Source organism: Lutra lutra, chromosome 13 (genome assembly GCF_902655055.1).
Source record: "Lutra lutra chromosome 13, mLutLut1.2, whole genome shotgun sequence".
Classification (NCBI taxonomy): Eukaryota; Metazoa; Chordata; class Mammalia; order Carnivora; family Mustelidae; genus Lutra; species Lutra lutra.
In genome coordinates, this window is record NC_062290.1 from 38,302,145 (window position 1) to 38,446,323 (window position 144,179).

General features: G+C 35.9%; 1 pseudogene; it reads right to left on the minus strand.

The window, feature by feature from the left end:
- Positions 1-6,037: 6,037 nt before the first annotated feature.
- LOC125082967 (proteasome subunit alpha type-7-like) lies at positions 6,038-45,864 on the minus strand (annotated as a pseudogene).
- Positions 45,865-144,179: the final 98,315 nt, after the last annotated feature.

Sequence of the window (144,179 nt, forward strand, 5' to 3'; positions counted from 1 at the left end):
AACAAGAGCAGTGGAAACATACTTGCTGAACTCAGGGGAGTTGAGCCAGGAAGCATTTTCTTAAATCACTGAAGTTTAGCAAGTAGTAGGCAAAGAAAATGACAGCTCCTTCAGTTAGAACACTAGTGCTGATCCAGGAGGAGGCCTGTCCAGCATGTTTTATTGCGGAAGGCAGAAATAAGAGATGAGAAACTGACAGAAGCAAGGCAAGGGCAAAAGAAGATAAAGGGGTGTAGGAAATACTCTATGCCCGTGTTCTTTCTGGGGATGGGACATTAAAACAATGAGTAACATAATCAACATAAAAGCTCAATAATTGTGCAAAATTAAATAGAAAAAAAATGTTACCTGTACAAATAACACAATGCAGTATTTGGGACTCTGATTTAGTGAATATAGCTTAGCACTTAGCAGATTCTGACTATTTGGGATATCTGGCTTCATCTGATTATTTTAACAAAGCTATTCAATAATACTTTTTCCACTATCTGTTTTCTCATTCATAGACAAGGAAATAATCTTAGGGAATTTATTTTATTTGCTCAAGATTAAATATCTACTTACTTACCACACTGGAATTAGAATCTTTATCCTCCAACTCAAGCCTTATGGAGACTCAAATTTCCACTGGGCTAAATTTTCTCAGACCTAAATCCAGTGAGGATTGCAAAAGATAAGAACTAGTTCACTATTCTCTATATTATTAGATACCGATTCTCTGGAACCTTATCTAATTTACACCTTGAGTTTGTGTGGCCAGCTGCACTTCTCAGATGATCAATTACTATGACCGAAGCCCACTTACATGAGTAACTTTCCATGGGAACTTTAGCTTTCAGTTTGGACAGTGACATCTCCCTGAAATATTCTGTACAAATTGTTTGCTGCTTGTTGCCTTGGGCCATCAGAATAATTTACAACCCATGTGACACTTGTACTCTTTATTCTATTGGTAATTTTTTATAATTTATCATAGTGTCATTCCTGGAATTTGTCTTGTTTCTATTGAAGAAATAAAAACATAAAATGAACAAATTAATGTTACTTTTATTTGAAGTGTAGATAATCAACTTGGTCTAGAACAAAAGGGATTGAATAAATCTACTTTAAGCCGCATGGAATATAATCTCAGTGATAAAATCAAAGTTGTTTTTGGGGATGACATCATGCCCAAATTTACATTATTGATGATGAGAAACATATATTCTTGGGAGTCTTAGGTTTTATCAATTGTCTCTCCTGTGCTGCAACAGAATTTTAGGGTCCTGTAGGTTGGCAGTTAATACAATCATATTGTTGCCTCTGGCTCTGCTATTTTCAGTGTCACTCCATCATGCGTTTTCCCAGCACTCTTGGTCAGCATCTCATATCTGACAGATTTCCAGGTGGTGTAGGACAGTGAGCACTCAGTCTGTATAGCAGAAATGAAGTGGTCTTTCTTAACTTGTTTAAAAGCACCATCCCCAGAATTATTCTAGGTCAAGTTACTTATGCAGTAGGTTATTCCTAAAACCAACTGATACATTGTATTTAGAGAGTGATCTACCATTTTCAAAACAGATTGATGCTTTTGATCATCGTGGCAACTTTATATAGCTAGGGGAATGAAAGCATTATTCTCAGAATTTTTGCAGAGAAGGAAGTAGATGTTCCATAAAGTTAATTGGCAAAAAACCATACAATCCCTAAATGGTAGTTATGATTTGAATCAGATGGTTTTCTTGTCTCTATACCATAATTTTTCATAGTAATTTTTGAATGATTTATGTATCTTCTACCTTGCTCCCAGCAGTCTTCAATGAAGATGTAAATACTTGGTGTTTGATTAACTGACCTTTTGTCTGTTAATAACTCCTGACACACTTGCTACATCAGGATTACCATGCATAGTTTCAATCCCGTGACTGAAGTTGTACCAATATTTGCTCATTTTTCCTTAGATTATTTTAAATGCTTAATCAAATATCCTGGATGGACTAGTATTTTATATATCTTTCGACTCACTTTCAAGTTTTAAAATTGAAATTTGTTAAATTCCTATATACTTTTGGAAATGTAAATATATATTCACTGGATAATTAAAGTTTTAACCAATGCAGAAATTCTTAATTAAAAATGCAATTAATTTTGAGAATAGAAACTATAAACTAGATCATGGTTTCTCCTTTATTTAATATATTAGAGGGCATAAAGTTTTTAGTCAGAAATAAAGAAAGCTCATTAATCTGGTTCCCAATCTGGATTACTTTCCCTTAGTGAAAGATCTAGATTGTAATTTTTTCTTTCTAATGAAATTCATTTTTTCAAAATGCATTTTCAATACCCTCTTACATACTATAATTGGAATTAGACTAACAAAGCACTAGAGTTCTGAGGCTGAATAGCCTCAGTGAATAGATAAGAATGAGTTGAAATTAGCTCATCAATTGCTTGTATGTAAATGATTTCTGGAGTGTTTGGACACCTGAAAACAGGTCCTTACATCCTTTTCAATGTTTTTGATATTCTCTGGGTGAGTATTAATTTTCATTCCAACCCCTTCATTATAGATAAGTAAAAGCTATGGCCATTTTATAACAATTTAGTAAATGCCCTAAATGAATTACTGTGAAGTGTGAATTTGTGAAATTCAAATTAATGAAAGTGCTCCATTGTAACTAAAGATATTTATCAGCCTAGTTTTACCTCCCCCATCCGGATTTATAGCATTAAGTTTTAGGACTTTGTGGCTTCATTACAAAAGCTTTGAAGATACTATACAAATTGTAAACACACACACACACACACACATGCACACAGACACATACACACACACACACACACTGTTTGTACAATTAATATCCATGTAACTATGCAAGTGTAATAAATGATTTCCACAGGGGTTTACAAAATTTCGAAAGATATCTCTAACAATATGATTGTATAGGTGTAATATGACAATTGGGCCAAGCACAGGCTTTGAATTCAAGTGTTCTTTTTTTTTAAGATTTTATTTATTTTACAGAGAGATAAAGAGAGGGCACAAGTAGGCACAGCAGCAGGCAGAGGGAGAGGGAGAAGCAGACTCTCTGTAGAGCAGGGTGCCTAATGCGGGACTCAATCCCAGGACCCTGGAATCATGAACTGAGCAGAAGGGAGCTGCTTAACTGCCGGAGCCACCCAGGTGAATGTTCTAAGTTTAAGTCCCAAATTATCTTCGAACCTCAGTGCCTTCATCTGGACAATATTAATATATATACACCCAAGGTAATATTAAAAACCATATTTAGACCTTGACAATTGGCTAAAAATATAACTTTCAAACACTTTGAAAGTGCAAATTGCCACACAACATCATTCTATTGGGGGATTTTTAGCTTGCTTATGAACCTTAGGGGTCAAGAAAGTCGTTTAAATAGACCAGTTCTGTTTGAAACCAATTCCAGTGATATACCAGCAGCAAACTGGATCTAAAGAAACCCTGGATTCCTAGTTGGTTTCTTTCCTGGTGGCAGCTAAGTGATATGGAGCCATTATATATGCTGTATGAATGCCAATTTCCTCAACTATAAAATGAGGATAATCATACTAAGCTCACATGGTTAATGATTTTAAATGAAATGAGTTGTGTTTGTTAAACTGCTTTTATTTTTTTTTAAGATTTTATTTATTTATTTGACAGACAGAGATCACAAGTAGGCAGAGAAGCAGGCAGAGAGGAGGAAGCAGGCTCCCCGATGAGCAGAGAGCCCTATGCAGGGCTTGATCCCAGGACCCTGGGCTGAAGGCACAGGGTTTAACCCACAGAGCCACCCAGGCACCCCTGTTAAACTGCTTTTAATCTCTACATTTTTATACAGGCCAAAGCTATTTTAATGATAGGGATTTTTTTGGGTTTTTTTGTTTGTTTGTTTGTTTTTGTTTTACTTTGTTTGGTTAAATCAGATTCTCCAGTGACTAAGTAACTTGAGCTCTCTGTCTGTGGAAACCATGGAATTACTCACTGTGGTAAACTTCTCTGTGTTTCTGATGAAAAGGAAGTTAAAGGAAATTACCTCAGGTTTAAGGAAGTATAAACTCAGTTCAGGTTGAATAAAACTGCAAAGAAAAGTGTGGCTACAAAGACATTGGAGAAAAGAAGTTCAGTATGTTAGGACTGACATGTTTGGTTGCATGATTGAAGTTTCTTGTCACAGGGCTCTGACACTGGTTACCGTCAGACTGTGGGCAAATAACAAAGTGTGGTATGAAAATTGGACATTCTGTAAAAGAAGTTTAAATATAACACACACATCCTTCTTTTTCCTTGTTACTTATTTTTGCTTCATTTTCTTTTTTTTTATTTTTTTTTAAAGATTTTATTTATTTATTTGACAGAGAGAGATCACAAGTAGACAGAGAGGCAGGCAGAGAGAGAGAGAGAGAGAGAGAGGGAAGCAGGCTCCCCGCTGAGCAGAGAGCCCGATGCGGGCCTCAATCCCAGGACCCTGAGATCATGACCTGAGCCGAAGGCAGCGGCTTAACCCACTGAGCCACCCAGGCGCCCTTTGCTTCATTTTCTATTCTGAAATACAATTACATAAGGAAAATAGCATAAACTTAAATATAATACTTAGAATTATTAGAACATGAACACCCACGGCAGTGCCTAGGTAGCTCAGTAGGTTACGCTTCCGATTCTTGATTTTGGCTCAGGTCATGATCTCAGGTTGTGGAATGGACCCTTCCAATGCGCTCTGGATTGCAACCTGCCTAATATTCTCTCTCTCTTTCCCTCTCTTTCCCTCTGATCTTCCTGCCAGTCACACTTGCACACTCTCTTTCACTTTAAAAAAAAATACCCATGTAAACCATCACCATCACACAAGTAAAAAATAAAATACGGCCAGCAACTCAGAAGCCCTATCAGTCAGCCTTCTCCAGAGAAACAAAACCAACAGAATATATATTGAGATAGGATATTCCGTCTCTCTCTCTCTCTCCTTCACTTTTTCTCTCCTATGTATGTGTGTGTGTGTGTGTGTGTGTACTCCTTTCTATGCATTTATACATATATGTATACATATATTCACAGAGAGAGAGAGAGAGAGAGAGAAGGAGGGAGGGAGGGAGGTTGAAATTAAAATTTATTTTAGGAATTGACTCATGCAATTGTGGGAGCTGTCAAATTTGAATATTGTGTGACTGAACAATAGGTTGAAAATTCTGGCAATGTTGATAGTGCAGTCTTCACTCCAAAATACATAGGACAGGCCAAAAGTCTGAAAACTCAGGTAGCATTTCTATGTGAAATGTGTCTGAAAACTCAGGTAGCATTCTATAGTGCTGAGGCAGAAATCTTCTGTAGGAAGCCTCAATTTTTGTTTTTAAGGCCTTCAACTGATTGGTTGAGATCCACTCACATGATAGAAAGTGAGCTGCTTTACTTAAAGTCACCCGATGGTATATGTTAATCACATATCCAAAATACCATCACAGCAACATTTAGAGTAGTCTTTGACCAAACAACTGGGCACCTTAGCTCTCAGTCAAGTTAACACATAAAATTAACCATCACAGGGGCACCTGGGTGGCTCAACTGGTTAAAGGGCTGCCTTCGACTCAGGTCATGATCTCAAGGTCCTGGGATCCAGTCTTCATCAGGCTCCCTGCTCAGTGGGGTGTCTGCTTCTCCCTGTGCCTCTCCTCCTGCTCCTGTGTTTTCTCTCTCTCTCTCTCAAATAAATAAGTAAAATCTTTAAAAAAAAAAAAAAAAAACTGACCATCACAGACAATGCTCCTTACAAAAAAGCACCTCTTTCCCTGCTCAAAGTAATCACAGTGCTGACATTTCTTCCTCAGTTCAAGAAGCGATTGTTTAGTTTCCTTTGTTTTATAGTTTTACTACCTAAGTATAAACCCCCACACACTATGATTTAGGTGCAACTGTTTTTTAATTGAATACGAATTCAATATATCTGTTCTTGTTGTTGTTTTGATGAACTCAGAAGTTTATTGCAGGACACTTGGACAGTAGATAAATGGAATGGAAATGCCTACATGTCATTATAAGAATCATCCACGCTGAATTTAAAAAGCACTTCCAGCAAGATTTCGCTAACATGATGTTTTCTTTTGCTTCTTTTCATTTTCTTTTTTCTCTTTTTCAATTTCAGCAATGTATTTCTCAATTTCTTCAGGATTTAAAATCTTGAGGGGTTGATCCCACCTCATGAGAACCAGTTCAATGTTTTTTGCTGCCAGACAGAATCACTTCTGGGAGGGCCTTGATAACCAGCTCAGGTCATCTGTCTCGGGTCTGTGTCTCTATGGTTTTGTCAGTGTAATTCTTCTCTGGAAATTCACAACCTGACTTGGCACCCTAGCCTATGACATTGGCCTTTCAGGCTTGATATGTCCCCCAAGGGTCAGTCTGGTGAGTCTGGGGGTGCCATCAAATTCAAAACTCGCAAAAAGCGCAGAGATGTCAAACAGCTTGCGTCCATTGCTCTGCATGTAGCGCTACTTACGACTGGTAATGAAGCCACACCATGATGCCTGGGTCCTTCATGGTCAGTCGGTGGTTCTGGCATTCCACCCAGGCCCTGTTGATGACCATCCTCATGCCAGAAGTGATCCCTGCAAATCCCATGCAGACATTGTCATCCAGTGCCTGCTGTATCTGGTTTTTGTTTGTTTGGTTGGTTTTGCCAAACGTATTTATGGGATCAATAATGTAACCAGTGATATATTTGATTTTAAATTTATCATCTCACAATGTGCTTTTTGTTTGCTCCGCTTTGTGATTCTTTACTTCCCCTTTCCAGCATTCTTTTGATTTATTTTATTATTCTTTTATTATTTCCACTTAGTTTAGAATTTACACACTATTTTACTATTAATTAGTCAAAGGTAAAGACTATTCCATGCAAGCTTGACTGATCAAAGTTGATGTTTTTGGATCTTTTACTCCTTTCCATATACTGATAAACACTATAGTAGAGCTTAACTATTAGATCCCAACTGAAAACTGTCTTTTGCAGAAGATTTTTAAGGTTATGTATCATATGTTGGTAACATGTTAAATAAGGGTTTCCAGGAAAAACAACAAAGATGTGTAACTAATAGCAAGCAAAAGGAAGGGGAAAAGTCTCACCTGGTAACTTTGGAATGTAAGCAATGCCTCAGTGCTGCTTTGTCCTTTGCAAAAGAAATAGGTTTTTATGCTCTAGCAACCAAGAGTTTTTGGCCAAGAATTGCAAGGAATTGAGATTGGAGGCTAACAGAAATGGGGGAAAAATTATCTAGGGAAACAGATTGGAGGATCAACATTATTGGTTTTATTCATCCCCTCAATTTAAATGCTATTTTCCCATTTTGTTTGAATTCTAATCCTTTTAAAGCCCTTGTAATGCATTACATCTATGTAGCCAATGTTCATTTAGACTTGCACATACACATTTAGTAGTTTCATGCCTTCCCTACTATCCACACTTCCACTAGAGTGGTACATTTTTTAAGATTGATGAATATGCACTGACATGCCATAAACTCCCAAAGTCCATACTTTACATTTTGACCTTATGCTTCATTCTTGGTGTTGCACGTTCTGTGGGTTTAGACAAAGCATAAAGATGTGTATCCTCCTTCATGGTAACATACATATTATTTCAACCAACCCAAAAAACCTCTGTGCTGCATAAGCTCATCACTTATGGGAGTCTATTTCTAATTTATCTAAGCTGTTTCATTGATCTATTTATGTATTATGTATTCTTTGCCAACAGCACACTGTCATGATTACTGTAGATTTAGGACAAGTCTTAGAATTGGGTAGGGTCCAACTTTGTTCTTCTTCAATATGTGTTGGATATTCTGGATCTTTTGCCTCAGAGTGGGTCAATATCCACAAATTAACTTGCTGGGATTTTGATGGGGACTGCATTGAATCTATCGATAAGTTGGGAAGAACTAACATCTTGACATTTTGAGACTTCTTATCTCTATATATATTTAGTTTTTTGATTGAATTTGTGAGAGTTTTGTAGTTTTCATCATGTAGATTTTGTATACATTTTGTTAAATTTTTTTACCTAAGTATTTGAAATGGGGGATGTGCTAATGTCTTTGCCTAAGCAAGGACATCTAGTATGATGTTGAAAAACTTTGTGATGGGAGGTGTCCTTGCTTTGCCCCTGATCTTAGTGAAAAAGCTTAATTATCATGTTAGCTGTATGCTCTTTAGATATTCTTTATCAATTTGAGGAAGTTTGCTACTATTCCTACTTTAGTGAGAGTTGTTATATTACGAATGGGTATTAGGTTTTGTCAAATGCCTTTTCTGTGTTTACTGACATGATTATGTGAATTTTCTTTTTTAGCCTGTTGGTGTGATGAATCCACTAATGGATTTTTTTTTTCTTTCTTTCTTTTTTTTTTTTAAGATTTCATTTATTTATTCATGAGAGACAAAGAGAGAGAGAAGCAGAGGCCAAGGGAGAAGAAGGCTTCCCACAGAGCAAGGAGCCTGATATAGGACTCAAATCCAGGACCTAGGATCATGACCTGAGCTGGAGGCAGATGCTTAAACATCTGAGCCACTTACGCACCCCACTAATGGATTTTCAAATGTTGAACAAGCTTTACATACCTGGTATAAATCCCACTTGGTCATGTTGTATAATTCAATTCACTGATATTTTCTTGAAGATTTTTGCATCTATGTTCAGGAATAATTGCTCTTTTCTTTTAATATCTTTGGTTTTGGTATTAGTATTAATTTAATACTGGCTTCATAGAATTAGTTAGGAAGTATTCTCTCTGCTTTATCCTCTGAAAGAAATAGTAGAAAATTCACATATTTCTGTTTTCTTAAATCCCTGATAAAATTTACTATTGAATTCATCTGGACCTAGTACTTGCTGTTTTGGAAGGCTATTAATTATTGAATTAATATCTTTAAGATATAGGCCTATTTCAGTTGTCTATTTCTTATAGGACTCTTGGCAGATTGTATCTTTCGAAGAATTTGTCCATTTCTTTTAGGTTATCTAATTTGTTGGCATAGAGTATTTATGAGTGTAGTATTCCTTTATTATCATTTTAATATCCATGAGATTTGTAGCAATGTCCCTTCTTTCATTTATTTCTTTAAGATTTATTTATTTATTTATTTATTTAAGAGAGAGAGAGAGAGAGAGCATGTGAGCAGGAGGAGGGGCAGAAGGAAAGGAAAAGAGAGAATCTCAAACAGACTCCCTGCTGAGCATGGAACCCAATGCTGAGATCCATCTCAGGACCCTGAAATCAGAACCCGATCCAAAACCACAGGTCAAATCCTTATACCAATTGGGCCATCCAGGCACCCTTCCAAGACCATTTGTTAAAGAGACTGTCTTCTTCCTATTGCATATTCTTTTCTGCTGTGTTGCTCCCAAGTGCTTTTGGTACTCTTTATTTAATTGGAATATTTTTATTGGTTGTTTTTTTTTTTTTTTTTTTTTTTTTTTGAGAGAGAGAGAGAGTATTTGCATGAGCGTGGGGAAGGGGCAGAGGGAGAGGGAGAGAGAATCTCAAGCAGACTTCTGGCTAACTGGGGAGCCCAACATAGGGCTTGATCTCACAATCCATGAGATCATGACTAGAGCCAAAATCAAGAATCAGAGGTTCAACAAACTTAACCACCCAGGTGACACCCCCTTTTAAACATTTATAATTTTGTAACTTGTGTTCTTTTTTTCTTTGTTAGTCTGGCTAGAGGCTTGTCAATTTTATTGATTTTCTCAAAAAAGTAGGTTTTAATTTCATGGATTTTTCTGTATTGATTTCCTGTTTAAATTTCATTGATTTCTGCTGTTACTATGTTTTTTTCTTCTTCTTCTTATTTTGGATTTAGTTTGCTTTCTTTTTCTAGTTTCCTAATGTGGGAATTTAGATTATTGATTTTAGATCTTTCTCTTTTTTCCTAAGATTTATTTTCAATGCTGTAAACATCCCTCTAACTACTGTTTTCACTGCAACCCTCAAATATTGATAAGTTGTGCTTTCAGTTTTTATTTTGTTGAAAATATTTTAAATTTTCTCTTTTGATTGTTTCTCTGGCCAATGTGTTACTTAGTAGCATGTTATTTAATCTCCCCATATTTTGGGACCTTCCATTTTTCTGTTATTGATTTCTAGTTAAATTCCACTGTGGTCTGAGAGCAGATACTGTATGACTTCTATTCTTTTAAATTTGTGGAAGTGTGCTTGATGGCCCAGAATTTAGATATCTTGGTGAAAGTATACTTTTTTTTTTAATCATCTCTGTTGTTCTTCATTCTTTTCTACATGTTCAAACTGACAACTGAGATCATTTTTCTTCTTCCTCAGGAAAAAACATTCACTTTATGATAGGTTTGCTGATGGTGCATCTTATTAGAATTTGTCTATCTAGGGGCGCCTGGGTGGCTCAGTGGGTTAAAGCCTCTGCCTTCGGCTCAGGTCATGATCCCAGGGTGCTGGGATCGAGCCCCACATCGGGCTCTCTGCTCCGCGGGGAGCCTGCTTCCTCCTCTCTCTCTGCCTGCCTCTCTGCCTACTTGTGATCTCTGTCTGTAAAATAAATAAATAAAATCTTTAAAAAAAAAAGAATTTGTCTATCTAGAAATATTATTTTTCACATCCATTCTTGATTTTTTTCTGTATTTAAAATATGTGATTTAAAATTATTTTCAATCTATGTATTAAAATATTATTCTCCTGCTATCTTGCTTCCATTATGCTATTAGAAGTCATCTATGAGCCTAATGGCTGCTAACTGTTGCAAACTTGAAGGTAATCTGTTTTAAAATTTCTTTTTGTGTTTGATTTTCTTTAGGTTCAAATAATGTGTTTGTATACACATTTTACTTACTTCTTTTGTATTCATTGGCTTCTTGCATCTACAGATGGTATCTTTTATCAATTAAAGGAAATTCTCATGAATTAAATATATATATATATATATATATATATATATATATATATATATATATTTATATATTGTTCCTTCCACATTTTCTTCCATTTCTGTTGACTCCAATTAAATGTGTGTTATAGGGATGCCTGGGTGGCTCAGGAAGCATCTGCCTTTTGCTCAGGTCATGATCCCAGTGACCTGGGACCAAGTCCCACATTGAACTCCTAGCTCAGAAGGTAGCTTGCTGCTCCTCCTGCTTACACATTCTCTCTCTCTCTGAAAAATAAATAGATAAAATCTTTTAAAAAAATGTGTTATATTTTCTTCCTACAATTTCTATGCCTCTTCCTCCACAATTTTTTTTTAAAGATTTTATTTATTTATTTGACAGACAGAGATCACAAGTAGGCAGAGAGGCAGGCAGAGAGAGAGAGAAGAGGAAGCAGGCTCCCCACTGCCCAGAGAGCCCAATGTGGGGCTCGATCCCAGGACCCTGGGATCATGACCTGAGTTGAAGGCAGAGGCTTTAACCCACTGAGCCACCCAGGCGCCCCCTCCACAATTTTTTTAATCTTTTTGTCCCTCTGTGTTTAATCTAGAATTTTTTTTTTAAATGCTAGTACTGCTATTAATCCTACTGAGTTCTAAATCTTGATTAGTATATATTCCACTTCTAGACTTTCTAGTTGGTTCTTGCAAATCTCCAATGTATGTTTATATTTTTAAGTTCCTCAGTGACATTTTTAAATTTAGCTTCTCTCCCCAATAGAAAGAATATCCTTTTCATACAAAGAATTTTGGTGAGCTTATATCAGTTGTCAATAATTTCTGTTAGTTCTCAGACACAATGATTTGCCTTAACTTATGCCTAGATTAGTTTAAATGTGTGTTGGGCAATGCATTTTAGAAATGTTTGTGATATAAATTGAATTGATAACTAGGAGGATATGATGTTTTCTCAGAGAGAATTTCCTTTTGCTTCTACAGCATATGAAGGAAGGAACAATCTAAAATCATTGTAAGCAATTTTACAAATTGAAATGTCCTTAACTATCAAAATGTCCTAAGTCAGGATTCTGTGTCTGCAAGACTTACTTTAATTTTTATTTAAGTTTACTTCTGGGGAGCAGTTGTGCAGTTTATGTAATTAAGTATAATTAGAGGACTGTTTACCAGATTCCCAACTTTTCAGAGATCTTGGACTTCAACTTTTGCTTTTTATCTGAAGTCTCTCAAAATTGCTTCTTAGCTTCTTAGCCCAGAGCAAAAGCAACTTTATTATTATTATTTTGTATTTCCTGTTTCTTTTTCTATGAGTGCATACTTTGCTATTTTATTTATAATTTTTAGGAAGTTTTATATTTTTTGTTATATGGTTATTTTTGTATTTATACCTTCTTTAAAACTTTGGTACCCTGCTCTTTCTTTTGGTTTGGTTTTGGTTTTTATTTGTTTGTTTGTTTGTTTTCTTTTAGTATAAATAACACACAATGATACATTAGATTCAGGTGTACAACATAGTGATTCAACAGATTTATACATTATGCTGTGCTCACAAGTGTAGCTAACATCTGTCCCCATACATTGCTATTACAATATCCTTGCCCATATTCCTTATGCTGTACTTTTATTCCCATAACTTATTTATTCCATAACTAGAAGCCTATATCTCACTCCCTTTCACCCATTTTGCCCAAATTCTTACACACCTCCTTTCTTGCAGCCATCATTTTGTTCTCTGTATTTATAGGTCTGATTCTGCTTTTCATTTGTTCATCTTTTTTTCTTTTTTTGATTCTGCATATAAGTGAAATCATATGGTGTTTTTCTTTCTTAGTCTGAATTATTTCACTTAGCATAATACACTCCAAACACAATCTTACTTCTTTTATGACTGCATAATGTTCCATTATGTATAAATATACCACAACTTCCTTATTCATTGATCTTTTGATGGACACTTAGGTTGTTTTCATATCTTGGTTATTGAAAATAATGTTGCAATAAACAAATGAGTGCACATCTTTTGAATTAGTGTTTTTGTTTTATTAACTGGTGGAATTATTCTAACACATGACATTTCTATTTTTAATTTTTTGAGAAATATTCATATTGTTTTTCATGGTGGCTATACAAGTTTAGCAAAAGCAACCTTAAAAGATGGCTTCAGCTTTTGATTTTTGTATTCTTCTGAATCTCCATATATATATATATATATATATACATATATATATATATATAAATGTATGTATGTATGTGTGTATGTAAATTTATATATGCATATAGATACATAATTTTAAGTGAATATATACTTTTACATGTTTATACTCACATATACACATTTTAGTTAGCATTTCTCATTTTTGCAGGAGGAAGATTATTCTGAATTACTGAACATCCATTACTGACAATATTGAATTTTATACTTATAGATTCTTTTTATTTTTTTTTACTTTTTTAGTGATTTTCTTTATTTATTTGACAGAGACACAGTGAGATAGGGAACACAAGCAGGGGCAGTGGGAGAGGGAAAAAATGGGCTTCCTGCTGAACAGGAAACCCAATGTGGGCCAATCCCAGGACCTCGGGATCATGACCTGAGCCAAAGGCAGTCAGTTAATGGCTGAGCCACCCAGGTGCCCCAACATTTTTTAATAATACTCAGAAGGTTTAGCAAATGCCTTTGGAATTGGCACAACAGACAGTGTTCTAGAACACTTTTCCCACTTAACCATTCATGAACTTTACCATAATTGATTTGTCTATATATATTCTTTATGGCTATAATCCCTGTTGCCATTAAATAGAACTTACATTTTTGGAAGTAACTTCTACATAGACCTAAAAATGTCAGCTTACTAATTTTTAGGGTGTTAGAATAATGAATAATTTATTCAATGCATAAACAAATTCCAACATTACCTTTGGTATCAGAACATGACTTGGCTTATTGAAGGAAACTTGAGCCTTTGAATGCTGATTTTTTCCAATGGGAAAAAAGAAATTAAAAATGAAGAAGTAAAATAGTTTGAAAATAAAGCAAAGTTTTAAAAAAGGGAATACAAATTGAAGAGTTGTTAAAAGCTCATCTCTGTACTTTGCACTTCTAGCAAGTATCTGGTATATGAAGAATGTCATGGATAAACAAATTGTAAGTTCATAGAGTATAAGATTTTATAATGTTCTCAAAATTATAAGGTCAAGTCTGAGCTAATTATAAAATGGATGAAAAAATGGAACTTGTTTAAAAAATCAAAATATTTGCTACTAGTTTACTGAGAAATATGAATTATATGCTTTTTAATATAACAAATTTATTGTTCATTATAAGAAACAAAGAAAAATGAACATCAGTGTTAGCATTGACAACACTAAATATGTACCAAATGGACCTTGTTCAAAGGTTATTTTTAAGGTAGTGTATAATATATTAAATGCAAAGTGATAAATTTTAGTTAATCAAGTTACAATTCTATAATCATATAATTCAATACTCTGGTTTTCACTTTACTGTGGATACTATTTAAAAGTACTTCCTATTTTTCTTGATGCTTAAGGCATTTTAATGAAATAATGATATAAAAAGTACAAGCTATTTTGTAGTCGATAAAATAACCATGTTTGAAAAATCAATGAATAAACGCACTCATTCTCCTTATCAGTGCCCTATATCATTCTCAAATACCTTCCTCTGAAGTACCTTGAGCTTGCTATTTATCTCATTTTGCCAATTATGCATTTAAAATATACTTTCACATAGATACGTGTATCTATAAATAATGTGAATTATAGCTTTCTATGTTTTTAAAAATATGCAAGTGGTATAATCGGCACAAGTTGCCTTTCAACCTTATTTCTTCACTCATATCAGTTTTTTTTAATATAATCATGCTAATGTAAGTTTCCAGGAAACTAGATAGCTATTAGTGAAAACAATCGCTACTTTCACTGTCAATGAAATCAACTAAGGATGATGGATCAAGCAAAATGAAAAAAAGGAAACAACAGTAAAGCTTCAAGTGTGCGTGTTCTGGCAAGATAGAAATTCTGACTCAAAAAAATAAAAATTTTTTAAAAAGGCAAGAATCTAGGTATTTAATCAGAGCACTGAAACCATTTTTTCATTTGTAACATTTTTGCCTAACTCTAGTGAATATGACTTTAAATTTTCACACATTAAAGACCAAAGTAGAGAGAAATATTGCCTTGATCCCACTTAAACTATTTAGCAAGTCCAGCTGGGAAACATGTGTTTGAAGTTGAGTCCCCAGTGGGCCATGCATTCAGTTGAGAGTAATTTTAAATAAAATAACCACTTACCCTTTATTATGAGGAAAGAACAATTATAGTTGCACTTCTAGAGCTATGGTTAAGAGGACAGATATGATCCATATATAGTCTTCTAGAAATACATACTCATCATATGAATGCACATATTAGTAGTCTCAATTCATAGAAACTTGGTATTATGAATGCCTTAAGCCAAAAGCCAAAATCCCATTTCAAATTAGAATTGGGAGTAGTACGCTTGTAAGTAGCAAGCACAAGCTAAATATAATATTGTCAGGAAATCTCACTTTTGCCAAAGCTTAATACATTTTACCAACCCCCACAAAAAATACAAAATTACCTTCTAAAAATCACAACAGGAAAACAAAGACTATTGTAGAATGACTGAAAGCAGTATCAGATCAACAAGATATTAGATATTTGAATTATAAGACATAAAATAGAAAGTATTAGTCAAATATTAAATAAATAAACTAATAAATTTATTTTTATTTTATTTATTAAATAAATTAATAAATTAAATAAAAGTAGGGCTTGAAATACAAGTGAAGAGAAAGGGACTATAAAATATTAATAAAGAAATTTACAAAATAATAAATAGGGCTATACATTTCTTAATTAATTAAAAATTAATGGAGTTATTTAGAGTTTTGACATGACTGAAAGGAGAATTAATAAATGGCAAAACAAGAAGATGGAAGAAAGCAAAGATTTAGAGTGTCTAAAATCAGAGTTATGGAGTAAAAGTGAGAATGGAAAATAAATATTCCACAAGATAATGGCTGAGAATTTTCCAAAACTAAAAAAAGCCAATAATTCTTAAATTTCAGAAACCCAATGAATTGATTTAAGTATGAGAAATAAAGTAATAATAATAATTCTACTTTACTCAAAATAGTGAAACTCAAAACAGCAAAGAGTAGACAAAATATATTCAAAATAGCTTAATAGAAAATAGGTTAATTTTTAAAAATAGCTTATTTTTTTAGAGTAAGAACTAATGTAAAAACGAAATTCCACCAAAGCTGAACACTTAAGGAAGACTTTATTCACAATTATTTCAATGGTAGAGAGAGAGAGATCAGAATGATGAATTTAGCTCTGATGAAACAAAAGAAACACTGTTAATTTTTTTTTAAGATTTTATTTATTCATTTGACAGAGAGAGATCACAAGTAGGCAGAGAGGCAGGCAGAGAGAAAGGAAGAAGCAGGCTCCCCACTGAGCAGAGAGCCTGATGCGGGGCTCGATCCCAGGACCCTGAGATCATGACCGGAGCCGAAGGCAGTGGCTCAACCCGCTGAGCCACCTAGGTGCCCCAACACTGTTAATTTTTAAGAGTAGGGGTGAGGGAGAGAACATGGACCACCTGTGTTTGCTAAGTAACTGCATTCAAAGGAAAACTAAACTTCCTCATACTTTCACGATAAGAGGTAGTGTTATAATGTGGGGTAACTTGCCAGCTGCAGTTAAGTTTCTACCCTGTCACAAAAACCTAGAGGTTATCCTTGATGATTATATTTGAAAGATATATTTCTGAGGCCCTTGAGAAAAGTGTTTCTGAGTGGTAAAATTGGCAGGTGGCTGTTAAACAGTTTTACATCTCTAAAGGGGCAGATAAAGAACTTACTGTGACACATTTTCTAAAGTAAATGCTTTTTAAAAAGGCACGTGAGGGGCTATCCATCAGGAGGAAGCCCATCTAAAATGTAGTCCTGCAGAGAGGAACATGAAAGCAAAGTTTGTCACACATTTATATCTTGAACTAATGCAAAAAACAGAACCTTAATGCTTTTGGAAGTTAAAAAAGAAAATTTTTATGAACCAGCAACATGGAAGGAATTTTAAAGAAAATACAAGAGCATAAACCACTGTTAGATCAAAAAATTAAGAAATCAATAAATCAAACTACCTTAAGTAATTTTGTTCATCAGCAATCACCTGAACGAAAGTCAAAATACGCACTACTGAGAAAAGAATTTCAGCATATATAACCTATAAATAATTTCCACCCAGTGATTTAGTATTTCAAAATAACTATGGAGACAAGATGGCAGGGAAGTAGGTGGAGGTGCCATTTCAACCTGTACCCTAAAGCGAGCTGATTACCTACCAAAGAACTCCCATCACCCATGAAATCAGCCTTAGATCAGAATTACACGTCTGGATCTCTACAGGGGCAGAAGACGCCAGTGGGCAGGCAAAGCGGAGTAGGAACGTCAAACTGATATTGGAAGATAAACAAAAGGGGGGGGGGCACCAGAAACAACCCATTGGAAAGTAATACCCCAATACGAGATTGCCCTGCACTGGGCATCAGCATTAACTTGGAGTCTGGTTGAAAGCACTCAAAAGTAGCAAAGGATCACAGGGGGAAATTGTGGGAATCAAGGCAGTTAGGGACAAGGGCTTAAGCCGCCAGCACGCCTGAAAGCACGTAGGGTCTGCCTCCCATGAGGGACTGGGAGCCTCGCCAACTGGCAGAAGCACAGACTTTTAAAAGTACCCACGCAAGCGCCCTGCTATGCTATCAGAGACTGAGCCACACCCCGCACCCTCCCTGAGAGAGGTGCACGCAGGCGCCAGCTGGGAGCTCTTAGATCCGGAAAGACCAGGCACTCCCCGCCTGGGCCAGCAGGAAAATCTCATTGTGCGATCACTGCTTGGAACCTCTCTGGCAGTCTGGAGCTGCCCAGACAGCCGCTGATGTCGTGGATTTGGGTACAAGCAGGAGTTCCTGTGTCCCCAGGGACCACAACTGGGAACGTGCTCTTCCAGCAGCCAAGGGGGATCTTTTGTGCTCTGGAGCACTCACAGGGGAACAGACTGAGGCTTCTCTCTGAGAGGGAGGTCTGGGTGCAGTCTGCTTTCCTCCAAACCTCCAAAAACCATCAAAAGCTGTCAAGGCGAGAGAAAAAAAAAAACAAAAACAACGAACAAACATAAAAACCTCCAGAGAGCAAAAGCCTGAAAAATGGGTTTCCTCAGAGCCCACGCCCTTGAGGGGGGCAGGAGGACTTAACTCAGGGAACATTGCCTGAAAACCCACTTGGCAGGCCCCTCCCCCAGAAAGCCAACCAGGACAAAAAAAAAAAAAGAAGACGACAAGAGAACAACAACCACTACTTCATAGATACAAGTTTTATTTTTAATTCCTTCCCACAATTCTGGATCATTTTTTTTTACATAGATAATTTTTTAACCTACATACACCATCAGAGTGAGATGTCCAGTACATCGAATTCCATAATAACCTTTTAACCTGAAATTTTTTTTTTTTTACACTCCAAACGTATACGATTTTTATTTGCCAATTATATCTCAACAAGCTAGGGAAAAAATATTTTTTATTGCTGATTTTAACATGATTTTATTAATAGTATTGATTACAGTAAATTATGAAGATTACAACAATTCATGTAAGTAAACCCCCTATTTTTTTAATTTTTTTTTTATTTTTTATTTTTTATAAACATATAATATATTTTTATCCCCAAAGGTAAGGTCTGTGAATCTCCATGTTTACACACTTCACAGCACTCACCTTGGCACATACCTTCCCCAATGTCCACACCCGAAACCCCCTCTCCAAAGCCCCCTCCCCCCAGCAACCCTCAGTTTGTTTTGTGAGATTAAGAGTCACTTATGGTTTGTTTCCCTCCCAATCACATCTTGTTTCATTTATTCTTCTCCTACCCCCTTAACCCCTCATGTTGCATCTCCACTTCCTCATATCAGGGAGATCATATGATAGTTGTCTTTCTCCGATTGACTTATTTCGCTAAGCATGATACCCTCTAGTTCCATCCACGTCGTTGCAAATGGCAAGATTTCATTTCTTTTGATGGCTGCATAGTATTCCATTTTGTATATATGCCACATCTTCTTTATCCATTCATCTGTGGATGGACATCTAGGTTCTTTCCATAGTTTGGCTATTGTAGACATTGCTGCTATAAACATTCGGGTGCACGTGCACCTTCGAGTCACTACGTTTGTATCTTTAGGGTAAATACCCAGTAGTGCAATTGCTGGGTCATAGGGTAGCTCTATTTTCAACATTTTGAGGAACGTCCATGCTGTTTTCCAGAGTGGTTGCACCAGCTTGCATTCCCACCAACAGTGTAGGAGGGTTCCCCTTTGTCCGCATCCTTGCCAGCATCTGTCATTTCCTGACTTGTTAATTTTAGCCATTCTGACTGCTGTGAGGTGATATCTCATTGTGGCTTTTATTTGTATTTCCCTAATGCCGAGTGATATGGAGCACTTTTTCATGTGTCTGTTGGCCATCTGGATGTCTTCTTTGCAGAAATGTCTGTTCATGTCTTCTGCCCATTTCTTGATTGGATTATTTGTTCTTTGGGTGTTGAGTTTGCTAAGTTTTTTATAGATTTTGGACACTAGCCCTTTATCTGATATGTCGTTTGCAAATATCTTCTCCCATTCTGTCAGTTGTCTTTTGGTTTTGTTAACTGTCTCCTTTGCTGTGCAAAAGCTTTTCATCTTGATGAAATCCCAATAGTTCATTTTTGCTCTTGCTTCCCTTGCCTTTGGCAATGTTCCTAGGAAGATGTTGCTGTGGCTGAGGTCGAAGAGGTTGCTGCCTGTGTTCTCCTCAAGGATTTGGATGGATTCCTTTCTCACATTGAGGTCCTTCATCCCTTTTGAGTCTATTTTCTTTCTTTTTTTTTTTTTTTTTCTAAAGATTTTTTTTTTATTTGACAGAGAGAGATCACAAGTGGGCAGAGAGGCAGGCAGAGAGAGAGAGAGAGGAGGAAGCAGGGTCCCTGCAGAGCAGAGAGCCCCATGTGGGACTCAATCACATGACCCTGAGATCATGACCTGAGCTGAAGGCAGAGGCTTAATCACTGAGCCACCCAGGTGCCCTTTGAGTCTATTTTCATGTGTGGTGTAAGGAAATCGTCCAATTTAAATTTTCTGCATGTGGCTGTCCAATTTTCCCAACACCATTCATTGAAGAGGCTGTCTTTTTTCCATTGGACATTCTTTCCTGCTTTGTCGAAGATTAGTTGACCATGGAGTTGAGGGTCTATTTCTGGGCTCTCTATTCTGTTCCATTGATCTATGTGTCTGGTTTTGTGCCAGTACCATGCTGTCTTGATGATGACAGCTTTGTAATAGAGCTGGAAGTCCAGAATTGTGATGCCTCCAAGTTTGGCTTTCTTTTCCAATATTCCTTTGGCTATTCGAGGTCTTTTCTGGTTCCATATAAATTTTAGAATTATTTGTTCCTTTTCTTTGAAAAAAAAAATGGATGGCATTTTGATAGGAATTGCATTAAATGTGTAGATTGCTTTAGGTAGCATAGACATTTTCACAATATTTATTCTTCCAATCCAGGAGCATGGAACGTTTTTCCATTTCTTTGTGTCTTCCTCAATGTCTTTCATGAGTACTTTATAGTTTTCTGAGTATAGATTCTTTGCCTCTTTGGTTAGGTTTATTCCTAGGTATCTTATAGTTTTGGGTGCAATTGTAAATGGGATGGACTCCTTAATTTCTCTTTCTTCTGTCTTGTTGTTGGTGTAGAGAAATGCAACTGATTTCTGTGCATTGATTTTATATCCTGACACTTTACTGAATTCCTGTCCAAGTTCTAGTAGTGTTGGAGTGGAGTCTTTTGGGTTTTCCACATATATTATCATATCATCTGCGAAGAGTGATAGTTTGACATCTTCTTTGCCGGTTTTGATGCCTTTAATTTCCTTTTGTTTTCTGATTGCTGAGGCTAGGACTTCTAGTACTATGTTGAATAGCAGTGGTGATAACGGACATCCCTGCCGTGTTCCTGACCTTAGTGGAAAAGCTTTCAGTTTTTCTCCATTGAGAATGATATTTGCGGTGGGTTTTTCATAGATGGCTTTGATAATATTGAGGTATGTGCCATCTATCCCTACACTTTGAAGAGTTTTGATCAGGAAGGGATGCTGTACTTTGTCAAATGCTTTTTTAGCATCTATTGAGAGTATCGTATGGTTCTTGTTCTTTCTTTTATTAATGTGTTGTATCACATTGATTGATTTGTGGATGTCGAACCAACCTTGCAGCCCCGGAATAAATCCCACTTGGTCGTGGTGAATAATCCTTTTAATGTACTGCTGAATCCTATTGGCTAGTATTTTGGTGAGAATTTTTGCATCTGTGTTCATCAAGGATATTGGTCTGTAGTTCTCTTTTTTGATGGGATCCTTTTCTGGTTTTGGGATCAAGGTGATGCTGACCTCATAAAATGAGTTTGGAAGTTTTCCTTCCATTTCTATTTTTTGGAACAGTTTCAGGAGAATAGGAATTAATTCTTCTTTAAATGTTTGATAGAATTCCCCCGGAAAGCTGTCTGGTCCTGGGCTTTTGTTTGTTTGTTTGGAGATTTTTGATGACTGTTTCAATCTCCTTACTGGTTATGGGTCTGTTCAGGCTTTCTATTTCTTCCTGGTTCAGTTGTGGTAGTTTATATGTCTCTAGGAATGCATCCATTTCTTCCAGGTTGTCAAATTTGTTGGCATAGAGTTACTCATAGTATGTTCTTATAATTGTCTGTATTTTTTGGTGTTAGTTGTTGAGCCTTCTCTTTTATCTTTCTTTTTTTTTTTTTTCCTGTATCTCTCTCTCTCTCTTTTTTTCTTTTTCTTTTCTTTTTTCTCTCTTTCTTTATTCTTTCATTTGGGTGGGGACTCCTGATTGCTCAGAAGCATTCCAGGGTTCACCTTGACTGCACCACGGTCGATACATCCAGCCACACCCGTTCAGCCGTCTCTCACCAAAATGACTAGAGGGGGAATGCCCAACAGAAGAAAAATTCAGAGGATGGGCCTTCTGCAACAGAGCTAATGGCTAGCAACACAGACAATATGTCAGAAAGGGAATTCAGGCTAACAATTATCCAGACAATAGCTAGGTTGGAGAAAGCATGGATGACTAAATGGAATTGATTAGGGCAGAACTGAAAGCCACCAGGGATGATGTATACAATGCTCTCAATGAGTTCCAATCTAATCTAAATTCTCTAAAAGCTAAGGTAACTGAGACAGAAGATAGAATTAGTGATCTGGAGGAGAGACAGATAGAGAGAAAGGATCAGGAGGAAGCCTGGAACAAACAGCTTAGAAACCATGAAAACAGAATCAGGAAAATAAATGATGCCATGAAACATTCCAATGTCAGAATTATTGGAATCCCTAGGGGAGGAGAAAGAAAGAAGTCTAGAAGATATAGTGGAACAAGTTCTCCATGAAAATTTTCCCAATCTCATGAATGGAACCAGCGTTCATGTACTAGAGGCAGAACAGTCACCCCCCCCCCAAGACTATAGATTCTAAAAAAAAAAAAAAAAAAAAAAAACATCAAGGCACCTGATAGTAAAATTGAGAAATCATAATTGTAGATACAATCTCTTGAAAGCCGCTAGGACAAGAGGCTCCTTCTGTACAGAGGAAAGCCCATCAGAATAACGTCAGACCTGTCCACAGAAACCTGGCAAGCCAGAAAGGGCTGGCAAGATATATTCAGGGCACTAAATGAGAAGAACATGCAGCCAAGAATACTTTATCCAGCAAGACTGACACTCAAAATGGATGGAGAGATAAAGAGTTTCCAAGACCGGCAAGGCTTAAAAGACTATGCAACCACCAAGCCTATACTGCAGGAAATATTAAGGGGGGTTCTAGAAAAGAAGGAAAATCCCAAGAATATCATTAAACAGAAATATAGAGACAATCTACAGAAAGAAAGACTTCAAAGGTAACACGATGTCAATAAAAACGTATCTATCAATAGTCACTCTCAATGTGAATGGCCTAAATGCACCCATAAAACAACACAGGGTTGCAGATTGGATAAAACGACAGGACCCATCCATATGTTGTCTACAAGAGGCCCATTCTGAACCTAAGGATACACCCAGACTGAAAGTGAAGGGATGGAGAAGCATCTTTCATGCCAATGGGCCTCAAAAGAAGGCCAGGGTAGCAATTCTCATATCAGATAAATTAGATTTTAAACTAAAGACTGTAGTCAGAGATACAGAAGGACACTACATAATTCTTAAAGGGACTATCCACCAAGATGATCTACAGTTGTAAATATCTATGCCCCCAATATGGGAGCAGCCAATTACATAAGAAAACTATTAATCAAGATAAAGAGTCATATTGATATGAATACATTAGTAATGTATTAGTAATGTAAAACATGCCTCTCTCAGTAATAGACAGATCATCAAGCAGAAAATCAATAAAGAAACAAGAGCATTGAATGACACACTGGACCAGATGGACCTCATAGATATATACAGAACATTCCACCCTAAAAAAACCAGAATATTCATTCTTCTCAAATGCACATGGAGCATTCTCCAGGTAGACCACATACTGGGTCACAAATCAGGACTCAACCGATACCAAAAGACTGGCATTATTCACTGCATATTCTCAGATCACAATGCTTTGAAACTTGAGCTCAATCACAAGGAAAAGTTTGGAAGGAATTCAAACACCTGGAAGCTAAAGGCCACCTTGCTTAAGAATGATTGGATCAGCCAGGAGATCAAAGAAGAACTTAAACAATTCATGGAAACCAATGAGAATGAAGACACTTCGGTCCAAAGCCTATGGGATACAGCAAAGCCAGTCCTAAGGGAGAAATACATAGCCATCCAAGCCTCCCTCAAAAAAACTGAAAAATCCAGAACACACCAGCTGACTCTACACCTTAAAGAACTGGAGAATCAACAACACATCAAACCAACTCCACACATAAGAAGGGAAATAATCAAGATTAGAGCAGAGATCAATGAAGTAGAAACTAGAGATACAGTAGGATGTATCAATGAAACTAGAAGCTGGTTTTTTGAAAGAATCAGTAAGATCAATAAACCATTGGCCACACTAATCCAAAAGAAAAAGAGAAAGCTCAAATTAATAAAATTATGAATGGGGGCACCTGGGTGGCTCAGTGGTTAAGCCTCTGCCTTCGGCTCAGGTCATGATCTCAGGGTCCTGGGATCGAGTCCCACATTGGGCTTTCCCCTCTGCAGGGAGCCTGCTTCCTCCTCTCTCTCTCTCTCTGCTTGCCCCTCTGCCTGCTTGTGATCGCTCTCTGTCAAATAAATAAAATCTTTAAAAAAATAAAATAAAATAAAATTATGAATGAAAAGGGAGAGATCACAACTAACACCAAGGAAGTAGAAACAATCATCAGAAGTTATTATCAACAGTTATATGCCAATAAGTTAAGCAACCTAGATGAAATGGAAGCATTCCTGGAAAACTATTAACTCCCAAAACTGAACCAGGAAGAAATTGACAACCTGAATAGACCAATATCTAGTAACGAGATTGAAGCAGTGATCAAAAACCTCCCAAAAAACAAGAGCCCAGGACCTGACAGATTCCCTGGGGAATTCTACCAAACTTTCAAAGAAGAAATAACACCTATTCTCCTGAAGCTGTTTCAAAAAATTGAAGCAGAAGGAAAACTTCCAGACTCTTTCTATGAAGCCAGCATTATCCTGATCCCCAAACCAGGCAAAGACCACACCAAAAAGGAGAATTTCAGACCAATATCACTGATGAATATGGATGCTAAGATTCTCAACAAGATCCTAGCAAACAAGATCCAACAGCACATTATAAAGATTATCCACCATAACCAGGTGGGATTCATCCTTGGGTTACAAGCCTGGTTCAACATTTGTAAATCAATCAGTGTGATAGAACAAATCAATAAGAGAAGAGAGGAGAACCACATGGTCCTCTCAATTGATGCAGAAAAAGCATTTGACAAAATCCAGCATCCGTTCCTGATTAAAATGCTTCAAAGTATAGGGATAGAGGGAACATTCCTGAACTTCATAAAATCTATCTATGAAAGACCCACGGCAAATATCATCCTCAATGGGAAAAAGCTCACAGCCTTTCCGTTGAGATCAGGAACATGACAAGGATGCCCACTCTCACCACTCTTGTTCAACATAATATTAGAAGTCCTAGCAACAGCAATCAGACAACAAAAAGAAATAAAAGGTACCCAAATTGACAATGAAGAAGTCAAACTCTCTATCTTCGCAGAGGACATGATTCTTTATTTGGAAAACCCCAAAACTCCCCCCCAAACTACTAGAACTCATACAGCTATTCAGTAACGTGGGAGGATACAAAGTCAGTGTACAGAAATCAGTGGCTTTCTTATACACTAACAATGAAAATACAGAAAGGGAAATTAGAGAATCGATTCCTTTTACTATTGCACCAAGAACTGTAAGATACCTGGGAATAAACCTAACCAAAGAGGTAAAGATCTGTACTTGAAGAACTACAGAACACTCATGAAAGAAATTGAAGAAGACACAAAAAGTTGGAAGACCATTCCATGCTCTTGGATCAGAAGAATAAACATTTTTAAAATGTCTACACTGCCTAGAGCAATCTATACTTTTAATGCCATTCCAATCAAAATTCTATCGGTATTATTCAAAAAGCAGGAGCAAATAATCCTAAAATTTGTATGAAATCAGAAGAGACCCCGAATCGCTAAGGAAATGTTGAAAAACAAAAATAAAACTGGAGGCATCACTATATCTGATTTCAAGCTTAACTACAAAGATGTGATCACCAAGACAACATGGCATAAAACAGACACATAGACCAGTGGAAACAACTGGTATAAACATAACAACATAACAACATATAACATATGACATATAACATATGTCATAACATAAACATATAACATAACAACATAAAACAACTGGCATAAAAACAGACACATAGACCAGTGGAACATTGTAGAGTGCCCAGATATGGACCCTCAACTCTATGGTCATTTAATCTTCAACAAAACAGGAAAAAATATACAGTGGAAAAACGACAGTCTCTTCAATAAATGGTGCTGGGAAAATTGGACAGCTATATGTAGAAGAATGAAGCTCACCCATTCTCTTACACCATACACAAAGATAAACTCAAAATGGATAAAAGACCTCAATGTGAGACAGGAATCCATCAGAATCCTAGAGGAGAACATAGGCAGTATTCTCTTCGATATCAGCCACAGCAACTTCTTTCAAGATATGTCTCCAAAGGCAAAGGAAACAAAAGCAAAAATGAAGTTTCAGGACTTCATCAAGATCAAAAGCTTCTGCACAGCAATGGAAACAATCAACAAAACAAAGGGGCAACCCACGGAATGGGAGAAGATATTTGTATATGACAGTACAGACAAAAATTGATATCCAGGATCTATAAAGAACTTCTCAAACGCAACACACACAAAACATATAATCATATCAAAAAATGGGCAGAAGATATGAACAGACACTTCTCCAATGAAGACATACAAATGGCTATCAGACACATGAAAAGATGTTCATCATCACTAGCCATCAGGGAGATTCAAATTAAAACCACATTGAGATACCACCTTACACCAGTTAGAATGGCCAAAATTAGCAAGACAGGAAACAACATGTGTTGGAGAGGATGTGGAGAAAGGGGAACCCTCTTATACTGTTGATGGGAATGCAAGTTGGTGCAGCCACTTTGGAGAACAGTGTAGAGATTCCTTAAGAAATTAAAAATAGAGCTTCTCTATGACCCTGCAATTGTACTACTGGGTATTTACCCCAAAGATACAGATGTAGTAAAATGAAGGGCCATCTGTACCCCAATGTTTATAGCAGCAATGGCCACAGTCACTAAACTGTGGAACGAACCAAGATGTCCTTCAACGGATGAATGGATAAGGAAGATGTGGTCCATATACACTATGGAGTATTATGCCTCCATTAGAAACGATGAATACCCAACTTTTGTAGCAACATGAACGGGACTGGAAGAGATTATGCTGAGCAAAATAAGTCAAGCAGAGAGAGTCAATTATCATATGGTTTCACTTATTTGTGGAGCATAACAAATAACATGGAGGACATAGGGAGATGGAGAGGAGATGGGGGTTGAGGGAAATTGGAAGAGGAGGCGAACCATGAGAGACTATGGACTCTGAAAAACAATCTGAGGGTTTTGAAGGGGTCGGGGGATGGGAGGTTGGGGGAGCCAGGTGGAGGGTATTTAGGAGGGCACGTATTGCATGGAGCACTGGGTATGGTGCAAAAACAATGAATTCTGTTATGCTGAAAAGAAATTAAAAATAAAATAAAAAAAAAAAACTTTGGAATAAAATGATCAAAGTAAAATGGCCAAAACCAACCTCCCAGAAGAAGAAATAGGAATTATCAATAAAAATAGGAAAAAGATGTTCAACCTTAACAGCTGTTTCAGAATTGTAATTAAAACTGAAATAAGGCACTTTGGAACTAATGAGAGAATTTTAAGAAGTGAAAACTTTGACAGTATCAGATATTAGCATGAATGTGTACTCCATTGTTGTTGGGTGTAAGCCCTGCACAAGACAGTTTGACATTAGCTTCTAAAGTTAAAGATATACATGCTCTAATGTCCAGCAGTTCTACTCTGAATGTATGCCCTAAGGACACCTTTGTATATGTGTACCAGCAGATTTTACATGAAGGTACTGTCAGAGCCACTTATGAACATAGTAATTTTTTAATGGTATAGTTTATGGAGTAAGAACAAAACAAAAACACCAAAAATAATTCCCTAGAGGACATAGGTATGTTTTACACACACACACACACACACACACACACACACACACACACGTACATATTAGTATGTATATTAGTATATGTATATATATATATATGTATTCAAATTATATATTCAAAAAATTGAAAATATATTAAGAACTTAAACTTAAAACCTAAATAATGAAAAAAAAACGTAAAAAAACAAAAAAAATAAAAAAAATAAACTTAAAAAAACTTTAAAAAACTTAAAAAATGTTCGAAATATATTAAGAACTTATAAAACTCAACCCCCATGAAAAAAATTTTTTTCAATTAGAAAAGGGGCAGAAAATATGAATGGACATTTTTCCAAAGAAGACCTACAGATAGTCAACAGACACATGGAAAGGTGTTCAACATCATTGATCATTAAGGGGATACAAATCAAAACTACAATGGGTATTACCTCACATTTGTCAGAATGGCTAAAATTAATTACACAAGAAACAAGAGGTGTTGGTGAGGATATGGATAAAGAAGAACCCTCTTATACCATTGGTGGGAATGCAAACTTGTATAGCCACTGTGGAAAAGAATATGTATATTCCTCAAAAAGTTAAAAATAGAACTACCTTATGATCCAGCAATTGCAGTACTAGGTATTTACCCAAAGGATAAAAAAATATGAATTCAAAGTAATATAAGAATCTGGATGTTTATAGTAGTATTATCATCAATAGGCAAATTACAAAAAGAGTTCAAATGTCCATCAGTTGATGAATGGATAAAGAAGTGGTATAGATGGAATATATATGCATATGTATATAAATATATATTTGGAATATATATGATTATATTTAGAATATATATATATGCATATATATTAGTATATATGGAATATTCATATACCACTTCTTTATATATATGAAAGCACCATATATAAATGGCAAAAGTTCGTTCATTTTATGGCTGAATATGACTTGGATGGAGCCAGAAAGTACTACGCTAAGCAAAATAAGTGAGTCAGAATAAAACAAATGTCATATGATTTTACTCAAATGTGAAATTTAAGAAATTTAAGAAACAAAACAAATGATCATAGGGAAAACAAACAAACAAATAAACAAACAGAGAAGAAATCCAAGAAACAGACTCTTAACTACAGAGAACAAAGTAATAGTTGTAGAAAGGAGGTGGGTGGAGGTTTGGGTTGGATGGGTGATGAAGATTAAAGAATGCACTTGCTGTAGTAAACACTGGGTAAACACTATATCATTCATATATATATGAATGATATAGGGGTGCCTGGGTGGCTCAGTGGGTTAAGCCTCTGCCTTCAGCTCAGGTCATGATCTTAGAGTCCTGGGATCAAGTCCCACATCATGCCCTCTGCTTGGTGGTGAGCCTACTTTCACCCCCCAACCTGCCTCTCTGCCTACTTGTGATTTCTCTCTCTGTCAAATAAATAAACAAAATCATATATATATATATATATATATATATATATATATATATATATATATAACTTACAGTGAGTTTCAGAAATTGTAAATATTTATCAGAAATTATGAGCCAAACATGTCAATTCATAATTCATATTGACAATAAAAGTCATATGGATTAGGAAAGTGTATGTTATCATGACTCACATCTTCATATCCACGAAATATCTTTACTAGGATAGAGTGATGATGAAAGATGACTTGGATGAGGAAGAAAAATTACATTAATTGATCACAGATGAACCATTTACATATGTTTTGGTGAGTCATAATCCTTTGATATTCAGTGAAAAAAAGAATAAAAATAACTGATTTTTGAAGAGCAGAGAAATAATTTATAGTTGCAGTCTAAACTGAATGAGAAAGTCATGGGTTATCCAAAATAAAAGAAATATATAGGTGATAGTTCTAAATATATAGGTGATAGTTCTAAAACCTTGTGAATATACCAGAATGGTTGCTAAATGGATCTAAACTCAATGTTTTAAATTGTGTTATATGTTATATTTATTTGGGTATTGGAAATCAGGACTTTGGATGATAGATGTAAATCTAGTTCAGGAAATATATCTCAGTCTGAATTGCAGGCAACTTGAGGAGTGAGGGAGGTTTTAGGGTTGGAAGAGCTAAGGGAGAGTGGGTGGATAGGAAATGCTTTACATTTCTTGGAGTAAGATAATGGGGAGATAACAGGGCCTCAAAACAAGATAGAACATGGATGACCCTACTGCTTTAGAAAGAGACAGCCACACACTTAGAGCAGCCACAGTAGTACTGAAATTGGCGGGTTAACCCTGCTCTCTGAGTCCTAATGACTTGGGTCACAAAACAAAACAAAAGACAAACCAAACAAAAGCAATCAACAAATAAAATATCCAGCAGTGATAATTAGGAAGGAAGGGACTTGTCAGTTTGCAGATCCGTTTAAGAGGTAGAAAAGAAAGGAGAGAGAGAGGGAAGGGAAAGAAGGACAGAAGGAGGGAAGGAAGGAAAGAAAATATTCACATGATCTCTATTGTGGCAGTGTAAGGAAATGTAAAATCTACCTCAAGGAAATAAGAGGGGCTGGGGGAGGCATCATGTGATCTTACTAACAAAGATACAGTGCCAGATAAGAGGAAGGTGATGTTAATGATAATAGTATTTAATGAGTGATTCTGATGTGTCAGTTGATAAGGCACATAATGATTTTTCTCTCTTAATTCTTTGAACAACTATAAGATAGATATGTGTTATTCCTAATTTAAAGATAAGAAAATTGAGGTAAAAGTTATATTACTTGTTTAAGACCACACAGTCATACCAGCTGGAGATGGAATTTGAAACTGTATTCCATGACTATTAAGCACAATACAATAAGAACTACTATTAAGGGGCGCCTGGGTGGCTCAGTGGGTTAAAGCCTCTGCCTTCAGCTCAGGTCATGATCTCAGGGTCCTGGGATCGAGCCCCGCATCGGGCTCTCTGCTCAGCAGGGAGCCTGCTTCCTCCTCTCTGTCTCTGCCTGCCTCTCTGCCTACTTGTCTGTCAAATAAATAAATAAAATCTTTAAAAAAAAAAAAAAAGAACTACTATTAAATAAAGATCTGGTCTCTTACCTTTTCTGGGGAAGCTGGGGTCAGGCAAACATGGGATATAATGTACACAATGGATATGGACTGTAGAGCAGCTAAAGATTGTTTATTTACTTAGACCTGAGTTTATTGTTTAAATACATGCTAATAGAAGTTTCTGTAGTACACTTTGAATAAATGTTATCAAAGTATATGGTTATCTTCATAATTTCATAAAGATAGATATTAACATTTTAATTAAGTTTTCATGTTATAAATTTTTATTTGATAAAAACCCTGTGTACTTTCTCAATGTCACACTCTGAATCCCAACAATTTCCTTATGTTCTAAGCCTAGTCTCTGAACTGCTAATGTAGGAACGCTTGCATGCAGGGTACATTGGAAGAGAGTTTTGTTTTTGTTTTGTTTTGTTTCTTTTTTTTTTTCTCTTTAGACTCTTAAATTGCTCTGACCTTTAAATGAAGATCTGTCGGGGTGCCTGGGTGGCTCAGTGGGTTAAAGCCTCTGCCTTCAGCTCCGGTCATGATCTGTCTTGTTTTAAAGAATCAGTGAAATCTGATCAGAAAGATTCTTAAAGTCTGTTAAGTGAAACAATTAATTTTGCATCATTATACTACATGATGTATTATTAGCAGTCATTTTCCACAAACACCCTGTATGAAAGAGTTTCACTATGAGCCTCCATTCTTCGCATCCAATAGTATTTCTACTTCACTCAGCAGAATAGAGATGAACTTACTAGTAAATGTTCTTGAATGAGAAGTAGTCACCCCACAAAAATGTCAGTGTTCCAAATTTCTGTAACACTGCTGATCACTATTTTTCAGTTGCTAGAATATTTATTACAATCTTTTTATCTTTAAGAAAATCCAATGATGCAGATAATTATCATACAACTTGTTATTTCACTAGAGAATCACTTAAGAGGTAGTCTTTCTATAGAAGATCAGTTATAAGTTGTTACATAAACTTTTTTTAAAAGTTCTAACATGGAGGTATAAAGAAAATATTTAACTTTTTTTTCTTTTAACTTCCTTACCTCTAAGGCAATGGAATCTTCACTTATCTTTGCCAGAAGATTGAACTCTTGTTCAAAACATTTTAAATCTGAGAAGGGATTCTAATCAATTTTCGATGCCTTCCTGAGAAGAGAAGAGTCAAAAAAAAAAAAAAAAATCCATACACAAATTATTCTTGCATTAGGAGCAGCCATTCCTATTGCTAGTATGTTCCACAGTAGCTAATACTACTCAATCAAAATGAATTGACCCTAGAAAGTTTTAAAAGCATGTACAATATGTCAGATGTTTCCCCAAAATACATGAGATTCCCAGTCTGGGATTCTTCCAGTTCTCTGTTTAAGGACAAGTACAAAAGAGAGGAATGGTGAAAGAATGATTTAGAGAAATAAGAAATTCAGGCAGAAAATAACAATATAGCTTTGGATCCTCTGGAAAATGTAGGGAAAAACAATTTTGATAAATGCATTAAGTGTCTCTAAGGATTTTTCATTCCTTTTTCAGAATTTTATGCTCCTGTGCTTAAAACAAAATCTATTGAAGGCATTATGAAAACTTCAATTACAATTTTGTGTCATCATTTCTATTGAGGGGCAAACTAGACAAATTATTTATTCATGATGATCTGCTTTTCACCTTCTATAATCTGAAGGGTATGCTCATCAGTTGTTGAAAAAAGGAATTTTTACAATCTTGGGAGGAGAGCTTATTCAATGTAGTATACACTTCAACACCTATCTGTAATCTTGAAACAAAATGGAAATTTCTTGCAACAGACAAATCTTACATCTAACAGAAAGATATGAGCAGGTAAAGGACTTCAATTATTGGAGTTTCAAGATGAATGAGAACTGTGACTGCTCTTGAGTGCCCTGGAGGTGGATGATAATATTTCAATCACAAGGATATCAATGAAAGAGAGAAGGAAATATGGAAGCCATTAAAAGACTGCTTGAGGTAGCATATATAGCTCACCATGGAAATGAAAGATGAAAAAAATGTGACAGAGAACTCTAGGACAGTGAAATTGTCACAAAAAAACAAGTACGGAAGACATACTAACTTTCTAACAGTTATAGTAGAAAAAAGGAGTGGGGAGAACAGATATTTTATGAAAGGGAATAAGAGCTGTTATATATTGCTAGATCTAACAGGAAAAAGAGATCAAGGAAATAGTATTAAAACTTTGGGGTTAAATTAATAATATTCATGAATCAAATACTTCCTTATAACTCAAAGCTGTAGGGTTTTATAACTTCAAATTAATTTTAAAATATAGACTTCATAACAATTTTTTTCAGGGATCAGATTTATAACTCAAAAAAATGAAGACTATATACTTACATTTCTTCCCTTCCAAAATATCTCAATGAAGTTATGTTAATTACATTGAAAGAGGAATAAATATATAACAGAAATGACAACTGAAGATGACTTGGGTTATTGTGGATCAACAGCAGATATATTTCTTAAGAACGGGGTAGAAGAAAAAAGGAGGTAGAAAAGGAAAGGGGAAAACCAGGATAGAAAACATTGCAACTAAAATATATACTTAATAAGGCAGCCTCAAAGGTTGGACTTTTCTTACTGACAGATCCCTGAAAATGATTACAGGCTAAATCAGATAGCATAGGCAGCAGGAGGAAGCTGTAGCTTAATAATGAATTTAAGTAATTTGGGCACTACATATGGAATAGTGTTCCATATTAGTTTCTCATCCCTGTGCTCACAGAGAAATTTTAAGTATTACATAAGAACTCAGGCTCAAAAATGATACCTGACCTCTAAGATACTCTATCATTTTTTTAAGGAAATACAAAAATAAAAATAATTCTGGCACATAATTTTAAAATAAATTTCCAGTGCAGAGAACAGGAAAAAAAAAAAGTTGAAGAGGTGGGAATAATCGAAAAATAACAGAGGGAATCAGTCCAAAATACTCTATATTCAAATAGGAAACATTCTTAGAAGAAGAAGAAGAAGAAGAAGAAGAAGAAGGAGGAGGAGGAGGAGGAGGAGGAGGAGGAGGAGGAGGAGGAGGAGGAGGAGGAGGAGGAGGAGGAGGAGGAAGAGGGGGAGGAGGAGGGGGAGGAGGAGGGGGAGGAGGAGGGGGAGGAGGAGAAGAAGAAGAAGGAGGAGGAGGAGGAGAAGAAGAAGGAGGAGGAGAAGAAGGAGAAGGAGAAGGAGAAGAAGGAGAAGGAGAAGGAGAAGAAGAAGAAGAAAAAGAAGAAGAAGAAGAAGGAGAAGGAGAAGAAGAAGAAGGAGAAGGAGAAGAAGAAGAAGAAGGAGAAAGGAAGGAAGTATACAGAAAATGGTGGCTCAAGAGGGAGCCAAGCAGAAAAATTATACATAAAGATAATAATAAAACTTTTGAGAATGAATAGATTTATCTATAGAGTTATGTGCCTGTTGAGGATGAAGCAGAACGGAAAATTGTCCACACCTAGAGTCTTGTGGAACTTCCTTATATCAAAAGTATAGATAGAATTTTTAAAGTTTCCAGAATCATAGATTCGTTTGCCTAGAAAAAAATAGTTGTGTTGGTATCAGATTTCATCAGAAGCACTGGATGCCAGAGAGGATGTAGAGCAGCCAGAGTGTCATCCACCTGTTGGGTTGTGGGCCCTTAAAGAAGTTATTTAGCCTGTCTGTGCTTTAAGAGACTAGAATACATTTGACTTTGTGTTTGAAAGGCAAAGTTTTAGTGACAAGGATTATGCCCACCCAAATCCAATTAATGTTATTTTATATTGAAATTAAGAACAAATAATGGACATTAAAAAAAAAAAAAGTAGGCCTCACATTGTTTTAAAAACACTGGAACAAAATTTAAATGTGATTTAAGAGAAAATGATTTCTAATGTAACATTTCTATTATAAAGAAAAGATAAAAACATTAAATAAACTGTGTTAACTACCTGCAAAATATAATGGAAAAGAAACAAAATATTCTCATTAAAGTGAAGTAATTTTTAAAAGATTTTACTTATTTATTTATTTGAGAGAGAGAGAGAGAGAGTGCTCAGAGGAAGAGGGAGAAGCAGACACTTCACTGAGCAGGGAACCCAATATGGGGTTCAATTCCAAGACCTGGGATCATGATCTTAGCTGAAAGTAGATGCTCAACCGACTGAGACACCCAGGCACCCCAAAATGAGATAATTTTTTAAAAGCAGAAGTAAGTTCTAATTATATTTATGTATCATAGTGGAGGCATAGTAAGGACTCCTTGGAAAATAGTGGGCAGGAGGCAATGTGGTTAAGAGAGGGAAAAGAGAAAGTATATTAGTCTTATGTAAATGTATAAATTTCAGCCAGTATGTTTGAAAATTTCCTGGCTACAGCAAATCTGTGTCACAAGTGTTACCCAGCTCATAGGTTTAATGAATTACCCTTATGCCTTATTTGCTTCATTTTTAAAAGATTATTTATTTATTTGGGAGAGAGAGGGTAAGAAAGTATGAGCAGGGAGGAGGAGCAGAGGAAGGGGGAAAAGCAGACTCCCCACTGAGCAGGTAGCCCAAGGCAGGGCTCAATCCCAGGATCTTGAGATTATGACCTTAGATGAAGGCAGACAATTTAGCTGATTGAGCCACCCAGGTACCCCCTACTTGGCTTCATTTTGGTTAAATTTCTTCCATGAAGAAAATACCATTGGGCATAAAGTAAAATGAAAAGCTACTTTCTTGGTAAATTGGTCACTCTGGAAGTGGTCTAAACTATTAAAATTATTTCCCTTCTTCTGTAATATGCCAGGAAGATTATGCATGACCAAAGTTAGAGTTTAACACTCAACAATTACATTAACATGGTGACCATCTTATAAGCAATTTTTTTGTTTTATGTTTGAGTCACTTAAAGTAGCAACAGCAGATGACTCAATTGCATTTATACACCTAAAGTAACTGTTGGTGGGAATGCAGACTGGTGCAGCTAATATGGAAAACAGTGTGGAGGTCACTAAAAAAAAATTAATAATAACCCAGCAATTGCACTACTAGGCATTTATCTAAAGGATACCAACATAGTGATTTGAAGGGTCACATTCACCACAATGTTTATAGCAGCCATGTCCACAATAGTCAAACTATGGAAAGAGCCAAGATGTCCATTGGCAGATGATTAGATAAAGGGAATATGATATATATATGCAATGGAATATTATTCAGCCATCAAAAAGAATGAAATATTGCCATTTGCAACAACATGGATGAACTAGAGGGTATTATGGTAAGTGAAGTAAATTGGTCAGAGAAAGACAAATGCCATATGCTTTCACTCATATGTGGAATATAAGAAACAAAACAGATGAACATAGGGGAAGCGAAGGAAAAATAAAATAAGATAAAAACAGGGAGAGAGACATGACATAAGAGACTCAATGATAGGGACCAAACTAAGGATTGTGGGAGGAGAGGTAGGTGAGGGATAGGGTAATTGGATGCTGGGCATTAAGGAGGGCACTTGATGTAATGAGCACTGGGTGTTATATGCAACTGATGAATCACTAAATTCTACTCCTGAAGCTGATAATGCATTAAATGTTAACTAAATTGAACTTAAATAATAAATAAATAAATAAACCTAAAGTAAATATCCCATACCTTGACACTATAAATATAACAATTTAACAAGTACAATTTAAGTAGAAGGAGAGGTAGGGTAGGGTTTGGTAAAGGAGCATAAGTTTCTTAGCCTTTCAAGAATAAGAAAAGGGGGGCACCTGGGTGGCTCAGTGGGTTAAGCCTCTGCCTTCGGCTCGGGTCATGATCTCAGGGTCCTGGGATCGAGCCCCGTGTCAGGCTCTCTGCTTAGCAGTGAGCATGCTTCCTCCTCTCTCTGCCTGCCTCTCTGCCTACTTCTGATCTCTCTCTCTCTGTCAAATAAATAAATAAAATTTAAAAAAAAAGAGTAAGAAAAGGTATGGCTTATATGTGATAGCTAGAGAAATAGAAATTTAAATATACTTATAGAAATGAAAACAGCAAATTAAAAAAATCTAATTAAAAAACTTCAAAAATAATAGAGGAGGAATATTTTGGATGTCATATGAGGGTTAAGGACCATATTTTTTTTTATTTTTTTTTTTAAGATTTTTTTTTAAATTTATTTGACAGAGAGAGATCACAAGCAGGCAGAGAGGCAGGTAGAGAGAGAGGAGGAAGCAGGCTCCCTGCCGAGCAGAGAGCCCGATGCGGGGCTCGATCCCAGGACCTGAGATCATGACCTGAGCCGAAGGCAGCGGCTTAACCCACTGAGCCACCCAGGCGCCCTAAGGACCATATTTTTAAATTTACAACTAGAATATATTCAACTTAAAACTGATTAACTAAAAAGTGGCAAATATGCATTTAAAAAAAAAAAAACAAAAAACAAATGGTGCATGCAAAAGTGCAAAATACCTTCCAGGGACGCCTGGGTGGCTCAGTTGGTTGGACGACTGCCTTCGGCTCAGGTCATGATCCCGGAATCCCGGGATTGAGTCCTGCATCGGGCTCCCAGCTCCCTGGGGAGTCTGCTTCTCCCTCTGACCTTCTCCTTGCTCATGCTCTCTCTCACTGTCTCTCTCTCAAATAAATAAATAAAATCTTAAAAAAAAAAAAAACCTTCCAGATGATCCCAAACCAAAAAGTTTTAATGTGATCATTTTGGGGCAAGCCTAGACCTAATCACGGAGGCAAGACACAAACCTGCATTTAAATGTTTTACATTTATTAAATTAAGATAAACTGTTAAGTAAAATATGCTACTACGCTAATAATAGCTTCATAACAAAAACAACAACAACAAAAGAATACGAAATTCATCAATTAACCAAGGCAATGAACTCATTTATTACTGTGTCTGTCTCATTATTATGTTGATAAGTTGGTGGTATTTTATGGAATAAAATGGAGACACACATAATTCACAAAGAATTACATATATTTTCTAAAATTTCATCCAATGATTTGAATAAAATCACTTCTTGCAGGATTTTAATATAATTACCGTTTTACTGTGGGTGAAGCCAAATTGAACAAATGTTTTGAGTATATGTAGTTTTCACAAGTATTTTTTAAATAGGTATTTCAGTTTGAAGAAATTTTCATTCTGCTGAGGTGGAAACAACTGACATTAATTACATTTTAAAACAATATTTAGAAGCTGAGATAAAATTTCCATTCATTTTAGAACACTGGAACAGAATCTGTCCTAGATGTTCTACGTGTTCACCTAATTCCCCTTTTCTGTTCTTTATATCTACCCAGTAACAACTCACACATGTCCCCTTTTCTGGTGAATTGCCCATGACCAAATGATAGCTGCCTTGCATGCGTCGACACACTGATTCCTCCACCTCCCACCTCAGCCAACTAGTGGTTGTACAAAAGGCCAGTCCCTTGTCACAAGATGATTCTAAATCTGTGTTGTTACCTGTACTGCTGAGATCACCTTCTTGCCACCTTTTGGTCTCCTGCCTCATCCAGTTTCTCTCGCTCCCTTCCTGTGGAAAATAGAATTCAACATGTCACTTGAACAAAAATCTGCACCTGAGCCTGCTTCTAGGAGTTGTAACTTAAATTTGGATCTAATATGATAAATTATCATCACAGATAAATTTAAAATATTTTAATTTTACATATAACTTACCATTTTGATATCCCATATCCTTTTTTTTTTTCTTTAAGATTTTATTTATTTATTTGGGAGAGAAAGAGAGAGAGAGAGCACAAACAGGAGAGAGGGGCAGAGGGAGAGGAGGAAGAAGTGTCCCTGCTGAGTTGGGCACCCCGCACAGGTTTCAATCCCAGGACCCTGAGATTGTGACCTGAGCCAAAGGCAGATGCTTAACCAACTGAGCCACCCAGGCACCCCTTCACTCTTTCTTCCTTTCTTTCTTTCTTCCTTCCTTCCTTTCTTTCTTTCTTTCTTTCTTTCTTTCTTTCTTTCTTTCTTTCTTTCTTTCTTTCTCTTTCTTTCTTTCTTTCTTTCTCTTTCTTTCTTCTTTCTCTTTCTTTTGAGTTTATTTATTTATTAGAGAGAGAGAATGAGAAAGAGAGATCATAAGTAGGCAGGCAGAGAGAAAGGGGGAAGCAGGTCAGAGCAGAGATCCTGACATGGGGCTCAATCCCAGAACTCTGAGATCATGATCTAAGCCCAAGGCAGAGGTGCAACCCACTGAGCAACCCAGATACTGCCCCCCTTCACTGTTTCTCAAAGCAACATATAGATCTATAAAGGAAGGTAAAAAATAATCATATTTACATATCACACCTATTACATCTTGTCCTAAGATGTACAACTGTTTAAGATTTCAGTTTCCTGTTAATAGCAACAGTTGATAATAGTGTCCTAAATGGTGAGAACCTCTGCAACAACTAAATGAAACATGAAAGACATTTAAAAAGGATTCCCAGTGTAAGAAATGGAACCATGCTTATAGTTAGATTCCCTGAAGAAAATGCCACTTGAGATGACATTTTTTAAATGAATAGGTGGAAATTTTACAATTCTGATATAATAACTGAGATAAGGAGGGAATTTGCCATGGAACTCAGGATGCACATGGGATGCTTTTCTATAATAATTTAGAATAAAAAATGACTAGATTTGACAGACACACCTAAGTTTTAAAAATAAATCAAGTTATTTTTCTGAAGTTTTTGACTTACACTGTATTTTTCAGGAGACTATGGTTAAAGGAAAAGTTAGAGACTGAGATTTTGGTGACCTAGCATCCTGTTCTAATTTTCTTATATACTTCTATGCTCTCAGGCAAATCAATGTCTCAAAGGCAACCAGGAAGAACGCTGCCTACCACATCCAGGGCCATCTCCTATGTATGAGTGAGATGTGGGTGATTGTATCATTTGAAATGTATCAGAATTGCCAAAACTGCACCAAATTGGCTATATAATAAAAACAATCAATTGCATATGTGTTATTCAGAAATACAAAAAATGCCAATAATTTTTTATGACTCTGGTTCACACATTTATCCCTGTCGTCATGGCTTCAATCATATGAATGTCTTAGACTTTAAGGCTACTGTCACACCTATATGTCTACAGAACCACAGGGTATTCAAAGATCTGCCATCTCTCAAGAGATACGCTATCATAAAACATCTCATGAATTTATTATATCAAATTACATTTCACTTATTTTCAGTTCTTTCCAAAACAGGTTAGAAACAATTTTTTTTTTCCTTCATATAGTTTCTTGAATTTATCTAAATTTACTCTCACTGGTTATGGTTTCCTTCAAAATTTTTAATAAAAGCACAGAAAACCCCTTTATAAAGAGGTTTGAGTATATAGTAAATCAAATAGTGAAATATTACAATTTTTAGAAGATGTTTAAAATAATCAGGTATGCCCCAGAAATGAGATTTGAATGAATGAATCTTAGTATAGAGTTGATTCAAAGAAAAAGCAGACATATAATTTGCAGGTCTTTCATTGGCCTAGAATTCAGTACATTTTAAATAAGAGATTCTCTGCTATAAGTGTGTTTCAATGAGGTTAGTTCATGAATGGGGAAAAAATTGGCTTGGATCATAAATATTAAAAAAAAAAATTTTTGCCCATTTGAAGCCATTCAAATCCACAGGGAATTAGCCACATTTTCATTATTTTAATGACCAAAAACACAGTGATGTTTATTACTCCTAAGCTCAATATGCCCAATGTTATTGAACTTGTCCTCTCACACTGAGATTATTGCCTTTAAGGTGTATTATTTCTGTCATACTACTTTCACATAAGTCAGTACAACACCTTATTTTCTGCAAAAGGAAGAATTCTTTCTAATGTTCAACTTCTATGAAAGAATATCTTAAATACTAAGAAGATACTTCCATTATTGCATCTAAAACAATATTGCTTATCATGAATTTAAATGTCCAGGGATATATGTTGAGTAAGTAATTCTTAACTTTTCTGACTTATAGAATTTTATCCATGTGCCCTTTGACTGTATTGGTGATTTTTTTAAATTAACATATAATGTATTATTTTTTTCAGGGGCACAGGTCTGTGAATCATCAGTCCTACACAATTCACAGCATTCATCATAGCATATACCCTTCCCAATGTCTATCACCCAGTCAAACTATCCCTCCCACACCAGCAGCCCTCCATTTGTTTCCTGAGATTAAGAGTTTCTTATGGTTTGTCTCCCCCCCAGTCCGATCTTGTTTCATTTTTTCCCTCCCTTCCCCCTATAAACCCCCACACTGCCTCTCAAATTCCTCATATCAGAGAGATCATGTGATAATTGTCTTTCTCTGATTGAATTATTTTGCTTAGCATAAAACCCTCTAGATCCATCCACGTCATTGCAAATGGCAAGATTTTGTGGGTTTTTTTTAATGACTTCATAGTAGTCCATACACACACACACATGCATACACACACACACACACACACACACACGCACACACATATATGCCACACACACATATATGGGACATCTTCTTTATCCATTTTATCCATTCATCTGTTGACAGACATCTGGGTTCTTTTTATAGTTTGTCTACTGTGGACATTGTTGCTATAAACATTTGGGTGCATGTGCCCCTTTGGATCACTACATTTGTATCTTTAAGGTAAATACCCAGCAGCACGATTGCTGGGTCATAGGATAGCTCTATTTCCAACTTTTTGAGGAACCTCCATATTGTTTTCCCAAGTGGCTGCGCCCGCTTGCAATCCCACCAACAGTGTAGGAGGGTTCCCCTTTCTCCACATCCTTGCCAACATCTGTCATTTACATTAATTTTAGCCATTCTGACTGGTGTAAGGTAGTATCTCACTGTGGGTTTGATTTGTATTTCCCTCATGCCAAGTGATGTTGGCTTTTTCATGTGTCAGTTGGCCATTTGGATGTCTTCTTTGCAGAAATGGCTGTTCATGTCTTCTGCCCATTTCTTGATTGGATTATTTGTTCTTTGGGTGTTGAGTTTGATAAGCTCTTCATAGATTTAGCATACTAGCCATTTATCTGATATGTTATTTGCCAATATCTTCTCCCATTCTGTCAGTTGTCTTTTGGTCTTATTGACTATTTCCTTTGGAGTGCAAAAGCTTTTGATCTTGATGAAGTACTAATAGTTCATTTTTGCTTTTGTTTCCCTTACTTCTGAAGATGTGTCTGGAAAGAAGTAGCTATGGTCAAGGTCAAAGAGGTTGCTGCCTATGTTCTCCTCACACTGAGGATTCTTGTCTCACACTGGGGTCTTTCATCCATTTTTTGTCTATTTTTGTGTGTGGTATATGGAAATGTTCCAGTTTTTCTGGTGTTCCTTACCTTAGGGGAAAAGTTCTCAGTTTTTCCCCATTCAGAATGATATTTGCTCTGGGTTTTAAATAGATGGCTTTTATGATATTGAGGTATGTAACCTTTATGCCTATACTGAAGAGTTTTGATCAGTAAAGGATGCTGTGCTTTGTCAATGTTTTTTCAGCATCTATTGAGAGTAGCATGTGGTTCTTGTTCTTTTTTTTATTAATGTATTGTAACACACTGATTGATTTTTGGATGTTGAACCAGCCTGGCAGGCCAGAAATAAATCCCACTTAGTTGTGGTGAATAATCCTTTTAATATACTGTTGGATCCTATTGGATAGTATTTTGGTGAGAATTTTTGCATCCATCTTCATCAGGGATACTGGTCTGTAATTCTCCTTTTTGATGGGGTCGCTGTCCAGTTTTGGGATCAAGGTAATGCTGGCCTCATAGAATGCATTTGGAAGTTTCCTTCCATTTCTATTTTCTGGGACAGTTTCAGGAGAATATGTATTAATTAATTCTTTAAATGTTTGGTATAATTCCCCTGGGAAGCCATCTGGCCCTGGGCTCTTGCTTATTGGTAGATTTTTGATGACTGCTTCAATCTCCTTACTGGTTATGGGTCTGTTCAGGTTTTCTATTTCTTCCTGGTTCAGTTTTAGTAGATTATGTGTCTCTAGGAATGCATCCATTTCTTCCAGATTGTCAAATTTGCTGGCGTAGAGTTGCTCAAAATATATTCTTATAATTGTTTGTATTTCTTTGGTGTTGTTTGTGATCTCTCCTCTTTCATTCATAATTTTATTAATGTGGGTCCTTTCTCATTTCTTTTTGATAAGTCTGGCCAGGGGTTTATCAATCTTATTAATTTTTTCAAAGAACAAGCTTCTAGTTTCATTGATCTGTTCTACTGCCCTTTGCTTTCTATTTCATTAATTTCTGCTCTGATTTTTATTATTTCTCTTCTCCTGCAGGGTTTAGACTTTCTTTGATGTGCTTTCTCCAGCTCTTTTAGGTGTAGGGTTAGGTTATGAACTTGAGACCTTTCTTGTTTCTTGAGAAAGGCGTGTATTGCTGTATACTTTCCCTCAGGACTGCCTTTGCTGTGCCCCAAAGATTTTGAATAGCTCTGTTTTCATTTTCATTCATTTCCATGATTTTTTTTTTAATTCTTCTTTAATTTCCTGGTTGATCCATTCACTATTTATTAGGATGCTCTTTAGCCTCCATGTATTTGAGTTCTTTCCAACTTTCATTTTGTGATTGAGTTCTACTTTCAAAGCATTGGTCTGAAAATATGCAGGGAATGATCCCAATCTTTTGGTATCAGTTGAGACCTGATTTGTGACCAGGATGTGCTCTATTCTGGAGAATGTTCCATGTGCACTAGAGAAGAATGTGTATTCTGTTGCTTTGGGATGAAATGTTCTGAATATATCTGTGATGTCCATCTGGTCCACTGTGTCATTTAAAGCCTTTATTTCCTTGTTGATCTTTTGCTTGGATGATCTGTCCATTTCAGTGAGGGAGGTATTAAAGTCCCTTACTATTGTTGTTATTGTTGATGTCTTTATTTGCTTTTGTTATTAATTGGTTTATATAATTGGCTGCTCCCATGTTAGGGGAATATTTAAAATTTTTATTTCTTCTTGTTGGCAGACCCTTTAAGTATGATATAGTGTCCTTCCTCATCTCTTATTATAGATGGCATAAAATCTAATCTTTGGCTTAAAATATAATTTATCTAATGTAAGAATTGCCACCCCAGCTTTCTTTTGATGTCCATTAGCATGGTAAATTGTTTTCGACACTCTCACTTTAAATCTAGAGGGTCTAAAATGAGTTTCTCGTAGACAGCATATTGATGGATTATTTTATTTTTAATTTTTATTTATTTATTGTTTTTTCCATTCTGATACCCTATGTCTTTTAATGGGGTTATTTAGCCCATTTACATTCAGGGTAACTATTGAAAGATATGAATTTAGTGACATTGTATTTCCTATAAGGTGACTGTTACTGTATATTGTCTCTGTTCCTTTCTGGTCTGTTACTTTTAGGCTCTCTATTTGCTTGGAGGGCCCCTTTCAATATTTCCTGCAGTGCTGGTTTGGTGTTTGCAAATTCTTTTTTTTTTTTTTTATTTCTTTTCAGTGTAACAGTATTCATTGTTTTTGCATCACACCCAGTGCTCCATGCAATGCATGCCCTCCATAATACCCACCACCTGGTTCCCCCAACTTCCCACCCCCCGCCCCTTCAAAACCCTAAGGTTGTTTTTCAGGGTCCATAGTCTCTCATGGTTCCCCTCCCTTTCCAATTTCTCTCAGCTCCCTTCTCCTCTACAACTGATGACTTTATGGTCCACATTGTTTTAGAAAGTATTTCATGTTTTTCTAAAAGACCATCATGCCAACTGTGTATACCATGTTGATTTCAGCCATTCAGATAAAAGACCTCCTTTCATTTTGTTACAAGGTGAAAGACCACCAAAATTAATATTGATTATGCCATACAAAATATACTTAAAAAAAATTAAGTAGGCTCTATGCCCAGTGTGTAACCCAACCCAGAGCTTGCACTCATGACTCAGAGATCAAGAACTAAACTGAGATCAAGAGTTGGACACTTAACCATCTAAGCCACATAAGTGTCCCCAACATAAACTTTAAATCAGACCATCCTCAAGCATACACTATAACACTATACGCTATAACATAATGGAAATCCATTCAGCTGCTTTAGCATGATATAGTAAACATTGGATTTTGTGGAGAAACTATTCTGGCGTTTTGGGTTGGTTAAGCCTTTTATGTTTATTATCCACTTGAACCTTAACCAGAAACACTAAGGTATTACTTTTCATATTTTGTATGGGAAGAAAGAGGGTCTCAGAGAAGTTAAGCATTAAGTATCTTACCTAAACTTATGTATCTGGGGGCACCTGGGTGGCTTAGTGGGTTGTGCCTCTGCCTTCGGCTCAGGTCATGATCTCAGGGTCCTGGGATCAAGCCCCGCATTGGGCTCTCTGCTCAGCAGGGAGCCTGCTTCCCCCTCTCTACCTGCCTCTTTGCCCTTGTGATCTCTCTTTCTCTCTTTCTGTAAAAACAAACAAACAAACAAACAAACAAACAAACAAAAAACAAAAAACAAAAAAACTTAAAAAAATAAAAATTAAATTATGTATCTAAAATTTGTAGGAAAATGCATGTAAATTAAAATTGCTATTTCTTCCATTATACCACTCTTCAATATGTTCCTTATCTTAATGAAAGTGTATAATCAGAAATACTTCACCTAATATACCATAAGTTTTTTAGTGGAGTAAAGATATGGTATATTTTATTACCCCACGAAAAATTAGTGGTTGCCATCTTCCTTATTGTATACAGGCTGAAAAATTGTAATGTTTTACTGGTAATAATTGCTTGATGCTGTTTTGTAACTTGGAGCTCAAATTGTCCCTCTCTCTAACTGAATGGAATTTTTCCACTTATGGCTTAAGTGAAATATACCAGATTGTGGAGTACTAGTCTAAATTTGCATGTGACTTTAGGACATGTCCAAATATATATCCTGTGAGCAACTCAAACCTTGATAATCTTGGTAGTCCTGAACACTTACTGCATTTTCTTTCCTTTCAATCATCTTCACTGTGTTAAATGCAGAGCTGACACCAACAGTATAGCCAAAACCATTGCCCATTCTATATGATTAGTATTCAGATCATAGTAGTTATGGAATATTTTGAATATCACCTTTCAGGATTTGTTCCATTAATAAAATAACTAAAAAATGAACACATATATTTCAATTTTTTTTAAGTTTTTCTTTTAATCATTTCAAATGAATTTCCAATTCTTGCGGGACTGCATATAAATAAATCAGTATTCTGACTTCTTCTCTTCACTTTTATTTTTTCTCCCCCTGGATTCGCTATTTTTATTTTCATTACTTTTTAAATATTTGTATTCATTTGAGAAAGAGAAAGGGAGAGAGTGAGGGGGAAAGATGGAGAGAATCTTCAAGCATTCATTGGGCGAAGCCCACCCCATTTGGCGATTTATCCCACAACCCATGAGATCATGACCTGAGACAAAACCAAGTCAGACACTCAACCAACTGAGCCACCTAGGCACCACAACCTCCCACACTCTGGCCCAGGATTCACTACTTAATAGTTAGATAATAATAGATTCCTAATTAGTGTTCTTATCTCTCTCTCTCTCCCTTTTTTTTTTTCCTGTTACATGGTCCATCTTACCTACTTTGTGAAGGACAGTCTGACAAACCTTTATTCATGCTTATTCAAAATACGTAATTTAATATTTTTATCTCAGCCTTTCATGTCTTCTATAATATAGCCCCAACATGTATTTCCATTATTATTCTTCATTATTACCCTTCTATATCTCTGCATTGATTGATTAACTCTCCTTTTTGCAATAAGCCTCCCATGTTTTTATGTCTGTGTCTGTGATGCTTCCTCCACCTTCCATGCTGTTAACCTAAATACCCATGTATTCAAATTCTACCTAACTTTAAATACAAAGTTCAAATTCTACTGAATTGGTGACACCTTTCTTTGCTCCCTCTTTTGGTAGTAGTTTTGTCTCTTAATTTCTATGATTCCTGTATAACCATCCTTTGAGGTACTTATTACATTTGCAGTTCCAGTTCCAGTGCCATTTCGGTTATCTATGTTGTAGCCTAAATCTATTGCATAATGAAGGACATCCTCCATTAGACTCTAAGCACTGGACCCTGATTTTATATATATATATATATATATATATATATATATATATATATATATATATATATATAATGTTTCAGGTGTACAAGATAATGATTCAGCACTTCCATACACTTGGTGCTCATCACAAGTGCATTCCTTTATCACCATTGCTTGTTTAACCAGTTTCCCCACCGACCTCCCCTTTGGCAACCATTAGTTTGTTCTCTATAGTTAAGAATCTATTTCTTAATTTGCCTCTTTCTCTCTTTTTTTTCCCTTTTGCTTATTTGTTTTGTTTTTTAAATTCTTATAGCATTTGTATTTGTTTTCTCTGACTGACTTAATTCTTTTTTTTTTTTTTTTACATTTACAGCCCTGTATTTATTGGAAAAATCTGTGTATTAGTGGACCCGTGCTGCTTAGACCCATGTTGTTTGGGATCAACTGTATTTCCTGAGATCCAGCAAAAAACACAGTTACCTGTCCTGTGTCATGGAGGAGGGATGGGGAGTGAGCTAGGGGAAGATTCTCAGAAACAGACAGTGCTAAGTTATCTCTTAGTGTATCTTTCCAGTTTTACCTTAATCCTGTTTACCCGAATGAGGACCAGCTGTTGGTTGGTGTGGCGTGGGCCAGTGGGAACAGGGAAGTCTCTAGGTTAGATCTGGACTGCTGGGACATGGGACACAAGAAGGTTCTGTGGGCAATGGCAACTTGATTTTCTCTGCCCCTCCCAGAGGCATGGAAAGTTTGGGTGACTGAGGAATGACTGACTTATTTCTCATAGCATAATACTCCTTCACTCCAACCATACGATTACAAAAGGCAAGATTTCATTCTTTTTATGGATGAATAATATCCCATTGCATATATATATATATACCACTTTTTCTTATCAATTCATCAGTCAATGGACATTTGGGCTCTCTCTATAACTTAGTTATTATAGATAATACTGCCATAAACATAGAGGTGAATGCATTTCTTTGAATAAGTACTTTTGCATGCTTTGGGTAAATACCTACTAGTGCAAATTCTGGATCATACTTTAGCTCTATTTGCAACTTTTTGAGGAACATCCATAGTTTTCCAGAGTGGCTGCACCAATTTGCATTCCCACAGACAATGAAAGGTGATTTCTTTTTCTCCACATCCTCACAAATGCTTGTTGTTTCTTGTGTTTTTTATTTTTGTCATACAAACAGGTGTGAGGTGATATCTCATTATAGTTTTTTATTTGAATTCTCCTAATAATCAGTAATGTTGAGTATCTTTTTCATACATCCATTGGTCATCTGGATGCTTTCTGGAAAAATATCTCTTTATGTGTTCTGTCCATTTTTTTTAATTGGAATTGGGTTTTAGGTGTTGACTTGTATAAGTTCTTTATATATTCTTGATACTAACCCTTTATTGGATATCTCATTAGCAAATATCTTTTCCCATTTTGTATGTTGCCTTTTAGTTTTTTAAGTGTTTCCTTTGCTGTGCAGAAGCTTTTTATTTTGATGAAGTCCCAATAGTTTATTTTTGCTTTGGTTTCTCTTGTCTCAGGAGACATATCTAGAAGGAAGCTGCTACAGCCAATGTCAAAGAGGTTACTGCCGGTATTCTTCTCCAAGATTTTAATGGTTTAAAGTCTCATATTTAGGTATTTAATCCATTTTGAATTTGTTTTTGTGTTTGGTATAAGAAATTGGTCCAGTTTTATTCTTTTGTTTGCTGCTGTCCAGCTTCCCTAATACCATTTGTTGGTGAGACTCTCTTCTTGCTTTTGGATATTCTTTCCTGCTTTGTTGAAGATAAGTTGGCCATATCTTGTGGGCTCGTTTTTGAGTTTTCCATCCTGTTATATTAATTTATGTGTCTAATTTATGTCAATACCATACTGTTTTAATTACTACATCTTTGTAATATGACTTGAAGTCTGGAATTGTGATGTCTCCAGCTTTGCTTTTCATTCTTGAAGTTACTTTGGTTATAGGGCATCTCCTATGGCCCCATCAATTTTAGAATTCTTCGTTTAGCTCTGTGAAAAATGCTGATGGTATTTTGATAGGGATTGCATTAAATGTGTAGATTACTTTAAGTACTATAGACATTAAATATATATATATATATATATATATATATATATATATATTTTTTTTTTTTTTTTTTCTGGGGCACCTGGTGGCTCATTGGGTTAAGTCTCTGCTGTCAGCTCAGATCATGATCTCAGGGCCCTGGGATTGAGCCCCACACTGGACTCTCTGCTTGGCAGGGAACCTGATTCCCCTCTCTCTCTGCCTGTCTCTCTGCCTACTTGTGATCTCTGTCAAATAAATAAATATTTGTTAATATATTTTTTGCTTCTAATCCATGAGCATGGAAAGTTTTTCCATTTCTTTGTGTCATCTTCAGTTTCTTTCAACAGTATCATATAGTTTTCAGAGTACAGACATTTTACCTCTTGGTTAGTTTTATTCCTAAGTATTTTATTGGTTTTGGTGCAATTGTAAATTTCATTGATTCCTTCGTTTCTCTTTCTGCTGCTTTACATTTGGTGTAAAGAAATGCAGCAGATTTCTGTGCCTTGATTTTGTGAATTTACTGCATTCATTTATCAGGGTTAGCAGCTTTTTTTGTAGAGTCCTTTGAGTTTTCTTTCCTTTTCTTTTTTAAAAATACTTAGTTAATTTAGAGGAGGAAGGGACAGATGGTGAGAGAGAATCCCAAAGCAGAATCTTCAGTGAGAGTGGAACACGGTGTGGGGCTTGATCCCAGGACCCAGAGATCATTATATGAGCAAAAACTAAGGAGTCAGTCACCTGACCAACTCAGCCACCCAGGTTCCCCAAGTTTTCTATATAGCATACCTCAGCATCTTCAAATAGTGAAGATTTCACTTCTTCCTTGCTGTTTTGGATGCCTTTTATTCCTTTTTGTTATATGATTCCTGTGGCTAGGAATCTCAATACTATGTTGAATAGAAGTGGTGAGAGTGGACATCTCTGTCTTGTTCCTGACCATAGAAGAAAAGTTCTCAGTTTTTCCTTATTGTGTATGATATTCACTGTGGGTTTTTTGTATATGGCCATTATTTTGTTGAAGTATGTTCCCTCTAACCCTACGTTGCTTGAGCGTTTTTATCATGAATGGATGTTGTACTTTGTCCAATGCTTTTTCTGCATCTATTGGAAAGATCATATATTTCTTATCCTTTCTTTTACTAATGTGAGGTATCACAGTAGTTGATTTTCAAATATTGAACCACACCCCCATCCAGGAAAAAATCCCACTTAAACATGGTGAATTATTTTTAATGTATTTTAAAATTTGGTTTACTTGTATTTTACTGAGAATTTTTATATCAATGTTAATCAGAGGTATAGGCCTGTAGTCCTCTTTTTCTGATGGTGTCTTTACATGGTTTTATATCAGGGTAATGCTGACCTCATAGAATGAATTAGGAAGTGTTTTTCCTTTTCTATTTTTTTGGAATAGTTTGAAAGAATAGGTATTAAGTCTTCTGAAATGTTCAGTAGAATTTCCAAAATGTCCAGTAGAATTTAAAGTAGATAGCCTGTGAAGCTATCTGGCCCTGAACTTTTATTTGTTTGGGAGTTTTTAAATTACAGATTCAATTTATTTGCTATTATCTTGTTTTGGTTTTGGTAGTTTATGTTTCTAGGTATTTCTCTATTTCTTTCAGGTTGTCCAATTTGTTGACATATAGTTTTTCATAATATTATCTTATTTGCCTTTATATTGTCTCTTATAATTCTCTTTATATTGTCTTTTAATTGTTCTTATAATTGTTTTCTGTGCTGTTGACTGCTATTTCTCAAATCTCATTTGTAATTTTATTTAAGATTTTTTTTTAATTTATTTGACAAAGAGAGATCACAAGTAGATGGACAGGCAGGCAGAGAGAGAGAGAGGGAAGCAGGGTCCCTGCTGAGCAAAGAACCCCATGCAGGACTTAATCCCAGGACCCCAAGATCATGATCTGAGCCGAAGGCAGCGGCTTAACCCACTGAGCCACCCAGGCGCCCTTTAATTTTATTTATATAGGTCTATTTTCTTTTTGAAAAGTCTGGCTACAAGTTTACCAATTTTATTGATATTTTCAAAGAACCAGCTCCTGGTAGCATTGATTGGTTCTACTGCTTTTTTAGTTTCTGTATCTTTTATTTTGGCTTTAATCTTTATTATTTCCTTCCTTCTGTTGGCTTTAGGCTTTATTTAATTTGTTTGTTTGTTTGTGTTTTGTTTTGTTTTGTTTTCTAGCTCCTTTACATGTAAAGTTAAGAAGCTTATTATATTTTTTTTCTTGTTTCTTGAGGTGGGCCTATATTGTTATATACTTCCCTTTTAGGATTGCTTTTGAGGCATCACAAATATTTGGGACCATTGTGTTTTCATTTTCATTTGTGTCCATGTATTTTTGTTAATTCTTTTTTGATTTCTTAAGTGACCATTCATTATTTAGTAGCATGTTGTTTAACCTTGATGTATTTGTGATCTTTCCAAAATTTTTCTGGTGGTTGACTTCTAGCTTCACAGTGTTGTGGTCAGAAAAGATGCATGATATGATTTAAATCTCACTGTATTAAAGTCTATTTTGTGATCTAATATGTAATCTGTTCTGGAAAATATTCCACATATACTTGGAAAAAATGTGCATTCTGCCATTTTAAAATGGGATGTTCTTAATTTATCTGTTAAGTCCATCTGGTCCAGCGTGACACTCATAGCCATTGTTTCCTTGTTTATTTTCTATTTAGATGATCTGCCTATTGATGTAAGTAAGGTGTTAAATTTCCCTACCATTATTGTGTTATTAATCATTAGTTGCTTTATCTTTGTTATTGTTTTATACATTTGGGTGCTTTCTTTATTTGTGAATTGTTATTCTGAGTTGTCTGAAAAGGGTTCAAAGGTGTCTTACATTTTCTTATTACTTCATTCCATTATATTTACCCATTGTTTTTCTATGCATCCCTTCCTCTACCAGAACCACTGGGGCTCCCAAAATACAGCATTAAAGAACAAACAAAAATGAAACATGAAAGAAATAATTATGTTTATAATGTTCACTCGTAAATTTTTTGTTGTTTTTTATCACAGTTTAAGAAACTAGCAAATTACTTTTATGCCATAGTGACCCTGTATTAGGCACTCACCTATACAAATTGCACACAAATCTGTAATGTGAACTCAAATGATGCTGAGAAACTTATCATGTGAAATTTGCTAAAAGGCAGATTCAGATTGTTCTTTGTAATATAGGCATACTTTTTATTAATAAAAGAATAAATAAACATTGTGTAACTCTCATCATTACTTGATAAGACCGAAATTATAGTTTTAACCCTGTAAAGACCTAATTTTGTCATTGTACATATGAATACTAAAATATAAGATTACACTATATATTTTACTCCAGTTCAATGAAAGTAGATGAAAAAATCACCAAGGCCACAAACATTTTATGAAGACCATTGTTTTTACAGTATGCTCTAAAAGCCAACAAAAGTCATGTTTTAGGGTATTGCAATAGTCCAGACATAACATGATGAGAACATAAGAAATAATGCCATTTAGAAAGAAGAAAAAAGATACAGAGAAGAAAAAAAAATTCTTTTAAGATGATCATGAAGCCCATAATATTCTAAGTCTAAAACCAAATACTACCAAGGTAGGATTCAAAAGAAAATAACTAATCTACGTAAAAGAAAAGGGGTTTTTCATATTGCTCAAAAATATAGTATTTTAAACATTCATTCAGTTAGTTTTTTTTTTTTGTAGCTGTCTTTATTTAAGCAAAAAAAGAAACCACTTGATTTTTTAATAGAGCCTAGAATTTTAATATATAATACTTTGACCCCTCAAATAACCTACATATGATATTCAATTCTTTTTTTTTAAGATTTTATTTATTTATTTGACAGACAGAGATCACAAGTAGGCAGAGAGACAGGCAGAGAGAGAAGAGGAAGCAGACTCCCCGCAGAGCAGAGAGCCCGATGTGGGGCTCCATCCCAGAACCCTGGGATCATGACCTGAGCCGAAGGCAGAGGCTTTAACCCACTGAGCCACCCAGGCACCCCTCAATTCTTAATATATTAGCTAAAAAACAGTGACATTAATGTAGCCATGTTACTGGGGGAAAGCATCAATACACCTAACTCATTTCCAGTTCTTGTGGAAGGCTTTTCACTAGCCTGTGGCATTTAATAGTTTTTGGACTGGCCTTGGTTTCAAGACAATTCAATCAAATTGACTTTTTATTTGAACAATATTTTCCTCACTGGTAGTTGAGAATAAAGTGATTTTATGATGGTGAAATGTTCTAATATACTGTATGTAGTTGAAACCCTATAAAACTCCCAATTTTTCTATAAATGTACTCTATTTAAAAATAAAAAACATTACGGTGTTTATATCTGTTAAGTTCATACAGAAGGGTGGGGAAAAATGCCTGTCCCCAGGGTGACAGGATGTGACTGACACACTTTGTAATAGAAGAAAAGTTGTTACTTGGGAGAACTATGAAAGTTTTCACACTCATACCAGGTTGCTTTGGACCTTGCCCTAGAAAGAAACATACCTACTGGAAAGATAATTTTAATTATATCATATTATTATTATTATGAATTATGTTATTAATTTTCTGTCTCAGTGGGAAAAGAATCATTATAAATACAGATCAATTATTAAATTTGAGATTAAAAAAATCAAGATATTCTCAAGAAAGTATTTTTAGAATTGGTGACAGAGGTCAGTCTGAGCACAAATAAAGTCTCTCACTATATATTTCTATTCTATCTTTGTATTTTCATGTGTTAAGAATCAAAACAAACTGTTTGATTCTTAAATATAACTTCACTAATGATAAATCTGGTTTGGTTGCCTCATATAGCTGCTGCTGAAGAGGCTAATTCAATTTATTCCTTATTTTCCTCTCTAGGTAATGGTCAGAGACCATTATGTGATAATTCAGAAAAATCATCACATACTAGCATCTGCCACTTTAATAAGCCAGGAAATTTATAGGTTTTCTTATGTTTTAGGCTTCCATTAGTTTATTGATTTTACCTACAAATTCTGACAATTATCAAGAATTCTTAATACTTAACATATCTTATAATTGCTTCTTAGAATCACTCCAATCATATCACTCTTCCTTTATTTAAGTTATTCCATCTAAATTTGGAGCAAACAGCTATATCTTTTATTCTTCCAGGGAACCTAAAAATCTCAGACTCAGATGAAATTCTAGGGCTAAACCATCTGCTGAAATATCAGTTCCATTAGTTCTCTGAATTCATAATTTAAGAACTGTAAGTAGAAAAAAAATGGTTGATTAGAGATGCTGAAATAACACTGAATAGGGTAAACATCTTCAGTTTTAGAAAATCAAATCACAACTTTTGATTGTGGATTTTAAAAAGTACTGTGACATATTTTTATGGAGTAAGTTGTCACAATTTGGATATGTTTAAAGGCAATCAATGTCTACATAGTGAAACAACTCAATACACATTCACTGAGCACTTACATAGTCTGTTGTGGTCCATTCTCCATAAAACAATGACTTATTTTTTCATAGAGGAAGGAACTGTAGTTCCAAGAGATAGGAAAGAAAAATAAGATATTCCCATGTCTCACAGGCAATATTTAAAAGAATGAGAAAAAAAAAAAACTTTGATTTTTTAAAAATGAAATCCACAACCTTTGGGTTTTTCAAGATTTCCTTTCACATTGGAATAAGTGAGAAGACCAGATATCATGAAAGCTTTGAAACTCTCACACAAATGAGCTGGTCGATTATAACATCTCTTCAAATAGCATTTAAGTTGTGCTGCAAAATCATGTCTGTAGCAAAATATCATAATACGAAAAATATCAGCAATTATCTTAAGAAACATAGAAAAGATTATCTAAAAATGGAATCACTATTAATACGGTAACATGCGTACAAAAGTCCCCATATATTATTGTCTATCTCTTAAAGGACCATGAACATATATAAAGCATATAACCAAAACACATGTATTCTCTTGTTTCACACATCAGGGAACAGTCTAGAAGACCCCTGTGTGTATATGTGTATTTCATCTGGAAGTATTTTCCTGTTCTCTACTTTCTCCTTCCTTTTATCCTCAAGCCATGTGTATCTGAATGGCAGATCAAAGGTCTAGAAGTTATTATTTTCACTTGGTACTATTAAAATTTCATTTTAAGTATTTTCATGCTGATACCCCTACCAAAAAAAAAAAAATCTTTTATATATAACTCACAGGCAACAAACTGTTAATTTAAACTTGACATGTTATTAGCTACTTGAACATAGATACACATATTTGTCCACAAGAATAAATTGAAAAAATGGGGCCATATTTCAAAAATAAGATAAAGGGAAAATTCACACTACATGTAATATACAAAACACAGACTCATGTAAACAAAACTTAAGCAACATAATCAAATTACATTTTATAAACATATGACACAGTAGAAGGTATAAATTTGAACCATGATTACTATCACAGGGTTTCTCCCATACTCTTGGATAGTTACAAAGTAATCTGACATAATAAGAATTGAACCTTCCTATAGTCAACCCTCAGAGACCAACTGTTGTTCACTCACATCTTGCAAAGTGGTATTAGAAAATATATTTGCTTGGGCTTTTACTCTGTTTTATTTGTGAATAAGAATTACAATAAGAACTATGAATGGTTTGATTCCCAAGTAAGAGACTGATTCCCTGAAATTCTGTCTACTTGTGGACCCACATTTTTTTTTGTTTTTTTTTTTGTTTCTGTTTTTTTTTTTTTGACCATACTATAAAATCTTTTTTTAAATGCCATCATCTTTTCCACAAAGGAACAAGCATTTAATTTTATCCATGAGACATTAGCCAAAAACCAGGACCAATGAAATTTGAAAAATGTTCAGAAGTCCTTTTTCCTCAGCTTTGTAAACTGTGAAATGAATGATTGTCCAGTGCCAGTTTGCAAAATAATTTCTTTACAAATGATTGTATTTTGTGTGCAGAGCCGAGACCACCAGTATATCACAATCTGGTTAAAAACAAAGCAAAACAAAACAGAACAAACAAACAAATAAACAAACAAAAATCCAGCAAAGACAAATGGGAAATAGAAAAGCAAAATCAGGCAAGAATATAGACTTTCATTTAAAAAATTAAGAAAAAAAATTCCAGGGTGTTAAAACAGCGACTTTCTTCATTTATTTTTCACTACTGATGTGTCCTTTGTCTTTTAATGTTATTATGTGCATCTGACTGGGCTCCAGGGATTTATCATTTTTGTTCTTCAATAAAGGGCACAACTTTGTTTCTATATTAAAAACAGATTTTTAATTTAAAGCAGTTTTTCTTTCTATATTACTTGAAATAATAGATTTTTTTTAAAGCTTGTTGAATAGAACAGTTATCATTCATGCAATGCTATATATCTTTCCTCAGTAGAGATAAGAGAGTTGATATTTTAATGTGTCCCCAGAATGTATATCAAGGCTTAGTAATATATTCAGTAATCACTTTGAAGATAGCCCACTATAGTATTCAATATGTTGTTCTACTAATTAGCACTTAATAGTTAACATCAACGTACCAATATGTCTAGAGGGCTCCCCATTGTTTCATATACTCCAAGCAAATGCTTGTCATATGAACCTTTTATTATGCTTCCATTTGAAAATGCTGGTGTCACAATTTTTTTTTCATTACAAAGATAGTATTGTGTAATGGGACACATACTGGTTTGAGAATCAATGTCATTGATTTACTGACTAGCTGCATGTTCTTTGGTTAAGTCAAGAAATCTCTATTTTTCATCTGTAAACAGAGGACATTTAAGAATTAGTGTCTCCCAATCCATAATCTAAGAACAACCAATCTGAAACTTTGGTTTATGTAATATGTGCATACCAGTTCAATTGCATCATGATCTAGAATCAAATTCTAATACATATATTAGATTCCATACATATTAAAATAGAAAGTGATTCTTAAACATATTATAATATAAAAAATCAAACTATATTCGCTCTGAGGCTCCTCCCAGTGCTGATAGTCTGTGAGTCTAAATTTTAAAGAAATAATTGCATATGCAAAGTGTCAAATAAAAAAAAAACCTGGTCTTAGGTAAGGAGAGACTTAATTAGAAATGATTACTGTAATGAGGACTGGGGACAATTATAATGGAGCAGTGAGGGAGACTATTACAATAGAGAAATGGCAAATATCTCAAAGGTTAAGTAGATAAGGACTTTTTTTTTTTTAAACATTTTTTTTTAAAGATTTTATTTGTTTATTTGACAGAGAGAGATCACAAGTAGACAGAGGCAGGCAGGGAAAGAGAGAGAGAGAGAGAGGGAAGCAGGGTCCCTGCTGAGCAGAGAGCCCGATGCGGGATTCGATCCCAGGACCCTGAGATCATGACCTGAGCTGAAGGCAGCGGCTTAACCCTCTGAGCCACCCAGGCGCCCCAGGACTTTTTTTTTTTTTTTTTTTTTTTTTTTATTTTATTTTTTTTTTAAAGATTTTATTTATTCATTTGACAGACAGAGATCACAAGCAGGCAGAGAGGCAGGCAGAGAGAGAGGAGGAAGCAGGCTCCCCGCTGAGCAGAGAGCCCGATGCGGGGCTCGATCCCAGGACCCTGAGATCATGACCCGAGCCGAAGGCAGCGGCCCAACCCACTGAGCCACCCAGGCGCCCCGGACTTTTTATTTAATGGAGGAGTGAACAAGAGTAGAGAGAATGGGTTATGGAGGTGTGGGATGACAGGGTGGCATGACTGAACAGTTGATCAAGGAATGTTTATCCTTGAAGTCAGCCAATTCTCAGGAGGGACCCATAAAGAAGGACAAATGCTGGCTTTTCTGAAAGTGGGTCAGAGTTCAAGAGTCCAAAGAAAAACAAAGCCTAACGTGGTTTGTCCCTGAAAAACTTATTCTGATTGATCGACTAGGACGAAGAGTTCAGCTAATCTCTAGAAGGAAAGAAGAGGAATTTGAATGATCTGTGTCTGGCCTTGTCCCAGGTTACCAAGGTGGGGCATCTGTGAGTCTTATCTCCATATATGACGAAGTGGGGGACTCCTTGCACTAAGCTCTTTAACTGAACACAACATTTGGGCAGGTTTCTTAGTATTGCTGTTTTGCAAGGCTCAGGCACAACTCAAAATTGTGAAAAGCAACTTCTGAATTAGGTAGAAAAAATAAACCTTTTGAGACTATTATGGAAAAGAAACAGTTTCAAAACTCCACAGGAAAAAACACTGTTAAAATTAAAGTTGCACTTCTTCAGCAAAAACATTAAAGATTTGAGTCTTCACAGAAGCAGAATACAGTCCTCAGTTTAGTGTAGCACTTCATTCTCTCAGGGTGCTCTCTTGTGAAAGCAACCTCCGGCAACTTTATTTCTTTCAAACTTGAACCCCTCCTCCACAACCCTGGATTAATACACTTGACCTTTTGTAGATAAGAATTGTATATACATATATATGTGTGTATACATATATATGTACATATATATAAATATATATAATTCTCTAATATTTTATTGAATATATATAAGAAGCTCCTTGTCAGCTTAGTGTCCCCAGCATAGGAATGCTTGGCAAACTGTGGATTTAGAACAAAGGCAATAAATCTGGGGCATCCTGCTCACAGACTGCTCCAAGCAGAGTCTCAACTATCTTGCATAACAATAGAAAGTATTAAACATTTACACAGCTGCTTGTTATCAAAATTGCTTATGTTGTAGTTTTTAATAATAACTCTTGATTTCCCAGAGTGCATCATCACTACTTAGCAGGAAAGAAATATCCTTTTCCTTAGGTATTCTGCCCCTTCATTCCAGCCTGCCTTCCCTGTCCCCCAAGATACATACACACACATACATGCACACATGCACACAGACACTTTTATAATGAACCACTCAAAAAGAAAATTGTGGAGCAGTTAGGAGAGTGTATGCTTCTCTCTCATAGAACTGAATACTGTTTATAATAAGCAAGCTTGACAATTCATCTGGTATGTTTCACTTATGGGAAAAGTTTGGTTGGTGTAGTGGATAAATAATCTCTTCATAAATGCATCTTTGTTCTTGCTTGCAGAGTGTGTCTATATATAGACTCTCTAAAAGAATTTTCTTTGTTTAGGAATTCATGAGACAGTAGCAAATCCTTTTCAGCCTTGAATTTCATTAACTGCTTACATATTTATTTTATATAAAAGAGTAGTATGGAGATAGAGAATCTGCCCATACTGAGGATCATGATTAATTCTTTGGAATATCTTTTTAATACTCTTTAAAATATACTGACATATTGGGGTACCTGGATGGCTCAGTCATTAAGGTTCAGGTCATGATCCCAGAGTCCTGGGATCAAGCTCTGCCTCAGGCTTCTTGCTCAGCTGGAAGCCTGCTTCTCCCTCTTCCACTCCCCCTGCTTGTATTCCCTCTCTGGCTGTCTCTTTGTCAAATGAATAAATAAAATCTTTAAAAAAAATATATATATATACTGACATATCAAATCACCTAACTCCTGGTCTTAGTTTAGAAATTATTAAAGTAATTCTAAGAGACATTTTTAGGAAAGAAAAATCTTGGAAATATTGTATATAAACAGATTGCAATAAACTATTTTTTAAAATATATTAATGCTATGAATTAATATTAACTAAAATATATTAATTTTAACGATACTTGCAGAATTAATCCCACTTGATCAACATTTTAAAGTGCTTGTTTTTTCAATTTTTTTTATTTTTAATAAAAATAAATATAACAATTTTTTAAATTTTTAATAAAAATAAATATAACAATTTTTTAAATAAAAAACATACAACACGGTGTTATATTAAGTTCATGTGTACAATATAATAACTCAGCAATTCTATATATTACTCAGTGCTCATCATGATAAGTGTACTCTTATTTCCCTTCCCCTATTTCACCCATCCTCTGACCCACCTCCCCTCTGGTAACCATCAGTTTGTTCTCTATAGTTAAGAGTCTGTTTCTTGGTTTTTGTCTCTCTTCCCCTGCCCACTTGGCTCATCTGTTTTGTTTCTTAAATTCTACATATGGATGAAATCATATGGTATTTTTTTTCTCTGACTGAATTATTTCACTTAGTCTTATACACTCTGCCTTCAACTGTGGTGTTCCAAATGATATGATTTCATTCTTTTTTTTGTGGCTGAATAATATTCATTTGCATATATGTACCACACCTTTTTCCATTCATTTTTTGATGGACCCTTGAGCTGCTTTCATATTTTAGCTATTGTAAGTGATGATGCCATAAACATAGGGGTTTATTTATCCTTTTGAATTAGTAGTTTTATATTTGTGGGATAAATAACCAGTAGTGGGATTATTAGATAGTAAGGTAGTTCTATTCTTTTTTTAAAGAATAGAGGGGATTACAAGTAGGCAGAGAGACAGGCAGAGAGAGAGGGAGAAGCAGGCTCCCTGCTGAGCATAAAGCTTGATGCAGGGCTCAATCCCAGGACCCTGGGATCATGACCTGAGCTGAAGGCAAGAGAAGCTTAACCCACTGAGCCACCCAGGTGCCCCAAGGTAGTTCTATTCTTAACATTTTGAGGAAACTCCGCTGTATTTTCCAAGAAGCTGTACTGGTTTTCATTCCCACCAACAGGACAAGTGGGATACTTTTTCTCCACATCCTCACCAACACCTGTTATTTTTTGTGGCTGTTTGTTTGTTTGTTTGTTTGTTTTTTATTTTAGCCATTCCTACAGATGTGAGGTGATATCTCATTGTAGTTTTGATTTGCATTTTTCTGATGGGAGTTAATGATGAACATCTTATCATGTGTCTATTGGCCATCTGGATGTCTTTTTTCAGGAAATATCTGTTCATGTCTTCTGCTCAGTTTTCAATTGGATTATTCAATTTTAGGGTATTGTTCTATGAGTCCTTTATATACCTTGGATACTAACCTTTTATCAGATACGTCAATTGCAAATATCTTCTCCTATTCCATAGGTTGCCTTTTAGTTTAGTTGATTGTTTCCTTCACCGTGCATAAGTTTTTTTTTTTTTATGTAGTCCCAGTACTGTATTTTTGCTTTTTTTCCCTCTTTCTTTCTTTCTCAAATAGATACGTCTTTTAAAAAAATATTTTATTTATTTATTTGACTGAGAGGGATCACAAGTAGGCAGAAAGGCAGGCAGAGAGAGAAAGGGTGAAAGCAGGCTCCCCTCTGAACAGAGATCCTGATGCAGAACTTGATCCCAAAACCCTGATACCATGACCTGAGCCAAAGGCAGAGGTTTAACCGACTGAGCTACCCAGGTGCCCCTAAATTGATACATCTTAAATAAAATAAATAAATACACTTTAAAAAATCAAAATGGATCAGAGACATAAACATAAGACCTGCTACTATAAAACTCCTAAAAGAAAACATAGGGAAGAGACTCCTCAACATTGGCAATGATTTTTTGGATATGACACCAAAAGCACAAGAAACTGAACAAAAATCCATGAGACTACAGCAAACTCAAGATCTTCAGCACAACAAAAGAAACAATCAACAAAATGGAAAGGGAATCTATAAAATATGAGAAAATATTTACAAATAACTTACTGGATAAGACTAATATCCAGCATATATAAAGAGCTCATAGAACTCAATAACAGACAAGAAACAAAACAAAACAAAACAAAAAACAAAAAATGAAGAAACAAAAAACAATCTGACTTAAAATGGATAAAAGAATTGGATAAACATTTTCTTAAAGTTTTTTATTTGTTTATTTGACACAGAGAGAGAGATCACAAGTAGGCAGAGAGACAGGCAGAGTGAGGGGGAAGCAGGCTCCCTGCTGAGCAGAGAGTCCCATGGGGGGCTCAACCCCAGGACCCTGAGAACATGACCAGAGCTGAAGGCACAGGCTTTACCCTCTGAGCCATCCAGGCCACAAATGTAGCCATACACGTGGCCAGCATGTACATGAAAAGATGCTCAATATCATTTATCATCAGGGAAATGCAAATAAAAACTACAATGAGATATCAACTCAAACTGGTAGAATCTGTATCAACAAGAAGACAAGAGATAGCAAGTGTTGGCAAAGATGTGGAGAAAAGGGAAATCTTGTGTCTTGTGGGTGGGAATGTAAGTTTGTATATCTACTATGGAAAACATATGGAATTTCATCAAAATGAAATTTCATTGGAATTTGTATATCTACTATGGAAAACATATGGAATTTCATTAAAAGTAGAGCTATTATAAGATCAAGGTATCTCACTTTTGGGTTATATTTAAGGAAATGAAAAAGGACCTCAAAGTGATATCTTTACATGTATATATCTTTATGATATATAGAATCTATAAAGATATATGATACCTTTACTTCTACATTTATTACAGCATTATTCATAATAGCCATGATATGGAGACAACCTAAGTGTCAACTGCTAAATAGTTGAATAAAAGTTTTATATTTCAAATGGGTGGAGAAAGAATTTACAGTTTTAACTTTGTTTCCTTTTTTTTCTTTTTTACAGTAAATGCTCTAAGAAAAGGAAGGTCAGGGACTCAGAGTTAGGAAAAAAGACAGTCTAAAGTTTAGTCAAGATAAGGCCTTTTTCACAAAAACAGACACATAGATCAATGGAACAGAATAGAGAGCCCAGAAATAGACCCTCAACTCTATGGTCAACTCATCTTCGACAAAGCAGGAAAGAATGTCCAATGGAAAAAAGACAACCTCTTCAAGAAATGGTGTTGGGAAAATTGGACAACCACATGCAGAAAAATGAAATTGGACCATTTCCTTACACCACACACGAAAATAGGCTCAAAATGGATGAAGGATCTCAATGTGAGAAAGGAATCCATCAAAATCCTTGAGGAGAACACAGGCAGCAACCTCTTCGACCTCAGCCGCAGCAACATCTTCCTAGGAACATCGCCAAAGGCAAGGGAAGCAAGGGCAAAAATGAACTATTGGGATTTTATCAAGATCAAAAGCTTTTGCACAGCAAAGGAAACAGTGAACAAAACCAAAAGACAACTGACAGAATGGGAGAAGATATTTGCAAACGACATATCAGATAAAGGGCTAGTGTCCAAAATCTATAAATAACTTAGCAAACTCAACACCCAAAGAACAAATAATCCAATCAAGAAATGGGCAGAAGGCATGAACAGACATTTCTGCAAAGAAGACATCCAGATGGCCAACAGACACATGAAAAAGTGCTCCATATCACTCGGCATCAGGGAAATACAAATCAAAACCACCATGAGATATCACCTCACACCAGTCAGAATGGCTAAAATTAACAAGTCAGGAAATGACAGATGCTGGCGAGGATGCGGAGAAAGGGGAACCCTCCTACACTGTTGGTGGGAATGCAAGCTGGTGCAACCACTCTGGAAAACAGCATGGAGGTTCCTCAAAATGTTGAAAATAGAGCTACCCTATGACCCAGCAATTGCACTACTGGGTATTTACCCTAAATATATAAACGTAGTGATCCGAAGGAGCACGTACACCCAAATGTTTATAGCAGCAATGTCTACAATAGCCAAACTATGGAAAGAAACTAGATGTCCATCCGCAGATGAATGGATAAAGAAGAAGTGGTATATATACACAATGGAATACTATGCAGCCATCAAAAGAAATGAAATCTTGCCATTTGCGACGACGTGGATGGAACTAGAGGGTATCATGCTTAGCGAAATAAGTCAATCAGAGAAAGACAACTATTATATGATCTCCCTGATATGTGGAAGTGGAGATGCAACATGGGGGGTTAAGGGGGTAAGAAAAGAATAAATGAAACAAGATGGGATTGGGAGGGACACAAACCATAAGTGACTCTTAATCTCACAAACAAACTGAGGGTTGCTGGCGGGAGGGGGGTTGGGAGAAGGGAGGTGGGGTTATGGACATTGGAGAGGGTATGTGCTATGGTGAGTGCTGTGAAGTGTGTAAACCTGGAGATTCACAGACCTGTACCCCTGGGGATAAAAATATATTATATGTTTATTAAAAAAAATTAAAAATAAAAATAAATATAAAAAAAAAGATAAGGCCTTTTTGGAAGACTTATGGTTGTAATAGGATATCATTATTAGCATCTTATTAGAGAAGGAAAATAATTTTTCCATGGTCATAAAAATTTAATTTTCAAACCAGAGTGAATCAATGGGTCCTTGAATTTCACATCCATGATTTTAACTTCTGTGGTAACCCAAATTGCTAAAGTAGGGGACCGCTTTTTATGTATCTCCTTTAGAAAAACTTGTCTGGTGACTTGCATCAAGTACATTTTTTTTCTTTCTCTTTTAAGGACCTCTATGCTATAAGATGAGTTGCTTTTGGCAAATATAGATGTTGGTTGATATTTGTTGAGATATTTCCAGAAAAGAATTAATATAATCAGAAGCTCTTTTAACCAAGGCACTCTAAAATGGTGTTCTCAATATCCCCTGTCTCTTCTATGAAATAATCTCAAGGCAATAAATATATTCTATACTTCATCCTACCTCTAAAAACCAAGGAAATCCTAGTTAATAAAACTCATGTCCTTAATAAGGTGTTAGTGTTTGTTGTGCGTGGAAATCAGTCAATTAATATACCTCTTATTTGTTTTCTGCTTCTTTTGGCCATATAAACAGAACCAGCATAGAAATGAAATCATCCAATTTCTTTAGCTTTTGGGATTCTGAAGTTAGATCAGAAGCAGAGAAATTTGAAGGAAGTTTTAGTCCTGGATTGGCACCTGAGGGCAAGAGAGAAATAAATGGGTTGAAAAAATGCAAAATGCAGCATTTGTACGAAACAGCATGTACTTCATATATGTGAAACTTAATTAATAGCTACCAAGTTGAACACTCTCGTAACACATCCAAAGGAAGCTATCCTGCAGTCTCAGGGAGTTTCAACTTTTTTTTTTTTTTTAAACTCTTGGGAGATTGAGAGGTTCTAAGAGAATTCAGAAGCTCTGGTCTTAATCTGAATGAACATTTTGCCTGTATTTTTCTGAAACTTTCCTCCTCATTACTTCAACTATTCTGTCTATGAAAACTGAAATCTAAAATTCTCCTCCACTGGTTATTTCTGTATTCATAAAGCCTCAGGACTATCGTTGCCAGTCCTGTTACAATCAATGTTCTTTTCCCTCTATCAGCAGAATCAAGTTGTTATTTTGAAATTAATTTACGTCATCTTTCTTTGCACTATTCACTGAGATCCATCTTGTCACCCACATTTCACAGTGTGACATCTTGTCAAAGCCATTTTGCTGCAAGCCTTTTGAAACCAATTTCACAAGTCAAATGACTGGTCTATATACTAAGAATAAAAATCTCTCCAGTCAGCTAAAATGTTGCTGTTGTCATTTTTAATGAAGTTGTCCTATAAAAGCAAAACACCCAACTCTGACAGACTCACATATACATGTACAGGTATAAGACATATTTAAATGAATGCAGCTTTAAATAAAAATTGAAACAGATTTTACATTTAGATGAAGCTAATTTAATAAACCAATAAAAATATCTCCATATGATAGAAATTATATCTCTGTAATTGTTTGCTGTTGTTATGTCTGCCATTTGATGGAATTAGGAGGCAGGCTGCCAGTGGAATGCTATAGAAGATCAGTGAGTTGTCATCCGAGACAAGAATGCAAAGACAACACTCTCTCTATTCCCATCAATCAGAAGGAAAATTCAGTTCTCTTACACAGTCTTTTGTCTGTTGGATCATATAGATGTTATTTTTTAATTATAAAATTTCTCAGATTAAAGGACAGCTGTATATTTCCCAAAGAGTCCTTAAATAATTTTTCTCCTATTCTAATGTATTCTTGAATTTGTCAACCATAGACAAATGAAAAAAAAAAAAAAAAAAAACCACTAGATGGTTAGCTTGAGTGGAGTAAAAAATGTAAGTGGAGTGTCTTAAGGACTTTTCATCAAATGAGCTCAATTGAGGCTATTTGCTTCAGCCAGTGCAAAGGAAAATGAGGCACTTTATTTTATGTAACTTATTTGAGCCTTTATTCTTGGACAGAAACACAACCATACTATGTATCTATTCAGGGATTTATTGTTTTTTTTTTACTATATATTTTGGTAGTGCTTTGCTATTTTCAAAGTACTCAAAGATTGTAACCATCATTTAAAAAATGAGAAACACTAAACATTATGTGTGACAAAATCAGAAAATTGTCTTTCTGTAATTGTGGCAGGTAAAAATCAGCATAATAAATATACTGAGTTTGGTCTTCTATAGAACTAATTCTCAATTACAGATGGTTTGTAACAGAAAATACGATATTTTGTAATCTCATTTAGTGAGATAAGGTGGTCTACAATGTTTACTAAGGAATTAGGATGAAAGATTATTTTTATAAGTTACATTATGATTATTATAAAAGTACTATCAAATCAACAATGTATAAGCCTGTATAAGATCAAAGAAAACTATATATGAATTAAGGTTTTGTGTATAATGTCTGTGTCAAAATGATGAGGTATAGAAACAGAAAAATGTTCACCTTTAGCCCAGAAGGGTGACCTATAGCCTACAAAGTTCCAATAAGAATCAAATGTGTGCTGGTTGCTACATTCTTTTTTTTTTTTAACATTTATTTATTTATTTGACAGAGAGAAATCACAAGTAGGCAGAGGCAGGCAGAGAGAGAGGAGGAAGCAGGCTCCCTGCCGAGCAGAGAGCCCGATGCGGGGCTCAATCGCAGGACTCTGGGATCATGACCTGAGCCGAAGGCAGAGGCTTTAACCCACTGAGCCACCCAGGCGACCCTGGTTGCTACATTCTTAAAGAGTCCATGACTGCCTGTATATCTCACTGAGAGTAAATATCAAACTGAATGACAAGCACCGAGAAATCTTGCAAAAGTAGTTTTATGAGTAGAAATTCAAAAAGGACATTCATGATCTGATACTCCCTGCACTTCCCTTCACCCATGAGCACTAAGCATATAACCACCAGCTTCCTACAGCAAAAGTGTAGCTATTTCTGCCCATGTGTCCTGTCCCCATGCTCCTTAAATAAACTTGCTGAGTTGCAGCATACAATATCTCAAGTTCTTTCCTGACCACTGCATTGGACTGCCCTGCAAAATAAGTAGCAAAGTTATTGAGTCATATGCTATTTATTTCTTTAATTTTGCCTTTTTCTTTCCTTTGAAGAATTGGCAAACTATAATCATGGCACATAAACGCCATTTACTTTTTTTTTTTTTCCTTTCAGACCTTCGAAATAACTTTTTTTTTTTTTTGGCATTTTTAGTGGATCCATATGATATGATTACATATAGTCTTACATAATATTCTCAGTTTTGTCTCTTGTCCCCTAAAGATTAATATATTTACTATATGGCTCTTTAAGACAATTTCTTGGCTTTTTTTTTTAATTTTTTTTTTAAGATTTTATTTATTTATTTGACAGAGAGAGAGATCACAAGTAGGCAGAAAGGCAGTCAGAGAGAGAGGAGGAAGCAGGCTTCCTGCTGAGCAGAGAGCCCAATGTGGGCCTCGATCCCAGGACCCTGGGACCATGACCTGAGCCAAAGGCAGGGGCTTTAACCCACTGAGCCACCCAGGCGCCCTGTTTCTTGGCATTTTTAAAACACTGGCAACACCTTCAAGTATGTGATCCTCTTGACAAGTATCATCCCTACTTTATTGATCATAGAGAAATGACATCTAAATCTCCTCATGTAAGTACTTTCTTAACAATTTAAGTTCCCTTCTTCCTTTTGTTTCCCAAGAGATTTTTAGTGATTATTAGCAATTTAAAGGTATGAAATAATATCTGCAATCATTGAGATGATGATACTATGTGATGTTGATGTTGCTCCTTTCATCTGTGAATACGGTGAATTACAGTGATTTACTACTGTTGAACCAGTCTTAAATTTGTGTAATAAATACTTTATAATTATAGATTATTTAAAAATATCATAAATTATGCTAGCTAACATTTTATTTAAAAATTTTTATAACTAAATTGATAATTAAAACTGACCTTTTATTCTCTCAATCTCGCTCTATCTCAATGTTTTGTGTTGTACTAATTTTTTTTCAATAGCTACATGAACCTTATAAGACGAGCTGGAGTTTTTTTTTTTCTCATTTTTTATTTATTTAATTTATTTTTTTAAGTTTTTACTTATTTATTTGAAAGTTCAAGACACAGAGAGAGTACCAAGCAGGGGGAAGGGGCAGAAGAAGAGGAAGAGAAGCAGATTCCCCACTGAGCAGGGAGCCCAGTTGTGGGATTCAATCTCAGAACCCTGGGATCGTGACCCAAGCCTAAGGCAGATGCTTAACTTACTGTCACCCAGGTGCCATTTTTCCCAATTTTTATATTAAACTTGCATATCTTGTGAATTCAGCACTCCATGCATATTTCTAATCAGTCAACTGTATCTGAGCCTGGGTTATTATTGGGAAGCATTTTGATAATATACTGTGAAATAATGTAGATTGTGGTGAAAATATCTTTATGTTTTTAAATACTTAGGGCCTAAAGGAAACTTTACTGAAACTTGGAAGCTGTGTTAGAAGACCAAGCAGAAGTTAATTTACAATTATATAAATATTGAAAACTCCACAGAGGGGCACCTGGGTGGCTCAGTGGGTTAAAGCCTCTGCCTTCGGCTCAAGTCATGGTCCCAGGGTCCTGGGATCAAGCCCCACATCAGGCTCTCTGCTCAGCAGGGAGCCTGCTTCCCCTCTCTCTCTCTGCCTGCCTCTCTGACTGCTTGTGGTCTCTGTCAAATAAATAAATAAAATCTTAAAAAAAAGAAAAGAAAAAGAAAAGAAAACTCCACAGAGAATTTACCTATCTGTAGAGGTATGGTTTTACACTTGAAGGAAAAATAAGTCATTTTTGGATTATAAAGCCTAAGGCAATGGTCTTTCACTTTCCTGGAGAGGATTGTTTAAATTCCAAAGTATTAGAGTAGAAATCTCTATGAAGAGTAGAAGGAGTCAGCTGCCCACATTTTTTCTGAATGTAAGTACAGAAAATTCATTTTTTCTATTCCTCACCCTCAGATCAGATTATGTATGTGGAGAATATTTGATTTGGTGCCTATCATATTGGAGTAAGTATAAGAACTGAGGCGGAACTGCATAGCACACTTTTTATTGGCAATAAAGTAAATAGTAAGAAATCTGTTCTGATTCAGAAACCTCACATGTGCATTTAAGACAAAATAATAAAGATTAATATTTTTTAAACACATAATAAAATTTAATAATAACAAATACATATGCATTATCAAGAAATACAGCTGCACATCAACAGCCATAACTTTTTTTTTAACTGTTACTAAAATTTACTGCTTTCTAATTCTTTTTTTTTTTTTACTTTTTTTTTAAAATCTATAAACATATATTATTATCCCCAGGGGTACAGGCTTCGAATCGCCAGGTTTACACACTTCACAGCACTCACCATAGCACATACCCTCCCCAATATCCATAACCCCACCCCCATCCCCCAACCCCCTCCCCCCATCAACCCTCAGTCTGTTTTGTGAGATTAAGAGTCACTTATGGTTTGTCTCCCTCCCAATCCCATCTTGTTTCATTTATTCTTTTCTTACCCCCTTAACCCCCCATGTTGCATCTCCTCTCCCTCTTATCAGGGAGATCATATGATAGTTGTCTTTCTCCGATTGACTTATTTCACTAAGCATGATACCCTCTAGTTCCATCCACGTCGTCGCAAATGGCAAGATTTCATTTCTTTTGATGGCTGCATAGTATTCCATTGTGTATACATACCACCTCTTCTTTATCCATTCTTCTGTAGATGGACATCTAGGTTCTTTCCATCATTTGGCTATTGTAGACATTGCTGCTATAAACATTCGGGTGCACGTGCCCCTTTGGGTCACTATGTTTGTATCTTTAGGGTAAATACCCAGCAGTGCAATTGCTGGGTCATAGGGTAGTTCTATTTTCAACATTTTGAGGAACCTCCATGCTGTTTTCCAGAGTGGTTGCACCAGCTTGCATTCCCACCAACAGTGTAGGAGGGTTCCCCTTTCTCCACATCCTCGCCTGCATCGGTCACTTCCTGACTTGTTAATATCATTCTCAATGGAGAAAAACTGAAAGCCTTTCCGCTAAGGTCAGGAACACGGCAGGGATGTCCGTTATCACCACTGCTCTTCAACATAGTATTAGAAGTCCTAGCCTCAGCAATCAGACAACAAAAGGAAATTAAAGGCATCCAAATCGGCAAAGAAGAAGTCCAACTATCACTCTTTGCAGATGATATGATACTATATGTGGAAAACCCAAAAGACTCCACTCCAAAACTGCTAGAACTTGTACAGAAATTCAGTAAAGTGTCAGGATATAAAATCAATGCACAAAAATCAGTTGCATTTCTCTACACCAACAACAAGACAGAAGAAAGAGAAATTAAGGAGTCCATCCCATTTACAATTGCACCCAAAACTATAAGATACCTAGGAATAAACCTAACCAAAGAGACTAAGAATCTATACTCAGAAAACTACAAAGTACTCATGAAAGAAATTGAGGAAGGCACAAAGAAATGGAAAAATGTTCCATGCTCCTGGATTGGAAGAATAAATATTGTGAAAATGTCTATGCTACCTAAAGCAATCTACACATTTAATGCAATTCCTATCAAAGTACCATCCATTTTTTTCAAAGAAATGGAACAAATAATCCTAAAATTTATATGGAACCAGAAAAGACCTCGAATAGCCAAAGGAATTTTGAAAAAGAAAGCCAAAGTTGGTGGCATCACAATTCCGGACTTCAAGCTCTATTACAAAGCTGTCATCATCAAGACAGCATGGTACTGGCACAAAAACAGACACATAGATCAATGGAACAGAATAGAGAGCCCAGAAATGGACCCTCAACTCTATGGTCAACTCATCTTCGACAAAGCAGGAAAGAATGTCCAATGGAAAAAAGACAGCCTCTTCAAGAAATGGTGTTGGGAAAATTGGACAGCCACATGCAGAAAAATGAAATTGGATCATTTCCTTACACCACACACGAAAATAGGCTCAAAATGGATGAAGGATCTCAATGTGAGAAAGGAATCCATCAAAATCCTTGAGGAGAACACAGGCAGCAACCTCTTCGACCTCAGCCGCAGCAACATCTTCCTAGGAACATGGCCAAAGGCAAGGGAAGCAAGGGCAAAAATGAACTATTGGGATTTTATCAAGATCAAAAGCTTTTGCACAGCAAAGGAAACAGTTAACAAAACCAAAAGACAACTGACAGAATGGGAGAAGATATTTGCAAATGACATATCAGATAAAGGGCTAGTGTCCAAAATCTATAAAGAACTTAGCAAACTCAAGATTAATATTTTTTAAAAAAGCATTTTGCCATGAAAAGTTCTTGTGGGGTGTTCATTAAAATTTAATTAAACCTGTAAATAATAAGGGGAACACTAACTTCTTTGCTATGTTTAGTCTTCCCAGTTCACAAACATAATGTGTGTCTCCATTTATTTAGGTTTTCTTAGGTTTCTTTTAACTTTCATTGATGTAATTGTAAATGGTATCATGTCTTAATTTTGATTTCCACAGGCAACTAATTTGTGTTGAGTATGTATTCTGTAAAACTTCAGAACTTAATTGCTATTTCTAAAGGCCTTATTTTGCAGATTTCTTGTTTTGTTGGTTTTTCTACATAGTCATATCATCTGCAAATAGTTATATTCCTTTAATGCCATTTATGTGCTTTTCAACATATTAATGTCATTTATATTGAAGTGTTGTTGTTGTTTTTTAGACAACACGTGTCTTTTTTTTCTACTCTGCAATTATCTGTATTTTATTTATTTTTATTTTTTAAAAAAGATTTATTTATTTTAGAGATAGAGAATGTGTGCACCCATGCGTGCACAGTAGGGGAGGGCCAGAGGGGGAGAGAGAAGAATCTCAAACAGATTCCCTGATGAATGTGGAGGCTGACCTGGGCTTGATCTCACCACCTTGAGATCATGACCTCAGCCAAAATCAAGAGTCAGACACTTAACTGACTAAGCCACCCAGGAATCCCTCTCTCTATTTTAATTGAAATATTTAAATTTTATATATATATATATATATATATATATATATATATATATATATATATATATATATATATATAATTTTATGTTAGGGCACAAATCTGCCATTTTATTGCTTGTTTTTTTTCTGTTACTCATTCTTCTGTTTCTCTTTTCTCAACTTTCTGTAGGATGAATTTTCAATATTTTGAAGACTTTTTTAGGAATCTATCTTGATTTATTTGCAGTATTTATATGAGTTTTGTATAGGCTTCACAGTGGTTGCTGTAGGTATTATAACACACAAGTTATCACAGTCTTCTCAGTAACCCTGTTTTACCACTTCAAGTGAGGTGTAGAAATCTTACTTCCACTTAGGTTCCTTTACTCTCTCCATATTTTAAGTGCTAGTCTTTTGAATACAATATCAGATGGTGTTATATTTTTTGTTTCAATCATTAAATATGATCTTAAAAATGTATTTTATGGCTTTATATTTTGTTAATTTTTATCTTTAATCTTTATCCATTCATTGTTCTTTCTTTCTTTAAGTAGTTCCAGGCCTCCTCTGCTGCTTTTTCTTTTTTGTTCTGAGTACTTCCTTTAGCCATTCTTTAAGGAAAGTTCTCCTGGTGACAAATTTTCCTCTTTTTCATCTGCCTGAGAATGTTTCACTTCTACTTCATTATTGAAGGATATTTCCACTGGATATAGAATGAAGGATTGACATTTATTATATTTCAGAACTTATAAACAGCATGTCATTTTTTTCTGGACTCCATGGTTTTAGATAAAAATCTATCATTCATTTTTTTTTTCCTTTAAAAAACCATCAATCCCTCTTGATGTTAGCAATTTCATTATCTGAGAGCTCTGATTCAATTTAACATCTCTTAATAAATCTAGGATTCAATTTATTTTTTAGATTTATTTATTTACTTATTTGACACAGAGAGAGTGGGGGGGGTATGCACAAGCACGAGCCATAGGAGGGGCAGAGGGAGAAAATCTTGATGCAGACCCCCTGCCCAGTAGGGAGCCTGACCAGCGCTCCATCTCATCACCCATAATATCATGACCTGAACCCAGACCAAGAGCTGGATACTTAACCATCCAAATGCCCCTATAACTCAATTTTTAAAAAGCAGTCCTTGCAAAGATTTTTATCCTTATCAAAATATTTTTCTTCCAAATAATTTCATTTGAAAGAGGACAGAGAGTCAAAATTTTAATGGGTATATTTTACACTTTTCTTTTTTTTTTAATTTTTTTTCAGCATAACAGTATTCATTATTTTTGCACCACACCCAGTGCTCCATGCAATCCGTGCCCTCTACAATACCCACCACCTGGTTACACCAACCTCCCACCCCCCACCCCTTCAAAATTCTCAGATTGTTTTTCAGAGTCCATAGTCTCTCATGGTTCACCTCCCCTTCCAATTTCCCTCAACTCCCTTCTCCTCTCCATCTCCCCTTGTCCTCCATGCTATTTGTTATGCTCCACAAATAAGTGAAACCATATGATAATTGACTCTCTCTGCTTGACTTATTTCACTCAGCATTATCTCTTCCAGTCCCGTCCATGTTGCTACAAAACTTGGGGATTCATCCTTTCTTTCTTTTTTTTTTTTTTTTTTTTTTTTTTTTTACAGCTTTATAAACATATATTTTTATCCCCAGGGGTACAGGTCTGCGAATCGCCAGGTTCACACACTTCACAACACTCACCATAGCACATACCCTCCCCAATATCCATAACTCCACCCCCTCTCCCAACCCCCTCCCCCCATCAACCCTCAGTCTGTTTTGTGAGATTAAGAGTCACTTATGGTTTGTCTCCCTCCCAATCCCATCTTGTTTCATTTACTCTTCTCCTACCCCCTCAACCCCCCATGTTGCATCTCCTCTCCCTCATATCAGGGAGATCATATGATAGTTGTCTTTCTCCGATTGACTTATTTCGCTAAGCATGATACCCTCTAGTTCCATCCACGTTGTCGCAAATGGCAAGATTTCATTTCTTTTGATGGCTGCATAGTATTCCATTGTGTATATATACCACATCTTCTTTATCCATTCGTCTGTAGATGGACATCTAGGTTCTTTCCATCATTTGGCTATTGTAGACATTGCTGCTATAAACATTCGGGTGCACGTGCCCCTTCGGGTTACTATGTTTGTATCTTTAGGGTAAATACCCAGTAGTGCAATTGCTGGGTCATAGGGTAGTTCTATTTTCAACATTTTGAGGAACCTCCATGCTGTTTTCCAGAGTGGTTGCACCAGCTTGCATTCCCACCAACACTGTAGGAGGGTTCCCCTTTCTCCGCATCCTCGCCAGCATCTGTCATTTCCTGACTTGTTAATTTTAGCCATTCTGACTGGTGTGAGGTGATATCTCATGGTGGTTTTGATTTGTATTTCCCTGATGCCGAGTGATATGGAGCACTTTTTCATGTGTCTGTTGGCCATCTGGATGTCTTCTTTGCAGAAATGTCTGTTCAGTCCTCTGCCCATTTCTTGATTGGATTATTTGTTCTTTGGGTGTTGAGTTTGCCAAGTTCTTTATAGATTTTGGACACTAGCCCTTTATCTGATATGTCATTTGCAAATATCTTCTCCCATTCTGTCAGTTGTCTTTTGGTTTTGTTCACTGTTTCCTTTGCTGTGCAAAAGCTTTTGATCTTGATAAAATCCCAAAAGTTCATTTTTGCCCTTGCTTCCCTTGCCTTTGGTGATGTTCCTAGGAAGATGTTGCTGCGGTTGACGTCGAAGACTTTGCTGCCTGTGTTCTCCTCGAGGATTTTGATGGATTCCTTTCTCACATTGAGATCCTTCATCCATTTTGAGTCTATTTTCATGTGTGGTGTAAGGAAATGATCCAATTTCATTTTTCTGCATGTGGCTGTCCAATTTTCCCAACACCATTTCTTGAAGAGGCTGTCTTTTTTCCATTGGACATTCTTTCCTGCTTTGTCGAAGATGAGTTGACCATAGAGTTGAGGGTCCATTTCTGGGCTCTCTATTCTGTTCCATTGATCTATGTGTCTGTTTTTGTGCCAGTACCATGCTGTCTTGATGATGACAGCTTTGTAATAGAGCTTGAAGTCCGGAATTGTGATGCCACCAACTTTGGCTTTCTTTTTCAATATTCCTTTGGCTATTCGAGGTCTTTTCTGGTTCCATATAAATTTTAGGATTATTTGTTCCATTTCTTTGAAAAAAATGGATGGTACTTTGATAGGAATTGCATTAAATGTGTAGATTGCTTTAGGTAGCATAGACATTTTCACAATATTTATTCTTCCAATCCAGGAGCATGGAACATTTTTCCATTTCTTTGTGCCTTCCTCAATTTCTTTCATGAGTACTTTGTAGTTTTCTGAGTATAGATTCTTAGTCTCTTTGGTTAGGTTTATTCCTAGGTATCTTATAGTTTTGGGTGCAATTGTAAATGGGATGGACTCCTTAATTTCTCTTTCTTCTGTCTTGTTGTTGGTGTAGAGAAATGCAACTGATTTCTGTGCATTGATTTTATATCCTGACACTTTACTGAATTCCTGTACAAGTTCTAGCAGTTTTGGAGTGGAGTCTTTTGGGTTTTCCACATATAGTATCATATCATCTGCAAAGAGTGATAGTTGGACTTCTTCTTTGCCGATTTGGATGCCTTTAATTTCCTTTTGTTGTCTGATTGCTGAGCTAGGACTTCTAGTACTATGTTGAAGAGCAGTGGTGATAACGGACATCCCTGCCGTGTTCCTGACCTTAGCGGAAAGGCTTTCAGTTTTTCTCCATTGAGAATGATATTTGTGGTGAGTTTTTCATAGATGGCTTTGATAATATTGAGGTATGTGCCGTCTATCCCTACACTTTGAAGAGTTTTGATCAGGAAGGGATGCTGTACTTTGTCAAATGCTTTTTTAGCATCTATGGAGAGTATCATATGGTTCTTGTTCTTTCTTTTATTAATGTGTTGGATCACATTGATTGATTTGCGGATGTTGAACCAACCTTGCAGCCCTGGAATAAATCCCACTTGGTCGTGGTGAATAATCCTTTTAATGTACTGTTGAATCCTATTGGCTAGTATTTTGGAGAGAATTTTTGCATCTGTGTTCATCAAGGATATTGGTCTGTAGTTCTCTTTTTTGTTGGGATCCTTGTCTGGTTTTGGGATCAAGGTGATGCTGGCCTCATAAAATGAGTTTGGAAGTTTTCCTTCCATTTCTATTTTTTGGAACAGTTTCAGGAGAATAGGAATTAGTTCTTCTTTAAATGTTTGGTAGAATTCCCCCGGGAAGCCATCTGGCCCTGGGCTTTTGTTTGTTTGGAGATTTTTGATGACTGTTTCAATCTCCTTACTGGTTATGGGTCTGTTCAGGCTTTCTATTTCTTCCTGGTTCAGTTGTGGTAGTTTATATGTCTCTAGGAATGCATCCATTTCTTCCAGATTGTCAAATTTGTTGGCGTAGAGTTGCTCATAGTATGTTCTTATAATTGTCTGTATTTCTTTGGTGTTCGTTGTGATCTCTCCTCTTTCATTCATGATTTTATTTATTTGGGTCCTCTCTCTTTTCTTTTTGATAAGTCTGGCCAGGGGTTTATCAATCTTATTAATTCTTTCAAAGAACCAGCTCCTAGTTTCGTTGATTTGTTCTATTGTTTTTTTGGTTTCTATTTCATTAATTTCTGCTCTGATCTTTATGATTTCTCTTCTCCTGCTAGGTTTAGGGTTTCTTTCTTGTTCTTTCTCCAGCTCCTTTAGGTGTAGGGTTAGGTTGTGTACCTGAGACCTTTCTTGTTTCTTGAGAAAGGCTTGTACCGCTATATATTTTCCTCTCAGGACTGCCTTTGTTGTGTCCCACAGATTCAGAACCGTTGTGTTTTCATTATCATTTGTTTCCATGAATTTTTTCAATTCTTCTTTAATTTCCTGGTTGACCCATTCATTCTTTAGAAGGATGCTGTTTAGTCTTCATGTATTTGGGTTCTTTCCAAATTTCCTCTTGTTATTGAGTTCTAGCTTCAGAGCATTGTGGTCTGAATATATGCAGGGAATGATCCCAATCTTTTGATACCAGTTGAGACTTGATTTAGGACCAAGAATGTGATCTATTCTGGAGAATGTTCCATGTGCACTAGAGAAGAATGTGTATTCTGTTGCTTTGGGATGAAATGCTCTGAATATATCTGTGATGTCCGTCTGGTCCAGTGTGTCATTCAAGGCCTTTATTTCCTTGTTGATCTTTTGCTTGGATGATCTGTCCATTTCAGTGAGGGGAGTGTTAACGTCCCCTACTATTATTGTATTATTGTCAATGTGTTTCTTTGATTTTGTTATTAATTGGTTTATATAGTTGGCTGCTCCCACGTTAGGGGCATAGATATTTAAAATTATTAGATCTTCTTGTTGGACAGTTCCTTTGAGTATGATAGAGTGTCCTTCCTCATCTCTTATTATAGTCTTTGGCTTAAAATCCAATTGATCTGATATAAGGATTGCCACTCCTGCTTTCTTCTGATGTCCATTAGCATGGTAAATTCTTTTCCACCCCCTCACTTTAAACCTGGAGGTGTTTTCGGGTTTAAGGTGAGTTTCTTGTAGGCAACATATAGATGGGTTTTGTTTTTTTATCCATTCTGATACCCTGTGTCTTTTGATTGGGGCATTTAGCCCATTAACATTCAGGGTAAGTATTGAGAGAATGAATTTAGTGCCATTGTATTGCCTGTAAGGTGACTGTTATTGTATATTGTCTCTGTTTCTTTCTGATCTACTACTTTTAGGGTCTCTCTTTGCTTAGAGGACCCCTTTCAATATTTCCTGTAGAGCTGGTTTGGTATTTGCAAATTCTTTCAGTTTTTGTTTGTCCTGGAAGCTTTTAATCTCTCCTTCTATTTTCAATGATAGCCTAGCTGGATATAGTATTCTTGGCTGCATGTTTTTCTCATTTAGTACTCTGAATATATCATGCCAGCTCTTTCTGGCCTGCCAGGTCTCTGTGGATAAGTCTGCTGCCAATCTAATATTTTTACCATTGTACATTACAGACTTCTTTTCCCGGGCTGCTTTCAGGATCTTTTTTTTTGTCACTAAGATTTGTAAATTTTACTATTAGGTGACGGGGTGTGGACCTATTCTTATTGATTTTGAGAGGTGTTCTCTGAATCTCCTGGATTTTGATGCTTGTTCCCTTTGCCATATTGGGGAAATTCTCTCCAATAATTCTCTCCAACATACCTTCTGCTCCCCTCTCTGTTTCCTCTTCTTCTGGAATCCCAATTATTCTAATGTTGTTTCGTCTTATGGGGTCACTTATCTCGCGAATTCTGCCCTCGTGGTCCAGTAGCTGTTTGTCCCTCTTTTGCTTAGCTTCTTTATTCTCAGTCATTTGGTCTTCTATATCACTAATTCTTTCTTCTACCTCATTTATCCTAGCTGTGAGAGCCTCCATTTTTGATTGCACCTCATTAATAGCTTTTTTTATTTCAACTTGGTTAGATTTTAGTTCTTTTATTTCTCCAGAGAGGGCTTTTATATCTCCCGAGAGGGTTGCTTTAATATCTTCCATGCCGTTTTCAAGCCTGGCTAGAACCTTGAGAATCGTCATTCTGAACTCTATATCTGACATATTACCAAAGTCTGTATTGACTAGGTCCCTAGACTTTGGTACTGCTTCTTGTTCTTTTTTTTGTTGTGAATTTTCCCGCCTTGTCATTTTGTCCAGATAAGAGTATATGAAGGAGCAAGTAAAATACTAAAAGGGTGGCAACAACCCCAGGAAAATATGCTTTAGCCAAATCAGAAGAGATCCCGAATTGTGAGGGGGGAGAAAGGGGATAGAAAGGGGTTCAGAAAGAAAGAAAAAAAAAAAGAAAAAGAAAGAAAAAAAAAAGAAACTATTAAAAAAAAAGCCGATAAAGAAAAAATATAAAAAGAGGAAAAAAAAATATATATATATATATTAGATAAACTATTTAAAAAACGTTAAAAAAAGAAAATGGTAAAAGTTAAAAAAAAATTAGCAGAAGAAGAGAAAAAGAAAAAAAAATTGAAAAAGAAAAAAAAATTAAATTAACTGCAAGGCTAAAAAATCATGGGGAGAAAGCCATGAGTTCCGTGCTTTGCTTTCTTCTCCTCTGGAATTCCGCCGCTCTCCTTGGTAGGTGAACTTGGTCCTGGCTGGGTTTCCCGTTGATCTTCTGGGGGAGGGGCCTGTTGTAGTGATTCTCAAGTGTCTTTGCCCCAGGCGGAGTTGCACCGCCCTTACCCGGGGCCGCGCTGAGTAATCCGCTCGGGTTTGCTTTCGGGAGCTTTTGTTCCCTGAGTGCTTTCCGTAGAGCTCCGGAGGACGGGAACAAAGATGGCGGCCTCCCGATCTCCGGCCTGGAGGAGCCAAGAGCCCGGGGCCCCACTCCCCAGTGCGCCCCCAGAGAACAGCGCCCAATGACTCCCGCCACCCCGGCCTCCGGCCGCGCCTCGAGCCGACCGCGCCCGCGACCGGTTCAAGGCAACCCCGAGCTGAGAGTCACTCCTCGGCTCCATCCCTGCAGCCGGCTTCCCCGCTCTTACACCGGTAAGCTCTGCGACACTCAGACACCCCCGATCCTTTTGCGACCCTGCGGGACCTGAGGCCGCGCTGACCCCTCCTGGGCTTCACCCCAGTTAAGCCTCTGGAGCGATGTCCCTCAGCGGAACAGACTTTTAAAAGTCCTGATTTTGCTCCGTTGCTCCGCCGCTCGCCGGGAGCCGGCCCCTCCCCCGCGGTCTATCTTCCCGTCGCTTTGGATTCACTCTCCGCCAGTCCTACCTTGCAGAAAGTGGTTGATTTTCTGTTTCTGGAATTGCTGTTCTTCTTCTCTTCAATCTCCCGTTGGATTTGTATGTGTTTGCAATCTTTAGATAAGCTCTTTAGCTGATCTCCCGCTACCCGAAGTAGTCTCAGCCTACTACTTCTCCGCCATCTTGACTCCTCCTCCTAACACTTTTCTTGTATGTGGCCTTCAGCAACAATACTAACCATTTGCTAAAAAGTGCTGAATCTGTATGTGTGAGGCCTACCAACAGCAGTAACATACATTAGCCTTGAAATGCTCTGTGTTTTGTGGCCTCTTCTCTAAAGAGCTGATCAGTCATCCTTACTTGCATTATCCATGCACTAGTTCAGCTAGGTATGAAAGCCACACCTCCTACTGGATTTCTTTTCAGTTTTAAGAAAGTCCCTCTCTGGTACAAAGAAGCTGGACCTTGTCTGTTTTTAAAACAAAAGTAGCAGCTTACAGGTTAAAGGATTTTTATTGCCTAGTGTAGTCCCAAACCTCAAAAGACAAAAACATCTTTTTCATTTGATTCATGATACACATCTAGTTCCCTAGTTTAGATTTTTGTTCTTTCTAAAAAAAAAAAAATAATAATAATAATTTCTGTCATTTGTATTTCAATTTTGCATGTCAGTAAGTTTTTGCTGTAAAATAAATTAACCCCAAATTAGTGGCTTGAAACAATAATCATGTATATATCTTATATTTCTGTGAGTTGGACATTGAGGCTGGGCTCAGATAAGTGTATTTTGTCCCTTCTGTTGGGTGCACAAATCAAATGATAGTTTAGCTGCCTGGCTAGTCCAATATGCCCCAGGTTGAATGGTTTGTCCCTGTCTCATGTGGTTTCTTCACTGAGCTAGTTCAGGCTCTTACACATGTCAGTGTTAGGGCCAGGAGGAGAAACACACTAAAAGTCTTGAAGTCCTGGCTCAGAACTGGCACATTACTTCTGCTGCAGGGTCTAGGTCAAAGAAAAACAATAGTCTAAAGAAACCAAAGAAGCAGGGAGATAGGCTGTCCACTCTTGAGGAGTGGAGACTCACAGTCATAATATAAAGGCACTTTTACTGGGAGGAAATAAATTATGGATAGTTTGACAATCATGTACAGTGTTTTTTTTTTCACATTCTTTCATTTTTTAATTTCTATTTGTTTTAATTATTTTAAATATTTTAAAATCTTAAGTTATATTTTAAAGGAATAATTCTATTAATTCATATTTTAGATTGCTAATCTTCGTCTTTATTGTGTTTTATGCTTATTTCCTTATGTAGTTGGTAATTTTTACTATGAAATTAAATTTCAAACAGAAATTTTATATTTAGGGAGTGTGTGTGTGTGTGTGTGTGTGTGTGTGTGTGTGTGTATACACCAGTGGTGAAGTGGGAGAAGGGTCTCTTTCCCCATGGGATATGGAATTTTTGCTAAAGACTGTTTCTTTGGCTTTGTTTTTCTGGTTTTGTTTTTTTCCATGTGTCCCTGAAGTTCTATGTGTCCAAAAACCTTATTGGTTTGGCAAGTGTTATGAAATCTTGCTCCATACTCATAAAATAAGTATATTTTCTTTCTCAAAATATCAGGCAGTGCAAATAGCCAACGTTTCTGGTATGCATTTACTAGTGTGGAAATTCTTTTAGGGCTTCAGCTGATCAGGACTTTTAGTTTCAGCTGCCCAATTTGAGGATATGATGATGAATAATGGCTTCAAGCTCCTTTGTAGTATTTACATCCTCAATATTTCCAAGGCTTTCATGGTATCAGCTGTGCATTTGTTTCTTGCCCAAATCCCACACTTTTGCTTTTCTTTTTTCTGACACAGAGTTTTTCTTTCTTTTACATTTAGCTTTTTTAATTGTTGCTTTTGAATTTTACTTTAAAATTTCTTTTTTTTTTTAAGATTTTATTTATTTATTTGACAGACAGAGATCACAAGCAGGCAGAGAGGCAGGCAGAGAGAGAGGAGGAAGCAGGCTCCCCGCTGAGCAGAGAGCCCGATGCGGGCCTCAATCCCAGGACCCTGGGACCATGACCTGAGCCGAAGGCAGAGGCTTTAACCCACTGAGCCACCCAGGCACCCTACTTTAAAATTTCTATGTGTTTGAAGCAGGATGGATATTCTACATTAGCTCTCTCTAAAACTATCCCCAAATATTACGAGAAGTTTGTGTGTGTGTGTGTGTGTGTGTGTGTGTGTGTTTAATTTTATTTATTTGTTTGACAGAGAAACAGACAGAGAGGGGGAGAACACAAGCAGGGGGAGCGGGAGAGGGAGAAGTGGGCTTCCTGTTGATCAGGGATCCCAACCTGGGGCTTGATCCCAAGGGATCTCATGATCCCTTGATCTCTGGGATCATGACCTGAGATAAAGGGAGATACTTAACAACTGAGCCACATCGGCACCCCATGAGAAGTCTTTTTTTTTTTTAAGATTTTATTTATTTATTTGACAGAGATCACAAGTAGGCAGAGAGGCAGGCAGAGAGAGAGGAGGAAGCAGGCTCCCTGCTGAGCAGAGAGCCCGATGCGGGACTCCATCCCAGGACCCTGGGATCATGACCTGAGCTGAAGGCAGAGGCTTTAACCCACTGAGCCACCCAGGCGCCCCGAGAAGTCTTTTTTTTTTTTTTAAAGATTTTATTTATTTATTTGACAGAGAGAGATCACAAGTAGACAGAGAGGCAGGCAGAGAGAGAGAGAGGGAAGCAGGCTCTCCGCTGAGCAGAGAGCCCGATGCGGGACTCGATCCCAGGACCCTGAGATCATGACCTGAGCTGAAGGCAGCGGCTTAACCCTCTGAGCCAACCAGGCGCCCCCGAGAAGTCTTTTTAAATGATCTCTGTGTTCAGGGTGGGGCTTGAGCTCACAACCCAAGATCATGAGTCACAAACTCTAGTGACTGAACTAATCAGACACCCTGTGAGAAGTGTTTTTGTTTGTTTGCTTGTTTTTAGCTGTAACACTCATCAGTATTACCAGACATTCATTCATTAGTAATAGTGAATCATTATGAAAGTTGACCTTAGTGTTTAAATAAACCATCCATGTCTGCCTTAAACATTAGGTAGTCCTTCCATTTTAAGTGAATCCTTAGGTTTTTATCAATAAACATGTCTCATTAGGAAAAAGACATTATCTCCTTTAGGTACTGTGGCCTTGAAGTCACATTAAAGCTCTGGGCCACTATAACTGGTTGAACTACTTTTAAAATTCTGAGTCTCTCTATTGACATAGCCCTTATAGATTGCTCTCTCAATATCAGAAGTGTTTTGCAAACCAACAGAGCTGTCTTTTATATGTGCAGAGATTCCACAGGTTGGTAGTTTTAATTAACCTTCTTTTTGAAGTTTCTTATGGTAGAAACTTAGATTATTTATTTTAGATCTTTCTTCTTATCTAATCTATGCATTCAATTTATAAATTTCCTTTTAAACACTGGTTTTACTGCATCCTACAAATTTGGGTAAGTTGTCATTTTATTCTCATTTAGTCAAAATATCTTAAAATTTCTCTTGAAGTTACTTCTCTGACTTGTGTTATTTAGAAATGTGTTGTTTAATGTCCATGTGTTTTGGGGATTTTCCAGTTTCTTTCTGTTATTGATTTCTAGTTTAAATTCATTGTGTCCTATTTTTTTAAGTTAGTTGTTTCTTTAAGTTAAATGTTACAGATAATTATATTTTTTTATTTAGTCCATTTTTATTTTCATCTTATTTATTTTCAAAAATTTAGTGTAATTGGCATATAACATTGTATTAGCTTCAAGTGTACAACATATAATTTTATATTTGTATATATTTTGAAATGATCACCAGAATATTTCTAATTAACATCCATGACCATAAAAACATTTTTTATTGTGCTGAAGATATTTAAGATCTACTCCCTTAGCAACTTTCAAGTATACAATACAGTATTCCTAACTATAGACACTACACTCCACATATATTACATCCCATGACTTATTTATTTCATAGTTGGATTTTTTTAATTTTTAACACCCTTCACTCATTTTGCCCACCCCCACCACACTTTCCTTTACTTCTGGCAACCACTGGTCTATTTTCCGTGTGCATGAGCTCAGATTTTTATTGTTTTTGCTTTGTTCCTAGATTTTTCCATATAAATATAAATGTAAATATATATAGATAGATAGATATATTTAAATAAAAGACATAATTAAAAATATAATGATTTCCCTCTGAATATGTTAAATACAACTTATCTTAAATTTAAATGTCATGAAGTCCCTGGGTGGCTCAATCAGTTAAGTGTCTGCGTTTGGCTCAGGTCATGATCCTAGGGTCCTGGGATTGAGTTCTGCAATGGGCTCCTTGCTCTAAGAGAAGCCTGCCTCTCCCTCTCCCTTTGCTGCATCTGTGGCCACTTTTCCTGCTTGTGCTCACTCTCTCTCTCTCTTTATCAAATAAATAAATAAAATATTAAAAAAATAAATATCATAAGTTAGATAATCTTTTTTGTCTTATTTTTTAAAACACTTTTTTAGAAAATTTTATTTATTTTTTGACAGAGAGATTACAAGTAGACAGAGAGGCACACAGAGAGAGAGGGGGAAGCAGGCTCCCAGCTGAGCAGAGAACCTGATATGGGGCTTGATCCCAGTACCCTGAGATCATGACCTGAACCAAAGGCAGAGGCTTAACCCACTGAGCCACCCAGGCACCCCTTTTTTGTTGTTTTTAATAAGTAAAATAAAACTTATTTATTATTTATTTATTTATTATTTATTTACTGATTATTTTTTCTTTCACTGTACTTTATTTATTTGTTTATGTTAGTTCCATGGTTTTATTTAAACTTTGGTTAGTTAACATAGAGTGTAATATTAGTTTCAGGTGTAGAATTTAGTGATTCATTACTTACATACAACACCCAGTGCTCATCCAAGTGCTTTTTTAATATCCATCACCCATCTAATGCATCCCCTCCTACTCACCTCCCTTTCAGCAACCCTCAGTTTGTTTTATATAATTAAGAGTTTGTTATATAATTATAATTTATATAATTAAGAGTTTGGTTTACCTCTCTCTTTTTTCCCTCTTAAGTTCATCTGTTTTGTTTCCTAAATTCCACATATAAGTGAAATTTATATAATCATATTATAACCACATAATAATATATTGTAACATATACAAAATAATACATTGTAACCACATATAACCTTATTATAACCACATAACTATTCTATAATTTATATTGTATTTTTCTTTCTCTGATTAACTAATATTATTTAGCATAATACTCACTAGCTCTGTCCACATCATTGCAAATTGCAAGATTTCATTCTTTTTGATGCTGAGTAATATTTTATTGTATAAATACATATACCACTTCTTTATCCATTAATCAGTTGATGGACATTTGGGCTCTTTCCATAATTTGTCTATTGTTGATATGCTGTATAAACATTGGGATGCATGATTCCCTTCAAATCAGTATTTTTGCATCCTTTTGGTAAAATACCTAGTAGTGCAATTGCTGGATTGTACGGTAGGTCTACCTTTTCATTTCTGAGGAACCTCCATACTATTTTCCAGAATGGCTGTACCAGTTTGCATCCCCACCAACAGCAAGAAGGTTAACCTTTCTCCACATTCTAGCCAACATCTGTTGTTGCCTGTGTTAATTTTAGCCATTCTGATGGGTGTCAAGTGATATATCTTTGTAGTTTTGATTTGTCTTTCCCTGATGATAAGTGATGTTAAGCATCTTTTCATATGTCTGTAAGCCATTGGTAATTCTTCTTTGGAAAAATGTCTATTCATGTCTTTTGCCCATTTTTTAATTAGATTAATCATTTTATTTTATGAGTGTTGAGTTTATAGGTTCTTAACACATTTTTTATATTAACCCTTTATATCCATATATTTGCAAATATATTCAATTCTGAAGGTTGCCTTTTAGTTTTCTAGATTATGTCCTTTGCTGTGCTGGAGATTTTATCTTGATGAAGTCCCAATATTTCATTTTTGCTTTTGTTTCCCTTGTCTTAAGAGATATACTAGCAAGAAGATCATACGGCTATTGTCAAAGAGGTTACTGCTTGTGTTCTCCTCTAGAATTTTGATGGTTTCTTATCACTTTTAGATTTTTAATCCATTTAAAATTTATTTTTTGTATATGATATAAGAAAATGGTCCAGTTTCAACTTTTTTGTATGTTGCTGTCCAGTTTTCCCAACACCATTTGTTGAAGAGACAATTTTCTTTCCACTGGATATTCCTTCCTACTTTGTCAAAGACTAGTTGGCCATATAGTTGTGGGTCCATCTCTGGCTTCTCTATTCTGTTCCATTGATTTATGTATCTGTTGTTATGGTGGCACTAAAATATCTTGATGACTGCAGTTTTGTAATATACCATGAAGTCTGGAATTGTGATGTCTCTGGTTTTGCTTTTCTTTTTCAAAATTGTTTTCCCTATTTGGGGTCTTGTGCTACATATAAATTTTTGTATTATTTGTTCCAGCTCTATGAAATATACTGGTTGTATTTTGATAAGGATTGCATAAAATGTGTAGATAGCCTTAGGTAATATAGACTTTTTATTAATATTTGTTCTCCAAATCTATGAGCATGGAATGTTTTTCCACTTCTTTGTATCATTTTCAATTTCTTTCATAAGTGTTTTATAATTTCTGGAATACAGATCTTTTACCTCTTTTGTTATGTTTATTCCTAAGTATCTTATGGATTTGGGTACAAATGTAAATGTGATCGATTCCTTGATCTCTCTTTCTGCTGCTTCATTATTGATGTAAAGAAATGCAACAGATCTCTGTAGATTGATTTTGTATCTTGTGACTTTACTGAATACATGTATCAGTTCTAGCAATTTTCTGGTGGAGTCTTTTGGCTTTTCTACATAGAGTGTCATGCCACCTGTGAATAGTGAAAGTTTGACTTCTTCTTTGCTAATTTGGTATCTTTTATTTCTTTTGCTGTCCAATTACTGAGGCTAAGACTTCTAGTACTATGCTAAGTAACAGGGGTGAGGGTGAATAGCCCTGTCATATTCCTGACCATAAAGGAAAAACTGCCATTTTTCCCCATTGAGGATGATATTAGCTGTGGTTGTTTTATATATGACCTTTATTTGGTTGAAGTATGTTCCCTCTATCCCTACTTTGTTGAGGGCTTTTATCAAAAACAGAGGCTATATTTTGTTAAATGCTCTTTCTGCATCTATTGAGAGGATCACATGATACGCATCCTTTCTTTTAGTAATAGGGTGTATCTCGTTGATTGATTTGTGAATATATGTGTACCCTTGCAACCCTGGAATGAATGTCACTTGAGTATGCTACTATTGAATTCAATTTGCTAGCATTTTATTGAGAATTTTTGCATACATTTTCATCGGGAATATTGGCCTATAGCTCTGTTTTTCAACAGAGTCTTTTTCAGGTTTTGGAATCAAGAAAATGCTGGCCTCATAGAATGAGTTTGGAATTTTTTCTTTCATTTCTTTCTTTCTTTCTTCCTTCCTTCCTTTCTTTTCTTTCTTTCTTTCTTTCTTTCTTTCTTTCTTTCTTCTTTCTTCTTTCTTTTTAGAGGTTTGAGAAGAATAGATATTAACTTTTCTTTAAATGTTCAGAAAAATTCTCCTGGGAAGCCATCTGGCCCTGGACTTTTGTTTGTTGGGAGATTTTTGATAACTGATTCAATTTATTTGCTGTTTATTTGTCTTTTCAAGTTTTCTATCTCTTGCCTTCAGTTTTGGTAATTTATGTATTTCTAGGAATTTATCCATTTCTTCCAGATTGCCCAATTTATTGGCATATATTCTTCATAATATTCTCTTATAATTGTATATATTTCTGTGGTGTTGGTTGTGATATCTATTCTTATTTATGGGTTTATTTATTTGGTTCATTTCTTTTTTATTTTTGATTAGTCTGGCTAGGGGCTTATCAGCCTTACTAATTCTTTCAAAGAACCAGCTCCTGGTTTCATTGATCTGTTCTGCTGATTTTTGTTTGCTGGTTTCAATATCATTTTTTCCTGCTCTAATCTTTACTATTTCCCTTCTGCTGCTAGCTCCAGCCTTCATTTCTTTATTTTATTATCTAGCTCCTTTAGGTGCAAGGTTAGGTTGTATATTTGAGATTTTCCTTGCTTCTTAAGGTGGCCTGTATTGCTGTATACTTTCTTAGGACTGCTTTTGTGCATCCCAAAGGTTTTGGTCTTTTGGAATGTTATGTTTACAATTTCATCTGTGTATGTATGTATGTATATACTTCTTTTTTAACTTCCTGGTTGACCCATTCATTCTTTAGTAGGATGCTCATTAGCCATTATTTATTTGTGGCATTTTCCATTTTTTTTTAAATTGGCTTCAAGTTTTATAATTTTGCAATGAGAAAATATGCATAGTATGATCTCAATCTTTCTGTACTCATTGAGGCATGATTTGGGACCCAGAATATAATCTATTCTGAAGAATGTCTTATGTATATTTGAAAAAAAAAATGTATATTCTGATGCTTTAGGAGACAATGATCTGAATATAAATGTTAAATACATCTGACCCAGTGTGTCATTCAAAGTCAGTGTTTCTTTATTGAATTTCTGCTTAGATGATCTATCCCTTGATGTGATTTGTGTGTTAAAGTCCCCTACTATTATTGTATTGTTATCAATGAGTTCCTTTATGTTTATTATTAATTGTTTTATATATTTGGGTGTGCCAAATATTTACAATGGAGGTGTAACTATTTACAGTTATTAGATCTTATGGATAGATCCCTTTATTATGATGTAGGGTGCTTCTTCATCTCTTGTGACAGTCTTTGGTTTAAATCTAGTTTGCCTGATATAAGTGTTGTTGCTCCAGCTTTCATTCGATATCTATTTGTATGGTAAATATTTCTACATCCCCTCACTTTCAATCTATTGGTGTCTTTAGGTCTAAAATGAGTCTCTTTTAGGCAGCTTATAGATATATATATATTTTTTTATCCATTCTGACACCCTATGACTTTTGATTGGAGTGCTTAGTTCATTTACATTCAGATTAATTATTGATAGACATTAATTTAGTGCTATTTTATTACTTGTTTTATAATTGTCTCTGGAGATTTTGTTTGCTCCTTTCAAGTCTTTGTTTCTTTTGGTCTTTCTTCCCACTCTTTCCCATTAAAGGGAAAATATTAAAAATAAAATATTAAAACTTCTTGCAAGGCTGATTTAGTGTTCACAACTCCTTGAGTTTTTGTTTATCTGGGAAACTATTTATTTCTCCTATTCTGAATGATCGTCTTGCTAGATACAATATTTTTGACTGCATACTTTTCCCACTGAGCATGTTGAATATGTTATGCCCTTTCTACTGGCTTGTCAAATTTCTGTGAAAAGATCTGAAACTAAGTTTTTTTCTCCTCCCTTGTAGGTTAGCAACTTCTTTTGTCTTGTTGCTTTTAGAATTTTCTCCTTATCTCTATATTTTGTAAATTTAACTACACTATGCCTTGATATTGGCCTACTTTTGTTGATTGTGATGGAAGTTCTTTATGCCTCTTGAATTTTTATGTCTGTTTTCTTCTCCCATTTAGGGATGTTTTCATCCTTAATTTCCTCAAAGTTTCTACCCCCTTTTCCCTCTCTTCTTCTGGGACTACTGTGATATGAATGTTATTACACTTTATATAATCACTGAGTTCTACATTTGTGATCTAATATTTTTCTTTCCCTCTTTTTTTCAGCTCATTATTCTCCATAATTTTGTCTTTTATGTCACTTATTTGGTCCTCTGCTTCTTCCATCCTTTTGGTCATTACATACAGTCATTTTCAAATCTTGGTTATTGCGTTTTTCATTTGGCCTGACTAATATATAGGCCTTTTATCTCTGCAATAAGGGACTTCCTGGTGTCTTCTCTTGATTTTCTCAAACCCAGCAAGTATTATTATGATAGTTGCTTTGAATTCTGTATCAGCCAAATTACTTATGTCTGTTTTGATTAGATCCCTTGCTGTGACCCTTTCTTATTGTTTCATTTGGGATGAATTCCTCCATACTGGAATTTTGTCTAGGTCTCTTTTAGGAAAGCCTGTTGTGTTTCCTGTTCCTGAGAGTAATGGCTTTATGAAAAAGAGGTTACATACTGTCCAAGGCCTATTGTTTCAGAATTGTCTCTTATGTATGCTCTGACACTTTGGTGCTGTGTTTTGTCTGCTTTTTTCCTCTGTGGAGTTTCTCCTTGCCTGCAGTGGAGAGTGTTTGGACCTTGGCAGATTTTAACTAGGTGTGCTCAGATCTGCTTGTTAGAAGAAAACTGATGCTATTTCCACTAGAGTTGAAGATCTGCAGAAATCTATAGTCAGTAGATATGATATGTGTAATGGGCAGGGGGTAGTTTGTGCTGGTCTTCTGGGAGGTGGGGCTGGCTGCACTGGTTCTCAGGCACTCTGGCCTGAGAAAAGCTGTCCCAGCAGAGTGCAGGGGGGGTGTGGACTTTCATGTGACCAGTTTAGGCTGCCAGTGTTGGGCTTGTGTTGCTTACTGAAGTTAGTTTATGCTGAGGAGAAAGGGAGGGAAATGATGCCTGCCAGCTCTCTTATCTTGGAAAGGCAATACCTCCTCTCCCAGATACACTCCGAGAAGAGGGAACTGCCTCTCCCAGTGAGTCCCAGGGATTCTCAGATTGTGCCATCTGACCCCAGGCTATCTTCCCTTTTTCTCCAGAGGAGCACTGCAACCCTCAGGACTCCACAAGAGCCATGCTTTGGACTTCTAAAATTCCAGTCTTTGAGTCTTGCTGGTTATAAAAATTCATCAATGACACCCTCTCTCATTTTCCCAATAAGTGACTTTGGGGAAGTATTTTCCCTGTAGGTCTCTCTCTCCTCCCTCTCTCTCCATGAGCAGGGCTGCTTCCTCTCCACACAGCCAAGATCCATTTTTCCCCCAAACCATATCTCTGCACCTCCTACCTTCCATAATTTGGCCTCTTCTCTCCCTCTAGTTGTGCAGTTTCTTCTGTCAGTCCTCAGATCAATTTCTTGGGTATGCAGAATGATTTGATGCATATCTAGCTGTGTTCAAGGATTCTCCTGCTACTCTACCACCTAAGCACCAGATCTGAATGCTTCCTATTTTTTTAAATTTGTAAAGGTATCTTTTATGACTTATAATGTAGTCTTTCTTGGTGAATGATCCATGTGAGTTTGAGAAGAATGTATATTCCTCTGTTATTGGATGAAGTAGTGTTTAGATTCAATTTTGCCTATTGATGGTATTTTCAAGTTTAACTATGTCCTTCCTTATTTTCTTTCTAATGGGTCTGTCAATTGTTGAGAGGTCAATCTCCGATTGACTTTTTTTTTTATTTCCATTTTTTTTATTTTTTAAAGAGTTTATATTCTTTTTTAAATTTTTTAAATTTTTTATAAACATATAATGTATTTTTATCCCCAGGGGTACAGGTCTGTGAATCACCAGGTTTACACACTTCACAGCACTCACCATAACACATACCCTCCCCAATGTCCATAACTCCACCCCATTCTCCCTCCCCTTCCCCAGCAAACCTCAGTTTGTTTTCTGAGATTGAGAGTCACTTATGGTTTGTCTCCCTCCCAATCCCATCTTGTTTCATTTATTCTTTTCCTACCAGCCAAACCCCCCACGTTGCATCTCCACTTCCTCATATGAGGGAGAGCATATGATAGTTGTCTTTCTCCAATTGACTTATTTCACTAAACTTAATACCCTCTAGTTCCATCCACGTCATTGCAAATGGCAAGATTTCATTTTTGATGGCTGCATAGTATTCCATTGTATGTATATACCACATCTTTTTACTTTTTTTAATTTTTTATTTTTTCAGCATAACAGTATTCATTAATTTTGCACCACACCCAGTGCTCCATGCAATCCATGCCCTCTCTAATACCCACCAATTGGATCCCCCAACCTCCCACCCCCCACCCATTCAAAACCCTCAGATTGTTTTTCAGAGTCCATAGTCTCTCATGGTTCACCTCCCCTTCCAATTCCCTCAACTCCCTTCTCCTCTCCATCTCCCCTTGTCCTCCATGCTATTTTTTATGCTCCACAAATAAGTGAAACCATATGATAATTGACTTTCTCTGCTTGACTTATTTCACTCAGTATAATCTCTTCCAGTCCTGTCCGTGTTGCTACAGAAGTTGGGTATTCATCCTTTCTGATGGAGGCATAATATTCCATCATGTATATGGACCACATCTTCCTTATCCATTCATCCATTGAAGGGCATCTTGGTTCTTTCCACAGTTTGGCGACCGTGGCCATTGCTGCTATGAACATTGGGGTACAGATGTCCCTTCTTTTCACTACATCTGTATCTTTGGGCTAAATACCCAGTAGTGCAATTGCAGGGTCATAAGGAAGCTCTATTTTTAATTTCTTGAGGAATCTCCACACTGTTCTCCAAAGTGGCTGCACCAATTTGCATTGCCACCAACAGTGTAAGAGGGTTCCCCTTATCCACATCCTCTCCAACACATGTTGCTTCCTGTCTTGCTAATTTTGGCCATTCTAACTGGTGTAAGGTGGTATCTCAATGTGGTTTTAATTTGAATCTCCCTGATGGCTAGTGATGATGAACATTTTTTCATGTGTCTGATAGCCATTTGTATGTCTTCATTGGAGAAGTGTCTGTTCATATCTTCTGCCCATTTTTTGATATGATTGTCTGTTTTGTGTGTGTTGTGTTTCAGAGGTTCTTTATAGATCCTGGATATCAACCTTTTGTCTGTACTATCATTTGCAAATATTTTCTCCCATTCTGTGGGTTGCCTCTTTGTTTTGTTGACTATTTCCTTTGCTGTGCAGAAGCTTTTGATCCCAATGAAGTACCAAAAGTTCATCTTCGCTTTTGTTTCCTTTGCCTTTGGAACATATCTTGAAAGAAGTTGCTGTGGCTGATATCGAAGAGGTTACTGCCTATGTTCTCTTCTAGGATTCTGATGGATTCCTGTCTCATGTTGAGATCTTTTATCCATTTTGAGTTTATCTTTGTTTACGGTGTAAGAGAATGGTCGAGTTTCATTCTTCTGCATAGAGCTGTCCAGTTTTCCCAGCACCATTTATTGAAGAGACTGTCTTTTTTCCACTGTATATTTTTTCCTGTTTTGTCGAAGATTATTTGACCATAGAGTAGAGGGTCCATATCTGGGCTCTCTTCTCTGTTCCACTGGTCTATGTGTCTATCTTTATGCCAGTACCATGCTGTCTTGGTGATCAGGGCTTTGTAGTAAAGCCTGAAATCAGGTAATGTGATGTCCCCAGTTTTATTTTTGTTTTCCAACATTTCCTTAGCGATTCGGGGTCTCTTCTGATTCCATACAAATTTTAGTATTATTTGCTCCAGCTCTTTGAAGAATATGGGTGGAATTTTGATCAGAATGGCATTAAAAGTATAGATTGCTCTAGGCAGTATAGACATTTTAACAATGTTTATTCTTCCGATCCAAGAGCATGGAATGGTCTTCCAACTTTTTGTGTCTTCTTCAATTTCTTTCATGAGTGTTCTGTAGTTCCTCGAGTACAGTTCCTTTACCCCTTTGGTTGGGGTTATTCCCAGGTATCTTATGGTTCTTGGTGCTATAGATAATGGAATCGATTCTCTAATTTCCCTTTCTGTATTTTCATTGTTAGTGTATAAGAAAGCCACTGATTTCTGCACGTTGACTTTGTATCCTGCCATGTTACTGAATTGCTGTATAAGTTCTAGAAGTTTTGGGGGGAGTCTTTTGGGTTTTCCATATAAAGAATCATGTCATCTGCAAAGAGAGAGAGTGTTTGACTTCTTCATTGCCAATTTGGATACCTTTTATTTCTCTTTGTTGTCTGATTGCTGTTGCTAGGACTTCTAATACTATGTTGAACAAGAGTGGTCAGAGTGGGCATCCTTGTCATGTTCTTGATCTCAACGGGAAGGCTGTGAGCTTTTTCCCATTGAGGATGATATTTGCTGTGGGCCTTTCATAGATAGATTTTATGAAGTTCAGGAATGTTCCCTCTATCCCTATACTCTGAAACGTTTTAATCAGGAACGAATGCTGGATTTTGTCAAATGCTTTTTCTGCATCAATTGAGAGGACCATGTGGTTCTTCTCTCTTCTCTTACTGATTTGCTCTATCACATTGATAGATTTGGGAATGTTGAACCATCCTTGTAGCCCAGGGATGAATCCCACCTGGTCATGGTGGATAATCTTTTTAATGTGCTGTTGGATCTTGTTTGCTAGGATCTTGTTGAGAATCTTAGCATCCATATTCATCAGTGATATTGGTCTGAAATTCTCTTTTCTGGTAGGGTCTTTGCCTGGTTTGGGGTTCAGGGTAATGCTGGCTTCATAGAAAGAGTCTGGAAGTTTTCCTTTTACTTCAATTTTTTGAAAGCTTCAGGAGAATAGGTGTTATTTCTTCTTTGAAAGTTTGGTAGAATTCCCCAGGGAATCCATCAGGTCCTGGGCTCTTGTTTTTTGGGAGGTTTTTGATCACTGCTTCAACCTCTTTACTAGATATTGGTATATTCAGGTTGTCAATTTCTTCCTGGTTCAGTTTTGGGAGTTTATAATTTTCCAGGAATGCCTCCATTTCATCTAGGTTGCTTAACTTATTGGCATATAACTGTTGATAATAACTCTTGATGATTGTTTCTACTTCCTTGGTGTTAGTTGTGATCTCTCCCTTTTCATTCATAATTTTAATGAATTTGGGCTTTCTCTTTTCTTTTGGATTAGTGTGGCCAATGGTTTATCGATCTTATTGATTCTTTCAAAACACCAGCTTCTAGTTTCATTGATATGTTCTACTGTATCTCTGGTTTCTACATCATTGATCTCTGCTCTAATCTTGATTATTTCCCTTCTTATGTGTGGAGTTGGTTTGATGTGTTGTTGATTCTCCAGTTCTTTAAGGTGTAGAGACAGCTGGTGTATTCTAGATTTTTCAGTTTTTTTGAGGGAGGCTTAGATGGCTATGTATTTCCCCCTTAGGACCGCCTTTGCTGTATCCCATGGGTTTTGGACCGAGGTGTCTTCATTCTCATTGGTTTCCGTGAATTGTTTCAGTTCTTCTTTGATCTCCTGGCTGATCCATGCATTCTTAAGCAAGGTGGCCTTTAGCTTCCAGGTTTTTGAGTTCCTTCTTAACTTTTCCTTGTGATTGAGCTCCAGTTTCAAAGCATTGTGATCTGAGAATATGCAGGGAATAATCTCAGTCTTTTGGTATTGGTTGAGTCCTGATTTGTGACCCAGTGTGTGGTCTACTCTGGAGAACGTTCCATGTGCATTTGAGAAGAATGAGTATTCTGTTGTTTTAGGGTGGAATGTTCTGTATATATCTATGAGGTCCATCTGGTCCAATGTGTCATTCAATGCTCTTGTTTGTTTATTGATTTTCTGCTTCGATGATCTGTCTATTTCTGAGAGAGTTGTGTTAAGATCTCCTACTATTAATGTATTCATATCAATATGACTCTTTATCTTGATTAACAGTTTTCTTATGTAATTGGCTGCTCCCATATTGGGGGCATAGATATTTACAATTGTTAGATCATCTTGGTGGATAGTTCCTTTAAGAATGATGTAGTGTCCTTCTGTATCTCTGACTACAGTCTTTAGTTCAAAATCTAATTTGTCTGATATGAGAATCGCTACCCCAGCCTTCTTTTGAGCCCCATTGACATGAAAGATGCTTCTCCATCACTTCACTTTCAGTCTGGGTGTATCCTTAGGCTCAAAATGGGTCTCTTGTAGAGAACATATGGATGGGTCTTGTCGTTTTATCCAATCTGCAACCCTGTGTTGTTTTATGGGCGCATTTAGGCCTTTCACATTGAAAGTGATTATTGATAGATACATTTTTATTGACATCGTGTTACCTTTGAAGTCTTTCTTTCTGTAGATTGTCTCTATATTTCTGTTTAATGCTATTCTTAAGATTTTTCCTCTTTTATCGAACCCCCCTTAATATTTATTTCAGTGTCGGCTTGGTGGTTGCATAGTCTTTTAAGCCTTGCCGGTCTTGGAAACTCCTTATCTCTCCATCCATTTTAAATGTCAGTCTTCTGGATAAAGTATTCTTGGCTGCATGTTTTTCTCATTTAGTGCACTGAATATATCTTGCCAGCCCTTTCTGGCTTGCCAGGTCTCTGTGGACAGGTCTGACATTATTCTGATGAGCTTTCCTCTGTAAGTAAGGAGCCTCTTTGTCCTAGCAGCTTTCAAGAGATTATATCTACAATTATGATTCCTCAATTTGACTATCAGGTGCCTTGATGTTTTTCTTGATTCTGTAATTTTGGGTGGAGACCGTTCAGCCTCTAGTACATGAACGCTGGTTCCATTCGCAAGATTGGGAAAATTTTCATGAAGAACTTGTTCTACTATGTCTTCTAAACTTCTTTCTTTCTCCTCCCCTTTAGGGATTCCAATAATTCTGGCATTGGAATGTTTCATGGCATCATTTTTTCCCCTGATCCTGTTTTCTTGGCTTCTAAGCTGTTTGTTCCAGGCTTCCTCCTGGTCCTTTCTCTCTATTTGTTTGTCCTCCAGATCACTAATTCTATCTTCTGTCTCAGTTACCCTAGCTTTGAGATAATTTAGATTAGATTGGAACTCATTGAGAGCTTTGTGAACCTCTTCCCTGGTAGCTTTCAGCTCAGCACAAACATTGTAAACATCTTCCCAGGTCACTTTCAGTTCAGCCCTAATCAATTCCGTTTGGTCATCCATGGCTTTCTCCAACCTAGCTATTGCCTGGATAATTGTTAGCCTGAATTCTCTTTCCGACATATTGCCTATGTTGATAGCCATTAGCTCTGTTGCAGAAGGCCCATACTCTGCATATTTCTTCTGTTGGGCATTCCTCCTTCTAGTCATTTTGGTGAGAGATGGCTGAACAAATGTAGCTGGATGTATCGACCATGGTGCAGTCAAGGTGCACCCTGGAACGATTCTGAGCAATCAGGATTCCCCACCCAAAGAAGAGAAAAAAGAAAAGAAAAAGAAAAAAAAAAAGAGAGAGAGAGAGAAAGACAGGAAAAAAATGAAGATAAAAGAGAAGGTTCAGCCCAAATGGGCCCCAAGGTAAGATTTAGGAAGTATACAAACAAAAACAGACAAACAAAAAGACTGATAAAAGTATATGACAAGAGAGAAAAAATATATATATATGTTTATAAGCAAATAAAGGAAGAATCTCATCAAAAAGAACCCCAAGTATAAGATTTATATACTATCAGGACCAGCACAAAAACACAGAAACACGGGTAGAAGAAAAAGATGGGAGAGAGGTAATAAATTCTCAGTGTGGGCGAGGAAGGTTGTTTTGATTTTTCCTGGAATATCTTGCTATCTTTGTTAAAGGACTCAACTTTCCTAAGATAAAGGGGGGTTAAAAATTGGTTTACCTATAGGGGTAGCATTGATTGGGGAAAGGGAATTACCTTGAAGTTTAACTCTATATGAATATTAGAAAATAAAAATAAAAATAAATAAACTAGACTAAACTAAACTAAAATTAAAAAAATAATAAATAAAATAGAAATGCAAAAGAAAAACACAGGTGTATGAATCAAAATGTTCAGATTAGGAGGTTATTATGGAATTTGATGTACTGGATATCTTACTGTGATGGTAAATAGGTTAAAAAATTATGTATATAAAAAAAAAAATGAACCAGAATAGTGGGAACAAGTTAAAAACAAAAGTTGTCCTATGAAGTACTGATGGTTGTTCTCTTGTCTTTTTTTTTCTTTTTCCTTTCCTGGTTGGTTTTCTGGGGGAGGGGACTGCCACTTGGGTTTTCAGTCAAGGATGTTCCCTGAGTTAAGTCCTCCTGCCCCCCTCAAGCTGGTGGGCTCTGAGGAAACCGCTTTTTTCAGGCTTTTGTTCTCTGGAGGTTTTTATGTTTGTTCACTTTTTTTTTTCCCTTTCCTTGACCACTTTTGATGGTTTTTGTAGGTTTAGAGGAAAGGAAACTGCACCCTGAACTCCCTCTCAGAGAGAAGCCTCAGCCTGGCTGCAGAGCCCAAATAAATTCCCCCTTGGCTCCTGGCAGAGAAGGTTCTGATTCGCAGTCCCTGAGGACACAGGATCTTCTGTTTGTACCCAAAACCATGGCAGCGGCGGCTTTCTGGGTAGCTCCAGACTGCCAGAGAGGTTCCAAGGAGGAATCGCACACTGAGATTTCCCACTGGCCTGGGCTGGGAGTGCCTGGTATTTCTGGATCTAAGGGCGGCAGGCTTGCACGCACCTCTCTCAGGGGAGTGTGTGGGGCAAGCGAGTGCTCAGGCTATGGTGGAATGGTGCGAGTCTGAGAGCACCAGGCTGGGCCTTTCCACACCTCTCTCAGGGGAGTGTGTGGGGCACAAGTGCACGTCTCAGGCTCTGGTGGAATGGCGTGAGTCCGAGAGCACCAGGCTGGGCCTTTCTGCACCTCTCTCAGGGGAGTGTGTGGGGCGTGTGAGCACGTCTCAGGCTCTGGTGGAATGGCACAGGTCTAAGAGCCCGGGGGGCGGGGGTGCGCGTCTCAGGCTCTATAGCACCTGCCCTCTGGCTCTGGAGCCTCTGCCTTCTGGCGAGGCTCCCAGCCCTTCACCGGAGCCGGACCCCATGCGATCTTGGGCACGCTGGTGGCTCAGGACCAAGACCTGGTTTCTCTGCCACACTCTCTCCGGCTCAGCGCCAGGGGAGGCTGTCCTGGGTCCAGGAACTTAAGCCCCTGTCCCTAGCCGCCCCAATTCCCACAATTTCCCCCCATGATCCTTTGCTCTCTTTGAGTGCTTTCAACCAGACTCCAAGACGCAGGGCACTCTTGGATTGGGGTATTACTTTCCAATCAATTGCCTCTGGTGCCTCCCTCCCCCTTTTGTTTATCTTCCAATATCAGTCCGAAGTTCCCACTCCACTTTACCTGCCCACTGGCGTCTTCTGCCCCTGTAGAGATTCAGACGTGTATAATTCTGTTCTCAGGCTGTTTTCATGGGTGATCGGAATTCATTGGTGGGTAATCAGCTCACTATAGGGTACAGGTTGAAAAGGCGCCTCCTCCTACATCCCCGCCATCTTGTCTCCCCTCTATACCACATCTTCTTTATCCATTCATCTGTTGATGGACATCTAGGTTCTTTCCATAGTTTGGCTATTGTGGAAATTGCTGCTATAAACATTCGGGTGCACGTACCCTTCGGATCACTACGTTTGTATCTTTAGGGTAAATACCAAGTAGTGCAATTTCTGGGTCATAAGATAGTTCTATTTTCAACATTTTGAGGAACCTCCATGCTGTTTTCCAGAGTGGTTGCACCAGCTTGCATACCCACCAACAGTGTATGAGGGTTCCCCTTTCTCTGCATCCTCGCCAGCATCTATCATTTCCTGACTTGTTAATTTTAGCCATCCTGACTGTTGTGACGTGGTATCTCGATGTGGTTTTAATTTGTATTTCTCAGATGCCAAGTGATGTGGAGCACTTTTACATGTGTCTGTTGACCATCTGGATGTCTTCTTTGCACAAATGTCTGTTCATGTCCTCTGCCCATTTCTTAATTGGATTATTTGTTCTTTGGGTGTTGAGTTTGCTAAGCTCTTTCTAGATTTTGGATGCTAGCCCTTTTTCTGATATGTCGTTTGCAAATATCTTCTCCCATTCTGTCAGTTGTCTTTTGGTTTTGTTAACTGTTTCCTTTGCTGTGCAAAAGCTTTTGATCTTGATAAAATCCCAATAGTTCATTTTTGCCCTTGCTTCCCTTGCCTTTGGAGATGTTCCTAGGAAGATGTTGCTGCGGCTGAGGTCGAAGAGGTTGCTGTCTGTGTTCTCCTCAAGGATTTGGATGGATTCCTTTTTCACATTGAGGTCCTTCATCCCTTTTGAGTTTATTTTCATGTGTGTTGTAAGGAAATGGTCCAATTTCATTTTTCTGCATGTGGCTGTCCAATTTTCCCAACACCATTTCTTGAAGAGGCTGTCTTTTTTCCATTGGACATTCTTTCCTGCTTTGTCGAAGATGAGTTGACCATAGAGTTGAGGGTCTATTTCTGGGCTCTCTATTCTGTTCTATTGATTTATATGTCTGTTTTTGTGCCAGTACCATACTGTCTTGATGATGACAGCTTTGTAATAGAGCTTGAAGTCCGGAATTGTGATGCCACCAACTTTGGCTTTCTTTTTCAATATCCCTTTGGCTACTCGAGGTCTTTTCTGGTTCCATATAAATTTTAGGATTAATTGTTCCATTTCTTTTTAAAAAAATGGGTGGGATTTTGATAGGGATTGCATTAAATGGGTAGATTGCTTTAGGTAGCATAGACATTTTCACAATATTTATTCTTCCAATCTAGGAGCATGGAACATTTTTTTCATTTCCTTGTGTCTTCTTTAATTTCTTTCATGAAAATTTTCATGAAAACTTCTTTATAGTTTTCTGAGTATAGATACTTTGCCTTTTTAGTGAGGTTTATTCCTAGTTATCTTATGGTTTTGGGTGCAACTGTAACTGGGATTGACTCCTTAATTTCTCTTTTTTCTGTCTTGTTGGTGCAGAGAAATGCAACTGATTTCTGTGCATTGATTTTATATCCTGACACTTTACTGAATTCCTATACAAGTTCTAGCAGTTTTGGAGTGGTGTCTTTTGGGTTTTCCACATATATTATCATATCATCTGCGAAGAGTGATAGTTTGACTTCTTCTTTGCTGATTTGGATGTCTTAATTTCTTTTTGTTGTCTGATTGCTGAGGCTAGGACTTCTAGTACTATGTTGAATAGCAGTGTTGATAATGGACATCCCTGCCGTGTTCCTGACCTTAGCAGAAAAGCCTTCAGTTTTTCTCCATTGAGAATGATATTTGGGGTGGGTTTTTCATAGATGATTTTGATTATATTGAGGTATGTGCCCTCTATCCCTACACTTTGAAGAGTTTTGATCAGGAAGGGATGCTGTACTTTGTCAAATGCTGTTTTAGCATCTATCAAGAGTATCATATGGTTCTTGTTCTTTTTTTTTTTATTATTAACATATAATCAATCACATTGATTGATTTGCGGATGTTGAACCAAACTCGCAGCCCTGGAATAAATCCCACTTGGTCATGGCAAATAATCTTTTTAATGTACTGCTGAATCCTATTGACTAGTATTTTGGTGAGAATTTTCACATCTGTGTTCATCAAGGATATTGGTCTGTAGTTCTCTTTTTTGATGGGATCCTTGTCTGGTTTTGGGATCAAGGGGATGCTGGCCTCATAAAATGAGTTTGGAAGTTTTCCTTCCATTTCTATTTTTTGGAACAATTTCAGGAGAATAGGTATTAATTCTTCTTTAAATGTTTGGTAGAATTCCCCCGGGAAGCCATCTGGCCCTGGGCTTTTGTTTGGAGATTTTTGATGACTGTTTCAATCTCCTTACTGGTTGTAAGTCTGTTCAGGTTTTCTATTTCTTCCTGGTTCAGTTGTGGTAGTTTAAATGTCTCTAGGAATGTGTCAAATTTGTTGGCATAGAGTTGTTCCTAATAAGCTCTTATAATCATTTGTATTTCTTTGGTGTTGGTTGTGCTCTCCTCTTTCGTTATGATTTTATTTATTTGGGTTCTTTCTCTTTTCTTTTTGATAAGTCTGGCCAGGGGTTTATCAATCTTAATAATTCTTTCAAAGAACCAGCTCCTACTTTCGTTGATTTGTTCTATGTTTTTTTGGTTTCTATTTCATTGATTTCTGCTCTGATCTTTATGATTTCTCTTTTCCTGCTGGGTTTAGGCTTTCTTTGTTGTTCTTTCTCTAGCTCCTTTAGGTGTAGGGTTAGGTTGTGTATTGTGTATTGAGACCTTTCTTGTTTCTTAAGAAAGGCTTGTATCACTATATATTTTCCTCTCAGGACTGCCTTTGCTGTGTCCCATAGATTTTGAACCACTGTATTTTCATTATCACTTTTTTCCATAATTTTTTTTTCAATTCTTCTTTAATTTCTTGGTTGACCCATTCATTCTTTAGAAGGATCTTGTTTAGTTTCCATGTATTTGGGTTCTTTCCAAATCTCCTCTTGTGATTGAGTTCTAGATTCAGAGCATTGTGGTCTGAAAATATGCAGGGAATGATCCCAATCTTTTGATACTGGATGAGACCCAATTTGTGACCCAGGATGTGTTCTATTCTGGAGAATGTTCCATGTGCACTAGCAAAAAATGTGTATTCTGTTGCTTTGGGATGAAATGTTCTGAATATATCTGTGATGTCTATCTGGTCCAGTGTGTCATTTAAGGCCTTTATTTCCTTGTTGATCTTTTGCTTGGATGATCTGTCCATTTCAGTGAGGGGAGTGTTAAAATCCCCTACTATTATTGTATTATTGTCAATATGTTTCTTTGATTTTGTTATAAATTGGTTTATGTAGTTGGCTGCTCCCCTGTTAGGGGCATAGATATTTAAAATTGTTAGACCTTCTTGTTGGACAGACCCTTTGAGTATGATATAGTGTCTTTCCTCATCTCTTGTTATAGTCTTTGGCTTAAAATCTAATTGATCTGATATAAGGATTGCCACCCCAGGCTTCTTCTGATGTCCATTAGCATGGTACATTGTTTTCCACCCCCTCACTTTAATTCTGGAGGTATCTTCGGGTCTAAAATGAGTTTCTTATAGACAGCATATTGATTTTTTTTTAATCCATTCTGATACCCTGTGTCTTTTGATTGGGGCATTTAGCCCTTTAACATTCAGGGTAATTATTGAGAGAAATGAGTTTAGTGCCACTGTATTGCCTGTAAGGTGACTGTTATTGTATATTGTCTCTGTTTCTTTCTGATCTACTACTTTGAGGGTCTCTCTTTGCTTAGAGGACCCCTTTCAATATTTCCTGTAGAGCTGGTTTGGTGTTTGCAAATTCTTTCACTTTTTGTTTGTCCTGGAAGCTTTTTATTTCTCCTTCTATTTTTAATGATAGCCTAGCTGAATATAGTATTCTTGGCTGCATATTTTACTCATTTAGTTCTCTGAATATATCATGCCAGTTCTTTCTGGCCTGTCAGGTCTCTGTGGATAAGTCCACTGCCAATCTATTATTTTTACCATTGTATGTTACAGACTTCTTGTCCAGAGCTGCTTTCAGGTTTTTCTCTTTGTCGCTAAGACTTGTAAATTTTACTATTAGGTGATGGGGTGTGAACCTATTCTTATTGATTTTGAGGAGGGTTCTCTGCACCTCCTGGATTTTGATGCTTGTTCCATTTGCCATATTAAGGAAATTGTCTACAATAATTCTCTCTGATATACCTTCTGCTCCCCCTCTCTTTCTTCTTCTTCTGGAATCCCAATTATTCTAATGTTGTTTCGTCTTATGGTGTCACTTACCTCTCAAATTCTCCCCTCGTGGTCCAGTATTTGTTTGTCTCTCTTTTGCTCAGCTTTTTTATTCTCTGTCATCTGGCCTTCTATATCACTAATTCTTTCTTCTGCCTCATTTATCCTAGCAATAAGAGCTTCCATTTTTTATTGCACCTCATTAATAGCTTTTTTGATTTCAACATGGAAAGATTTTAGTTTTTTTATTTCTCCAGAAAGGGCTTTTATCTCTCTAGAGAGGGTTTCTCTAATATCTTCCATGCCTTTTTGAGCCTGGCTAGAATCTTGAGAATCATCATTCTGAACTCTAGATCTGACATATTACCAATGTCCGTATTGATTAGGTCCCTAGCCTTTGGTACTGCCTCTTGTTCTTTTTTTTTGTGGTGAATTTTTCCGCCTTGTCATTTTGTCCAGATAAGAGTATATGAAGGAGCAATTAAAATACTAAAAGGGGGCGCCTGGGTGGCTCAGTGGGTTAAAGCCTCTGCCTTCGGCTCAGGTCATGGTCCCAGGGTCCTGGGATCGAGGCCCGCATCGGGCTCTCTGCTTGGTGGGGAGCCTGCTTCCTCCTCTCTCTCTCTGACTGCCTCTCTGCCTACTTGTGATCTCTCTGCCAAATAAATAAATAAAATCTTTAAAAAAAAATAAAATAAAATACTAAAAGGGAGGCAAAGACCCCAGGAAAATGTGCTTTAACCAAATCATGGGGGGGGGGGAGAAAGGGGATAAAAAGAAATTCAGAAAATAAAAATAAAAAAAAAAGAAAACAAATTTTAAAAAATATAAAAAAGAAAATACATATATATTATACTGGTGACCAAAACAGGGTCACCCACTTAATTTCGGGATTATTTTAGTCTCTTAGAAGAAACTACCTCCCAAAATTTTAAAGAATGAAAAACGTATATAAGGGTAAAGACAATGAAGGGATGCCTATAAGGATGAAAAATAATTTTTTTAATTTCTAAAAAAGGAGTTGATAAAGTAAGTTGGTTAGGAGAATAATGAAAAAGAAAGTGGGGAGATTTTGCTTGGTCTGGAGACTAGTACAAGCCTGGAACTAGATTTAGGGTATATTTTGATCTATTAGAAGAAGTTGTACCCAAAATTTTTAGAAGAAAAAACCCTATGTGTATACAAAAAATAAAGTTCGATACAATGAAGGATAAAATATGACTATAATAATGAAAGTTCAAAGAAGATTATTAATATTATTTTTTATGAAATGCAATATTAAGATAAACTAGTTTAAAAATGTTAAAAGAGGAAAAGGTAAAAGTTAAAAAAATTTAGAAGAAGAAAAAAAAGAAAAGAAAAGAAATTAAATTAACTGCAAGACTAAAGAATCATGGGGAGAAAGCCATGAATTCCATGTTTTGCTTTCTCCTCCTCTGGAATTCCGCTGTTCTCCTTGGTAAGTGACCTTAGTCCTGGCTGGATTTCTTGTTGATCTTCTGGGGGAGGGGCCTGTTGTAGTGATTCTCAAGTGTCTTTGCTCTAGGTGGAATTGCACTGCCCTTACCAGGGGCTGGGCTAAGTATTCTGCTTGGGTTCGCTTTCGGGAGCTTTTGTTCCCTGAATGCTTTCCACAGAGTTCCGGAGGATGGGAATGAAAATGGCGGCCTCCCAATCTCCGGCCAGAGTAGCTGAGAGCTTGGGGCCCCACTCCTCAGTGAGCCCTCAGAGGAAAGCACTCAATCACTCCCATCTCCCTGGCCTCTGGCTGTGCTCCAAGCTCACCCAGCCTGTGACCAGATGAAGGTAATTCTGAGCTGAGAGCTCACTCCTCGGCTCTGTCTCTGTAGCAAGCTTCCTGGTTCTAATGCCTGCTAGCTCTGCGACACTCAGAGACCCCTGATCCTTCTGTGACCCTGAGGGACCTGGGGCCACACTGATGCCGTGTGGGCTTCACCCTGGTTTAGCCTCTGGAGCGATGTCCCTCAGTGAAGCAGACTTTTAAAAGTTCTGATTTTGTGCTCCCTTGCTCCGCTGCTTGCCGGGCACCAGCCCCTCCCCCAGCGGTCTATTTTCCCATTGCTTTGGATTCACTTCTCCACCATCCTACCTTTCAGAAACTGGTCGATTTTCTGTTTCTAGATTTGTTGCTCTTCTTCTCTTCAGTCTCCTGTTGGATTTGTAGGTGTTTACAATGGATTGATAAGCTGTCTAGCTGATCTCCTGCTACCTGATATAGTCTCAGCCTGCTACTTCTCCACCATCTTGATGACTCCCCGCTGTTGATGTTTCTAACTATGATAGTTGAGATAATCTATGTCTCCTTGTTTGCATTTCTATGAAATTTTTTGCCTCCTTAATTATGATACTCTGCTGTTAGGTGTTATAAATATTAAGACTCGTTATGTTTTCTTGGACATTTGACCTCATTATCATTATATAATGTTCTTCTTTATTCCTTACAACATTCTTCACTTTGAAATCTACTCTGTCTGGAATTAATATAGCTATTTTTTCCTTTCTTTTGATTTTTTCTACTTAGTATATATATTTTTTCAATCCATTTATTTTTAATCTATATCTATACATATATTTTAAGTGGATTTCTTTTACACAGCATATAGTTTAGCTGTCCTTGTTGATGTACTCTGACTTAATTGCATTTAGACAATTGAAATTCAAGTAAGTATTGGCATAATTGAATTACTATCTACTACATTTATTACTGTTTTCTATCTGCTACCTCTGTTCTTTGTTCTTATTTTTGTCTTCCATAATTTTTCTACTTATTTTTTTGTTTTTAATAAGAATATCATGATTCTATTTTATCTCCTTCTTTAGGTATAGTTATTATTATTTTGTTTTTTCAGTGGTTGCCTTGGAGCTTGCAATATACACTTTCAGGTAATCCAAGTTCATATTCAAATAATAGTATATCACTTTAAAGGTGAGTACCTTATAAAAACAAAATAATTCTAATTCCTTGCTTCTATATTTGTACCATCACTGTCATTCATTTCACTTACACTTTAGAATATTATATTTGGAATATATATACAATGTTCTAAAATATAAGTGAAGTGAATATATATATAACACACACATAATTGAGTAATTGTTGCTAATATTATTTTGAATACTCTCTTATTTGTTAGATACGTTAAAAATAAGAGAAATAGGGGCACCTGGGTGGCTCAGTGGGTTAAGGCCTCTGCCTTTGGCTCAGGTCATGATCCCAGGGTCCTGGGATCGATCCCCGCATCGGGCTCTCTGCTCAGCGGGGAGCCTGCTTCCCTTCCTCTCTCTCTGCCTGCCTCTCTGCCTACTTGTGATCTCTGTCTGTCAAATAAATAAATAAAATCTTTAAAAAAAAAAGAAATATAATCTTTCATCTTATTTTCACTTGAGATATAATCTTCATTTTACTTTTACTTGTTTTTTTTTTTCTTTGATGTTCTTTTCTTTATGTAGATCTGAGTTTCTGACCTATAACATTTACCTTATCTCTAAAGGACTTATAACGTTTCTTGCAAGTCTGGTGAACTGGTAATAGATTCACTCAATTCTTTTTTTTTGGAGAAAGTCTTTATTTCTCCTTCATTTTTGAAGGATAATTTAACAGGGTACAGAATTCTAGGTTGATTTTTTTTTCTTTCCATATTTCAAATATTTCCTTTCACTCTCTTCTTTCATGCATGTTTTCTTAGGAGAAGTCAGATGTAATTATTGTCTTTGTTCCTCCATCAGTGACGCAACCCTCCCCCAGCTTATTTCAGGATTGTTTGTCTTTAAATTTATATGATTGGAAAATGATATGTCTGGACATAGTGTTGGGGCATCTTCCTACTGTGTGTTCCCAGAACTTCCTGGATGTGTGGGTTGGCGTATGATTTTAATTTGGGGGAAATTTCCAGTCATAGTTGTTTCAAATATTTGTTTCCTTTCTCTCTTTTCCTTCTGGCATTCCCATTACATGTATGGTAAACCTCTTATTGTTTTGACAGCCTTTGGCTAGTCTGATTTGTATTATTTTTCAGTTTCTATTATCTTTGCTTTTCAGTTTACAAGGACTCTGTTGATGTGTGCATTAGTACAGAGGTTTTTATTTCAACTGCATACCATCTAATAAACCCATCGAAGTCACTCTTCATTTCTGTTAGAGTATTTTTCACTTCTAAAATTTATTTTTTCGTCATTGTTAATTCTTAGAATTTCTCTCTCTCTACTTACATTATCTATATATTCTGGCATGTTATCTACTTTATCCATTAGAGCCCTTAGCATTTTAATCACAGTTATTTTAAATTCCTGTTCTAATAATTCCAACATCACTGACATGTCTGGCTCTGGTGATTGATTGCTCCTACTCTTCAGATTGTGTTTTTACCTTTTGATATGTGTTGTAAATTTTTTTTTTTTTTTTGCTAGCTGGAAAGGATGGTTAAAAAAATGTTTTACATAGGCCTTTAGCATTGGAGTGGTAAAGTGTGTATATGGGGAATCTTTCTATATTCAGTCCTAGAATAAAATCTTGGTCTTTTAATGACCATCTGCTTCAGGAATGTAAACTTTACACATGTTTGTTTGTTTGTTTGTTTGTTTTTCCCTCCTTTGTGTTGGTGGGATGGCTTACATGGAATATGGGTGGGTATTTGCCTTTTCTCACATGGAAGGCTGGAGTTGGAGCTGGGTATTTCCCTACCCCATGTCACTTTTATTAGTTTCCCCTGGATGCAAACCTTATTAAGAACAAAATGCCATGGCATATTTCAAAGTTTTGTTTTTTTTTTCCTCCTGCTCCAGCAAGAAGCCTAAGGGGATTTTTCTTTGATATTTACTGTAGGACCCTGGTGGAGCTCCTGGAGGTAAATCACACATAGTTGTGGGGTTCTTATATGACCAAGTCCCCCTAGAATTTTTTAATTTTCAGAATTCACTAAACTTTCAGCAATTTGTCCATTACAGCTCATGCTTGCGTACTCCAGTTCTGGTTCCTTTGTCATGTTTCTGCTTGTGAATCTCTGCTCTAGTAAGACTTGAGTCCTGATGTTGGCCCATATTTCCAATTTTGGGGGCATTGTTTTGCCCTATGTCCATGCCTTTCTTAGGAATCCAGGAAGATATATTAATTTTTAGGTCTGTTCAACTTTTTGCTTATTGGGATGGGGAGGAAACACAATCTGATATTTTTGAATAAAAGATGAATATATCTGATGAAAAATACCCATACCCATTTGCCAAGAATAATTGTCCTCCAAACTTTACTAGAATGTTTGGTATTGTGTTTTATAAAATGTTTTTTTTTTAAAGTATTAGTTTCTAAACCTTCCCATTATAATAGAAACCTGACACAAAATAATGATTATGGAAAAGGCAAAGGAAGAACACATCATAGAAAGAGATAGAGTTGGATTTGTCCTGTTCTGCTCATTCATGGCACTAAAAAGGAATGGGCTACTTATCAATGATTATGTTTTCAGATTTTTTAAAGAGATTTTATTTATTTATTTGACACAGAGAGAGAGAGTGACAGTGAGAGAATGAACATAAGCAGGGAGAGTGGGAAAAGGAGAAGCAGCCTCCCCACAGAGCAGGGAGCCTGATGTGGGGCTCAAGCCCAGGACACTGTGACCCTGGCCTGAGCCAAAGGCAGATGCTTAATGACTAAGACACCAAGGCTCCCCTGTTTTCAGGAATTTTGCATTAATATTTTGTTCATTTTACATAAGAAAAAAATTATATTTCCTACACAGTTTGCTGAATCTGTGCCAAAGAACTGAATATTCATTCTAAACTAAACAGAAAAAATGATTTAAGGAGAAAATGTAAGATAATTGGAAAGGTTAATCCATGATACATTCCTGAACTTTTATTAAGTCCTTCTATGTCTCAACCACTATGTTAGGTATTACAGATGCAAATGGAAGAATTGGACTTTGTGATTCTCCCTTGTCTTCTAATTATTAACTATAAGTATGCTCCAGTGCTGAATTATTTTTGGCCTGTCCAACTAACATGTTGTATAATACATCTCTCTTGAATTCTAAATCTCTTCAGCCTTTTAAAATTAACTCTTTAATATTTTTAATGATTTTTGTACATTAACCATGGCAGAGTCCCTTTAACGTTTAAAAGAACCCTATTATACCATCAACTGGAAATCTTCATGTCTGTCTATTTTTCAACCACTCATGCAGGATTCTAATCTCCCAGTGTCTACCCCATAACCTTGAAGCCAAGTGGGCAATATTTCTTAAGGCACCATATAGAGATATTTAATCCTAAAATGACCATGAAAAATGATGTATGCAGTACCAATTTAAATCCTGCACTTCTTGAGTGCATTTGGAAAGGAAAATTATATGTAGTTACAATGAACCCTAAAACTTCCTGGAAGAAGCAATAATATTGTAAGAAAACCAATAGGATATTTAAAAGATCACAAAAGGGAGTGAATTTATCTGAATTCATGATTGACTAAATGCTGTATAAAAATTAACTATGTTATAGAAATAAGTTTTAATTTTATTCAATGTGAATTTAGGTACTACATTTTACTATACTAGATTTTAAGTGATTCATAATAAAGAGACATAGTATAAGATTCTCAATGAAGAAGTAGAACTGCTTATAGTGATCCCCAAATAAAATGCAATATATTCATTTATTCACTTAGGAAATTATTTCATATTTGTTAAGCAACACCTCTGTTTCTAAAGAACTCTGCCAGTTTTGTGATCCAAAGATAGTTAAGACAGGCTTAGTTGTTCAATACCTGCTTTCAAAGGGGCTTTAATGGAATCATTATATTTTTGAAAATAAATAATAATTCCCATTTCTTTTATAATTGAAAAGAGGGAAAGTTAACCATGGTGACTTCGTATTAGTGTGACATATCATTTTCTGCCATGATGACTGATCAAATCAGGGAACTCTTCTGAGACTAGGTTGCATCATTTGTTTGATCTTTATCAATCCATTTGATTGATCTCTATCAATCGATTCTAGATATCAGAAATATGTTAAGCATTGTGTTCAATATAATTATATAAATTCTTGTGTACTACTCTTATTAACAAAGAAAATAAATACTTCTTCCTAACTTTCTAGTAAGGAAATGAGGTTTATATGTTTATATAAGGTTTCATTGTCCAAAATTATTCAGGCTAGTAAGCATTAGTACTAGTATTTAGGTCAGACTTACTTGGCTAAGGTAAGACTCAAATTCTTACTATTGGACCACTTTGCTCCCTCTGGTGGCATTGGGACTTCAGTTATGGAGGGTTATGAAGATTCTTAATTGACTGAGAAAATCCCTGTAAATTCTAATTAATGCTAATTCTAATGTAATAAAAAATATATTTGTAATCTACTAAATCTTACTGTTTCCCCAAAAGCATTGTAAATTTGAATGGAAGTTTATATTCATTATAAGAATGTTTTCTTTGATTTGTTATTTTGATTATCTTTGAGATAATTTCTTGTATATGTCTTTATGTAACAAATAGTTACACAAAATAATGAAAAGTATAAAGATACATAATTGCAAACTGGGCAAATGAAATTATATAGTGATCAAAGAAAAATGTTTTAATTTCCTTCTCTTATTTAAAATAAAAAAAAAAAATAGAGAGTGGGATGCTTGGTTGACTGTCAGTATGTGTCCGACTCTTGATTTCAGTTCAGGTAAGATCCCAGGGTTGTGAAATTGAGTACACTTCTTTGGGCTCTGCCCTGGGCATGGAATCTGCTTGATTCTCTCTCTCTCTCTCTCTCTCTCACTCTGTGCCTCTCCCTATCTAAAAATGAAAATGAAAATGAAAAGAGAGAAAGGGAAAGGAAATCACAGGGTTTTTATTTTAAGATTTATTTGTTAATTAATTTATTTTGGAGAGAAAGAGAGCAAGAGTAAGGGTATGGGCAAAGGGAGAAGGAGAAATAAAATTCTCAAGGAGACTCTTCACTGTGCACAGAGCCTTCACAGGACATGATCCCAGAACACTGAGATCATGACCTGAGCTGAAATCAAGAGTTGGATGCTTAATCAACTGAGCCACCCAGGAGCCCCAGAAATTAAAGATGTTTTAAAACATTAAACATCACAGTACTTATTTTACTTCAGTTCCAAATAATTGATCACAAAGAGTATCAAAATAAATGTGACAATAATTCTTATTAACTTTCCTTTATCTGAGACTGTTTATTTCCCCTTCAGTTTTACAGAATAGTGTTGCAAGCCATAGAACTCAGTGTTGGCAGTTCTCTTCTAGCATTTCCTTCTGGCTTCCAGAGTTTCAGATGGGAAACATATAATTATAATTGACCTTTAAACAACACAGGAGTGAGGGTTACTGAACTGACTTACTGTGTAGCTGAAAATTTGCATGTTATCTTTCGACTTCCCCCCAAATTAACTGCTAATAGCCTACTGTTGACCAAAGCCTCACCAATAACATAGTCAATTAACACATATTTTATATATTATGTATCCATTATATAATGAATTTTATAATAAAGTAAGCTGGAGAAAAGAAATGTTATTAAGGAAATCATAAGAAAGGCAAAATGCATTTCTAGTACTATACTTTATTTATTTTTTTTTTAATTTTTTTTATTTTTTTTTCAGCATAACAGTATTCATTATTTTTGCACCACACCCAGTGCTCCATGCAATCCGTGCCCTCTACAATACCCACCACCTGGTGCCCCCAACCTCCCACCCCCCACCCCTTCAAAATTCTCAGATCGTTTTTCAGAGTCCATAGTCTCTCATGGTTCACCTCCCCTTCCAATTTCCCTCAACTCCCTTCTCCTCTCCATCTCCCCTTGTCCTCCATGCTATTTGTTATGCTCCACAAATAAGTGAAACCATATGATAATTGACTCTCTCTGCTTGACTTATTTCACTCAGCATAATCTCTTCCAGTCACGTCCATGTTGCTACAAAACTTGGGGATTCATCCTTTCTTTCTTTCTTTTTTTTTTTTTTTTTTTACAGCTTTATAAACATATATTTTTATCCCCAGGGGTACAGGTCTGCGAATCGCCAGGTTTACACACTTCACAACACTCACCATAGCACATACCCTCCCCAATATCCATAACCCCACCCCCTCTCCCAACCCCCTCCCCCCATCAACCCTCAGTTTGTTTTGTGAGATTAAGAGTCACTTATGGTTTGTCTCCCTCCCAATCCCATCTTGTTTCATTTACTCTTCTCCTACCCCCTCGACCCCCCATGTTGCATCTCCTCTCCCTCATATCAGGGAGATCATATGATAGTTGTCTTTCTCCGATTGACTTATTTCGCTAAGCATGATACCCTCTAGTTCCATCCACGTTGTCGCAAATGGCAAGATTTCATTTCTTTTGATGGCTGCATAGTATTCCATTGTGTATATATACCACATCTTCTTTATCCATTCGTCTGTTGATGGAAATCTAGGTTCTTTCCATAGTTTGGCTATTGTAGACATTGCTGCTATAAACATTCGGGTGCACGTGCCCCTTCGGATCACTATGTTTGTATCTTTAGGGTAAATACCCAGCAGTGCAATTGCTGGGTCATAGGGTAGTTCTATTTTCAACATTTTGAGGAACCTCCATGCTGTTTTCCAGAGTGGTTGCACCAGCTTGCATTCCCACCAACAGTGTAGGAGGGTTCCCCTTTCTCCGCATCCTCGCCAGCATCTGTCATTTCCTGACTTGTTAATTTTAGCCATTCTGACTGGTGTGAGGTGATATCTCATGGTGGTTTTGATTTGTATTTCCCTGATGCCGAGTGATATGGAGCACTTTTTCATGTGTCTGTTGGCCATCTGGATGTCTTCTTTGCAGAAATGTCTGTTCATGTCCTCTGCCCATTTCTTGATTGGATTATTTGTTCTTTGGGTGTTGAGTTTGCTAAGTTCTTTATAGATTTTGGACACTAGCCCTTTATCTGATATGTCATTTGCAAATATCTAAATCAAATAGGAAAACACAGGCAGCAACCTCTTCGACGTCAGCCGCAGCAACATCTTCCTAGGAACATCACCAAAGGCAAGGGAAGCAAGGGCAAAAATGAACTTTTGGGATTTTATCAAGATCAAAAGCTTTTGCACAGCAAAGGAAACAGTGAACAAAACCAAAAGACAACTGACAGAATGGGAGAAGATATTTGCAAATGACATATCTAGTACTATACTTTATTCAGCAAAAATATCTGCTAATATTATCAACCTCCATGTTGTTCAACATTCAACTATATTTGAATCAGTATTCCTGTTACAAGTAATGCATAACTTCTCTCTGGAACTTTCAATTGATTGATTGATTGATTGACTGATATTTTACTTTCAAAATTTTGCTTTCAATGTGTCTTGAAGTGAATACCTTTGGGATTATCTTATTTTATTTTCTCAGCTTCTTGGGTCAGAATGTTTGAGTCCTTTGCCAAATTTGGGAAGTTTAGCCATTATTTCTTCAAACACTCTTTTAACTCAGTCTCTTGTTTTGTCTCTTTCTGGGACCCCTATGATAAAAATATTGGACTTTTATGTACTGCTCATGATATCTGAGGCTTTCTAAATTTTACCATTTAATCTATTTTCTTTCTGTTATTTACATTGGATAAATTTTGTTATTCTTTCCCTAAGTTCACTGGTTCTATCTTCTTTTATCTGTACTTTAACCCATCCAATAAGCGTTGTTTATTCGTTTATTACATTTTTCGGTTCTGTAATTAACATGCATTTCTTTCTTATATTACCTCACTAAGCTTTTCATTTTTACACTTTTCAAGAGAATATGTATATAATGTGTGTGGGGGGGGTGTTTATCATGGGTATTTCAAATCCCTTGCCAGAGAATTCCATCATAAAATTCATCTCATTATTGGCATCAGTTGAATATTTTTTCTCATTTAAGTTATGATTTTCTTTGTGCTTGGTATGACCTATGATTGCACCCTGGAAATTTTGTGTATTTTGTTAGGAGATTCCGTGTCCTATTTAAATATTTTATTTTAGCATTCTGTCACCCTGCTTAGGTTTTAGCACCTGGGTCTTAGCTTACTTTTGTGGGCTGTGGTTTTAATGGCAATTTAATTTTTGGAGACTTTGTGATGTTATTCTGGTTTGCTTGGTTTATCTTGTGCCTCTGAGGCTCCCATTGGTCCCTTAGGGGGCAGAGAATGTTTCTCTAGGCATGGGGCTAGGTATAGGCAGCAGTCAGACTTTCTCCCTGTTCAAGAGCTATGTCCCATTTCCAAACAAACTATCCAAAATCTTCAGCCTATGCTAGGATCCTAAATATTTTCACTACTATGTTGAAACAAGGTTAGCTACACTATGCAAGTATACATGCTCAACCTTCTCAAACTGAATTACAGTTAGAAATGACTTGCAATGTTGGACTGAGATATGTATTTTCCTTACAATACTGCAAACTACCTCATTACTTGGCACATAGTCAGTGCTCAGTAAATGTTTACTACATGGGAAAAAGAATGAATGAATAAATGTTAATGGCAGAGTATTAGAACCCAAACAGATATTCCCCAATGACTGGCAAGGTAGGACAATTGTTCAAAGATTGAAGGTTTCATTCCTGCATTCACATTTTATATCCTCTGCTTTATGGCCTGGTGATGTTAGACAAGTTCCTTATTTTTTCCCTGACTCTCAGTCCACTTATCAGTAAAATGAGAGATAATACAAAACTTATCTCATTGAATTGTTATCATAATTAGATGAGTCCAGTACCTGGTACAAAGTTAGGGGAAAAAACCTTATTATCAAAAGCTATTACATGGAATAGTATACAAGTAAATCTGCTGGGTGTTGCTATTTTTAAATGTCACCTTTTTAAAACTAATTTGCTTGTAGTCATTTGTTTTCCTTGAATGCAAAGAAATGTTTCATCTGTCTGGATTCTTAGCACACCTCTGCCAAATTAATTAGAAGAGACGTTCCCTTCACTACATTAATAACAGCAAGCCATACTATAGATATTTAAACAATCTTATTATTGCCTTACCATTTTTTCTTGAAATAGACAGCAGAATTCTATTACACATGGGAAGAGTTACCTTTGAAACATAACTAACTGTAGAAGCATTTTTCCTATTTTGTGTTTGCAGAAGATGTCTATTTTCTTTTTAAACACCACTTTTCATTTGGCAGCCAGAGGGGGGAAAATGTACTGCAGTAATATATTTAAGCTTTTGGTCTGTTTCTGCATAATCTAATTTTTATATACTCTGCACAAATTGAAGCCACTTCATCAATGTCTTATTATTTTTTCTCTTAACAATGCAATGACAGTGATTAATTTCTAAAGACTGGTAAACAAAAACCTTACTTTGGAAGAGATTAAAACTGAGCTGTGGACTGTGTGAGGGCTAACAAATTTATACACATACTAATGCATCACATACATTCTATGAATAGAGCAATCTGTATGCCTAAATATTTCCTATAGAAAGAATATAAAATAAGATAATGTGGTTCACTAGATTTTGATAAATATATTCCCTGTACCTGGCTACATTTTAATTATTAGAACAGTAGATGCTAGTAGCCACATACGAAAAAGTTAATGAATTCTCAAATAATGATTTCAATGGAAAATGAAGCACAAATAATTTATTCTTTAAAAGTAATTCTCTTATAGAATGCTTATTTACTTTTCATTTTATAATTATACTAAATCTATCTCTGATAAAATCAGAGTTGAACTATTTTATCATAGACAAATCAAACCATGAACAAAATTGGCAATTTATTTATCTTGCCTAAGGATATTTTTCTTACTTATTTTGCTATGACAAAATTATTGTGTTTTATAAGTAGCTCTTGATTAGAACTTTGAAATAAGCAGTGAAAATCAAATAGCAATTTTTTTCACGACCTGATGTATTTTGGTATATATACCTAATGCATCATATATTAAATAACCAAACAATAGCAACCTCTGTTGTAAGGGTGTCTGTGCTGGTATAACAAAGATAACAGTGGTATTTCAAAAAAGGAGATTCATTTTTAGTTTAAACCCTATGCAAGAAGGAATGAAGAGGAAGGTAAAGGGAGCAAGAGAAAAGAGGAAGGAGAAAAGGAGGAAGGGAGAAAAGAAGAGAGGAAGGAAGAAACTGCCACTGGAGGACCATGAACTCTATAAAAGCCAAGTTGGAGCCAAAGCGAATTGTGTTTTTACTGAAAACAATCCCAAACATCCTCCAGGATGTCAAATGAAAACTAGATATGAAATCTCAACTTTGAATAAAATATTGCAGAATACTTAAGCAAGAATCTAGAAGATGTAATCTAAGGTCTGACCAGACCATGGACTAGAAACATCATCTGAAACATAAAAAATGAAGTTTCAGGGTCATCTGGGTGGCTCAGTGGGTTAAGCCTCTGCCTTTGGCTCTGGTCATGATCTCAGGGTCCTGGGACGGAGCTCCTCATGGGGCTCTCTGCTCAGCAGGGAGCCTGCTTCCCCCACTCTCTCTGCCTGCCTCTCTTCCTACTTGTGATCTCTCTCTTTGTTAAATAAATAAATAAAATATTTTTTAAAAATTAGGTTTCAGGAAACTTGGCATAGAGGCTCATACCCTAGAGACACTGTGGGTTGTACATGATTCTTCAATGAAGAAGACGTATACATATTTAGTAAAAGAAGAATAAACATTAAAAGCTGGAAGGCTTAAATATCAGCTCCAAAGTTTAAATTTTATTGCCTGGAACTCAATTAGCAAATTGTCAAAATAATCTGTATGCTACCATACTTAAGGTTACTTTACTAATGGCTTTGACACATGACAATTCATTGTTTGAATACGTAAGCAAATAAAGTACAGTATGTGGATTCACGGATATTTTGAAGAAGCAGATATTTGGACAATTCCCTTATATGGTTTACATTGTCACTTCAACAATTTTGAACTGGGTTCAAACTATAATTCACAGAGCAATCCCCCACAGATATTTCCTCCACCTGGGCCAATGTAGTAGCTAGATGGATCCTCATGATTCTTATTACCGATTGCAGGATGCATTTCAGAAAAAACCTCAGGGAACTTTGAGGAGCAAAATTTACAACTCAAAGGTCCTGAAAATATATAGCATTTAGGAGGGCCACACAGTAAGGTTGTCCAGGAGAGAGAATGAGAGAGAGTGTGTGTGTGTGATTGTGAAAGAAAGAGAAAGAGAGGACCTGGGCTCTGCTTATTAGGGTTTTTCAGGTTCATGCTTCACTAACTAATTTAAAGTGTAAGAGCAGGAATTAAGGAGCAGAAAGGGAGTAACAGGGTCATGCACACTGTCAGTTATTTAGGTTGCCCAGTGCTTTTTTATAGAGGGAACTTCATGGGGGTGGGCAGCCTAATTCCTTACCTGGTTGTTTTGCTAGTAGCTGCTTCATACAGCTGACAAGGTACATATTCAAGATGAAGGCCTTTGAAATGGATGCCTCAGCAATCAAAAGCTTAAGGTCAGGCACTTACACTATAGTTGAAAAGGTAAATGTCAGGTATTTCCACTACACTACAGTATTACAGTGTACTCCTGAGCCATATGCAGTTATTTCTCATATTATACATAAACACATATCTAACCTAGGGGGACATGGGTGGCTCAGTTGGTTGGGTGTCTGCCTTAGGCTGGGGTCAGGATCCAGGAGTCCCACATTGGGCTCCTTGCTCCATGGGCAGTCTGCTTCTCCATCTGCCCTTCACCCCACTCATCCTCTCTCTCTCTCTCTCATTCTTGCTCTCTCTCAAATAAATGAAAAATAATCTTTTTTTTAAAGATTTTATTTATTTGTTTGACAGAGATCACAAGTAGGGAGAGAGGCAGGCAAAGAGAGAGAGAGGAGGAAGCAGGCTCCCCGCTGAGCAGAGAGCCCCATGTGGGGCTGGATCCCAGGACCCTGGGATCAAGACTTGAGCAGAAGGCAGAGCCATATAGTTGAGTCTAGTTTTCATTTTTGTTTTTTAATCCATTTAGCTACTCTCCTCTTGATTAGATAGCTTTATCTATTTATACTTAACCCACTGACCCACCCAGGCACCCCTAAATAAATAAAATCTTTAAAACACACACATACATAACTAATCTAGTTTGTACTATTGGGTTGATTCACTTCCAATGATGTTTTCCTATTTATTTATATAAACTTTCCTATGTATTTAAATAAACTTCTTTTCCTTTGTATTATGGAAACTTCTAGTTCATTCAAATATTTTATGTGACCAGCCTAAATTCCAGTCATACCTATGTAAAATACACTTTAAATTTGAATCGGTATAGTTATTTTTCCAGTTTAAGGTATTTTCATATTAATTTTCTATCTGGATGATCTATATCTTTATCTTTTTTTTTTTTAAGATTTCATTTACTTATTCGACAGAGAGATCACAAGTAGGCAGAGAAGCAGGCAAAGAGAGAGGGGGAAGCAGGATCCCCACTGAGCAGAGAGCCCAATGTGGGGCTCGATCCCAGGACCCTGAGATCATGATCTGAGCCAAAGGCAGAGACTTAACCCACTGAGCCACCCAGGTACCCCTGGATGATCTATTTCTTTAATCCACTGAGCCCCCCAGGCGCCCCTGGATGATCTATTTCTTAAATCAGGGTATTGAAGACCTCCACTATTACTATACAATTATCTATTTCTTTCTTCAGATGTGTTAGTATTGCTTAATATATGTAGGTGCCCTGATATTGGTGCATATATTTTCAAAATCGATATATCTTCCTGATGAATTGACCCATCATTATTATTGATCTTTGTCTCTTACTAGAGTTTTTGACTTAAAGTCTATTTTGTCTGATAATAATAAATAACTACCCCTTCTCTTTTTTGGTTTCCACTGCATGGGAATATCTTTCCATCCCTTCACTTTGAATCTATTTGTGTTCTTAAAGTTGAAATGAGTCTCTTGTATGCAGCATATAGTTGAGTCCTGTTTTTTGTTTTTGTTTTGTTTTGTTTTTTTTAATCCATTTAGCTTCTCTGCTTTGATTAGATAACTTTATTTATTTATACTTAAAGTAAGTATTGATGGGTAAGGACTTAGTAATGACATCTTACTGTTTTCTGGCTGTTTTGATCTTTTCTTCTTTTTTCTGCTGCATTTCTCTATGAATTAATCATTTCCATAGTGGTGTGCTATGGTTCCTTTTCTCTTTATCTTTTGTGTTCTTACTATAAGTTTTTGCTTTGTGGTCACTATTAAGCTTACATAAAATATTTTACAGATACAAAGCTTATTTTAAGCTTATAACAAGTTAACTTTGATCACATACAGCTACTCCACTCTTATTTCTCTGCCATAATTTTATGTGTTGTTTTCACAGTTTCCCTCTTTCCATATTCTATAACCATTATCAAATTATTAAATGCATAGTTAATTTTAATATGCTTGTTTAATTAACCTTTAAACTAGAGGTAAGTGATTAACACAACACTATAATATTACACTTGTGAATTTCACTTTGTATTTACCTTATAATATCTTATTTTTAAATTATAAACTAGACAGAGTGATATCAGAGCAAATGGTAGACAAAGAAACTCTAAAAACTATTTTTTCATAAATGCAATAATAAAAGTGGAAAAAATAGAATGAATTTTCAGAACTCTGAAAATTAATGAAAGAATTATAGCAACCTAGAAAGAAATGATTGAAGAGAAATGGCTAAATTTTGGTAAAAATAAGCTTTATGCCATTTTAACACTTTCTACTTTAATATTTCCTTTTTTTTTTTAAAGATTTTATTTATTTATTTGACAGAGAGAGATCACAAGCAGGCAGAGAGGCAGGTAGAGAGAGAGGAGGAAGCAGGCTTCCTGCCGAGCAGAGAGCCCGATGCGGGGCTCGATCCCAGGACCCTGAGATCATGACCTGAGCCGAAGGCAGCGGCTTAACCCACTGAGCCACCCAGGCGCCCCTCTAATATTTCCTTTTTAACCCTAAACTAGCCTTAAACAAACAGACCAAAATAGGGACAAAAACTATTATTATAGCATTCATTGGAGGATGAAACAGGGTTGAAATTCCTTTAAAGCTGCATTCACAGCAAATTGTCATTACTTGTCTACTCTACTAGTTTTGTCTAAGTTTACGTGCAAGGTTCTCATTTTTTTAGTGAATCAGCATTCAGCTAGTATGAAAAGCATTTTTTTGGAGGCATTCTTGAGAAGATTTGTTGAAACCAAATTTATGACTACCTGAAGTGGTAGGTAACAGTTGGGAAAAACAATAGTGTAGCCAATAAGCTTAGAAGGAAAAATTGGCAAATGAGATACACATAATGCCAAATATTCATGAAAATCTATAGGACTGTTCATATGTTTAAGGCTGTGTACATGTCCAGAGTTGTATGCATTGCTGGAAAGATTTGAGAAGACCTAAATCTCTGAATGTAGGGATATGTCCAAGTTGGAAGTTAACGCTAAGGCAGAAGTTTTAACTGTCCATCTGAATATTCAAAAGTCTCTACCACAAATACAAACACACACACACACACACACACACACACATACACACACACGGCTCCATAGTAAAGGCTAGCAGACTTATTAGTTCTACTCGATAAAGATATCTTTGTCTAAACGCAAGCTGACAACGAAGACAAACAAGCAGAAATTTTGGTGGTCATTCATACATAGCAGAGAATACAGACTTTACAGGAGTTGTCAGAAAAATCACTTAATCTATTATTAACAGCAATAAACATAAACAATAACAAAAACAAACTTTGAAGAAGAGGGAGAATCTTGTTCCCAGACTTGTCATATCATCTTATTTAAATTACCCAATTTAAAATTTTAAAAAATGCAAATAATTCAAAAGTAAAGCCCATATACAGGAAAAAAGTAGTGATTGATAAAATTAGCTTTAGAAAGCCTAGATATTGGGCTTGTTAGACAATGAATTTAATTCAGCTTTTTAAATATGTTCAAAAAACTAAAAGAAAATGTAAAAAGAATGAAAAAATATTGTGAGAATGAAGTTCATTCAAATAAAGAGTATCAGTAAAGACATAGCAATTATATTAAAGAAAGAAACCTAGAAGTTCTTGAGTTGAAAAATACGACAATTGTAATGAAAATTTGCTAGAAGTGTCAACAGCAGATTTGAAAAATATGACCAAGTTGAAAAATGTGACAATTGTAATGAAAATTTGCTAGTAGAGTCAACAGCAGATTTGAGCAGATATTAAAGAAAAAAAAATTGAAGGTAGGGCAAATGAGATCACTTAGTGTGAGAAACAAAAAGAAAAAGAAGAAAATTAAACAGAGCTTTAGTGACATTTAACACACCCTCAAGTGTGCCAGCATCAGAATAATGGGTGTCTTATAAGGAAAGCAAAGGGAAAAAAGAGGCAGAGATATATTAAAATAATAATAATGATGGCAAAAGTCTCAAATCTAGTGAAAAAATATTAATGTACATATCCAAAAACATCATCAAACTCCACACCTAGATACATTATAATCAAGATAAAGGCAGAATATTAAAATAGCAAGAGAGAAGCAGCTCCTCCCATAAAAAACTTTTCAATATGATTAATAGCTGTTATATCCTCAAAAATCATGAAAGCCAGAAGATGATAATGTAATATATTAAAAGTCTGAAAGAAAAACACCAGAAAGTAAGAATTTTATACCTGCAAAATTTTCCTTCCACAATGAAGGCCAATTAAGACATTTCCAAATAATACAAAATAGAGAAATTATGTCACTAGCTGAATTGACTGATAGGAAATATAAATGAAATCATTATAAATGAAATGATACTGGAAAATAAGTAAAATCCACATGATAATATAAAGAGCATTGAAAAGGCAACTTCATAGGTAAGTAAATACAAAGTAAACTTGGAATATTGAATCAAAAACTAATGATGTATTTTATGGTGGCTATTTTATAGCAACTATTTTATGGTGACATAACACAATAAAAAACTGGAAAAAAGGAATAAATCCAATTTTGTAGCATTTTTCAATTATGTTTGTAAAAGACAACTATATAAAGCATGAATTATGAACTTGTGTTGATAGGTACAGAATAAATTAAAAATGTAATTTGTATTGCAATAATAGCATAAAGGAGATAGGAAATGGATTTACACTTAAATGCTTTGCATATTTTTGAAATTAAGTTAGCATTAATCCAATTTAGATTGTCTTAAATTAAGGTGTTAATTATAATCTTCAGAGTATTAACTAAGACTAAATTTTAAAAAAATAGTAAAAGGAACCACAAGATAATTAAAATAATATATATTCAACATAAAAGAAGGGAGTGGTATTTGGTTAGGGGTATATGATGACTAAGAAATGTAAACAAATAGCGAAGTCTCAGATGTAAATCTACCTAACAGTAATAACATTAGATATAATGTGTTAAACACTACAATTAAAATGGAGACATAACCAAAATGGATTAAACTATATGACCAGACTATATGCAGTCCGCAAATAAAACAAACCAAAAAAAAAAAAAAAAAAAACCACTTTGGATTTGAAAGTAAACAAACGGAAAAAAATATATCTTGAAAAGGTAGATTTACTTTCATCAGATAGAATAGACTATAAAACAAATTAAACAGTTACTAACAAAAAGGAAAACACTTAGTAATAATAAGAGTCCATAAAAAAGTTAAATGTATATTCACATAATAACAAAGCCCTAAAATACATAAACTAAAAGCTGATGAAATTTTAAAGAGAAATGTACAAAACAACAAAAATAGATGGAAACTTAATACCCTAATTTCAATGATGTATAGAACAAATAAAGAGATCAGCAAGGAAATAGAAGACTTGGAAATAGAAGACTTGAAATTAGAAGACTTGAACAACATTACAACTAAGTAAACATAACCAATATATTTGGAATACCCCACCCAACAATACAGAATGTAAAATCTTCTCAAGTACATGTGGAACATTCTCCAGGATAGACCATATGTTAGGCCACAAAACATGTTTCATTAATGTAAAGATTGATAGCATACAAAGTGTGTTCTATAACTACAATGAAATGAAACTAAAACTCAATACCAAATGAAAATGTGGAAATTTAAAGATATGTGAAAACTAAATAACAGCAGCCCAAATAAGCAATGGATCAAAGAAGAAAGCATATTGGGAATTACTATATAAGTACTTTAACATGAACGAAAACTAAAACACAATATACCAAATGTATGAGATGCAGCCAAAGAAAAGCTTCCTGGTAAATTTACCACTGTAAGTGACAATATTTCAAAAGTTCTATAATGAATAAATAACTTAAAATTCCACATTAAACTTAAGAAAACTAATAAAATAAGCAACACTGAAACATTTCTAGAAAATTCATAATGAATTTGAAAAGAATTCCTTTGTAAAAATCATAAAAAAGCTAGTAAATATGACGTCAGAATTTAAGATCTCATTATAGTGTTAAAAATTTTTTCAACATGATCTAGTTTATATCTTTGGATAGGCTTAAATTACTCAAGATCATTACATAAAAAGGGAACAATTTAAAAATTTAAAAACAGAAAAAATTTATATGGAAACCTATAAATGAAAAAATAAATTGTAAGTATAAATTATAGCACAATAAGTAATTTTTTAAATTATGGAGAACTGTTAGAAATTAAGAGGAAAACATTAAAAAGAAATTTTGCAAAAGTTAAAGATCTTCATTTAAGCCACCAATTGTCAATTAATACTTCCTATAAATTTTGTCTCCCAAAACAGCCAAACTGAAAATAAAATGCTGTCAAATTATAGCCTCAAAAAAGTCAGTCTTGTGGGTTTTAGATATTTGTCAAAAAAACATATTTATATGTATAAATTTTCTTTCTATCACCAAAGTTTTCAAGTAAAAAATCTGAATCTAGGAGTATTTTAAAGGAAGAAATTAATGTTTCCTTTAATGAATTATATAACTGAATAATGCATATTAAAAGTACTTGTGCTCTGTTTTCTGTAGTAGACTCTACAAAAAATACCATGGATACTGTTATTACTATCATTCAGTACATATGTGTATATACTATTGATCATTGCCAGCTTGTGGAACTGCTTAAAGAAATAGAAAACAATGAACTGAAAAATTTAAAATCCTTTGCCATACTCACTGTTTATGTTCTAGAAAAGTATTGCAAAGATATACTGTACTATTAACATTCATTCAAGTTTGTCTTGAAATATAAGGAATGCATGCAGGGAAATATTCAATAAACAAAGGGAAAAATGGTGATAATATTTACCTTTATTCCATGATTTCATCCTGATTATAAATAGCTAAATATAAAATTGAAGAAAAAGAAATAAAACTTATGTAACTAAAATAGACAGGTATGAAAATTTATGTTGAAATTAAAATATTTTAAGTGTGCTTGGGTGGCTCAGTCAGTTAAGCATCTGCCTCTCCCTCTGCTTTTCCCCCTGCTCTTACTCTCTCTCTCTCTCAAATTAATTAATTAATTAATTAATTAATTAAATTAAAAGATTTTATAATATAAAAATATAGAAGTTACATCCAACTTGAATCCGTATTCAGAAGATTTTAATTCTAATCAATAGTGTTATGTAAATTGGCTACAAAAATTAAAAAATAATGAAGACATACTGATATTCAAAATTTAAAGCTGCTTTTCAATTTATTGAACATTCCTTTGAATTTGATGCTAATGAGTTGACAAAGGGGATACTAAATTTTAATATCTTGGACAAATATAATATTGAAATTTTAAAATTTAAATGCAGATGTAATAATTAAAATAAATTGATTTTTAGTGTTCAATTCTATTATTAAATAACTAATAAGAATTGAAGGTACATATTGAGCTATGTGATATAAGTAAAAATGCATATAAGATTTCAAAAATTTAGTGCTATAAATATGCAACCTGTTGATTTTATGATAACTACATATAGAATGACATTAATTTGGACATACGGATTAATCAAAGTATACTCCTAATATTAATTTCATCTGTTTCTTTTCATTTATTTTCATTATAGCAACTAGAGAATTTAATATTATGAATGTGCCCTGCGGTATATTCCAATTGCAGAGCACCAATATATAAAAGGTACTTTTATTCTTTTTGAAACATTATCGCTATGGTATTGATTTTCATTTTACTCAAGTATCATTCATGCCCTCAGTTATTCCTTAAAGATTTTTAGTGATACTTTAGTAAATTCCTTTGTGCATTGCTTACCACCTGACTCTGGAGAACAAAAATTATTTAGAAAAGTTGAATTTTTCATACGATCTTCTCAAGAATTATCAACTTTTATTACCTCAAAAAAAAGTTAATTCTGGTACTTTAAATATCTTGATTATTCTCTTTGACAAATAGTAAATCATCAAAATGGAAACTGGCAATTTGCAGTCATTTATTTGTTATAAAATTCCATAAACTGTAAATTAACTTTTGTTTCTTTTTCTCTTTTTCTTAACAGAACATTAAAAACATTTGTTGATAATGTTAAGATTCTCCAGTCCTCTCCCTTTAGATTTCTTGATTCAATTTTTATGATCCTGTGACTTTTATATTGGTCCTTAGATAATGATACCCCTTCCATTTTGAAATATGTAATAGCTTTGTTCACTTCTGTGGGTTTTAATATCTAGTTTATAAAATGCTATATACTGTTTTAGATACTCAAATAGTACTCAAAAGTGGATACTGTGAGCTTAAAGGAAAACTCCTTGGTCAACTATGGATAGGCCTTACTTTATTTATTTATTTATTTATTTATTTATTTATTTTTTAAATATTTTATTTATTTATTTGACAGACAGAGATCACAAGTAGGCAGAGAGGCAGGCAGAGAGAGAGGAGGAAGCAGGCTCCCTGCTGAGCAGAAAGCCCAATGTGGGGCTCAATCCCAGGACCCTGGGATCATGACCTGAGCCGAAAGCAGAGGCTTTAACCCACTGAGCCACCCAGGTGCCCCTAGACCTTACTTTAAATTGCAAGAAATACTGTTAGCAGACAGCCTCTGATAGCTGTTCGTATCTTCATGTCTATTATACATTTTTATGATATATATTATATTCTTGAATCCCTTAGCTTAAAATCACATTCTTGAAATCCCTTATCTACCCTGTAATGGTTAATTTTTGTGTCAATTTGTCTAGGCTGTAGTATCAAACACTAATCTAGGTGTTGCTGTGAAGGAACATTGTACTTCTACAGTAAGGTTATTTTAAGTAAAGCAGATGATCCTCCATAGTGACTGTTGAAAGACTTAAAGACTATAAAATGAAGTTTTCCTGAGAAGAAATTCTTCCTCAGGATTGCATCATCAGTTCCTGGGTTTCCAGCCTGATGGTCTGCCGTACAGATTTTCGATATGGCAGGCCCAATAAACATATATGAAAATTTCTTTAAACAAACAAGTATATAAATAATTATATTAATATAGTATGTGTTCATATATTTAAGATATTACATATTTTAAAATATATCTATATAAAATATATCTAGATAAAACATACCATCTATATCTGTATGAATGGTTCTGTTTCTCTGGAGAACACTGAATGACATATACCCCATTAGAAAAAAAATGTTTAATTTGTTCTTTTTATGGTAAAAAAGGTAAGAATAGAAATAGTGATTGCCATATAATATTCCATTTCTTTGTGGTTTTAAAAGTGTGTTTTTCATGTCAAAAACAATTTTTACGTTGAAGTCTTGAAATTCTGTGTAAGGTTTATTAAGAGTAGTATTTAGAAAACATTGTATTAGAGCTCCAAAATAATTACTTTTCAAAAACTTCTCCCAAAATTCTTTTATATAACAGTATTTATTTATGATTAGGCAAACCCAATGCCATAATTTGGTACACTTTGTTCTTTTTTTTTTCACCATTGAATTCATTGTTCATATTTTGGCATTCAGATATGTAATATAATTTCACACTTCATTGTCTTAGTTTTCAAATTGGAAATTACTATTGTCTCAATCAAGAATATGGTGACACACACCCATTATCTCAAGATTTGGAATGCTAAAATTTCAAAATGCTATTCAGACGCTTCATTCAACCACAGATTTCTCTCTAAATTATTAACATGTTGCATAGAACACAGAGTAGTGAAATATTGCATCTGCATGTTTGTGTTTTTATTTATTTGTTTGTTTGTTTGTTTGCATTTTAAAGGAGGCTGGCAACAGTGTTGTTCTAGGAGCAGAAAATAACATTGATTTTCAAAGAGTCATGCCAAAACAAGAGAAAATTATGAGGGGAAGGGACTCTGGGAGCTTGCCGTGAATAGGCTGAAGCGTAGTGAAATCTATCTTGGGGTTGATCCTGATGAATACAACTTCATGGGGATAAGGTGCTATTTCATGGGGGGGGGCAAGGCACCTCTGAGTTTAATATAGAGGTGAGTGAGTCATCTCAAGGTTCATTTTCTGGGGAAATCACTTGAAGTTGTCTAGTAGTAAAAGTTAACTCATCAGTATTGGGGTACTCAAACCCTGCATGATTCAAATAAATGACTAGTCTTAGACCAGCTCCTGTGACATTAATTCTGAACACTTGATAAAGAATCTCGTCAGATAAGAGTGTCTTTATGTACTTGAGATCTAGGACCATACCTCAGGTAGTTTATGTTAAATAATGTTACTTAAAATCAATATCTGTTTTTTTTTTATTTCTTTTATTTTATCTTTTATAAACATATATTTTTATCCCCAGGGGTACAGGTCTGTGAATCACCAGGTTTACACACTTCACAGCACTCACCATAGCACATACCCTCCCCATTGTCCATAACCCCACCCCTCCTCCCAACCCCCTCCCCCCATCAACCCTCAGTTTGTTTTGTGAGATTAAGAGTCACTTATGGTTTGTATCCCTCCCAATCCCATCTTGTTTCATTTACTCTTCTCCTACCCCCTTAATCCCCCATGTTGCATCTCCTCTCCCTCATATCAGGGAGATCATATGATAGTTGTCTTTCTCCGATTGACTTATTTCGCTAAGCATGATACCCTCTAGTTCCATCCACATCATCACAAATGGCAAGATTTCATTTCTTTTGATGGCTGCATAGTATTCCATTGTGTATATATACCACATCTTCTTTATCCATTCGTCTGTTGATGGACATCTAGGTTCTTTCCATAGTTTGGCTATTGTAGACATTGCTGCTATAAACATTCGGGTGTATGCACCCCTTCAGATCACTATGTTTGTATCTTTAGGGTAAATACCCAGTAGTGCAATTGCTGGGTCATAGGGTAGTTCTATTTTCAACATTTTGAGGAACCTCCATGCTGTTTTCCAGAGTGGTTGCAAGATCAAAAGCTTTTGCACAGCAAACAGTTAACAAAACCAAAAGACAACTGACAGAATGGGAGAAGATATTTGCAAATGACATATCAGATAAAGGGCTAGTGTCCAAAATCTATAAAGAACTTAACAAACTCAACACCCAAAGAACAAATAATCCAATCAAGAAATGGACAGAAGACATGAACAGACATTTCTGCAAAGAAGACATCCAGATGGCCAACAGACACATGAAAAAGTGCTCCACCTCACTCGGCATCACGGAAATACAAATCCAAACCACAATGAGATATCACCTCACACCAGTCAGAATGGCTAAATTAACAAGTCAGGAAATGACAGATGCTGGTGAGAATGTGGAGAAAGGGGAACCCTTCTACACTGTTGGTGGGAATCAATATCTGTTTTTGAAAACTTGTTTTTGTTTACCCACTCTTTATCAGTTTGACATCTATCTGGTAGTGGACCGGAGAATAAGTAGCTAAAGTCAGTCATGGAATACTTCATGACTACATGACTGATCTCCAACAAAAATCATGGATACAAAGGCTTGAAAGAGCTTCCCTGGTATTAAAACTTTCTAAATATTAGACTCACATGATTGCTGAAAGAAGGAAACACATTCCTTTGGAGAAGACAAATTGAAGCTCACACCTGATTTTGTTTTTTGTTTTTTTCCTGGACTCTGTCCTATTTAGTCTTTTCCTTTGTTAATTTCATTTTGTACCCCTTTGCTGTAATAAACTTCAGCTATAAGGATAATGGCTTCCCCCACCCCTCAAGTTCTCTGAATTTTAACAAATCATCAACCCTGAAGATAATCAGGATGACCCCATGACACAGTCTATCAGTGGCACTGAAATATCCTTACCCTGAAAAATAAACAAGTAAGTAAATAAGAAAATAAATAAATAAATAATTGACAAAGAATGAAGGATCACACACCGTGGTAGGGAAACTCAATCTCTAGACCTTTAGAACTGTTTGTTTTTCATGGATTATTGGGCGAAAACCTGTGCCAGTGGAACCCAGAAATATTACAATCTTCTAAGGTAACAATACAAAGTGACATAGCCACCAAGAACTAGAGTTTACTATTTAACTATTTCTGTATAAATAAATAAATTTCAGGATCAGTAAGGCTCCTCCTTGCTTCTATTGGTATTCTTTTTTTTTTTTTAAGATTTTATTTATTTATTTGACAGAGAGAGATCACAAGTAGACGGAGAGGCAGGCAGAGAGAGAGAGAGGGAAGCGGGCTTCTTGCTGAGCAGAGAGCCCGATGTGGGACTCGATCCCAGGACCCTGAGATCATGACCTGAGCCGAAGGCAGCGGCTTAACCCACTGAGCCACCCAGGCGCCCCTCTATTGGTATTCTTAATCATAACCACCATTTATCAAGTGTCTATTATGCACCAAAGATTGATTACATATATTGTAATTAATTTGGTCCATTGACTTTTGTCCATTGAATTTTACTTCCCTTTAATATTCTCTGATTTTGATTACTCAGGTTGTCACCATCAAACCCCAATTCATATTGTAATCTATGAAAATTTTTGTCTCCATATTCTAAAAAAGGAAACTGAAGAACAAAGGAGGGAAGACAACTTACCCTAAATGACTCATATACCTGGTATGTGACAGAGCAAGCGTGAAATCATGCTGTGAGTGTGATTCTTATTTTTTCCCCATGTTTTACAACATAAAAATTTTAAAAAAATCATTTTTCTTTTTTTGTTTTGTAAAATCTTTTTTTGTTTTTTGAAAAATCTTTGTTGAAATGGTAGAACCTCAGTTGTGACTACAGTATCTCACAATTTTGAGCTGTGATACAGCTTGCTAAAACTCTTTAACATTGGAAAAGTACACTACTATGGACTAGGTATGGTGGTTATGGAGGTATCAGAATCTGAGAATCTCAAAGAGACAAAGCTCAATGGGACAGTTAATGCACCAAATTGATTGCAAATGTCCATATGTTGAAATTTGGTTTTACTAGATATGCTATACAAAAATACCCTGTGATTGCACACTGCCATAGTTTTCCATCCCCTACTCTGGAAAACCAATAGGGTAGTGAAGGCTTAGAGCAGGGACAAAGACTTCTATTTACAGCTCACATGCCAACCATCTGGGTATGGCAGAAAGGCCCAGGGTAAAAGTTCAAACACAGAGATTCAGTGGCTGTAGAATTGATTATTGAGAATATTTTAAGTACATTCAGAGGAAGAAAGCTGCCATTCCATGTCCTTCAGTCTCCTTCCCATCTTGGGTGTCTTAGAACAAGCCACTCCTCTTCTCATAATTTATCTACAGAGTGGTAGTAAGTCTCTAAAAGTCTCTGATCATATTCTGAATGTTTATCCATGACCAAAAGAAGCATAAATCCTATCTGACAAACCCTATGTGCTCTTGTAAATGTGAGATTTTATGCCCTTTCTCAGTAAAAGACTATTGACTGAAATATCAATTGAGTATCATAAGCAGAAAATCTTTCTTTGAGTTTTTCAAAGAAGGAAAAATGGAAAATATTTCCACATACCATAAAAGCAAATAAAAAATATAAAAACAGATTCCAATTAATTCAATGTAGAAAACTATAGTATTCATGAATAACAAATGTTGGAGCTTGCCTAGACAGAATATAAAGAATTGGATCCCATACTCTATTTTTTCCCTCATGTCTTTTAACATGAACACAGAACGATGAAGTAGGGTGAATGAAACATTAAAAGGCAAGATTCTTTGAAACATTGCCTGGCCTGAAAAACTCATGGGTTTTTGTGATTATTTACTAGGATAATGTGGATTAAAGCACTTAACACAATAATTCATTGAATGTACATAAACCTTGCTATAGTACTGTAGACATTTGACCTTGTAAGAAAATCCCTGGAGCTCTCAGGGTTTGTTGCAAGATTCTATTTCCAATGACCATTTTTCTCAACCTCCTTCCTGAATATCACTTTGCTTCTACATTTATCACATGTAAAACTTGTATTTTCTCATCTTGGAAAACTCCTTTCAAAGCAGATAAGGGGCAACAGGATCTGAGTTCTCTCAACAACTGTTGATTAATCTTTTTACCTTTTTTTTTCTTTTATCCCTCTTCTTACTATATCTATGAACTTCTGGGGTGCCAAAATAGAGCCTAGTGTTGATATGGGAGTAGAAATTGACAGGGGGAGAGGGTATAAGATAAATTTTGTCTTAAAAAGACAAACTTTGGGTAATATTTGAATGGATAATTGTGAAGTAGGGATGTGGGGACTCTGACCCTGCCAGACCCTTCTGTCTCTTCTGCTTCTTGCTACAGTTTGTACCTTCTGTCTTCTCAGCCAAGTGAATGGACTTTTCTTGTTTGCAACTTCCCATAACAATTAGAACAGTATTTCTTCCATTAAGGATGTGAAAGCTAAGCCAGCCATAGAAGCTCAAGATGTATTCTTCTGTTTCAAGAACCTGTGGAAGATGTTGAAAAGTCCTTGGATATTTTTGCATTTTGGCTTGCATAGCTCTTCTGAGTCTAGACTAGGTCTGACCACTTAATATCTGGACTGCACTATCTCTTGGACCCAAGAACCCTTCAATTCCCATTTTACTGCTATTACCACTGAATGCCTTTCTGCCACCACAGAGATTTTTTTTTTTTTACTGCTGCATTCTGCATTCCTTATGATCTATTTATTTACCCTCCCCTTATTATTTTTTCCTCTACCCCCAGCACAAACTCAGTCACCAGAACCTCTTCCCCAACTAGAATTTACCTTTTCTCTGGACCTTATCTACTTACCCAGCTATTTACTCCCTCAGGATGTTAATCTCTCACCATACATGACTCACTTCCTTGAATGAAATGATTTGTTAGACTGTCACCTCACACAGTACCATTGATCTCTACTGTACCACCACTAGATCCTATTAACTCTGAATCAGTCTTACCTGATCTCAAAAATAGTGAAACCTCACCCAGAGAACTCATTTGTAGATAGCCCCTCTTGGTTGAGCTTTTCTGTTCCAACATCTCAGATATTAACTATTGATGTCTACCCATGTCAGCCTTCTCTTAGTGGCAGAATCTATTAAGGACTAGGTTTATGGTATCCTTTTGTTTATTTGTTGGGGTCTCCTGCAAGGGTTTCTTTCTCTCTGCCCATTAGGTGTTGTTTTCTGGACATAGCCTGAAACTAGGTGTTCAGATTACTTGGACCCTGGTGACTAGGAGCTTTTGGAGATAAAATTATAAATATAGTGTATTTCCCTATTTTGGAGGAGAAGGAAAATCAGGGTGGGCATTTTTTGAACACTTGAGATCAGAATACGAACTGAATGTTTTTTAGAAAGACTTTAGAGTTACTGTGTGTTTAGCAAAACTCAAACTCTTCCCCAACACTTCTGGAGGACTGAAAGAAAAATGGGCAAAGAGGAAAAATACAAGGATCCCTGTTCATCAGGATAATCTCAGTACATTTAAGGTTCTGGTATTTGTTATTTTAGGGGCAGTAGTATGGTGTCATTTTCTACTTAGAAAGCTCTCTCTATTTCCTCCCAAGGGGATTATTTCAAACAAAATGTTATAATCCAGTTAGAGAAAGCTATTAGTTCTTAGGTTGATAATCTTCTGAGGCTGATGGTATCTGTTTCTCATAGCTAAGGATATTTACCCTTCCCAAATGTATGTGTTTCTTCTAGCAGAGTGTTGTCTAATAAGTGTGTGCTATGTTTGGTATATAGGTGTAGAATATCCCACGATTTCTGATTTAGTGAAACAAAGGGATTAACTTCACTTCATATTGAATGTCTGCTTTGGCTTCTAAAAAGGACCAGGATTTGGTGTGAGGCTTACAGTGACATTAAGTAACAAAATCAATTTGTGTCCCTTCATTTGCACCTGTGCAAATGTCCTATTTTATTTTATTTATTTTTTTTATTTTTTTAAAGATTTTATTTATTTGACAGAGAGAGATCACAAGTAGGCAGAGAGGCAGGCAGAGAGAGAGGGGGAAGCAGGCTCCCTGCTGAGCAGAAAGCCTGACATGGGGCTCGATCCCAGGACCCTGGGATCATGACCTGAGCCGAAAGCAGAGGCTTTAACCCACTGAGCCACCCCGGCGCCCCAACAAATGTCCTATTTTAAAATCCTTCATTTTTTCATGAATTTTTTATTCCAAATATACAATAACAAAACATTAGCTAAAAAACTACTGCAAAAATATCCAAGGACTTTTCAAAGTAAGGACATCCAATGTTTATTAGGTATTCTTAAACAAATTATGAAATCAGTCTTTCTAGTGTCTCACTGTCTTGAATTTTCTAAACTTGTAGATCAAAAATTAGGTAACACAAACATAAAGAAAAAAAATTAGGTAACTCAAATTCTCCCACTCAATGTATACAGGAAGGGTAAGAGACAAGTATTATACATGTCATAAAAGTAAGACCTAGGAATTTGGGGGGGACTAGGAACTTAATTTAAAAAGGAAGAAATTCATGGACATCAATTTCTTGGTAAGGAACAGTGACACTTTACCCCTAAATCCCTTTTTCTTCCAAAGGAAGTCTGGTGGGAGAGACACTTTTCCAATCTCTTAACCTAGCCCTATCAAAATATAAAGTAGCCGGTCACTGTACCCTTAATTTTCTTATGCCATAGGGAAATAGGAAACATAAAACTTCCGTGTGTGTGTGTGTGTAGAGATTTCTCAGGGAAACTTCTGTGGTTCTAGGTAACAGGTCCTAGGTCTTTGCTTTAAATAAATGGTACCTGTATCTCAATGACCCTGCATAGCCAGAGATAATCCAGAGGCTACCTCCAATACATTGCTATTGGGATAATAAAATGATACAACTGCCTTGGAAACCAGTTTGTATATTCTCCAGAAATTTAAACATAGTCTTACCTTATGACATAGAAATTCTGCTACTAAATATATACACAAAAATAATGACAACATGGCTGCACACAAACGTGTACAAGAATGTTCAGAGCAGCATTTTTCATAATAGCCCAAAACTGGAAATAATCCTTACATCTATCATTTGTTGAATGAATAAACAAAAAGCGATGTATCCATAAAATGAAATCTCATTTAACCATAAAAAGCTGAAGTGCTAACACATGCAACATCATGAATGAACCTTGAAAACATTATGCCAAATGAAACAAGACAATGCAAAAGGCCACATAGTTTATATTTATCAGAAACTGGGGGAGGAGAAGGGTATAGGATATGAATGTTAATGGTTATGGGGGTTTCTTATTGGCATGATAAAAATATCTTGCAATTAGGTAATGGTGATTATTGCACCACTTGACCTGGGTCACTACCTGGGATCCAACCCCATATGAAGCCTCACATGGAACCCTGCATTGGGCTCCCCTCTGCTGCTGGCTTCCCATCATGCTTGTTTTCTCTTTCTTTATCTCAAATAAATAAATAAATAAAATCTTTTTTAAAATTCCCCTTATCTCTAAGAAACATTCTAGTATGACATTTTGGACACAATTCTGCAATTGAAGGTTGGAAAATATGTATAGTCCAGTATACAGTTATTCTATATACTGCTCTTTATCCTAGAAAAATGTTTGCACCTGCCAAAATAATGTTTACAAAACATGCTCAATGGTAAGCCATTGGAAACCATTATATGAACAACAATAGGAGATGAAAAAATATATTGGAATATATATATAATGGAAAATAGTAAATAGTAATAATTTTTATAATATATGCACATATATAGATCTTCAAAAGATAAGGCTGAAGGAGAAAGGCCTAGGTACAAAAAAACATGCATGAAGTATTTTGAGCTTTTATGCAGATACATGAAACAATAGTCTATAGTATTTATGGAAACAAACATTATAACACAGATAAAGAAACATATATACCAAAATCATAACAGGAATTTGAGATGGGACAGAGGAAAACAACTGTGAAACAAAGTGACACTTATGGAATCCAAAAATAATCCAGTATAATCTTTTGAATTAGAAAGAAAGAAAGAAAGAAAGAAAGAAAGAAAGAAAGAAAGAATAATATTTTGCTAGTTGTGTTTTTTAAAATTTATTTGTATTTTATGTTTGAATGTTTTACCTGAAAAAAAATCACTGAGAGTCAAATTTTATTCTCTCATATTTTTAATTCAATCATGCTCCAACTATATGATACAAAATAGAAATTAAGTCCTCTGACATAATTCTACTTAAAGTTAAAGGAAATGTCTCCTATATTTTGCTTTTATGGTGTGATAATGTGTTAATCATTAAATGAGGTGTCCAATAAATTGAAAGAGAAAACAGCAGGAAACCACTCATGTTAGAACATAATCCTTTGATTAGAAGCATTCATTTCTAAAATTAATCCCATTTAACATTAACTGTTAGTTTCTTTATTTTCTTATTCTGTAGTTTATACTTTACATTCAGAAACAGTGGGGCTTTCCTCCTGGAAATTGGAAAGTGAATCAATGTATCCTTATGATTTTCTTAAAATCTATTTGATGGATGATGGATGTTAACTAGACTAATTTTGGTGAACATTTTATTATATATGTAACAAAATAACAAAATTCTGTTTGTTATACATATTATATTACATCATATATATGTTGTTATATAATAACAAATAATACATTATATTAAATCATAATGTTGTATACCTGAAAGTAATATAACATTTTATGTCAATTATACCTCAATAAGAACTTTATTTATTTGGACTCTCATATTTTGGGAACATAATCCAAAGAGTTGACAGAACAAGGGAGAAGAAACAAAGAAAAAACAAATGAGTGACAGAACTATAGATTAAAGATCAAGTGTTTTTTGATCTTCAGAAAATTCTTCTCCCCATGGTCTGAAAACTCTAAAGGGAAATCGACAGCCACATCTGTTAAGTTTATTGGTCTATTTTGGCTGTCCTTCCCACTGTGGCAGCTTATATCCCATGTCTATTGTTAATAGAGTTTGCCCAACAGAATATTAGCCAATATAATAAAAACAGAAGCTTTAAATATGCTGAAACAATTTTTTGTGTCTAACCTATGTTTGACTAACCTGCCATGAGGAAAATATGCCCTACATAGATAACTATGCTTTCTGCACAATTATTGCTGTGGTAGTAGCTATACTTTAGTTACTGCATCTTTTAACATATTCCATGACAACTAATGATCCACATCAGAGTCCCAGTAATTGTCTAACATAAGATATATTTAAGGCTGGATTATTTCACTGTATTATGGCAAAACTTTGTAGCAGAACTCAACTCTAGGTATACCCATTCAATTTTTATATCTACAGATAGTCCTTGACTTACAACAGTTTAAATACATTTTTTTAACTTTACTAAGATGCAAAAGTGATATGCATTCAGCAAAAACTACACTTCAAATTTTGATTATTGAACTTTTCCTGGGCTAGCAAGATGGGATACCATACTCTCTCATAATATTGGACAACAAGCTATAGCTTCCAGGCAGTCACACCATCACAATTGAAACACTTATACAACCATTCTGCATCCATTTAACATTCTGATCTTCACTTTTAATACATTTTTTCAATACATGACATGAGGTGTTTAATACTTTATTATAAAATAAGCTTTGTGTTAGATGATTTTGCTCAAGCATAGGAATGTAAGTTTCTGAACACATTTAAGATAGCCTAGGCTAAGATATCATGTTAGGTGAGTTAGCTGTATGAAATGTATTTTTTTTAAGATTTTATTTATTTATTCGACAGACAGAGATCACAAGAAGGCAGAGACAGGCAGAGAGAGAGGAGAGAGCAGGCTCCCTGAGGAACAGAGAGCCTGATATGGGGCTCGATCCCAGGACCCTGGGATCATGACCTGAGCCGAAGGCAGAGGCTTAACCCACTGAGCCACCCAGGCACCCCTGAAATGTATTTTTAATTAATGTTGGGTTTATGAGGAAGTAACCCTGTTATAAGTCAATGAAGATCTGTATTTTGATGGGCACTGACCCAATTACTTGGCTGGGTCAATGTCTCCCATATCTCTTGCATTTCCTCTAAAAGGGAATTTAAATATAAATAAAATTTATATATAATATAAATATAAATATAAATGTTTATATTGTATATAAATTGTATTGTATATATAATAATGTATAAAAATACATTTGTTTCTGGTTTATTTTAATTTTCTTACGCCAGGAAATTTATTTGCTTGATTCTCTTTCCCCCTCTTATAATAACATTAACCACAGCTAGGTACTCTAAAATTCTATGTAATGTCAGTAGTGTCTTTTATAAATCTATGGGATATATCTTATGAGTCCTGACAATGATGGGGCGGAGCTGTCTGTTCATTATTTACTATTCTGTGAGAATGCTATTGAATATGGAAAGGTCTACTTCAGTATTTATGTCAAAAGGAAATCATACCCAAGACTATACAGATCTTTGCTCAAGTTTCCATTTCGTTAATATCATGTTTATGGCTAATATAGAGACAGCTGAGGTTAAGACCTTATTTAGTGTCTGTTTTAAGGCTTCAAGTTTCATTTTGCTTTGATAAAAGCCCAGGTGCAACACAGTTGGATGCATATAGGATGTACTAGTATTCTTGGAAAGTTTTCAGTGGTCCTATTCACATTTGTTACTATGCCTAAAGGTGTAAGACGTTGTTAATAATTTAGTGGAAGATTGCCTGGAAGCTCCTGTGAAAAAAGTTGACTTGAAGTCTGAGGAGCTTTTATTGACATCTGGGGACAGCCATGTGTGATATCTCACCTCTATCAATTGCTAGTCTTATTATTTAATTGACCAAATCCATGATTACACTTACTTGATCAAATCTTTACACCTACTGAATTAAAAGAACACTTATAAATCCAGCCAATGCTTTGCTTCTAGGAACTGGGTTCTCTTGTTTGTTCCCTGCAAACGCAACTTCCAAGCATTCTTTTTCAGGAAAAGCTTATACAGCCATGCTAAATTGAGCCTGGATTTCAGTAATTAAATAATATATACCCTCACTTTGAATTATCCTCCATAGTGTAGGCTGGCTGCCTTGAACTTGCAAATTTCCAGAACCAAGAGATCTGGGAATTTTTCATCTTGGAAACTCCTATTCCTCAGAGTAGTACTCATCTAGCTTCCTTAATCAGATTTTCTCCTACAAAGTTCAAGGCTTAACCAATTTCATAGCTTTTACTTTCTCTAAGTGAGATACCTCTTCTTCATATTGGGAAATCTGGCTTAAAAAATTCATAGATTTACAGTTGGTGCACACTTGCTTTCCAAATCAGGGTATGATTTCATCCTATCATGCCCACCTTCCTGAAGTCTCTAAACTTCTATCAAAATCATTAAATCAAACCTCATACCTTGATTGTTGTTATTGCACACTCCTTTGTGGTCTTTTGCACTTATCTGTATGTCATTCAGCACCCTGTGCATACAGCTATCATTAATTTTTCTCTCTTTTTAAGACTACACATCTCTAACTCTAGCATATTTCTTCCAATGTCATTTAGAGAGGTAATCTGTTAGGAGAAATGAGGTACATCTATTTTGGATATGGCAACACATCAGTTATGCAAGTAAATCCTGCCTGCCTCCTCCACTTTCAGTGGAGTAATTCCATACAGGGAAATGTTTCTCAAATACTTTTGTGTGCCAAGTACCTAGTTGATAGTCTTGTGAAGCCAATTCTATGGCTTCCTTCTTATAATTTTGTTAAAAGTACAAAATAAACCAATATAACTGACATAGGGTTATCAAAATATTTGAAACTCTTATACAATATTATATATGTTTTTGTATTGACCTAATATATATATCAATTCTAGCTCTGTGTCAAACAAACAAACAAACAAACAAACAAAACTGCTGTATTTTTCAAAAGTGATAAACCCAAAAGATAGTTCGAAATGTTTACAACTCTAGGGGTGCCTGGAGGGCTCAGTAGGTTTAGCGTCTGCCTTTGGCTGAGGTCATGATCACAGGGTCCTGGGATCAAGCCCTGAATCTGGCTCCTGCTCAGCAAAGAACCTGCTTCTCCTTTTCCCTTTGCCTGCCACTCCCCCTGCTTGTGCTCTGTCTGTGTGTCAAATAAATAAATGAATCTTTTTAAAAAATATTTACAACTCCAGTTTGATACAAAATATCTGTTAATTCCTTTAATAAAAATCATGATATTACTAATATGAATATGATATGTTAACTATATTCATGATAGCAAACAATAGTACATATCAATCAGAACTTAATGAAGATGAAAATGTGAAATTTTCCTACTCAAGTTTATGAACCCCTAAACTTTATTTTTCATTTTTTTGAAGATTTTATTTATTTATTTGACAGAGAGAAAGAGAGCAAGCACAAGCAGGGAGAACGGCAGGCAGAGGCAGAAGCAGGCTCCCTGCTGAGCAAGGAACCCAAAGTGGAACTCCATCCTGGGACCCTGGGATCATGACCCAAGCTGAAGGCAGACACTTAACTGACTGAGCCACCCAGGCATCCCTAAACTTTATTTTTATATGCTTTGGTGTTCATATACTTCTGGTAAGAAGCTATGACTCAAGGGTTATTCTTCCTCTAGCCCTCCAACTTCTAGCCCAAGCTGTGATTCTACCAATGATATCGCTGCTTATCTATTCAGATGCTTTCTTAGTATTTATTCAGTTTCTGGATCTCAACTTTCAAAAACATAATTGAGTTACCTTTAAAGTTAGTACAGTGTTACTGGAATAATTTACTGGAATAATTTACACTCCTCTTCCCAGTATTTTTCTTACATAATTCCAAATTTTATATCGTCATTTGATATAGGTGCCCCAGTCTTCAAAATCCAGTTCTGCAAATAATTTTCCTATGAGCTTTCAATCGGTAACTTTGAGATGTGCTTCTTAATAGCTTCTTGGGTCTTAGCTCCAACTGGGGAATTATTCCAACTTCTTGGAATGAAACATTTGGATACTTAATTTTTATTACCTCTCTTTAGAAAACTGTATTTTTTCCCCTGACTTGATAATCACTAATACGTCATCAATACACCTTTTTCTGACCTCTCTCCAAAAAAATTAGATCTGGGTATATCTTACATAATTTTTTACACCTTTTCCATAAGTCTTGGGTAAGCCACCTTAATCACAGCATTATTGACTTTTCTGGCCAGAAAATTATCTATTATGATGGGCTATCTTAAGCATTGTAGGATGTTTAGCATCATCCCTGATCTTTACCCACCAGAGACTGGGAGGCCCCCACTTGTGACAGTTGAAAATACCTATGGACATTACTAACTCTCCACAGGGGAACAAAATCATGTTCAGTGGAGAACCACAGGTCTAAGGTGACTTGTGTAATCTTGAGTTTTGATTGAAAAACATCCCTCTATGATATTCGTCAGTATATATTTAGCTTGTTCTCTGATGTTTTCAGAGTTATTTTTTTAAAAATCATCCTTTTTTCATTTAGAGAAATTTGCCTTTCTGCTTATTGATGTCATTGCATGGTTTCTTGGCTAGTATCAGGATAAAAGCATCTGGTATTTGAGCTTTCTTTAGATTTTTGGCTCAGGATTTATGATTATTTAATTTAGCTTTTTCCTTATCTCTATTCCAATGATTTATATCACTGTGGTAGGGCCTTTATGATAATTTTATTTTTTCAGGAATAGGGACTTCTGGAGAAGATAGAGGAATAGGAAGACCCTAACTCACTTCATCTCTTGGATATAACTATAGATAGCACTCACATCAGTGTAAATAATCTAGAAAATGACTGAAAGTCTTGAAGAGAAAACTCCACATTTATTGTGGAAAAGAAGCCACATGATTAGAATAGAAAGAGCAGAGACAGAGTGGCCCCCGAAGGAGGGGGCCACATGCATGGAGAAGAGAGAAAAACAGACTCTCACACTTGGGAGCTCAACTGGAGAAGATGAAACCTATACATTTTGCTTTCAAAACCAGAAGGGCTGAATTTTGTGAGTTCTTACAACACTGAGATTGAAAACCTGTTGGAATGACTTTGGGAGAGCTGGGAAAGGAGGATTAGGAAACTGAGTCCTTGACCTTAAAGAGAGAGTGCATGTGTATGCACACACGTGCACACACACACACACACACACACACACACAAAAAAAAACAGGTTGTAGAAAAACAACTTAAAAGCAGCAGTTTGAAAAACATATGAGTCATACAGGATAGAAAGCTATTCAAAATTTGCAGAGTTCACTGAGGAACTTTTCCAGGAACAAAGAAGTTGGAAGGTGCCATTTTCCTACTCTCTTTCCCAGGATAAACACATGGCTGCCTGCTGGAACCAGAAAAGTAGTGACCTTCATTACCTTACTTGTGCACATCTTTCCTCACCCTCTCTAGCTGGCCTCAGCCCCAGCACTGTGGGTCCCCTCCTTTAGAAAACCAGTGCAAACCTTGCCAATATCACATCTCCTGAGTGTACACTCTGCAGGGTCTCAGATGTGGTGGTGGTGGCCTCCTACCTCCTCATGCAAAGAAGGTATGCACCTTGTTATAATTCTATCCCCACCAGCACAAGCTTTGTGGAGTGGCCCAGTTGGCATGGTGGCCACACATCCCTTGTGGAGGAGGACTTTAACCATCTTGTTAAAAGTGTGTACCCCACCCACTATTTTTGAGAGCAAGAAATGTGGCTAACTTTTATGACACACAGAATCAGGTATTGAGAGCTAGACAAAAAAAGGAGACAGAGCAATATGTCTCAAATGAAAGAAGAGGGCAAAATCACTAGAGACCAAAGTGAAATGGATGTAATATGCCTGATGGAGAATTTAAAGAAATGATCATAAAAATGCTAACTGGACTTCAGAAAAAAGTGGAGGAAATCAGTGTGACCCTTAGCAAGGAGATAGAAAAGAACCAATCAGAGATAAAGAACACAATAACTGAAATTAAAAATACACAAGAGGGAATAAATAGCTGACTAGGAAAAGGAGAAGAACAACTTAGTGACCTGGAGGACAGAGTAATAGAAAGTAATCAAGTTGAACAGGTGAGAAAAAAAATGTGTATATATACATATATATATATGTATATATACACACACAAAATGAGAATTGACTTAGGAAACTCAGCGACTCAATCAAGCATATAAACTTTTGTGTTGAAGGAATTCCAGAAGAAGAAACAGAAGAGGGGGAAGAAAATTTATTTGAAAAAATAATAGCTGAAATGTGCCTGAATTTTGTGGGGGAAACAGAAATTCTGATCCAGAAGTCACAGACATCCATCAACAAAATTAACCCAAAAATGTCTGCACCAAGACACATAGTAATTAAAATGGTCAAAATCAGTGACAAAGAAATAATTTTAAAAGCAGGAAGAGATAAGAAGACAGTTACATACAAGGAAAATCTCATAAGACTATCAGCAGATTTTAGGCAGAAATTGTGCAGGCCAGAAAACAATGACATATTCAAAGTGCTGGATAGGAGAAATCTGCAGCCAAGAATACTCTATCCACCATGACTATCATTCAGAACATAAGGAGAAATAAAGAGTTTCCCAGAAAAACAAAAGTTAAAGAAGTTTGTAGCCACGAAGCTAATCCTTCAAGAAATGATAAAGGGGACTCTGAGTGGAAAGGAAAGTCCATAAGTAAGAGCAAGAAAAATAAGAAGTACAAAAGTAATAAAACTAAGTATATCTGTAAAAATAAGTCCAGGGACTCACAAAATAACAGTATGTAAAATATGACAAAATATACTTAAAACACACAGAAAAGAAGAATAAAGAATGGGTTCAAACCTAGGCAATCATCGATGTAATACAGACTACTGTAGGCAGAAGATGTGATACAAATCTAATGGTAACCACAAATAAAAAAAAGTACTAATAGATATGAAAAATAAAGAGAAAAGAATCCAAGTATATCACTAAAGAAATCCAACTTATGGTGAGAGAACAGCAGAAGCGAAGAAAGGAACAGAGAAATTTAAAAAAAAAGACTATAAATACATAACTATCAATAATTACTTTGAAAGCAAATGGACTAAATGCTCCAATCAAAAGACAGAGGGTGAGGGGCGCCTGGGTGGCTCAGCGGGTTAAGCCGCTGCCTTCGGCTCAGGTCATGATCTCAGGGTCCTGGGATCGAGTCCCGCATCGGGCTCTCTGCTCGGCAGAGAGCCTGCTTCCTCCTCTCTCTCTGCCTGCCTCTCTGCCTGCTTGTGATCTCTCTCTGTCAAATAAATAAATAAATAATCTTAAAAAAAAAAAGAGGGTGAGAGAATGGATAGAAATAAAAACAATGACAACAGCAACAACAACAACAAAAACAAGATCCATCTATATGCTGCTTACAAAAGACTCGTTTTAGATCTAAAGACATCTGCAGATTGAAACTGAGGGGATGGAGAAATATTTATCATGTGAATAATATGATAAATATGTTCTTTTCTTTTTTAAAATTTATTTCTTTTCAGCATAACAGAATTCATTTTTTATGTACCACACCCAGTGCTCCATGCAATACGTGCCCTACATAATGCCCACCACCTGGCTCCACCAACCTCCCACTCCCCGCCCCTTCAAAACACTCAGATTGTTTTTCAGAGTCCATAGTCTCTCATGGTTCATCTCCCCTTCCAATTTCCCTCAACTCCCTTCTCTCCATCTCCCCATGTCCTCCATGTTATTTGTTATACTCCACAAATAAGTGAAACCATATGATAATTGACTCTCTCAGATTGACTTATT